The sequence below is a fragment of the Schistocerca nitens genome, chromosome 6, assembly GCF_023898315.1.
Source record: "Schistocerca nitens isolate TAMUIC-IGC-003100 chromosome 6, iqSchNite1.1, whole genome shotgun sequence".
NCBI lineage: Eukaryota > Metazoa > Arthropoda > Insecta > Orthoptera > Acrididae > Schistocerca > Schistocerca nitens.
This window is the reverse complement of record NC_064619.1, coordinates 83,749,292-83,893,470: the sequence shown is the minus strand read 5'-3', so window position 1 is coordinate 83,893,470 and position 144,179 is coordinate 83,749,292.

Genomic DNA, 144,179 nt, shown 5'->3' with positions numbered 1-144,179 from the left:
TGGGGAGCGATCTCCTACACTGGCCGTACACCACTGGTGATCGTCAAGGGGACACTGAATAGTGCACGGTACATCCAAACCGTCATGGAACCCATCGTTCTACCATTCCTAGACCGGCAAGGGAACTTGCTGTTCCAACAGGACAATGCACGTCCGCATGTATCCCGTGCCACCCAACGTGCTCTAGAAGGTGTAAGTCAACTACCCTGGCCAGCAAGATCTCCGGATCTGTCCCCCATTGAGAATGTTTGGGACTGGATGAAGCGTCGTCTCACGCGGTCTGCACGTCCAGCACGAACGCTGGTCCAACTGAGGCTCCAGGTGGAAATGGCATGGCAAGCCGTTCCACAGGACTACATCCAGCATCTCTACGATCGTCTCCATGGGAGAATAGCAGCCTGCATTGCTGCGAAAGGTGGATATACACTGTACTAGTGCCGACATTGTGCATGCTCTGTTGCCTGTGTGTATGTGCCTGTGGTTCTGTCAGTGTGATCATGTGATGTATCTGACCCCAGGAATGTGTCAATAAAGTTTCCCCTTCCTGGGACAATGAATTCACGGTGTTCTTATTTCAATTTCCAGGAGTGTATTTTAAGATAAGGCTTGCCTTTTAAATTTCTGATTATGCTTGCGTTTTAAGTTATTAGCATTCAGCCGTTTTTAAATTAAAGCTGTGTGTTTAAAAAAATTTTTTGGGCTCTTGTAATGGTTGATCAGATAATAAAAGTTGTATGTTCGAGTGTAACTGACAGCCGCTTATTTTGGCCCCTTTCCACAATTTATTCTATGTGCCCTGTCCTGCAGGTTAAGCAGGGCATGTCATTACCTCTCACCTCGAAGAACGCTTAACGATCGGGAGCAGCGGCGTCTGCGTAGACCTGTCAACGCCAACAGACAAGCGACACTGGTTCAAGTAACCGCAGAAATCAATGTGGGAGTACGACGAGCGTATCCGTCAGGGCAGTGCGGCGAAATCTGGCGTTACTGAGCTGTGTCAGCAGACGACCGAAGTGAGTGCCTTTGCTGACAGCACAACATCTCGTACAGCGCCTCTCCTGGGTTCGGGACCATATCGGTTGGCCTCTAGACGACAGGAAAACCGTGGCCTGGTCAGGTGAGTCGCGATTTCAGTTGGTAAGAGCTGACGGCACAGACCCCACAAAGCCGTGGACTCATACTGTCAACAAGGCAATGTGAAAGCTGGTTGCGGCTCCATAATATTCCGGGCTGTGTTTACACGGAATAGACTGGCTCCTCTCGTCCCAATGAACCGATTATTGGCTGGAAATCGTTATGTTCGGCTACTTGGAGACCTACTGCAGCCAATTACTCGACTTCATGTTCCGGAACAACAATGGAATTTTTATGGATGACAATACGCCATGTCATCGGGCCAGAACTATTCGCAATTGGTTTGACGAACATTCTGGAAATTCGAGCGAATGATACGGCTACCCACATCGTCCGCCGTGAGTCCAATCAAAGTTTTATGGCACATAATCGAGACGCCTGTTCGTGCACAAAAACCTGTACGGCCGTCACTTTCGCAATTATGGACGGCTATAGAAGCAGCAGGGTTCAGTAATGCCGCAGGGGACGTTCAGACGATTTGCTGTGTCCATGCCGTGTCGAATTGCTGTACTACCCGGGCAAAAGGACGTCCGACGCGTTATTTGGAGAAATCCCATTACTTCTGTCATCTCAGTGTGTAAGCAGTGTTGACGCCATTACCTGCAACTGTTCTTTTAAGTCTTCGAAGTGTCAATAAAAAGAGTCGTCAGTGATTTGGACCGTGCGTCATATGGGGACGTCCATTAATTACGCGAGGTTTTTCTCCTTTTTTAAATTTGACCCCCATTCCCCCTTAGTGAGATTTGGTGAGATGTGATAGCCCCCCCCCCCAACTCCCCATTACGTGAGATTTACCCTACAATTTTTAAATAATTAAATTTATATGATATGTTCATATTTTTGCTGCATATCACGAGAAACACCTGTCAGGATGCTCAGAATTTTATTTTATAAAAGAAAATGTTATTCGTTATAATAATAGGTATTCTCTAAATATTCTCTTCCGTTCAGCAGCTTTCAAGACAATTAATTTAATTTAATTCGTTATTATGCACCTTAACCGTTGTTATTTTCATCTCTAATTTCACAGAAAAACGCAGTAGTTATATTTAGAAAGTGTATTAAACATTGTTCATAACACGCGATTAAATTAAACAGGCTTCATTCAAAACGTGCCAAACCTGACCAGTATTCAGATGGAGAGAGCGAGACAGACAGACAAACGGTAAAAAAGCCTCTCCGAAAATAATAAGTAATTAACAGTTATGATGCTTCCCTAAAAGACTGACCTTCTACTGATTTATTATATATATTAAATGTCACCGAACTTTACGAACTTTGCAACACTGTTCGTATCTTTCTTCGAATCGTACCAACACCTAGCTTTCGAATCTGTCCATTTATATTATCACTAAGAGAATTACTGGCGGTGAACTTCATCTTAGCTTCCGTCCTTCAACATCTTAACGGCGCGAAAGCATTCAGTTCAGAGAGGCCATAAAAATTCGTGCGCGCTTTAATATTGTCTATACTCGACAGTAATTTTGTAAAGCAAAATCTTCTCCGTTACAATAATGTAAAGTCTCTGAATTAAAAAGTTGAAGGGAAATCTTTATTTCCTCTTCACCCTTCGTTAAATGAGATTTGGGGAGATTTTACTGGTTCCCTCCCCCACCGCCCCATTTTGACCTTAGCTCTACTGCGAAATTATGTCACTTTGTAGGAGTCTTGTAGATACTTCAGCTGTTTCAGACGTGATGACAAAAGTTACGACTTACTTTTTGGAAGTTCTGATTCCCTGACTTAGAGTCACAGAGTTCGCCTTGTCTCACTTCGTGAATCGAAGAGGACGTGGCTGTAGAGAATCGTACCCCTCTCGAACTGGAAGGTTTCTCATCTCAAGTTATCGATTAATTACAGCTCGCAGAAACCTATTCTGTAGGTTCAGTAACAGAAAGTTATAGTTCAGGGTGGATTCCTGAGGGTGTATCTAGGTACACAGTTCTGCGGTTTCTCGTCACGGAGACTTTTTTACTTGCATGGCAACCACAGAGAAATATACTTTTCAATATGTAAAGTACACAGCCAACCGGTTGCGTAAGTTTAACTTAAAAACGTTGACCAGGTTTCGATACCATCAAGGCCACCTTCTTCAGAAGGAAGTCGCATAAATCACACGACGTTAAAATTGTAAGCACACATAATTAGCTATGGAGCTCAAGTCAGAAAGTAGAAAACATGAAATAAAGTGCTTATGGAAGCAGTAAAAATTGTTATAACAGTTACAGCATGTTAAAAGAGCAGACACAGATTAAACTTGTTGAAAGAGCAGACATACGACATCAGACTGAATTGGTTGGTTGTGTGCTTTAGACATTGAAAATTTATTTACAGTTGCTGCTGTCAACCATATTTGAAACTGACAGAGAAATATGGTTTGTGTAATTCCTCCAAATCTTCAAGAATCCATATTGTGCAGAAGTTATTTTCCAATTCATTCACTCGTTCAGGTTGGGTGACACTTAGTACAGCACTTTTTCTTAAACAGTCGGTGTCACTGAACACTTCCTCCACAACACGCGGCTCTGCCGCTTAGGCGCCATGTTGAGACAACTGTCACAGGCGCCAGAAGGACGATAAGAGGTTGCCGGTTAGCTAGAGGTGCAATGAATGATCTTATCGCTAGCCAGCTGCAACAATGACATTATCCGGAATGAGGATGGCAAGTCGTCGTCAGAGTTCAAATAAGAACGTTTATTTGAACCATTATCATTTTAAGAATTATCATTGGGGCAGACCACTGGCGCCAAGGCAGTCTGCTTCTACTGCCGCCTGCCATCATTACCTGCTGTCTCTCTATCTCGCCCTTACTTACGTGTTTTATTTCTTCATTTTGTGTCTTCTAATTACTTGAGTGTGTGGTTCTTCTGACTGACCAGGTGTTGTTTACCTGTACATTAATAACGTTCGGCTGTCCAGGAACTTTTCTGCATCTACATCTACATAGATGCTCCACAGGCTACCATACGGTGCGTGGCGGAGGGTATCCTGTACCGCTACTTGTCATTTCATGTCCTGTTCCACTCACAAATAGAGCGAGGGGAAAACGACTGTCTGTATGCCTCCGTATGAGTCCTAATTTCTCGTATCTCCTCTTACTGGTCCCTACGCGAAATGTATGTTTGTGGCAGTAGGATCGTTCTGCAGTCTGCTTCAGATGCCGGTTCTCTAAATTTTCTCAATAGTGTTTCCCTCTATGTGTTCCCATTTGAGTTCCAGAAGCATCTCCGACACACACCGCAGCTGCCACTCGCGGAGAGAGAGGATAACAGCATAATCGCTATAACCGCGGGAGACTAAACACAGAATAGCAACCAAGGTTTAACCCAACGCATAACATGAGCCAGCCATGGCTCAGGATCGTTCTGCAGTCTGCTTCAGACGCCGGTTCTCCAAATTTTCTCAATAATGTCAAGCAGGACATTAGGAATACTGTATCCGAACGTTACAGGTTGCATCTTCCTACTCATCTGCATTAACTTACATTATTCCACATTTAGGGCTAGCTACCATTCATCAGACCAACTAGAAATTTTGTCTAAGTCGCCTCGTATTTTCCTGTAGTCACTCAACTTCGATGCCCTACCGTACACCACGGCGTCATCAGCAAACAGCAGCAGATTGCTGCCCACCCTGTTCGCCAAATCATTTATGTGTACAGAGAACAACAGTTGTCTTGTCACACTTTCCTGCTTCACTCCTAGCGATAGCCTTGTCTCTGATTAACACTCGGCGTAGAGGACAACAAAACTGAAATGGTACAGATGGCTCTGACCACTATGGGACTTAACATATGAGGTCATCAGTCCCCTAGGAATTAGAACTACTTAAACCTAACTAACCCAAGGACATCACACACATCCATGCCCGAGGCAGGATTCGAGCCTGCAACCGTAGCGGTTGTGCGGTTCCAGACTGAAGCGCCTAGAACCGCTCGGCCACACCGACCGACCTCGAGGACAACACACTGGGTTCCATGACTTAAGAAGTCTTCTAGTCACATATCTGTGAACCTATTCCATATCCACCTATTTTAATGTCTTTTTGCCCTCTTAAAGCTGTGTGCTTAACTGTTGATTTCTTTATGGCCATTTATGAAAAAATACATACGAGTATTTCACTGACAAGGGGAGGCCGCCAATTGTGAAATTCTGATTCGATTCGTACTGCGCATAATAAAAGCTCATGGCCAGAGGTGTAATGTGGCAAAGCACCAAGATGCACTTCTCAGCCGTTGTCGAGAAAATCGACAGTTAAAAGAAACCGTTGCGGTGAAATACTCTCTATGATCAATACATTTCTACAGCGTCGTGGCGCAGCGGCAAGCGCTCGGGTTCGTAATCCGAAGGTTGCCGGATCGAATCTCGCGCCAAGCAAACTTTTTTTCTTTTAGTATTTGTTTTTTGTAATTCAAATGTGTGTGTACACACACACACACACACACACACACACACACACACACACACATATATATATATATATATATATATATATATATATATATATATATATATATATTCCCGGCAATCAGTTGCAACAGATATGCATATAATAAGTTGTTGAAAGTCGTTTGTCGTGGAAAAACTGGCGACTTCGAACATCATTATGTTTTCCGCAAACAAAGTTGTATTTCACAAATGTTATTAATTGTCTTCATAATGTTAACCACGTATAGTTAACGGAAGACGTAGAAACGATATTCCGAAACGAATACGTATAGCGTAAGTGAAACGTTCGAATTAGAATAGAGACCCCACGAACACAAATTTGCTGTGGCAGGTATGAAATATAAACTCCGTTACTCGCTCGTTACACTTGAAGGACAGATGTTGAATGGGCCGAAAAGAGCCGCCGCATAACAGCGTAGTTGCCTGCTAACTTCGAAGGAAGGTATATGCGGTCCCTAGCGCAACTTATAACATCGTCGAAAATCAGTGCGGACGTGAGAGCTTTGGTACACCCTGTTAAACAAACGGAAAAATGGAGGCGGTACAATTGGAGAGCGATCCGCCTTCACCAACATGCATAAGCAATTCATTAATAGTTTATATATATATATATATATATATATATATATATATATATATATATATATTTGAATTACAAAAAACTAATAATAAAAAAATTGCATGGCGCGAGATTCGATCCGGCGACCTTCGGATTACGAACCCGAGCGCGTACCGCTGCGCCACGACGCTGTAGAAAATTATTAATCGTAGAGAGTATTTCACCGCAACGGTTTTTTTTAACTGTCGATTTTCTCGACAACGGCTGAGAAGTGCATCTTGGTGCTTTGCCACATTACACCTGTGGCCATGAGCTTTTATTATGCGCAGTATGAATCGAATCTGAATTTCACAATTGGCGACCTCCCCTTGTGAGTCGACTTTCAGTCAAGCAGATTAGCGACATCGCCATCCGTCCTTGAAGTATCCACTGTGGTTGTGAAGACAGGGTCGAATTACGCCTGTAGTACGAGATGAATCCGCTGCTTTAGGCACAGTCGGGGAAGTAAGTAGGGTAGTGGGTGCTTGCTTCCAAGCCTCACGCGGATTCATCTTTTAATAAACTGAAGACTGTTATCTGGCCACAACGCTAGTGACCCCATGATGAACACGTTCACAGCATGTACCCGATCACGAGACCCGATATTACAGAAGCTGTAATTCGAATACTGGGGCTAATATGTGAATTTTAATATCAGTTTCGAATTCAGGGGCACCAAATGAAGAAAATTTAGCTACTTTGATTTAATTACAGTATCATTTTGCGTGCTGAATAGTGTTTCCCATCTGTCGTGTATCAGATTAAGGGAACACTGCATCAAAGGATTAGAAGCGTCGTCTGGTTTGATAATTTTGCGGCATCTGCTGTGGCAAGGACTGTTAGCGAGCATTCTACTTCAGAATATGACTTTATTCTCGGATCATTGGCTTTGTCCGATGCAATTAGGAAGCAGAAAAGGTCGCAGGAATTGACGGTAGTTCTTGTTTTCGAAAGAGCCAAGCCATAACCGGGACTTGCGTCATGAATGTTAACAACGCATAAGACAATAGTGTGGTTACCGTGATATTCCATCGTCACATTCCGTGGTTTCAAACGAAGAAAGTTTAGCTAATTTCATTTAACTGTCATAACATTTTACGGTGAAGGGATGTCACTGTGATTTAGCACAATCCACCGTCTTCCCTGCTGGGAAGACCTACCACGTCAGCTGTTTCTTAACCGACTTTGTCTCACTAATTTAGGTTTGAAATTATCGCATTTTTGACACAAAACAAAAGTTTTTATGACGAATATTTCGTGATGTGACAATTGTCACCGATAAGTCAACGATCTTTGCTTTTAACTGAATAGGAACAAGACTTATCTAGAGCAACATATAGAAGCATGTGCCTGTCAACTTTAACCGAAGGAGGGCTCTTTTATAATTGTAACAGTATATAGGCCCCCTTCAGGAAACTTTCATTTATTCCTGGAAAACTTGGATGCCTTGTTGTGCTATCTCTCAGATAGGGGAAAGCAAATTATTATTTGTGGGGACTTCAATGTTGATTCACTGAAAGAGTGTAATAGGAAGAATGACCTGGAAGTCTTGCTCGGTTCTTTCAATTTGTCATCTGTCATTAATTTTCCTACTCGGGTAATAAAGGACAGCAGCACATTGATAGATAACACTTTTATAGATCAAGATAGGTTTAAAAACATAAATTCTTGTCCTGTTGAGAATGGGCTTTCTGATCATGATGCTCAGCTAGTTACAGTATATGACATAGCTCCATTCAGTAATTCAAAACTACCCTCCAAAGTTGGGCGTTCAATTAATGACACAACAATTAGAAATTTCAGAGAAAATCTTCAGCAGTTAGACTGCGATGAGGTGTACAAGGAACCCGATGCTAATTTAAAATATAACTTATTTCATGATACACTTGTAAGAGAATATGAAAACTGTTTTCCCAAGCAAGTAGTTAAATCTAATTATAAGAAACCATGCAAAAAACCTTGGCTTACTAAAGGAATAAAAACATCTTGTAACCACAAAATGGAACTGTATCTAACAAGAAGAAAGAGTAATGCCCCAGATACAGCCAAATATTATAATAACTACTGTGCTACATAAAGAAAGGTTATTAAAAAGTCCAGAAGCACATGCATCATGTCTGAGATTAATACCTCTGATAACAAAATCAAAACAAGTTGGAATATTATTACAAGGGAGACAGGGCAACCAAGAGTACAGGTTGACGCCATCACCATCAAAGCAAATGGAAACTTGATAAACAACAAGCCGGAAGTCGAAAACATTATGAATAATCAGTTTTTAAATGTTGTAGAGAAAATAGGATATAAATGTTCATTAGAAGAAGCAAGGCATTTAATGGAAGAGGCCTTACCTACACCATCTTATACAATTGAAATTCCACCCACCTCTCCTTCTGAAATTAGGAAGGTAATAAACGCTCTCAAGAATAAAAGCTCACATGGAATTGATGGCATTTCCAGCAGGATAATAAAAGCTTGTTCCCAAGAAATAAGTGGGATTCTTAGCCACATATGTAATAGCTCTCTAAAGCAGGGTATTTTCCCAGATAGACGAAGTATGCCATTGTTAAACCACTGCATAAGAAAGGTGATACGTCTGATGTCAACAACTACCGCCCAATCTCTCTTCTGACTGCCTTATCCAAAATTTTTGAAAAAGTAATGTATTGTAGAGTAGCTTCACACCTTTGTAAAAATAAAGTTTTAACAAAATGTCAGTTTGGTTTCCAGAAGGGTTTTTCAACGGAAAATGCTATATATACTTTCACTAATGAAATATTAAATGCTGTGAGTGACCGGAAGTCACCCGCTGGGATTTTTTGTGATCAATCAAAGGCTTTTGATTGTGTAAATCATGGAATACTTCTAGATAAGCTCAAGTACTGTGGTATGAATGGGACAGTGCTCAAATGGTTTAAATCATACCTAACTGGAAGAGTGCAGAAAGTTGAAATAAACAGTTCACATAATATGCAAAAAATCGGTGATTGCTCAAACTGGGGAACAATCAAAAATGGGGTGCCACAAGGTTCAGTCTTGGGTCCTCTGCTGTTCTTAATATATATTAATGACTTGCCATTCTATATTCACGGAGGTGCAAAGCTGGTACTTTTTGCCGATGATACAAGTATAGCTATCACACCCAGCAGACAAGAATTAACTGGTGAAATTGTAAACGATGTTTTTCAGAAAATCATTAAGTGTTTCTCTGCAAATGGGCTCTCATTAAACTTTGTCAAAACACAGTATATACAGTTCCACACAGTAAATGGAACGACACCATTAATAAATATAGACTTCGATCAGAAATCGGTAGCTAAGATAGAATATTCAAAATTTCTAGGTGTATGCATTGATGAGGGGTTGAACTGGAAAAAACACACTGAGGATCTGCTGAAACGTTTGAGTTCAGCTACTTATGCTATTATGGTCATTGCAAATTTTGGAGATATACATCTGAGTAAATTAGCTTACCACGCCTATTTTCATTCTCTGCTTCCGTATGGCATCATATTCTGGGGTAAATCATCATTGAGTAAAAGAGTATTCATTGCACAAAAGCGTGCAATCAGAATAATTGCTGGAGCTCATCCAAGATCATCCTGCAGACACTTATTTAAAGAGCTAGGGATCTTCACTGTAGCCTCAAAAAAATATATATATTCACTTATGAAATTTGTTGTTAACAATCCGAACGAATTCAAAAGTAATAGCAGTGTACATGGTACAACACTGGGAGAAAGGATGATCTTCACTACTCAAGGTTAAATCTAAGTTTGGCTCAGAAGGGGGTAAATTATGCTGCCACAAAAGTCTTTGGTCACTTACCTAATAGCATCAAAAGTCGGACAGATAGCCATATAGCATTTAAAAGGAAATTAAAAGAATTTCTTAATGGTAACTCCTTCTACTCATTAGATGAATTCTTGGATATAGTAGGTGGTTAATTTCCCCAACCCCCACAAAAAAATAAAAAATAAATAAAAAAATATTGAGTGTCATGTAATATTTTGTGTAATGTAATATCTTGTATAGATACCTTTTATTAACCTGACACGTTCCACATCATTACGAAGTGTAGTATTCATGATCTATGGAACAAGTACTAATCTAATCTAATCTAAACGTGGTGAAGCCAAAGTATGCGTGATAAATCAGCCTGTGCGGTTGAAAGAAAGAAATAAAAGTCAGAGAAGTGTGAAAAACATAAAAAATTGCACCGATGTCATGTATGCTGGTAAAAATGTTTGTAACACTTTGCCGGGTGGCTTAATACGGCCGTTGCAGAAACAACAACGCAGGACCAGAGCAGATGTGCCTAATCTACTAACAACATGCACGAAGAACAAATTGCGTTCTGCTGCCAGATTATACGTTTGAGACCTACTGAAACTCATCGGAGGATGGAGGCTCCTCAGAGCACATTTGTCACAGCGACAAGCCTACAAATGCAATTGGAAGTCCGTAATTTGTACCACTTCCGCGACCGATGCTAGCTGTCTGTGTGGGGCATGCAGCACCCAGAAAACACTGCAGCCATTGAAAACTTCATGACGGAAAATTGCAGAGCGACAGTGAATGAAATTGCAGCAGCTGTAAGAATTTGTCATCATTCGGCACACTACATTTTGCATGATGTGTTTCTGTTCTCATTTTTGCAGGACGGTTGCCCTCGTAGCTGACTGACTTCTGAATTGAAACAGCGACCTGTTGACGAATGTAACCAATTTTTGCAGCGCACTGATCAAGGTGATGCCTTCCTTGCATGAATCGTCATCTGGAACAAAGGCTGTGTCTGCTTCCAACGATCAGAAATGTGGTGCGCGAGTAGGGAATGACAGCATTCCACATAATTTGAAGCGAAGAAGTCCTGAACACAACCCACAGCAGAGAAGGTTAGCTGACCGTGTTTTAGCATGGAAAAGGCATCATCTTGGAGCAAGAGACGTTGCAAGGAACCCCTATCACTAGTGCGTTATTCTCATTCTTCGTGAGAATTGTCTTCGAGCTAAAATCAAATAAGAAAACTGAGCATATCTTTTTGGAAATGTGTGATAGCACATACCGATACCATCCAACCGGCATGTCAAGTTGGTGGCAGAATAGAAAGTTTCCATCTGACGACAACAGTGGTCGTGCGGGTTCCGGCAGACCCAATGGAGCGCACCCGCTGAGTCACACCACCGGCGGCTGTGCACTTGGAGCGCCCTCTGCCGCCGCAGTAGGCTAGATGGCGGCAGCGACTCAGCCCCACTCGCGCTCGGAACCACTTCGCAACGTGCTGCTACGCAGAGGCGGCCTAGTCGCGGCGCTATCTTCATCGTTCACACTTCAGCACAGAGAGACTTTTTCTTGTGGACAATGTGATAGCAGGACTCTACTACTTGCTGTATTATTTGTACTAAGCCATCGTCTACTTGGAGAAATACCAATTAAGTAAATCTTCTTTTTGCTGTGTCACTCGTTCACTAATCATTTCTGCGCCTATAACGACAGCAGCCGCACAACTCCGTTGCCCACTTCTTCTTACCATTGTGTACGAAGTCGTACTCAACAAAACGTTCTATCGCAACAAAAATATGGACCGCTTTAGACAGCCTGTGCAGCAGCCACAGCTATCACAGTCCTGATCAAGGTGGTTTGAACAGAGCGATTTAGCGATTTCCATACATCTGATGATTCATTTCACAAGAAGTTGTAACACATATGATTGTATTCAACTGGGGACCTAGAAACGACGGAGAGGCTTCTTCCTGACGTAGCCCTCAGGGGTTCACAACCCCACAGCAGGCTACAGCAGTCCACTCACCCCACCGAACCCAGGGGAACGTCTCACACCAGACGAGTGTAACCCCAAATGTTTGCATGGTAGAGTAATTATGGTGTAGGCATACGTGGAGACAGTGAGTGCGCAGCAAACGCCGACGTAGTGTAGCTGAGGCGGAATAAGGCGAACCATCCCGCATTCGCCGAGGCAGATGGAAAACCGCCTTAAAAACTACCCAAAGACTGGCCGGCACACCGGACCTCGACAGTAATCCGCGGGCGGATCCGTGCCGGAGACCGGCACGCCTTCCAGCCCGGAAAATCACATATACTATGTGATCAAAAGCATCCGGATACCACCAAAAACATACGTTTTTCATATTAGGTGCATTGTGCTGTCACTTACTGCCAGGAGCTTCTTATCAGCGACCTAAGTAGTCATTAGACATCGTGAGAGAGCAGAATGGGGCGCTCCGCGGAACTCACAGACTTCGAACGTGGTCAGGTGATTGGGTGTCACTGGTGTCATACGTATGTACGCGAGATTTACACACTCCTAAACATCCCTAGGTCCACTGTTTCCGATAGTGAAGTGGAAACGTGAAGGGACACGTACAGCACAAAAGAGTACGGGCTGACCTCGTCTCTTGACTATCAGAGTACGCCAACATTTGAAGAGGGTGGTATTGTGTAATTGGCAGACATCTATCCAGCCCAACACACAGGAATTCCAAACTGCATCAGGATCCTCTGCAAGTACTATGAACGTTAGGGGGGAAGTGAGAAAACTTGGATTTCATGGTCGAGCGGCTGCTCATAAGCCACACATCATGCCTGTAAATGCCAAACGACGCCTCGCTTGGTGTAAGGAGCGTAAACATTGGACGATTGAACAGTGGAAAAAAGTTGTGTGGGGTGACGAATCACGGTACACAATAAGGACGATCCGATGGCAGGGTGTAGGTATGGTGAATGTCCGGTGAACGTCATCTGCCAGCGCGTGTAGTGCCAACAATAAAATTCGGAGGCGGTGGTGTTATAGTGTGGTCGTGTTTTTCATGGAGGGGGCATCCACATCTTGTTGTTTTGCGTGGCAGAATCACTGCATAGGCCTACATTGATGTTTTAAGCACCATCTTGCTTCCCACTGTTGAAGAGCCATTCAGGGATGGCGATTGCATCTTTCAACATGATCGAATACCTGTTCATAACACACGGCCTGTGGCGGAGTGGTTACACGACAGTAACGTCCCTATAATGCACTGGCCTGCACAGAGTCCTGACCTAAATCATACAGAACACCTTTGGGATGTTTTGGGACGCCGACGTCGAGCCAGGCGTCACCGACCGATATCGTTACCTCTGCTCAGTGCAGCAGTCTGTGCAGAATGGGCTGCCATTCCCCAAGAAACCTTCCAGCACCTGATTGAACGTACGCTTGCGAAGAGTGGAAGCTGTAATCAAGGCTACGGTTGGGCCAACATCATACTGAATTCCAGCGTTGACGATGTAGGCCGTCACGAACTTGTAAGTCATTTTCAGCCAGGTTTCCGGATACTTCTGATCACATAGTGTATGATACGTCCCCCATACTTCGACTGGAGGAACCACTTTACCGTGTGATTGCATACCCAAGGATTTTAGAAGCAAAGCTATCAGTTCCGAATACTGCCGAACCGAAATGGGTAAGCACATACAACTCACTGCCGACGGAGACATTGACATTTCACCAACTCGAGCTCAGTCCACCTTGTGTCCGGTTCCCACCAGGACGGTGCCGCGGCGGCTCGCGCATTTGGCGTTCCCACCTGGAAGCGGCAGACACCAGCAGCAGCCAGTGATGAACCGCCACAGACGACTAAGGGCCTTCTGAAGTGCGCTGTGCATTTGGTTAACTGTACCTTGAATCTATACGAAAGGAGGACGTTGTTGGGTGAAGATGTACCAGTTTCCTATTTTCCTTATGATGTACTGGAGCCCCAAAGAAACTGGTGTAGGCATGCGTATTCAAATACAGGGGTATGTAAACAGGCAGAATAAGGCGCTGCGGCCGGCAACGCCTACATAAAACAAGAAGTATCTGGCGCACTTGTTAGCTTGGTTACTACTGCCATACTGATATACAATGGCAAGTTATCAAGATTTCAGTGAGTTTGAACGTGTTGTTATAGTCAGCGCACGAGCGATGGGACACAGCATCTCCGAGCTAGCGATGAAGTGGAGATTTTCCCGTACGACCATTTCACAAGTGTACCGAGAATATCAGGAATTCGGTAGAACATTAAATCTCCGACATCGCTGCGACCGGAAAAAGATCCTGCAAGAACGGGACCAACGACGACTGAAGAGAATCGTTCAACGTGACGGAAGTGCAACCCTTCCGCAAACTGCTGCAGGTTTCAGTGTTTATTTATTTAATCGTATGGTGATTTTATATAATATACAGTTGATATAGGACAAGTGATTTTATACAATTTCAGTGTTGGGCCATCAGAAAGTGTCAGCGTGCGAAACATTCAACGAAAAATCATCGATAGGGGCTTTCGGAGCCGAAGGACCACTGGTGTACCCTTGATGACTGAACGATTCCAAGCTTTAGGCCTCGCCTGGGCCCGTCAACACCGACATTGGACTGTTGAAGACTCGAAACATATTGCCTGGTCGGACGAGTCTCGTTTCAAATTACATCGAGTGGATGGGCATGTGTGGGTATGGACACAAGCTCATGAATCCATGGGCCCTGTATGTCAGCAGGGTACTGTTCAAGCTGGTGGAGGCTCTGTAATGGCGTGGGGCTTGTGCAGTTGGGGTGATACGTGACCCCTGATATATCTAGATACGGCTCTGACAGGTTACACATACGTAAGCATCCTGTCTGACTACCTGCGTCCATCCATGTCCATTGTGCATTCCAACGGACTTGGGCAATTCCAACTAGACAAACCGACACCCCACACGTCCAGAATTGCTACAGAGTGACTCCAGGAACACACTTCTGAGTTTAAATACTCCCACTGGCCACCAATCTCCACAGACATGAACATTACTGAGCATATCTGGAATGTCTTGCAACGTGCTGTTCAGAAGAGATGTCCGCCTCTCTCTAGTCTTACGGATTTATGTATAGCCCTGGAGGATGCATGGTGTCAATTCACTCCAGCACTACTTCAGATATTAGTCGAGTCCATGCCACGTCGTGTCGCGGGACTTCTGCGTGCTTGTAGGGGCCCTACATGATATTAGGCAGGTGTACCAGTTTCTTTGGCGCTTCAGTGTATATCCCATCACAAATTTCATTATTCACGTTTTCTTATTTCACCGTCAAGAGATCTGACGAATTACCATTTATGATTGTTCCTTGTCTCATTATGTAGTCGACAACATTTAGCAAACCGATCCCCCACAACAAAACTTGCTATGACTCTCACAACAGCTTTTAGTATTACATTGTCGAGTTTACTACGATAATACTACATCACCTTTTATGTTCTAGGCATTTGTTTACAACTGAAAATGTCTGACAGATCCTCCTCAATATTTGCTGTACTAACATCAAATATTTAAATCACTTTGGAAGTGTTAGTTATTGAAATAATGAAGAAAGCTGTACTGCCATGTTAAACTGCATCTGTAAGTTGCCAATAGCGTTCTCATATCCAAGACTGACACAAAGTCAACATCCAAAATATTGGTATAAGATTACATGCCTACTAAGTCCACAGATGATGAAAAGACTGAAAGAAGGTGTGATAAGATAAAAGACATTATTCAAATGGTTAAGGCAGACAAAAATGTGATGAGGGACTCGAATTCGGTAATAATAGAAGGGAAAATAGGAAGACAACATGGTCTCAGTGGAAGGTACTGAAGGGGAAGCCACTTGGTAAAATTTTGCTCAGACCGTAACTTATTATGGTTAAAAATTCGTTTATGAATCGTTAAAAAACTTTTAATGTGAGGTCGACACGAAGACACTGGAAGATTTCACATGCATTATACTGGGTCTTCAGAAACAGTTTAAATGTGCAGATAAATAACTGTTCCGAAAAAATTTCGATACTTTGCATCATTTCAGAGTTATTTAGCATTGAAGTTAGCTGATTAGGTCGCTGCGAGCGAAAATTCAAACAGCCTGCCAGAGTGAGCGTTGCCAGATGTGCTCTTCGTTTGGCTTCCTCAAACCGAACAAATGTAGCTATTTCTCACTTAGCTTAAATTTATCGCTTCCGAAGAAGGGTCATTTTAACGGGTAATGAGCATTCCAGCAAGTCATACCTCTTGACCCAGAAATGTCCTTGCTTTACCACATTTTAGCACGTGGACGTGCTTAAACTTGCGCACGCACTGACCTGATTGGCTAACTTCAGTGCTAAATAGCTCAGAGACAGCGCAAAGCATCGAATTTATCAGCATATCGTCTCCTGCAATAGCCGTAAAAGCTTTAAGACACCGTATGACCACTCTGCGTAGTAATAAGATAGTTTTCGAAAACAGATTTTAAACGGTATGCAGAATCATGATAATTAATTGGATATTAACTGTGAATGACAAGTAAAGAGACAGCACAGAGGTTAAGAACCAGAGGTTGCCGAGAATGTCAAAGGCTCATTAGGCAACGATTGTCTGAAACGGGAGAAAGGAATACGCTACAAGACGAACTGGTAGCTTTGAGAAGTGAAATAATGAAATATGTCGAAACCTCAGATTGACAGACGAGTGCAGTAGACTGTATGTTTATTGTGAAAGCTGTAAGAATTTTGTACACAAGTTATACGGATCTTCCGAAATAGTTCGGAAAGCTGCCAATAGACGGCACTGCACGCTGTACAGTTTCTGCGCGCGTAACTAAACTCGTCCTCCGCAACATCACAGTCTTTTCGAAGTGTCCACCTCCCACAACGCGGAGGTGGCGCTAGCGAAAAATCAAATTTACCAGCAAATCCTGTAGTGGCTCACCGGAAGTGGCTTCAGATGCCACACAGTTCGTCGACTCACGCTTGTCCAGCTTAATAGGGTGGTTCAGACAGACGTTGTCTTTGAATGTGCTCCACAAAAAGCAGTGACAAGAAGACATATAGCGCGAATATGGAGGTCAGTCCAAACCTGCTCCAGTAAGTTTACAATAGTCAATGCAATAACTCTACAAGCGAAAAACTTGTTCGGTGCAATGTGATCTGGCCCCCTTGTTGGAAGAACCGTTCAGTCCCTGGTCGATCCTCCGACGCTAGCTGTGTGGCGACGAACTGTTCCAAAATTGCAACGTAATTGTCACTAGTGATCGCTTCTCGCATGAAAACGGGCACAATAACACCAGTGGTGCATACCGCAGACGAAGCAGTAACATTGGAACAAAGCAGTAGTTCCGCTCACTCAAATGGAAATTTTCGGAACCCCAAAATAGCCACCTTTGTTTATTCACGACTCCGTTCAGGTCTAAATTCGCTTCAGCTGTGCAGCCAACATCAAAAACTCTGTTATCAATCGTTGTGGTTATCTGGTTAGCAGAATCAGCCTTCTGTCGCACAGCTCGTACATGTGTGGCCCGGTGGCTCTGGATTGTGAATGGAAACATATGTAGGCTCTGTCTCAGTACTTTCCTCGTGTTGGAACGCTTCAATTCAGTCTCTGCTGCAATAATTCTCGACGGATTTCTTGGGATTTTGCTGAATAATTCCAAAAACTGTGGCGACATTTTCAGGAGTAACTATAGTTTGCCTGGGGCCAACATTCTCAACTACACACATAAAAAAAAATCTTGCATCACTCCGGTTCCCAGAACTCCTGAAGATAGACGTTGACTGTGGATATTGTATCACAGACAGAGTCCCTTTGACTGTTCAGGCCTGTGACTAAACCCGCCCAAAGATATAAACAACCATGCATGAGCAGCGCCTATTAGACGGAGGGTGTCCGACAGCCGATCAGTTCCAGTCATTCCACCAGGAAGTACACGGCTCGTGGTTCCTGTAGTTCAACCATGACTAGACGGTCAGTACCGTGGTTCGATCGCGTTCGCATTGTTACTTTGTGCCAGGAAGGGCTCTCAGCGAAGGTAGTGTCCAGGCGTCTCGTAGTGAACCAAAGCGATGTTGTTCGGACATGGAGGAGATACAGAGAGACGGGAACGGTCGATGGCATGCCTCACTCAGGTCGCCCAAGGGCTAGTACTGCAGTGAATGACCGCTACCTACGGATTATGGCTCGGAGAAACCCTGACAGCAACGCCACCATGTTGAATAAAGATATTCGTGCAGCCACAAGACGTTGTGTTACGACTCAAACTGTGCGCAATAGGCTGCATAATGCGCAACTTCACTCCCGACGTCCATGGTGAGGTCCATTTCTGCAACCACGACACCATCCAGCGCGGTACAGATGGGCCCAACACCATGGCGAATGGACCGCTCTGGATTGGCATCACGTTCTTTTCACCGATAAGTGTCGCATATGCCTTCAACCAGACAATCGTCGGAGAAGTGTTTTGGAGGCAACCCGGTCAGGCTGAACGCCTTAGACACACTGTCCAGCGAGTGCAGCAAGATGCAGGTCCACTGATGTTTTAGGGTGGCATTATGTGGGGCCGACGTACGCTGCTGGTGGTCATGGCGAGGCCGACGAGAAAGACAGGTCGCGCCGCGTACGTCACACACAGGATGTCACGTGACCGGCAGCGTCCTAACATCTTGTCACTTCAGAACATATAGCACCTCTGTCTAAAATGCGTCCACGAAAGTTTTATATGAATTGAAGTTGTGCTGGTACACACATACTGGATTTCTGAATACTGGTAAACTTCGGTGCAAAATATACTTAGAAACCTAGCAATCAAGAACACAGATGTAGGCATACGTATTTAATAGCTGAAAAACAGCAGGTCTGGCATGACAAATAAAACATATGCTTCCCAATTAAGAGTTTATTCAATTTGTTTGCTTACTAACCAAGTACAGTTTACGTCTAGATGTATGTGGTTTTAGACATTTTTTGCTTGTGGTTCATTTTTGTCTCCAGTAACCGGTAAAGTAATTACACCACACAATAACTGCATGAACGAAAGGAAAGAATGTGTACAGATTTTTTTCTAAAATGCAGTTACAGACAACTTACTTTCGACAGGCTCTCACATAGAATTCCATTCATAACATTATTTATAAGTGTATGAACATTTCTAACAGATAGCGAAATATTCAAATCACAGTGATCGAAACAAGTTAAAAGATAGACGTGTTGTAGGTCCATCTCTGCAACCACGACACCATGCAGCGCGGTACAGATGGGCCCAACACCATGGCGAATGGACCGCTCTGGATTGGCATCACGTTCTCTTCACCGATAAGTGTCGCGTATGCCTTCAACCAGACAATCGTCGGAGAAGTGTTTTGGAGGCAACCCGGTCAGGCTGAACGCCTTAGACATACTGTCCAGCGAGTGCAGCAAGATGGAGGCGCAAAGAAATATAGGTAGACCGCCTTTGCTTTCACTAGGTGTTTTTTTTCCTCACACTTAAGAAAATGTCAGCAGCCGATATTTTTCCTCTTATATTTCGCCGATTTTTCTCCAAGGTGTTTCATTTTTAATGAGTGTAAATTTAATTACAGAAGATTCTCATCTCTACAGAATGATTTCGAGGAAGTTGTGCATTACGCCACAGTTTTGACAAGACTTGTAGGGCGATCACCTGAACGTAATAGATGTACCTTATTTCCTGTTTTGCACAAATGCCACGTTGTTTCTAAGAGGCATAATAAAATTGCTTCTATTAAATACTAAATAAGACAGTAATTATTACGTTCTTGGATATGAACAAACCTGATTTATCGAATTGTCAGAAGCCAAGTCTCACCTGTATTTTCCTTGCATATTTTATTCACTGCAATTAGAAAAAGGCACCTGATAATTAGGAAGAGGTTTCTTCGAAACAGGTTGTGCAAAATAAAGTAACTTTTAACATATTTATGCAGTTGTTTGGCGGTCAGTTCTACCAAAAACAAAAATCTCACCTGTAGTTTGCCAAGAACTTGTCACTTACCTGTCTCTTGAGGAAGTCATTGTTGATGCAGATATTATGTTTACAGAATAAGGGCTATTAGTTTTTTGGAAGAACTGCTACATCATTTCAGTGTTCTCCATAATGGAAAAATTTCTACTTGGAGTACTGACTGTGTAGTAATTTTTAATAGACATTCACAAGGCTACGAAGTCAAAAAAGTACATTCTGTCAATATATATATTGGTTTGTGTCTGAAGATGACACTACAAAATGCAAAATCTAAGTTCTGTATTTTTTTACCATTTTATGCTCACTGTATATTCTAAGTAGTTTCAATATAAAATTGAACATTCACCATCTTGGATTACCAGTTTACTTCTCTACTGGCCCCCTAACTGTCAAGCAGCACCTATGTTTACAAATAGAAGGAACTGATGGAGTAAAAGGCAATGACTTTCCAAATTGAAAGGACAATTTCAATTTATAAGGGGCCCTGTATCCAGGACAGTAGTATTGAAAACTTTTTTGAATGTACCCACATGTATTTGTTGGCTTACATCTGCAATACCTGAGATAAACTATCATCAAACAGTGTACTACATGTAGTTTCCACAAATCAGCAACAAGCACTACTTGATAAACATTAAAATTTCTTTAGCTTTATGCTTTCTGTACAACACGAATTTATACCAAGGTCTCTCTGTCCTAATAACCCCCCCCTCCCCCCCCCCCACACACACATACAGAGAGAGACTTGAATATGGTTTTCACTTTTCACTTCATTCCTAACTGAAGTGTAGTATAGCAAGAACCAGGTATCAAGACAATAATGAACAGGAACAAATATTTCACATACATAATTTATTTTAACAAATTTGTAATGCTTTTAAAAACGCACATTCTCATTACTCATAACAGTTGATATTAATTGAGGTAAGATAATAGGATGGTAGGTTAGTTCATAAACATTAGGCAGGTAAATTTGTGGCATCTTTTAAACTCACTACAGTAGTGTGATAAATTTGTAAATATAATTTTACTTCTTACTGTGAGCTTTCAAGTTTTCAATAAAAGTAACTCTATATGCCCCTTTGAAGGTTTTAATGAAACAAGACGTTCCAACTTATTGGTGCTACACATTTCATGGCAATACGATACTGCCTTAGGTCAATTTATTATTCATTTAATGATACTATTCTCAAAAATTTAGAGGCAGTTTACACTTCTAATAAATTCTTTACAGGCATTGTAGAAAATATGACAGAATTAACCAAATGATCACAAAATCTGTTGCTGCCATGGATGTGACACCAAGAAAAACAAAAACATATGCTTAAATCAGACTAAATGCCTGACTATATAAAAGAAATTAGACACAAAGTTCTCTGAAAATGCTTTACAACCATATTTGCAGTATCACTACTTTATCAAACAATATTTGCAGTAGAATTTGCTTTCTCATGCTGTATATATATGGACCTGCAATCTGAGGTATAGGTGCCAAGTGTGGAGACACAGGAGCATTTGTACCAAGCTTTATTTTCTGCTCCACTCTATGTATACTACCTCATAATGACACATCTGTGTTCAATGTAATTTTAATGTAAACAAACCAGCCACAGAAACAACATATGTATAAGCATTAATGCATTATGTATTTGTAGATTATCTGTGTAATGTATGCAGGCTGAACAAAAATAAAGAAATGAAAACTCAAGCAATCAAGTGGGCTACTAGTGTGTCCTGTTGCACTTTTAATTATCAGTAAAGCATGAACAGACACAAGAAATATAATGGGAGGAATTGAATCTGTTACATTCTATTTCCTACTATGTGAAATGAACTGAATGGAAGGGTGGATGTGCAAGTATGACAAAAGAAACAAAATAAACATACTTTACAGAGGAAATAAACATATTCCTGACAATACATGGTGTTGCCATGGCATTATCTGTAAGTTACTGAAAACATCATCCTCAACAATTTCAGAAGCTGCTGCATCACCATCAGCAGCAGTAACAACATCAACAGCACTTTTGAAGGATGAGAAGTCAATAGAAGCAACATTCTGTAGTACTGTGTGGAAACGGAAAATCATGCCTGTTCTTCATCCAAAGGATTTTTTAGTCAAGGTAAGGTTTCTTAATCCTCCACCAAAATATACTGTCCATGAGGAATAAAGTTCAGCAACTACAAGTGGAACTACAGACTATAGACAACTCACTCGTTTGTATCACAGAAGATTGATGTAGCACACTTTAAATAAGTCTCAGTGGTTTAAACTCTTATAATCTAGCATTTCAGTATAGCAGAATCTTTATGTGGGATGGTGGGTCATGCATGTATGTTAAGGAAGGCATTATGTATGAAGTCAAAAATGAAATTATTTCATTAAGTGAAGAAAAACATATAGAAATATTAGCCATAAACATATGGGACACAAATATGTTCCATAGCCTAACCATATTATATATACATCGTCCTACTAGCAGTTATATGGAAATTTTCATCATAAAACTGAACCTTCTGGTAGGTAAATGGGCAGAATATAGAACCACTTGCAACTACAACAAAGGGTTGTACATATTATATTAAACAGTAACTAGAGAGCTCACTGGAGAGTGCTGTTTAAAAACTTGGGTATCCTGACAGTTCCATGTGAATACAATTTTCAAACAGTGAGATACATAAAGAAAAATATTGACCAGTACCCAGCCAACAGTTGCTTTCACAAACATGGAACCACATCTGGACACTATTTACACCTCCACAAGAAAAACGAAGTAAAAATCAAAAATAGTGTGCTACATAATGAAATAAAATTGTACAATAAGAACAGTGAGATTTCTGTGAAACTCGATAACATGAGAAAGTACAAGAAAAGAAATGGTATCTGTGTAGAGGGCTTCAAACTTATGTGTCAGTCCTAAGCTTCTTCACTTTCCTTGAATCTACTTTGGACTTACTTGCCTTATCATTATGCATTTTCTCAAAATTGTTGATGAGTATCCTGTTGGCACAGAGAGATACATATTCCAGTTTGCTTAACAATGTGTTGTGAAGCAAACACATACATTCAGCATTATCCACTGCTTTCACAACTTTTGACATGCATATCTTCTGAGAAATGGAAAGCTGTTTACCACATGACATAAATTGCTGAAGAAAGTCATTCACAAGGAGAGAGACTGTATGCCACACTATTCCAACTGTGATCACTACTGTCTCTGTAGGCAAAGTCAGTTTACCCCTGTCCAGTTCCTTCACAAAGTTGTCTGAAGAATCTACCTCAACTTCTTTGTTCTGCTGCAACCATTCAGTACATTTGTCACACTTAGATTTCTGAAGGGCTTTCCTAGCTGCATAGCCCCTATGTATGTCAAAATAGGTAACATGTTAGGTGGAACATCATCCATACTGAAGGTGATGTCCATAAGATCAGAAAAAATGCTAATGTCAATATTACAGTCTAGCTGCTATTGGGCAGGAATTATGTGTTTCAAGTGTACATTATCATTTTGAGCCGCAAACTGTACATCATTTTTGAATCTTAATTTTCTTTCATTTTCTAAAACTTGGATGTAACTAATGTAGTAATTTGCCCCACTCGACTGTCGGTAGCACCCAAAGTGGCCCTCTAAATCATCACTTTGAAATTTTCCTAGCAATATGTAGTCAATGTCATATTTCTCAAATAAGTATGGAATTATTTGCAGAAAAGATTCAGTTGTTACTATTAAAGACTGGAATGTCTGTGATGTTAAAGCATCACTTATTAGCACAGATACTCTCCAAACTTTTAGCCAATGACACAGATTATTTAGAAATGTCACCTGATTGTCTGTTGTCTACCTGATGGCTTCTCTGTAAGGATCATTGAATCTTTGTCCTTCAAATACACTTCTAACATTCACAATCCTCCACCAGTTCACAATCACCTGAAGGAAAGTCACTGTCTGATTTATGTGCTCAGTAGCATTAGGCATTTCCTTTGTTGCATGTTTCAAAGCTACTATGTTATTATCATTGAAATTTTTCAAAGCTAATTTCACATTTTGTTTTTGAATAGACGATGGATACAGTACGCTGGCTGATAGCGTGTGGCCATATGTGACTAAAGAGTTTCTTTCTTTCTCATATACCAGCTCCAAATGCTTATACTGTGCTGTCAATATTACTGAATGGTCAGTCATGTCACGAAACTGTAACACCTTATTAACGCTTCTTTTTGTCTGACAATTGTTCCTGATATATTTCAGACTGTGTACAGTGTCAAACATAAAAAAAAGTTTCCTGGAAGGATCTAGAGGGTGTTCAATACTGGGTTGGAGAATTCTACTGGGGGTGAACAGTTGATATGACTTCCTGTTTACACTGTTGTTATCTGCTATCAGACTCACAACTTTGAAGCCCACTCTTTCCACCATGCACAGAACATTACTGATCAAAGATTTCAGCTCTTCATTTGTCACATTAACTACTGGTATAATTGCTACAACATCAATATATTTAGACAAAAGAGAAGAGACCATAAAAACCTGTGCTGTTTTGGCACACGTCTCGGGATGAAAAAAGCTACTGCCATGTATTGAGCCAGATTTAAATGAAAGTTGTGGTTGCACATAAATTTCATCTAACAACAGAGACACTAACAACTCATGTTTTTCTAAATATTTCACCCTGTTTTCTAAATAAGGGCTCGTTTGAACTGATAAAGTGACTAGTTGGTAATTACAAATTAGTTTCTGCAGGGTTCGTGGGTGGGGTAAAAACATTAAATCACATTTCCTCAAGGCATTGTATGCACTGACAGAATGTAGATACAAGCAGCATGCCACTATCATGGTGTTGTTGCCATAGTGTCTGTTGTTTTTTGAGATTTGTGATACATGGAGTTGTTCTACAATAAATTTCAGTTGTGCATTTTCATCATAATTTGGGATAGTCTGCAAGCAATTGACAGCACAGTTTAATTTATCTTTAACACTAGGCAAAATTTCCCTTTCTCAACCATTGACATTACATTTTCTAAAACGTTTATGGAAGTTAATTTCTTCACATCATTGATGGATGCATTAATTGCAAATTGAATTCCTTCACTAACATTTACTCTAAAGCTGAAATCACTATTAACAGTGATGAATGCAGTAACACAAGGTATTCTCCTGTCTAATCCCAAAAGACAGATATGCAATTTTCTATCATCTCTAATCACAGACTACTTGTTGCTCCAAATTTTCTGGCCTTCTAGAAATACAGAAGTATCATTGAGACACGAAAGTGAATTTTGTTGGAGGTGTAAGTTGTTTGACTCAATACTGTCTTGAATAGCTTTTTTAAGAATATCGTCTTCCACATCAGCAAGACGTCTCACTTTTGTAGTTGATTTAGAACAGTATGAGGGAGTGTTGGGAAAAATAGTTGGCACAGCGTTTTCGGTGAGTTTTGGGATTATTCTGGGAAATTCTTTCAGTTGTCCTCTGTCCATAATTATGTCCACTCGAATTACACATGATTCATCGAAGTGTTTTACACAAATATTTGGCCGTTTTAGTTTGGTTAAGTCTGTTGGGATATTTCGAAGCCACAGTGCACGTCGACTCTCGTCAGATGGCAAAGAAAATGTAGTCGTTCTCTCTGTTTCGGAATCATAATTCGACCGACAGCCGAACACACTACATCGACGTGGCATTTCAAGAGTTCCAGAGCTAGAAATAAAATGAAACCGTATTTCAATACATTACCTCGAAGTTACAGTGAGGTGTAAGATCTCGAAATCACGTCAGGATAAACACACACAGACGGTTAGAATCTTCTAAAGTAGTACACGAAGATGCATTTGAGGTTAACATACCTTGCTTACAATTATCAATGTTTCGCACACAACACCGTAAATATAACAAATTGTGGATGCATCACCACCACACATACACATATACACATGTATTCTGTTGATGAACTTAGTTAAACTCCACTTTTGTAGTACGAAAAACAAACGCAGCAAATAGCAATGCTCTTTCACACACGTTGCTTCCACTAGCAAAATAAGACGCCGAGTGTGACGTCACGTTCACGCGCCGGGGCCTGTATTTCTCGTTGGCCTCGGTCATGGAAGGGGCCGTGAGGGCTGTACGATACGTGAATGCCGTCCTCCGACCGATAGTGCAACCATAGCGGCAGCAGATTGGCGAGGCATTCGTCTTCATGGACGACAATTCGCGCTCCCATCGTGCGCATCTTGTGAATGACTTCCTTCAGGATAACGACATCGCTCGACTAGAGTGACCAGCATGTTCTCCATACATGAACCCAGTCGAACATGCCTCGGATAGATTTCTGGACGACGTGACCCACTAACCACTCTGGGGGATCTACGCCGAATCGGCGTTGAGGAGTGGGACAATCTGGACGAACAGTGCCTTGCTGAACTTATGGATAGTATGCCACGACGAATACAGGCATGCATCAATGCAAGAGGACGTGCTACTGGTTATTAGAGATACCGGTGTGTACAGCAGTCTGAACCACCAGCTCTGAAGGTCTCGTTGTATGGTAGTACAACATGTAGTGTGTGGTTTTCATGAGCAATAAAAAGGGCAGAAATGATGTTTATGTTGATCTCTATTCCAATCTTCTGTACAGGTTCCGGAACTCTCGGAACCGAAGTGATGCAAAACTTTTTTTGATGTGTGTAGATCATCAGCCACTCTGCCTGTCCGTTGGAATTTGGCGAAGAGCTTGTGAATGGTTTTCACGTCGGGTCCTCTTGGCACACTGAATCAAGATTAAGACCTGCGTCTGGTTGGCATAGGGCTGAGCTATTCGACTTACGTGATTTCAACCTCTTCCTCTGGTTCGCTGATCTCCTTCCACGTTTCAGCAGCGGAAGTGAACTGCAGAGCACTATTTATAGGCCCTTTGAATTGCGATTACAGAACCGTCTGTTAGCAGCCTTTAGAACTATTTCGGAACATCTGTATAAAATTCTCACAGCTTTCGCAATAAACATACAGTTTACTGCATTCATCTGTCGATCGTAGTCTTCGAGATATTTAATTTTAAATTGAGAGACACTTTCGCTGGACATCCTGTACAGCTTGCACGGGAACTGGACTGCAGTTATAAATGTCGAAGGACTTTAAAGGGAAGCAGTAATTGAGAAGGCTGAAGTAAAGAGGATATAAAATGCAAACTGGCAACTACAAGAGACTTCCTGCGATGGGTTTTTAAAATGTTTTTGTTGTTTTTGCCTGTCTTTGATTTTTAATTTAAAACAGAAAACAGCCCCACATTTTGCTCGTATTTCTCGTTAAAATTTTTTTAAATTAATCTGGCTGAAGAGAGGAGGAGAGTATCGCTGACAGCCCACCTCCGAGACTATGTGGAGCAAGAGGGGTGAAATAACTGTAAAGGGAAAGAAAACTGCAAGAGAAGCATTTCCAGGAATTTGTTAACATCTAAAATAAATTTAAGTTTTATCAAGTCCTTCCTGAAAGTATTTGTCTAAAGCGTAGTCTAGTATGGAAGTGAAACGTGGGGCAATAAAGCAGTTCAGTGTAGAAGCACATAGAAGCTCTGGAAATGTGGTACTACAGATGAATGGTGAAGATTAGATTTGTAGATTGTATAACTAATGAAGAGGTACTGAAACAAACTGGGAAGAAAAGAAAATTGTGGCACAACTTGATTAAAAGAAGGGATTAGTTGAAGGGAGGTAGTATGAGACAACAAGAAATCGTCAATTTGCCATTGGAAGGAAGTATGGGAGTCAAAAATTCTAGAGGGAGACAAAGACTTGAATACAATAAGAAGGTTTAAATGGATGTGGGTTTCTGTAGTTTTAAAGAGTCGAAGAGGCTCGCACCGGATGGACTAGTGTGGAGAGATGCATCAAACGACCCCTTTTTACTGAAGACGACAACAAATAAATAGTGATGTGATTGCACGTAGCTATGAAACATTTTAATGGTTTTAAATAAGCAAGAGGCCTGAGCCGTGTGTATTTTACACTCTGTTTTTAACGTAATTCCACCTCACTACGTTAATTTAAATGACTACTGTCACTGAGTTTCTGCCTTGCCTGACCGTGAGCGGCGTTAGCAGCGCGTATCGATATATCCCCTCTCCTAGTATCTTTGCTTGACTGCTATTACTTCCCGGTCGTTGTCTGTCGTAGACCAGTTAGGCTCCAGAGTTCGGATCGCCAGTTCGGATAGCGAGTGCTGGTTGCCAGTAGGTCGGAGTCCGGGTTACGAGTTCGGCTCTGCCAGTCAGTTGGAACGCGTCTGGAGCGCAGTCCGGACCTGCCAATCGGGAGTTGCAATGCGGCACTAGTGCAGATGGGTTGGAGCACCAGTGAGGTCTGCGTCGACATGGCTCGCCCGACCGTTGCCGCCATGCATCACTTGAGCCAGGCCACAGTCTTCGTGGATCGTCGGTCGGTCGTCCTACCGGACGACGCGTTTTGGCTTGCCGATCGTCCATGAGTCAGCTGTGTTTGTTCATCGACTCCCGATTTATCTTCGTGCGTGCTTAGTTGCTGTTGTATCGTCCAGGTCTTCGTGCAAGTGTTTGTCAGGTTGTGTGTGTAGTTGGCGTTAGTTCCACTGACGATTATTTGAAATGTTGTCAGCGTACTGGCTCTGAAAGGTCGGTCATCTCATCTGGCAACGTGTAACTGGTTCTCCGAGGGCTTCTGGGCCCCTTCAGTTACCGTCTTGTGGAACTTGGGTCGGTCTTTTCCCGTGTGCAGGGGTGTCGTTTAGCCAGTGGGCGTGTTTCCTCTGCATGGTTGGGTCCGAGCCAGTGTTTCGGCTGTCGTGTGTCTGTAAGTAAGTGGGAGACGCACAAGCAGTGCAGTCGCGATGGAGCAGCAGGGAGTCGGTCGGTTGTTGCGGACGAAGGAAGTTATCTGGTCGCGGTGCAGTCGGCTGGGGCCGCTGGCAGCCCCTGCTCAGTGTCGGAGCGTGGGTGGAGCTGTCCGATCGCTACGAACTTCGCGGTTCACCGATCCAGGACGTCAAAGTTGAGTAGTGGTTTCAACTACCCAAGCCACGTCTATTCATGTTGTGGCGGTTCGCTTCGGTTGTTTGCTGTTGGGGAGGTTTTCCGGTAAGCAGCACAGAGTGGTTCTATTGCTGAGATTTATGAGACCTGAGTTTCTCCTGGCGTATACAACTTTCAAATAACTTCCGGGAATTCAGCCAGGTAACACTTTCAGCGACCGCCGATATTTCGGCGGGAGAACACCCCGCCATTTTCAAGGCAAACTGCAACGGACAGGCGGCGTGCATGCAAATTTAATACCTCGGTTCTGCGACAGAAGCAGGAAAGATAACACACACACTGAACACTAGTGCCACCAAAGATGACCAAAGTCAGAGCTATCGATAGTGAGACTATGAATTCACAGGTGAGGCAGCATTGACTCTGTTCCTCTGTTTTTTGACAAGGGAGAGAGCCGGATTCCAAACAGAGTTTAAACAGAAACCTCCATCCCTGTTAACGAGGTTGCTCGCTAGTTTAATCTAAACTGCCTCCCTAACAACACTGTCCCAATAGCTGGACGTGCATGCCAATATCTCGGTGTTATTATATAACATGGGGTGACCAGTATCCAAGCAATGTTCGGCAATAGCAGATCTATTTGGCTGCTGTAATCGTTGGATTGCGTAAGGCAGGTGTGTATCGTATTCCCTGTAGCTGCGGTATGGCATATATTGGTCAAACTATCAGGACCGTGGAGGACAGATGTACTGAGCATAAACGGCACACACGATTACAGCAGCCAAATAGATCTGCTATTGCCGAACATTGCTTGGATACTGGTCACCCCATGTTATATAATAACACCGAGATATTGGCATGCACGTCCAGCTATTGGGACAGTGTCATTAAGGAGGCAGTTGAGATTAAACTAGCGAGCAACCTCGTTAACAGGGATGGAGGTTTCTGTTTAAACTCTGTTTGGAATCCGGCTCTCTCCCTTGTCAAAAAACAGAGGAACAGAGTCAATGCTGCCTCACCTGTGAATTCATAGTTTCACTATCGATAGCTCTGACTTTGGTCATCTTTGGTGGCACTAGTGTTCAGTGTGTGTGTTATCTTTCCTGCTTCTGTCGCAGAACCGAGGTATTAAATTTGCATGCACGCCGCCTGTCCGTTGCAGTTTGCCTTGAAAATGGCGGGGTGTTCTCCCGCCGAAATATCGGCGGTCGCTGAAAGTGTTACCTGGCTGAATTCCCGGAAGTTATTTGAAAGTTGTATACGCCAGGAGAAACTCAGGTCTCACATTGTTTACCTCTACGGGGAGGAAATGTATCGGTGTTTACGTAAGTTGGATAAACTTCGTAGCTGTCGAGTTAGACTGCAATGTGCTTTGTCGTTTTTATTGAGGTGTCGTGATGAAAATCATGTCCCAACATTTGCTAAGGTTGTGCACCATATTAATTCACCTGCCGCCAATCGTATCAAGCAACGTGCTGGCTTGGCTCTTGTTCGCGAAAGGATTCGTTTTACTCGTCGACGTTTGGATTCTGTTTCCAAAGAATTGTATCGTTTTCATTTAATGGTTGCATCTGAAGTGTCTGATTTCACTTGGGATTGGTTGGACGGTGCCTCATGGACCCAAGCTGACTGGGAGTACAACTCCGTTACTGCCCGGCATTTGGCAAAGTTTGAACGTTTTCATCGCGCGGAGTCGGATGTTATATCTCGACGTTCTGTGATAAATCTCACAGAGAAATCTTTTGACGACGCAACCTTATCCGTGCTAGGGAAGGGTTTAAATTTTGCACCCACTCCGAAGAATTTGCCGGTAGTTGATTTTATTAGTTCAATTGAACAGGCAGTTTGCAAACTACCTCCTGACGCTGCAGAGGAAGTTAGGAGGGAGGCATGCCGTGTTTTGACTAGGGCTCGTCCACCCAAGAGTAATGTAACAGCAGCAGAGAGGGCTGCTTTACGCTCTCTCAAAGTTGATCCCAGTATTGTTATTTTACCTGCTGACAAGGGCAATGCCACCGTTGTTTTAAATAAACCTGATTATGTACAAAAGATGCAACGTTTACTATCTGATTCAGCGTATCGCAGAATCGATGCTGACCCCACGAAAAGTGTTGAGAGAAAGACCAACAGCCTCCTGAAGAAAAGTGGTTTTTCGCAGGACACAATCAAGAGGCTTAACACCTATAGTGCCGTTCCCCCTAGGTTATATGGCCTTCCAAAGGTTCATAAGGAAGGGGTTCCTTTCCGTCCTATAGTGAGTAACATCGGCGCTCCGACATATCGTGTATCCAAGCATCTTGCTTCTCTGTTGAGTCCACAAGTAGGACAGTGTGAACATCATATCAGGAACTCAGCTGATTTTTTACGTCGTTTGGAGGGACTGAGGCTGAATGACTCTGATATTTTAGTGAGTTTCGATGTGGTCTCTCTCTTCACTCGTGTTCCTCTGTCTGATTCGTTGCGGTTAATTGAAGCCAGGTTTGGTGCTGATTTAACTAATCTCTTTAGGCATGTGTTGACATCCACTTACTTTTTATTTAATGACCAGTATTACGAGCAGACAGATGGAGTTGCGATGGGTAGTCCGTTGTCTCCTGTGATCGCAAATTTATTTATGGAAGACTTCGAGGAACGTGCATTGGAGTCGGCGCCTTTAAAACCCGCCTGTTTCTTTAGATACGTTGACGATACCTTCGTTGTTTGGCCTCACGGTAGGGAAAATTTGAATGTCTTTCTAGAACATCTGAACTCGATCCACCCGAACATTCGTTTTACGATGGAGGTGGAAGAGGATGGTTGCCTTCCCTTTCTCGACGTGTTGGTTAGGAGGAAGGATGATGGATCATTGGGACATGCAGTCTACAGGAAACGTACTCACACCGATTTGTACTTACAAGCTAATAGTTGTCACCATTCGGCTCAGCGTGAAGGGGTACTTCGTACCTTGGTACACAGGGCACATGTCGTTTCTGACGCTGAGACTTTGCCAGCTGAGCTGTCCCATCTTGAAGTTACATTCCGTCAAAATGGTTATAGTGATAGACAGATTGAACGTGCGTTGCGCTATCGACCAACTGTACATCGGGTGATTGATGATAATTCTGAGTCAACACCTAAGTCTACTGCCTTTTTGCCTTAGGTAGGAAACACGTCCAATAAGATCGGTCGTATTTTACGGAAATACGATGTGAAATGTGTTTTCCGACCTCCATCTAAAATTAGAGCACTTTTGAGTTCCGTTAAGGATGATCTTGGATTGCGTAAGGCAGGTGTGTATCGTATTCCCTGTAGCTGCGGTATGGCATATATTGGTCAAACTATCAGGACCGTGGAGGACAGATGTACTGAGCATAAACGGCACACACGATTACAGCAGCCAAATAGATCTGCTATTGCCGAACATTGCTTGGATACTGGTCACCCCATGTTATATAATAACACCGAGATATTGGCATGCACGTCCAGTTATTGGGACAGTGTCATTAAGGAGGCAGTTGAGATTAAACTAGCGAGCAACCTCGTTAACAGGGATGGAGGTTTCTGTTTAAACTCTGTTTGGAATCCGGCTCTCTCCCTTGTCAAAAAACAGAGGAACAGAGTCAATGCTGCCTCACCTGTGAATTCATAGTCTCACTATCGATAGCTCTGACTTTGGTCATCTTTGGTGGCACTAGTGTTCAGTGTGTGTGTTATCTTTCCTGCTTCTGTCGCAGAACCGAGGTATTAAATTTGCATGCACGCCGCCTGTCCGTTGCAGTTTGCCTTGAAAATGGCGGGGTGTTCTCCCGCCGAAATATCGGCGGTCGCTGAAAGTGTTACCTGGCTGAATTCCCGGAAGTTATTTGAATGCTGAGATTTAGCTGCCATGCGGGGCAATTAACTATTTTGGTCGACTACGATTTGAGTGCACCAGTGGAATTTTCTGTCTTGTGGCCGTTAGTGTTCTGGTTAGCTGCATTGGGCACTGACGTAATTTCAGGCAATGCTCTTTTGAGCGAAGTTAACTATTAACCTGTGTCAAATTCAAGTGTATCAGCGAAATTTTCTGCCTAGTGGCCGTTAGTCTTCTGGTTACCTGCCCTGGCCGCTAACGTAATTTCAGGCAGCGTCCTTTCCTCACCTGTTGTCGCTGTCCAACATGGTGTGTAATTTTGACAGCTAATACGTACTCCATTGTGGATTATCACGTTTGTAACATTGCCGGTTTGAGTTCTCATGTACTGATTGACGGGAAGCAAGTCGTTTTGTCGGTCGGCCCATGGCTGTCCCCTGGTTGGGTTCTGACGGATTAAGTATAGCTGGGCTCACCACCTGTCTCACCTAAGTGGAGGAGGGCAGACTGACCTCCCTGGTGGTTTTCTGAGTGCCACCGGTCTTTAATTATCTGTTCTCAGTTATTTAAATTTTAGTCTTATGGTTATTTGTTTTGTTTTCTTAAAATTTTGAAAAATTAATTTTTAAATTTATCTTTCAAGCTTAAGCATTGCGGCCTTCTGTCTTAAAATATTATGGTAATATATTTTAAAGTTTTGAAGTTTAATTGTGGGCCGCAGTCATTGGTATTGCACCTTGCATATGTTGCTTCCTTAAATTATTTTATTGCTATCTTAATTGGATTTTTATCTTGTTGATTTTTAAGATTTTTTGTTGTTGAACGGTTGCATTCTGCCTTAAAAGGTCTATGGTAATATATTCTGAAGTTTTGAAATTTAAATGTGGCCCTCAGCCATTTGTGTTGCACCTTGCATATGGTGCTTTTTGGGTTTTAAATTAATTTTATAGCTATCTTAATTGAATTTTTGATTTTTTAAGATTTCTTGTTGGCCTTCTGCCTTTAAAGGTCTATTGTAATATATTCTAAAATTTTGGATTTTAATTGGGGCCCTCAGCCATTTGTATTGCAGCTTGCGTATGTTTTTTTAATTATTTTATTGCTATCTTAATGCATTTTTATCTTGTTAAGATTTCTAGTTGGAGGCCTTCAGCCGTGAAAGAGTTGCATTCGGTAAAGGTCCGGCTATGTGCCGCTTTGGATGTAAAGGTTATTAAATTACAATAAATGACAATTAGGAGAAACTGACCTCAGCCTTTGGCCCTTTCCACAATCCTTATTACCTGTTCTGCGCAGCGGGTTTAGCGGGCCTAGATGCAAACTGAAATAATTATGAAACGCAGCTACAGAGTGAGTTTATCTTTTGATGTATCAACAGGTTTCGATTAAAGTTCAGTAGCCGACACGGAACATCGTAAATAGTAATGTGTGCCATACGACTGCATTCTTCTTTGACGAAATATCGAAAGCTGTTAAAAAAAGTGCATCATTCCATAAAAAAAGTTATGGTAACTTCCATATCTCGGTGAATAAAACAGTTTCGATTATTAGTCATGCAATTAAGTTTGTGTCTCTTTGCGGGCTGTCATTCGCAAAAAAATCCCATTTCAGTGCTTTGAATCGCTTATGAAATATGTCGATTGTTCTGACAATGTTGTTCCTAATGAGCTGGGACAGAATTGGGGGCGGTGCACTTGACCCATGTCCAGATACAAAAAGCAATGCACAGAGAACGAAGACGGACGTCATTCTGCTCTCAATTTCGATATGTAAGCTACATTTCATACATTATAACGGATGACCTAAAATGAGCCAAACGCAAAGTCTATGCAGTACGTTTTTACCTTTGCAATCTCTTTAAAATTTCGTACATCGTTTTACTTAGTTTCATGCAGTGTAGTAACTATGACGAATAACAAAATGAAATTCAGTCCTTTATCGAGCAAAGATACCAGGATGTAAAATGTGGAAGAATGAAATTTTTTCACCAAATAGTTTCCTTAAAATGGATAGTGTGTTTCGTAGTGACCAGTCCGTCGGTACCGGAGATTCGGTGACAGTTCGTGTGACCGGATTGTCTACAGCTACACGCTCCGCGCGCTTTTGTGGACATGCAGCATGGCAAGTGGCACCGGAACCGATTCGACGTGCAGAAACCGCGCTGGTGAGCCTGCTGCGACGCGCCGCTGAGGCTGTGTCCACGGGAACCCTGCTGCTGGTGCCGTGAGCTCTGCCGAATCCCTCCGGTAGATCAGCACGCTCATGTGCGCACTCCAAATTCTCCAAGTCACTGTTACGGAGATGTACCAGTTCTAAACTCTACAATTGCCTTCGCCCTGTCGGATCCCAGATTATGACAGTTATTCATTAACATCACAAGCATGGACGTTTTGATTAAAGTGTGCTTCATAAGAAATGCACAGGAAACGATAAATCTGACTAATCTACTATGTTGTTGTTATGGTCTTCAGTCCTGAGACTGGTTTGATGCAGCTCTCCATGCTACTCTATCCTGTGCAAGCTTCTTCATCTCCCAGTACCTATTGAAACCTACATCCTACTGAATCTGTTTAGTGTATTCATCTCTTGGTCTCCCTCTACGCTTTTTACCCTCCACGCTGCCCTCCAATACTAAATTGGTGATCCCTCGATGTCTCAGAACATCTCCTACCAACCGATCCCTTCTTCTAGTCAAGTTGTGCCACAAGCTCTTCTTCTCCCCAATTCTATTCAATACCTCCTCATTAGTTATGTGATCTACCCATCTAATCTTCAGCATTGTTCTGTAGCACCACATTTCGAAAACTTCTATTCTCTTCTTGTCTAAACTATTTATCGTCCACGTTTCACTTCCATACAAGGCTACAATCCATACAAACACTTTCCGAAACGACTTCCTGACATTTAAATCTATACATGATGTTAACAAATTTTTCTTCTTCAGAAACGCTTTCCTCGCCATTGCCATTCTACATTTTATATCCTCTCTACTTCGACCATCATCAGCTATTTTGCTCCCCAAATAGCAAAACTCCTTTACTACTTTAAGTGTCTCATTTCCTAATCTAATTCCCTCAGCATTTATTCGACTACATTCCATTATCCTCGTTTTGCTTTTGTTGATATTCATCTTATACCCTCCTTTCAACACACTGTCCATTCCGTTCAGCTGCTCTTCCAAGTCCTTTGCTGTCTCTGACAGAATTACAATATCATCGGTGAACCTCAAAGTTTTTATTTCTTCTCTATGGATTTTAATACCTACTCCGAACTTTTCTTTTGTTTCCTTTATTGCTTGCTCAATATACAGATTGAATAACATCGGTGATAGGCTACAACCACTGCTTCCCTTTCATACCCCTCGACACTTATAACTGCCTTCTGCTTTCTGTACAAATTGTAAATAGCCTTTCGCTCCCTATATTTTACCCCTGCCACCTTCAGAATTTGAAAGAGAGTATTCCAGTCAACATTGTCAAAAGCTTTCTCTAAGTTTACAAATGCTAGAAACGTAGGTTTGCCTTTCCTTAATCTTTCTTCTAAGATAAGTCGTAGGGTCAGTATTGCCTCACGTGTTCCAACATTTCTACGGAATCCAAACTGATCTTCCCCGAGGTCGGCTTCTATCAGTTTTTTTATTCGTCTGTAAAGAATTCTATACTACTATACATTTGAGAAAAAAAATAATTTTTCACAACTGACATTGTTGGGACAATACAGTCATTCTGTCTGCACTATGAGCTCGTCCTAGTAGCCAGTTTCTAGCATTCATAGTAACAGAGCTTTGTTTAGACTGGAGATCTTGGGCCTATTTTTCTCTGCTCTTTCTAAATAAGTCGTGGTCAGGGCCTACTATGCTGGGTTAAGTTCTACTGATTTTTCGCATTATTCCAGGAGTTTTTGTAGCACCTGCTGGAGACAAACTTCTGTATGTTCTGGCAAGAAGCAGCATTTTGCAGAGGAATGTTGCTAATGGGAACAGAAAACGGCCAACAAAATTTGCTCTGTTTCTCGTCCTGAGGTTCACTGGCTGAAGGGCAAGGAACTGAAATGTCTCGGAGAGGCTGGGAGGTCCGTGTATCAAATAATGGGCTGGCAGTCCTCGCAGCTGCAGGAGGCGAGTAGTGAATTGGAGGTGACGTCCTAAGCGAGCCGTGTGTATCGAGGTGGGAGTCGTCAGTGATCGTTTGTGGTCTACAGAGTCTTTTTCTTCAATGGAGAAAGCTTCGAAGATTACGCAAGTGCTTTGCCTGGCGCGGGCGCAGAATTCTAAGCGCTTATTTTGCAGTCGTCTGCAGAGTGTTGGAGTCGTGTGAGCGCGCACGTGCTCAGCAGCCAGGGGAACCACATCAGACCGCAGTCCAGAAGCCGGCCGCAGGTGGAATTCCGCGATAGAGGCTAACTTGGTGGGGTATAATCGAAAGCAAAATATTCAATCTGTTTCCGTGGAAATTTGAAGTGTGACGTATTTATGGTGTCATTTGGCCAGCTGGCTTTTAACTGTATTGCTGTTTTGTCTTTGTGGACACTATCCAGTTTAGTTGTCGGATCTCAGGAGTGTCTGAAAGTACTTAGATAAACTGTCTGACAAAAAATAGTGAAGCATCCAGCAGGCGAGGTAATGAAGTGAAAATTGGTGTGTTGAGAGGGTGTGTACAGTACCGAGTCAAATTTACAAAGAACGTGGCTGTATGAGCCCACCGAGCAGTACGACGCTGCAGGCACTGATTCGGTTGGGAAATGTGTCATAAGGCTGCTGTATTCTCTCCTGAGATAAGCTGGCTCGTAACTTCTGCAAGTGATTCTTGATATCCCAGATATTGGGACAGCCAGATAGATATTGACAGAGCCGACATCCGAGCTGAGCTGGTGCCACACGTGTTCTATCATCTGTGGACCTTGCTGGCCACCGGAGTACCTCGGCATAACGCAGAAAGTTGATAGAGAAACTAAACGTCACTAGATGAGCATTGTCGTGTTGAAAAATGTTAAAAGATACAATCACATGAGTGGTACACATCAGGACCCACCGTTGTGCCAACACATTTCAGTCAATCATTACCGGTCGTGAGCTAAAGTCATACACGATGGCTCCCGTCACCATTACGCTAGGAATAACACCCCTGTGTCTCTCCGAATCGTTGGAAGAAAGGGGCCTCTGCTCACGTCATCGACTTACTCGCCCACACGATGGCCAGCCCGGGCATTGCAGAACCGTCGTGCACCGCTGAACACAGTACGACGCCGTTCGTCAGCACTCCGCGCTTCCTGACTATGGAACCATTCCAAACGCTGCCTTAACAGGTGCCTGAGTATCTGACGGTAATTTACGACCACTTGTATGGGAGGACCTGGAAATTGAAAGTACGTCCATTACTTCTTCTCGCATGGCAGACACACATGTGAAGGGATTACGAAATGCTTGGCGTATGATGCGACGATCCTTCGTGGTGGTGGTCAGGCGTGGTCGGCGGTAATCGTGACGACATGCGTGGTGCCCTCCCTCACTTTCCGATGCCAACCAGCGTCAAGCCGCTGTCACATATGACTGCTCCAAAAATCTGGATAGTTTGTTAGCTACCTAGTTAGTTACGTCTTCCATTGATCAATCACACGGTAACCGTTATGATGTGGAACCTGTCAAGTGCATAAGAAATGCACACATGAACCAAGATTCTTCTTTTTTAAGCTTAACATTTTTATTACGCACCCAATTCCCCTAAATGTAAAAAAAAAATCATTTATTTATATTCAAGAATTCGTCTGTGGTATAGATTTCAGTTTGTTTTTTAAACTATTACTGCTGGTGACAGACATTTTATTTCATCTGGTAATTCATCCACAAGTTTTACAGCAGCATATTTTACCCCTTTCTGTGCCAAAGATAGGTTAAGTAGAGGATAGTGTAAGTCTTTCTTTGTTCTGATATTATCATCACGAATGTCACTGTTGTTTTTAAAATGGTCCATGTTGTTGACAACAAATTTCATTGCTGAGTAAATGTACTGTGAGGCTGTTGTAAGAATTCCTAACCTCTTAAAGAGATGCCTAGAAGATGTGCGGCTATGAGCCTCACACGTTATTCTAACCACTTTCTTTTGAGCGGTCAATACGTTTTGCCTAAGTGTTGAGCTACCACGAAAATATTATTCCGTATGACATAAGAGAGTGAAAATGTGCCAAATATGTTAGCTCAGTAATTTCTATATCCTCAAAATAGGTAATTATTCTGATTGCAAAAGTTGCTGAACCTAGTCGCTTTAGGACATCCAGAATATGAATTCTCCAATTAAGATTCTGGTCTATAAGTACACCCAAAAACTTAGTGTGCTCTACCCGGTCTACTGACTTCTGTTGATGTGTTACATTTATTGAAGAAACTGTACTACTTGCAGCAGAAAATTGGATGTACAGTGTTTTTTCAAAGTTCGGAGCAAGCCCATTCACAGAAAAAAAGTTAGTAACTTTTCCAAAGACATTATTTGTATCATTTTCTATTGGAGTTTCTTTTACTGGATTAATAATTATGCTTGCATCATCAGCAGACAGTGTCAGTTTAGCTTCTTGTTTCAGATAAGAATGGAGGTCATTCACATACATCAAGAACAGAAGGGGGCCCATGAAAGAACGCTGTGGAACTCTAATTTGGTACACTATATCATCACTTATACTTTCTTTGAAGGAGTCCCATAGATGTTTTGACTTTGATGGGTTACATGTTGTTAGAATTATGGCGAATAAGTCTCTCATTTGTTCAGTTGAGGTTGTGAGTAAGGCTTTTCATAGTGTTAATTCCCAGTGGTAGTCATTTTCCAGTAGTGCTAAGCGATGGCATGCTTCTCTGTACGTCCGGCATAGGTAACCGTCTATAGTCTTGAGATATGTGGAACTTGCGACTTCATTATCTCGTATAGCAACATCTGCAGATAGAAACATTCGGCATTGTTCGGATGTACGGAGTATACCCAGCCTAGTGCGCCAGTTTTCGTGATTCCTGGATGATATTCTACTGGAATTCTTTGTTTATATCGTTGAAAGACTTTTCTTTTCTGTTTCGAGTATAATGGATAGTGGAAAACTTCCTTAAATCACTTAAACCATATAAAGAAACTTCCTGTTCTGTACATATGACTTAAACCATTCATACGCTGTTCCGTTTATACCATACAATTCTAATTTCTATAACATAATGTCATGGTTCACGTGATCAAATGCTTTGGATAAGTCACAGAACATATTGGTAACATTTTACTATTCAAAGACTCTATTATGTGGGCAGTGAAATTGTATATTGTTGCATCTGTGGACCAGCATTTCTGAAATCCGAACTGTGATTTACTAAGTATCTCATTACTGTTGAGATGGCTAAGCACTCTTGAGTACATTACTTTCTCGATGATTTTTGAAAATGCTGCAAGCAAGGATACTGGCCGGTAATTTTTGACATCTGTGGTTTCCGATTTTTTGTAGAGAGGTTTGGCAACGACGTATTTTAACCTGTCTAGCAAAGTACCTTGAGTTAGTGATGCATTACATATGTGACTCAGATCATCATCTGTAACTGCTCCACATTGTTCTAATATATTGTTACAGTTTTATTATTTTGTAAAGATTCGACCAGTCGCCCAAATGGAGACTGTTTTCAAACTCTGTAAGGTGCTGGTAACTCTGTCTCGCACTATTTGTCGGCATCTCTGCGTCTTCTAGCGATCACTCAGCTTTTGACGCTGTTTACGCCACCTTTATGTAACATACCAGTCCCGGTAACAACAATAAACACAAGCAACGCTAATGCACTCTGGAAGCCGTTCAACTCGTCACAGAGAACAGCAACTCTTAATGATTTGCATTTCCGCCGACGGCTTGTACGTGTACCAACGTACACTGACATCCGGCTACATTTTCTGGGTGATTCACTTTTTTTGTCGGACAGAGTAGTTACAGGCTTTAATTATTGACTTCGGAGTATTGACGAGTTTAACCGCACTTCGCTGCTCAAAGCGAGACTGGCAACCATTATTTAGATTGGTTTTAATAGTGCATCAGTCTACAGGAGTAATCTGGACCCGCCAATAAACGTTTCCGAGAAACTCGCGGTGAGTTACGTCGCGAATTTGTCTCGCGCGCTGCCCGAAGCCAGATGTAATGTGTATTCTGACCGCGGAGCGGATGGGACATGGTGGGAAGCCGTAGTGCGTACGACACGCAAGCGCGTTTCAAAGCTCCGATCTGATGAACAGGTACGACACGCGATAGGTGAACGCTTGCAAGGAGTCTCAAACAAATTCTTTTCTATGGAAATTCAAGCGCTTTATAAGTGACGACGAATACGCGGCAAATCATCTCGGAAAATAACACTGTTCGAGTCGAAGCCGCGCAATAAATACGAGGGTCGTCCAATAAGTAATGCCTCAGATTTTCTTTCTAGAACATATTTATTGCTAAGAGTCAGAATTTGGTGACAATGTACAACAACATGTCTTGACCATGTCCTATTTTTCTACGTAGTCTCCATCATGTTCTATCGCCGTACGTCAACGTTGTGGAAGAGCATGCATTCCCTGCTGGTAAAAGCTCTTGTCCCTTAGGCGTAGCCTAGTGGCACACCCAGCTTTAGTCCCCCGTAACGAACGGTGACAGAAAGACCTCTCCGTCGGTATCAAAACGCTCCAACAATTCAGATAAAATGGCCTTTCTTTGACTCTTGTGGTGTGCTGTGAGCGTTCGTGGAACCCATCCTGAGCAGCTCTCTGAACATCCGAGAGTCTCGATCATTACAGATGCACTTCCAATGCTGACTGACAACTGTCGAGTCAATTGTCGAGTTGTGATGCGCCGGTCGGCACGAATTATGGTTTCCGCACGATTCAGCATGTCTGGAGCTGTGGCTGTGACAGGACGTCCCGAGCGTAGCTGATCATGGAGGCCTGTTTCTGCATTTCCTGAGGCTGTAACTTTCTTTACCCATCGCCCAACTTTACTCTTATCCACTGCAGCAGTTTATGGAGGTTCACCGCGGTTTCTTTTTCTGCACACAAGAATTCAATAACAGCACGCTGCTTGTAACGTGAGTCGTATGTTGACGCCATTTTGACTCTTTATTATGCCTCTGCCAGAACGGTTCGGAACTTCATCGGCGCACAAAACAAACATCAAATGTGGAGCACCAACAATGACGTTTTCATGAATATTAATGGCTTGTATGAATATCAAGAGCTCAGATGGCAACCCAGTTCTAAGCAAAGAAGGGAAGGCAGAAAGGTGGAAGGAGTATATAGAGGGTTTATACAAGGGCGATGTACTTGAGGGCAATATTATGGAAATGGAAGAGGATGTAGATGAAGATGAAATGGGAGGTAAGATACTGCGTGAAGAGTTTGACAGAGCACTGAAAGACCTGAGTCGAAACAAGGCCCCGGGAGTAGACAACACTCCATTAGAACTACTGATGGCCTTGGGAGAGCCAGTCATGACAAAACTCTACCATCTGGTGAGCAAGATGTATGAAACAGGCGAAATACCCTCAGACTTCAAGAAGAATATAATAATTCCAATCCCAAATAAAGCAGGTGTTGACAGATGTGAAAATTACCGAACTATCAGTTTAATAAGTCACAGCTGCAAAATACTAACGCGAATTCTTTACAGACGAATGGAAAAACTGGTAGAAGCGGATCTCGGGGAAGATCAGTTTGGATTCCGTAGAAATGTTGGAACACGTGAGGCAATACTAACCTTACGACTTATCTTAGAAGAAAGATTAAGAAAAGGCAAACCTACGTTTCTAGCATTTGTAGACTTAGAGAAAGCTTTTGACAATGTTAACTGGAATACTCTCTTTCAAATTCTGAAGGTGGTAGGGGTAAAATGCAGGGAGCGAAAGGCTATTTACAATTTGTACAGAAACCAGATGGCAGTTATAAGAGTCGAGGGGCATGAAAGGGAAGCAGTGGTTGGGAAAGGAGTGATACAGGGTTGTAGCCTCTCCCCGATGTTATTCAATCTGTATATTGAGCAAGCAGTAAAGGAAGCAAAAGAAAAATTCGGAGTAGGTATTAAAATTCATGGAGAAGAAGTAAAAACTTTGAGGTTCGCCGATGACATTGTAATTCTGTCAGAGACAGCAAAGGACTTGGAAGAGCAGTTGAACGGAATGGACAGTGTCTTGAAAGGAGGATATAAGATTAACATCAACAAAAGCAAAACGAGGATAATGGAATGTAGTCAAATTAAATCGGGTGATGCTGAGGGAATTAGATTAGGAAATGAGACACTTAAAGTAGTAAAGGAGTTTTGCTATTTAGGGAGTAAAATAACTGATGATGGTCGAAGTAGAGAGGATATAAAATGTAGACTGGCAATGGCAAGGAAATCGTTTCTGAAGAAGAGAAATTTGTTAACGTCGAGTATAGATTTAAGTGTCAGGAAGTCGTTTCTGAAAGAATTTGTATGGAGTGTAGCCATGTATGGAAGTGAAACATGGACGATAACTAGTTTGGACAAGAAGAGAATAGAAGCTTTCGAAATGTGGTGCTACAGAAGAATGCTGAAGATTAGATGGGTATATCACATAACTAATGAGGTGTTGAATAGGATTGGGGAGAAGAGAAGTTTGTGGCACAACTTGACTAGATGAAGGGATCGGTTGGTAGGACATGTTTTGAGGCATCAAGGGATCACAAATTAAGCATTGGAGGGCAGCGTGGAGGGTAAAAATCGTAGAGGGAGACCAAGAGATGAATAAACTAAGCAGATTCAGGAGGATGTAGGTTGCAGTAGGTACTGGGAGATGAAGAAGCTTGCACAGGATAGAGTAGTATGGAGAGCTGCATCAAACCAGTCTCAGGACTGAAGACCACAACAACAACAATGGCTTTTTAAAAAAATGTGGGGCGTTACTTATTGAACTTTTTTTAAAAATTAGTTCGTCATTTGACTCAAACCTGTACAGATTCAGCAGTAACATCAGCTTGGAATTAGTGTTTGGAATCAAGATAGTGCTGTGCAAGGAAATTTTTTTGTCTCAAACTCTTGCTTCGTTGTAATAGCGCTACAAATTCAGTATTTCAAGATACTTCATTATGTGGCAAAGATAGGAGTACTCATCAACGGAGCAAAATTAGTCTAAATGACAGCAGTATGAAGCACAGGACGAAGGAATGTTCTGTATGAAAAGAGCGTAAGTACTGGGTATCGCATTAATGTCCGCCTCAGTAAAGATATGATGACAGTTTCACTGTGGCAATCACTTCTGTCACGCCATAATCACAGATTAGCTTCCTTTGTTTCATTCTATTGGAGGCTTCATTAAATTCCGTGGACGGTTTGTGGACTGATGAATTAGCTACAAGTGTCTGATCACACAAATACGCGCATCTCTCGTCCCAGACTTGTCATCACTGCGTAAAATACTACTCTGAAATTGCCGTAATATGAAGTCAAAACGTAAGATGTCATTGGTACTAGTAAATTAATTAAACTGGTAATGTAAAATAGTGTGCCGGCTCGGTATTGGAAGCTGTATCCCAGCCCTTGTGGGCAGTTTGCTGCCAATTATGCCATCCGAGCACCCCTCACTGAAAGACTCAAAGCTGTAACTTGTTGCCTGCAAGTTTCAGCACCTCTGTGGAGAACTGATAGGAGAAAAGTGACTTCTAAAACAGCTGGAACACTGTGGAGACGGTCGTATCATCTGCTGATTGCTCAGTCTTATCGTCTGTCAGTTGCTGTCGGTAACTGGCTAGTATTGATTTTCCTGTGAATCTGTTATTCCAGTCTGCAGCGGCCAGATTTCGCTGTAGTGTTACTGTTTACATGGGTGGCTCCTGCAACCTCTGCCCGAGGACGCACTGCATATTGAAGTTCAGCGGATCAGAGGGAATCCCATCTCAGACTACAGATGTTCACAATCAACAGGTATTGATTCAAGCGGTGTCGCCATAAATGCGATGTTGTGCAGCGCCGAGGAATCTTTCGCTGAGGGCTGGAAGAGAACAGCGCGGCTTCCCGGCAGGCAGAGACCGCTGTCATGCCTGGTCCGGTTGTAGAAGCGGGCCCTAAGGAGATCACGGCGTAATGGCGTGTCGACGGTTGCGGAAAGGACATACCCCGTGCTCTGTTTAAAAGTGACTTTGTGGCAATTCGGATTAATCTACGAAGAGAATCTATGGGAAACTTAAATGTGGTTGGCTCGACGAAGGTTCCCAGCTCTCTCGTACCGAATGAGTGTGTGCCCTGATCATAGGAACATGTACTTATCGTTTATTATAAACGGCACGAAACAGAGCCTTCGCTAAAAACGTATATTCCAAAACTGCTGTAGATACACATATTTTGTAGCCGTTTCTCGTTTTGGGATACAGTGCACGGCTTCACATATGTATTTGAGGTGATCCTTCAGCTTTGTAGATGAAAAAAAAAGTTCGAATAATCTTGGTTTATAACTATTCTGCAAATAAACAGCAACAAAACCTTGCACTAAATGTAAATGTCGTGTGACTACGGCCTCCCGTCGGGTAGACCGTTCGCCGGGTGCAAGTCTTTCGATTTGACGCCACTCCGGCGACTGGCGTGTCGATGGGGATGAAATGATGATGATTAGGACAACACAAAACCAAGTCCCTGAGCGGAGAAAATCTCCGACCCAGCCGGGAATCGAACCCGGGCCCTTAGCATTGACATTCTGGCGCGCTGAACACTTTTTTTTTTAATCTAATTTTTATTCGCTTTCGCTCGTTGCATCTGTTCGGGTCGGACGTCGTAAGACACCCGATTAAGTTCGTTGTTGATCGATTAACTCAGTTTTTTTTTTGGTTACAGAGGGCAGCTAACCCTCTGACCGAACACGCTGAGCTACCGTGCCGGCGCCACTCAGCTACCGGGGGCGGACAACCTTGCATTGAACAAGTGCCTCAGTGAGTCAATGTTGCCACCTTCACCCGAGACGAAAACAGTATAGCGCCATCTTGCGGACATACGTACACCAGACGTCCGCTAAAGCGCTTGCCTGCCAAAACTCTTCACCACAACAGCGACCCACACAGGTGTTACTGGCAGGAGAGATACCCCCCATCCCCCCCAGCTGACGCAGCTACTTTTGACTAAGTCAAAAAGGAAGAAAGGCTAGAAATTAACGTCCCGTCAACAATGCCGGCATTAGAGATGGAGCACAAACTCGGATTTCGAAATGATGCGGAAGGAAACCTGTCGTGCCCTTTCTAAAGCAACTGTTCCTGGATCTGGCTGGAGCAATCTAGGGAAATCACGGAAAACCTAGACCTGGTTGGTTGGACGATGATGTGAACCGCCGTTCTCCGGATGCGAATTCAGTTTTATTTTTTTATTCTAGCGGCTATTCACGTCATTCCTGTGACACCAGACAAGCCTTGCGCCAGAAATATGACGTGCTTTATGATTCAAATGAAATATTGTATAAATTTAACCTCTTTTACGGATAAAAATACAGATAGTTCAGTGTGTCCAAATAACGTTTCTGATCGCACACAAGTTCTCGGTTCCGATCACACGCAGATATATAAAAACAAAATTCACTAGAAAAATTCCGAAATGTCACAAAATGTTATTGTGCTATACAGCAAACGATTCAGTTTCTTCACAGCAGTATAAAATTGTAATTGGATTTCGAATAGGCAAAGTATTGGAAAATTTCCTGATGTGAATTACTGATGTTTTAATTACTTAATAATAACTGAAACATCGTCTTTAAAGTGAAACTACTCCTCAGACGGGAAGTATTTTGACCTGTTCTACTGAAATACATCTATTGCTTCAGAAGGCATTCCTAAAAAAGTTTCAAAGCTAAGACGAGCAGTGTTCTCATGTGAGACCTTGCAGGATCAATTGGTGGAACCCATCCTCCAGAAAAGCTGGGGATGTCAGTCTCCATAGCCGAGTGGTCAGTGCAATTGACAACATTCGGGTTCGATTCCCGGTACTGTCAGCCATTTCTCCTTGGTGTGAGGACTGGTACCAATCACACTCAGTATCGTTAGGCCATCTGAGGAGTTTATCCACCGATTACACTAGTCAACAGCCATTTCGTATCTGGGATGTGATGCATCAACTACTATGTATTTTGGTGTGTAAAGTCCGATTATACCTTTAAAAATGTTATAGCACGTACCATTTTTGAGTTTTTAAAGATTTTTTATTTTTAGTATTCAGTATTTCGCTAATTGTTGTTCTTCTGTTTTGATGTTTAATTGTTTGTTTTTGATTTGCAGAGGGGAGCTAGAAGATCTGCAGATTGTCGGTAAATGGTTGGTGTGGTAATCCAGTGGTGTGAAAGAGATCCTCAGTGAGTGCTTCCCGTGAAAGATAGTGCAGACTTTTTCTGTTTAAAACTTGGACTAAGAAAAATGGCAACTAATAAATCTCTTTGCCGTCTAAACCACCCCGACAACTTCTGTTATGTGTGTGGGAAATTCACCCAAAAGCTCAAAGAAAACCAATCACTGCTTTGGTTAAGTAGGAATATAAATTGTTTTTTGATTGTCCTGTTGGTGATCAAGATAAAAATTTTGCGCCTCATATTGCCTGCATAACCTGTACTACAACCTTAACCGAGTGGTTGAAAGGAAAACGCCGAGCCATGCCATTCGCTGTTCCGATGGTGTGGCGTGAGCCTAGTGACCATTATTCAGACTGCTACTTCTGTCTTACAAATATTTCGGGACATTCAAGCAAAACTAGACATAAAATAAAGTGTCCAAATGTATCTTCAGTGCATTTGCCTGTGCCCCAAGATGAGCGGTTGCCTGTTCCTGTCTGTAACTTGAAAGCCACGGAACCAGACACCATGTCAAGTGAATCAGAAAGTATTGAACATATAGAAGAGTACTGGCCTCAATATCATGACACTTTGCCTCAGCTCTTTAATCAAAAGGAATTGAACGATTTGGTTCGCGATCTAAAACTTTCGAATCAGGAAGCTCAACGATGGGGCCGTGACTGCAACAACGTAACCTTCTAGCTTCAGGGACAAAAGTTTCCTGTTTCAGATCAAGAGGTGCTTCCTTCGCTCAGTATTTCGATATGCAGAATTCAATGTGTGTATGTGGAGATGTCAATGGTCTGATGATGCAAAAAAATGGTTCAAATGGCCCTGAGCACTATGGGACTCAACTGCTGAGGTCATTAGTCCCCTAGAACTTAGAACTAGTTAAACCTAACTAACCTAAGGACATCACAAACATCCATGCCCGATGCAGGATTCGAACCTGCGACCGTAGCGGTCTTGCGGTTCCAGACTGCAGCGCCTTTAACCGCACGGCCACTTCGGCCGGCATCTGATGATGCAGCTAGGTGTACAATATAATCCACAGGAGTGGCGACTATTTATTGACTCCAGTAAAACCAGCTTGAAAGCAGTACTACTGCATAATGGCAATGCATTTCCATCGGCACCTTTGGCTTACGCAGCAGACATGAAAGAAACTTATGAAACCATGACTTTGCTGCTAGAGTCAATCAGATGTAAGGATCATGAATGTCAGCTTTGCTGTGATTTAAAAGTTGTTGCACTCCCTATAGATTTACAGGCTGGATTCACGAAATACTGTTGCTTTTTGTGCCTTTGGGACAGCCGTGGCGCAAAGAACTAATATACAGTCGAGGAATGGACGACAAGGAAGTCATATGTTCCTGGAACCGTAAATGTGCACAATACCCCATTGGTTGAGCCCGATAAAATCAAGTTGCCTCCCCTTCATATCATGTTGGGCCTTATCAAGAACTTAGTAAAAGCTCTGGATAAAGAAGGCGAGGAATTAAATCACTTAAAAAAGAAGTTTCTCAAATTAAGTGAGGCAAAACTGAAAGAGGGTACATTTGTTGGACCACAAATAAGAAAATTGCTGAAAGATCCAACCTTTGATACCAAACTCACAAACACCCAATTAGCTGCTTGGTCTTCTTTTAAAGCAATTGTGAAAGGCTTTTTGGGTAACAGAAAAGACAAAAACTGTGTTACCCTTGATAATGATCTATTGGACAACTATAAGAACATGGGGTGTAGGATGTCGCATAAAATTCACTCTTTACATTCTCACCTTGATTTCTTCCCGGAAAATTTGGGAGCCGTAATCGATGAGCATGGTGAACGCTTTCACCAAGACATTCATACCATGGAACACCGTTACCAAGGCCACTGGAACCCTTTGATTACGGGTGACTACTGCTGGGGTGTTATTAGGAAGAGTTATGAAACAGCAAACAAAAGAAGAGCTGCGTCGTCGCATTTTTCAAAAACCAAAGACGATTAAAGGTGAAGATATCTTCAGAACTAAATTGGAACTTTTATTGGCATCATGCCCATATATACATACAAAATAGAATTCATTTCAGATGTTGTGAATTTTTTATTCTGGTTTGTATCTAGGAAATTCAGTTCTAAGCAACGAAGGGAAAGCGAAAGGTGGAAGGAGTATATAGATGGTCTATACAAGGGCGATGTACTTGAGGACAATATTATGGAAATGGAAGTGGATGTAGATGAAGATGAAATGGGAGATAAGATACTGCGTGAAGAGTTTGACAGAGCACTGAAAGACCTAAGTCGAAACAAGGCCCCGGGAGATGACAAAATTCCATTAGAACTACTGACAGCCTTGGGAGAGCCAGCCCTGACAAAACTCTACCATCTGGTTAGCAAGATGTATGACACAGGCTCTCAGACTTCAACAAGAATATAATAATTCCAATCCCAAAGAAAGCAGGTGTTGACAGATATGAAAATTAGCGAAATATCAGTTTAATAAGTCACGGCTGCAAAATACTAACGCGAATTCTTTACAGACGAATGGAAAAACTGATAGAAGCCGACATCGGGGAAGATCAGTTTGGATTCCGCAGAAATGTTGGAACACGTGAGGCAATACTGACCCTACGACATATCTTAGAAAATAGATTAAGGAAAGGCAAACCTACGTTTCTAGCATTTGTAGACTTAGAGAAAGCTTTTGACAATGTTGACAAGAATACCCTCTTTCAAATTGTGAGGGTGGCAGGGGTAAAACACAGGGAGCAAAAGCCTATTTACAATTTGTACAGAAACCAGATGGCAGTTATAAGAGTCGAGGGACATAAAAGGGAAGCAGCGATTGGGAAGGGAGTGAGACAGGGTTGTAGCCTATCCCCGATGTTATTCAATCTGTATATTGAGCAAGCAGCAAAGGACACAAAAGAAAAATTCGGAGTAGGTATTAAAGTCCATGGAGAAGAAATGAAAACTTTGAGTTTCGCCGATGACATTGTCATTCTGTCAGGGACAGCAAAGGACCTGGAAGAACAGATGAACGGAATGGACAGATGCTGAGGGTATTAGATTAGGAAATTAGTCACATAAAGTAGTAGATGAGTTTTACTATTTGGGGAGCAAACTAACTGATGATGGTCGAAGTAGAGAGGATATAAAATGTAGACTGGCAATGGCAAGGAAAGCGTTTCTGAAGAAGAGAAATTTGTTAACATCGAGTATAGGTTTAAGTGTCAGGAAGTCGTTTCTGAAAGTACTTGTATGGAGTGTAGCCATGTATGGAAGTTAAACATGAATAATAGTTTGGAAAAGAAGAGAATAGAAGCTTTCGCAATGTGATGCTACAGAAGAATGCTGAAGATTAGATGGGTAGATCACATAACTAATGAGGAGGTATTGAATAGAATTTGGGAGAAGAGAAATTTGTGGCTCAACTTGACAAGAAGAAGGGATCGGTTGGTAGAAGATATTCTGAGGCATCAAGGGATCACCAATTAATATTGAAGGGCAGCGTGGAGTGTAAAAATCGCAGAGGGAGACCAAGAGATGAATACACTTAGCAGATTCAGAAGGATGTAGGTTGCATTAGGTACTGGGAGATGAAGCAGCTTGCACAGGATAGAGTAGCATGGAGAGCTGCATCAAATCAGTCTCAGGACTGCAGACCACAACAACAACAACAGCAACAACATCTAGGAAATGTGACGTCACAGATATAAACTGATTTTACCAGTGTATTCAGCACCCCAAAATTAGGTAAATCCACCCGTTTACAAACCAGATGCAGAAAAAAAGTTTAAATTTGCTAACTAGTGTTACTATAGCTTCCAAGGTAAATACACAACGACAGGGAGAGCCGTGTGCCGGCCACACGCCACTCCACAGTGCAACCGGGGACGTCATCGGCAGACGCTGATAAAGCCGGTCACTCGGGCTCTTTCGGCCCTTGTGGGGCGAGAACTTGGAACTTTATCTCTTTTTAAAGCTGAGCATAATATCTAAAATAAGAATACTTTAACCACCCGAAGGAAGCTGTTGAAGTACTCGTAAGAAAAAGGATCAATATCGAATTGGATGTGTTAGTTCGAGCAATTTTGTGTAGTGGCCGTAAGTGTCTGTATGTTACATAACAAGTAAGTTTTATAATAGAGAATGTATGACGAACAAGCAGTTGTAACGACTCTGCATATTCGTGGCCGCTACGCGTCATGATGGACGAGAGAAAAGGAGAGGGAGAGCGCAGATTCACGCCGGGATGTAAAGTGAAACAGTAGCAGTACTGGCAGGCTTCTATTTCCAGCGTGCATACACATGCAGCCGGCTGCGTAATGCGTTGGGCGGCTGCTGCCGTCGGAGCTGCCAGTGGATGAGGAACGGGCGCGGTCCGCCCGGAGATTCGCCGGCTACGCACCCCTCGCGGACTCCAGGTGGTGCACCTCCCATAGATGCTAGACGCAGCGCAGGAATGTCACGGTCACCAGCATGGATCGACCAGAACGGTGGCCGATGACGTCTAGGTGGCCAGGAGGCTCGACCCCCCCCCCCCCCCCCCAACCCAGATGGATCGTAGACAGCTTTGCAGTCCATCGGCCAAAGTCCCTCAGAGGGTGGATGGTCGCCGCGGGCAGACATTCCTCGTCAGTGAAGTTACCGAAGCCCCGCAGCTGCGACGCCACAGGTACGGCGCGCCTCGTACCAGAACTCGGCGAGTTAAGCAGCGCGCTTCTCTGAAACTAAAGTTCCGTCATTCTCTCTGTCTCACGATGCAGGCGGAATAGCGGCACAACTGAACGCCTTGTGCTTCTAAGCTCGATTATTTAGCGGTTCTAGGCGCTACAGTCTGGAACCGCGCGACCGCTACGGTCGCAGGTTCGAATCCTGCCTCGGGCATGGATGTTTGTGATGTCCTTAGGTGAGTTAGGCTTAAGTAGTTCTAAGTTCTAGGGGACTGATGACCTCAGAAGTTAAGTCTCATAGTGCTCAGGGCCATTTGAACCATTTTTTCGATTATTTATACCCTCACAGCCAAGGTTTTGACGTAGTCCTAGGGGGGTGGGGGGACGACGGGGGGGGGGGGGGGAGTAGATTAGTCATATTACTCGTCCTGTCAGGTTTTCATAGCTCGCTCAGCAGTGCACTGCTAGGCCCAGTTAAATTTGCAACGTGAGAGTTTCTCGGTAGCGCGGAACTGCTCCGAGTTTCAAAATGTTACCTCACTCTTGCTCACACAGAGTTGCATCGTTAGCTGCTCTATGCACTTCAGCCACGATCGTTGTCGCAAATTCCTTTCCAGCGAGTGTGTTTTCGGAAATTTTGGAAATTTGTGGTAAGTTCCTGTTGGACAAAACTGCTGAGGTCATCGGTCCCTAGGCTTACACACTGCTCAATCTAACTTAAACTAACTTACGCTGAGGACAACACACACACCCATGCCCGAGGGTGGGCTCGAACCTTCGACGGGGGGAGCCGCGCGAATCGTGACAAAGCGCCTGAGACCGCGCGGCTACCCCGTGCAGCACCAGTGTTTTGACTTACGAGTACTGCCCAGTAGCTTACCTCATTAGCACATCACCGAGCAGGCCTCCCTTGCCTGGGGCCCTATTCTGTATCGTTCGTACCGATCAGTGTAGTACGTTAGTCTCGGTGGTGACGTCATTTTCGGTTCTTTATCGAAATATCCTATTCAGTAAGCTTCTGAGACCTGTTACCGAGCGGTCCTCCCACCGATCTTACGACAATTGTACCAAGAGGTTTTGGATTTTGGTGTGGCCCTGTCGATCGGTGAGCTGTGGTTTATGTACACCTATAATTTGTTATTTTAAACATATTTAGCGGTTTTAGCTTTGAATTTAGTGATTGTGTTACAAAAGAATCACCAGAGGACGCATCCGGTTGGAAAGTGAGTTCATAGTAGACAATTTTCCTTTGTTAGAAATATGGTTAGGTTAGGCTTTTACTGTGAATGATTACATCCAAAAGAAAGAAACGTTTTCGGGCAATATTGTCTCAAAATACGTGTTATTTTTATGCAAATAAGAGTTTAAAGATCATTAAATATCAAGACATTGGCTCTGCTTATGTATATTACATCAGTGTGAACTGGCGTAACTAGTGACTCTGTGTCCTTTGCCCACAAATGGTTTAGTTAGTAATTATCGAAACGTGTTTACAACTTTCAAGTAACAATGGAAAGCAATTATGTGAAGCCTGATATTGGAAACCTTCCAAACTTTCAAGCATTTATGACTTACGCAGCACCGTTTGGCAACGAAGTCAGCCTCCGTTCCTCTACGCAATAGTACAAGAATTGAGCTGTGTTTTTATGTTGTTTGGCGTGGCCAAGTGGTTAGCGCGCGGGAATATGATACGAAAGGACAAGGGTTCGCGCACAGAGGGGTAGAAAAAGTTATTATTTCTCTTCATATATGCAACACGTTTTGAGACCTTGTTATTCGTGTAAGTTAAGATTTTTCTGCAGTATTCGTTATTACTTACATGTAAGAGCGCACTTCCCCAGTAATGATTTCGTGATTTCTGTGTGTTTAAAAAACGAAATATGATATTGCTCGAGGTGAAGTTGCTGTGAGTGAAACAACCGACAGTAACCTTTATATTTTTTCTTATCAGAAATAATTCACCATTATTTCTGAATAAGTAGCTATTTCCGAGTATGCGGTTAGACAGGAATCTAACACCACAGCTTAAATTACTGGGAATGTAACTAGCAGCAGTCATCTTCATAATCCTTGCTTGTCACAAGTATTTGTCTGCTATCGAATCCTCAACAACAGTAGACAGAGATGAAAGATCTCCGCCGTAATATTTTTAGACTGTAGCACCATATACGAAACATTTTCATTCATGAGATGCATGTTATAAACTTCGACGAACTGCAGGAGCTCTCGAAAATCCGTTTTTTCAATTTTGTTTTTAAGACCCAAATCGTTGACGTATCATATAGGGAAGTGGGCTACTTAATCATTTTGATCTCTAGGAGCGAGTTATAACGACATTCTGTTTATCTTCTTATTCTTTGATACTCTCAGAATAAATTTTTAGTGTGTTTTTATAGATGTATTAGTACAATCAATGTGGTACTACATACTATTCCTAACTCACTTTACGAAACGAAAAATCCAAAACACGATGTCATTGTGAATGAGAATAAGATAACATAATGCAGCATTTACGACAATCTGCAGAATACAGTCAAATACGTTATCGTTATTATGCATGCATGGAAACATGAGGTCAGGGAAACTGTAAAAAATTCTGTGCATTTTAGCTGAGAATCATGGAAATGGATATACTCCTCCTGATACTGTTAAGGAGGAGGCAAGAGCGATGAAGGCGGGCACGTCAGCCCGATGGAATGCGGCGTCATGCGTTATTGCAATGTAAACGCAATTTTCGGTACGTCAAAGAATAGCGCGCCTGTGTCGTCTCCTAGCCGCTTTGCGTTCTTACAGGGGAACCTCCCCATCGCACCCCCCTCAGATTTAGTTATAAGTTGGCACAGTGGATAGGCCTGGAAAAACTGAACACACATCAATCGAGAAAACAGGAAGAAGTTGTGTGGAACTATGAAAAAATGAGCAAAATATACAAACTGAGTAGTCCATGCGGAAGATATGCAACATCAAGGATAATAGAAGCACAGGAGCGTCGTGGTCCCGTGGTTAGTGTGAGCAGCTGCGGAACAAGAGGTCTTTGGTTCAAGTCCTCCCTCGAGTGAAAAGTTTAATTTTTTACTTTCAGTTTATGTGACAAACTATTATGTTTCATCAGTTTTTTGGGAGTGATTATCACATCCACAAGAAAACCTAAATCGGGCAAGGTAGAAGAATCTTTTTACCCATTCGCCAAGTGTACAAGTTAGGTGGGTCGACAACAAATTCCTGTCATGTGACGCACATGCCGTCATCAGTGTCGTATAGAATATATCAGACGTGTTTTCCTGTGGAGGAATCGGTGGACCTATGACCTTGCAATCAAATGTTTTCGGTTCCCATTGGCGAGGCACGTCCTTTCGTCTGCTAATCGCACGGTTTTGCGGTGCGGTCACAAAACACAGACACTAAACTTATTACAGTGAACAGTGACGTCAATGAACGAACGGACAGATCATAACTTGCGAAAATAAAGAAAGTAAATTTTTCATTCGAGGGAAGACTTGAACCAAGGACCTCTCGCGCTGTAGTTGCTCACGCTAACCACCGGACCACGGCGCTACTGTGGCTACGGTCTCCTTGATGTTGCCTATGTTGCACATGGACTACTCAGTTTGTATATTTTGCTTATTTTTTCATGGTTCCACACAACTTCTTCCAGTTTTCTCGATTGATCTTTTTTCAGTTTTTCAAGGCCTATCCACTGTGCCAACTTATAACCAAATCTGAGGGGGGTGCGATGGGGAGGTTCCCTTGTTAGAGCTGTGCGCGTTGCAGTGCGCATGCGCGAATCTGCGGCCGCTCGCTTTTGATTGGCTTGCGCGACGCGAACCGACAACAGCGCTTCGGTTCTCTAGCCCCGAACGGTATCGCTGCCTAAACGCAAACTGAATAATGCAGGGACTCTAATTCGAGTACTAGACCGTTCGGTGCTCTTGAGTACCGAAACGATCGGCACAATGGCGGAAACATACAGAACAGGCACCCTGACCACAGCTAGGAATAAAAGCTTTTCCGGGGCACAGCACTGTTTTCATTCGAACCCATCGCTTTGCAAAAGTTTGATCGGTTGCAGCCAACCGTTGTTTTATGAAAAGTACGGCGAACCGAACAGATTTACGTCTCAAAAGCGCCACTTCGATTGGTTGACCGGTTACAAGGAGCTGAGCTGTGTCGGGAAGCTCAGGTGCCTTCCTCTGTATCTCCTCGACATTGGCAGTTCGCTTCCACACACTGCTAACATTATAACCGCTGTCCCGATATGAACTGAAACGAGAATGTGAAGATGAAGATGATGATGGGGAAGACGAATGGTCGACTTCAGTGTATTGGGAGAACTTAAGGAAAATGCGGTTCATCTGTAAAGGAGACCACATGTATGGAGCTAGTTACTGCTCCATTATTTCCCATCCACACCAGGCCAGATTACAAGAAAACATCGAAGCAATTCGCAGGCGGACAACTACATTTGTTACCATTAGGTTTTAACAAAAGGGAGATTTTGCGGAAACCCTTAGGAAACTGAAATGGGAATCCCTAGATGGAAGGAGACGTCCTTTCCGAGAACACTATTCAGAAAATTTAGAGTACTGGCGATTGAAGCTGATCATACCACCGCTGTCTTGTATTACGCGTAAAGACGAAGAAGATAAGATACGAGCCGTTGGGGCTAACATGGAGCAACGTAGAGAGTAGTTATCCCCTCGCACTACTTGCGAGTGGAACACGAAAGGTATCGACTAATAGTGGTAGACGGTACCCTCCATCACGCACCGTACGGTGGCATGTGAAGTATATGTATATGTAGATGTAGAAGCTGTTCCAGCATATTATACTTTCTTTAGTGACAGAATATAGACGACATTTTAGTTTCGTCAAACATTGTTCTGTGTTTATTTGCGACAGTGTGTTTAGCAAAGGCTGATTCCTCCAGTGCTCGACTTTTAATGTGCCTTCGGCCTTCTGCGCACCACTCGGTAACGGTTCGGATCGACTAATGTCTCCGCGAGATACTTCGATATCATTAGTACATGTCCTCCCATGTGTTAATGCTAACTGCACTGAACAAAATAAATAAGGAAACATATTTTAAAAATGGAGCTTAAAGTGATTTTTGAGGTGGCTAGGACCGTTGGAAGGTGCTGATAATCCTGCATCACAGGTGTCCCATGTAAGTTTATGTGACTGTATAATGTCAAGAGCGGCGACTGTATTTCTTCGGAATAATGTTTTTAAAGGATATTATGTGCAATACATTTTTATACCATGCTCGCGTACTATGTAAGCATGCATATTTATCTGTAAGATACATTTATGGAGCCGTGCTAACAATATAATGATGATGATGATGTTTGATTTGTGGGGCGCTCAATTGCGCGGTTATCAGCGCCCATACAAATTCCCAACCTTTGCTCAGCCCAGTCTCGCCGCTTTCATGAATGATGACGAAATGATGAGGACAACACAAACACCCAGTCATCTCGAGGCAGATGAAACCCCTGACCCCGCCGGGAATCGAACCCGGGACCCCGTGCTCGGGAAGCGATAACGCGACCGCGAGACACGGGCTACGGACTGCTAAGAATATGCTATGCGTAGGTTTTAGGAGTAGGACGTCTTCAAACAAACTGCTTTGGAAAAACGTCCTTAGCACTGTCAGTCCGCCCACAAGATGATTTGTTTTTGTGCGCCTGTTGACTACAGTCGATGGATTATAGCTGATCGAGAGTGAACAAACGAGGCGCTCACATTATAGCTGCGTGTGACGTGCTGGCTGTCACTCTGTGACAGTGGCGGAGACGGTCGCCGGTGGGAAAAAGACCGCCTGCATAATTACATTTCCCAGTGCTGATCCAGAGTATCCCATTTAAGGACCGTCTGACGGCAGACTGGCGTCGTGTATCCCGACACGACATAGTTACCGCGTTGTCACCGTCGCTGGCATCGTTTCAATAAGAGCAACTGTTTAGATAGAATTTACGTTGTCTAGTTGCACCAATCATAATTTTTTATCTGAATTAATTTCAGAATATAATTCAGCTGTAAACCGTTACTTTTCCTTAACCATTGTTATATGGGATAGGATGTTGTTTCCTACTGTCCCACTTGAACGTCTGAGTATAATTACGATTAAAAAAACTGAATCAAATGTGCCTTTTCAAATTCTGTTTATGTAAAATGTTCCTTGAATTTCGTAAAAGGACGTACGAGGCTCACTCCAAAAGGAAATACAGTTTTCATTCTGCATGTGTGAAAGTTTTACAGATACATCCTTCCCGCTTGTTTTCAAACTTAGTTCAACCTGTTCCCGTGAGTGGCGCCGTCACAGCATATCTTCAAGATGGCTGCTATACTTGACGTTCGTCAGAATCAACGTGCTGTCATAGAAATCCTGTGCTGTGAAAACGAGACAATGGGAAACATCCACAAGTGGTTGAAAAAGGTGTATGGAGATGCTGCTGTCGATCGCAGTACAGTCAGTCGGTGGGCAAGCAGGTTACGTCATGAAAGTGGGCACGGCATTATTGAGGATTGTCTTCGCAGCGGCAGGCCTCGTACTGCACACACTCCAGACAATGTGCAGGGAGTTAACGAATTGGTGACTGTTGACAGACGCATCACAGTGAACGAATTGTCATGCTACGTTGGGATAGGGGAAAGAAGTGTTTGCAGAATACAGAAAGTGTTGGCGTTAAAAAAGGTTTGTGCCAGGTGGGTTCCCAGTATGTTGACAGTGGCTCGCAAATAAACAAGAAAAACGGTATGCATCGAACTTTTGGAACAGTACGAGAATGGTGGAGATGAATTTCTTGGAAGAATTGTGACAGGTGATGAAACATGGCTCCATCATTTTTCACCAGAGACGAAGAGGCAATCAATGGAGTGGCATCATTCAACTTCACCCAAGAAAAAAAAAATTCAAAACCACACCTTCTACTGGAAAAGTTATGGCTACGGTGTATTTCGATTCCGAAGGACTCTTGCTTATGGACATCATGCCAAGTGGAACCACCATAAGTTCTGATGCATATGTGACGACACTGAAGAAACTTCAAGCTCGACTGAGTCGTGTTCGACCACATCGGCAAAATCAGGACGTTTTGCTGTTGCACGACGATGCACGGCCACACGTCAGTCAAAAAATCATGGAAGCGATCTCAAAACTCAAATGGACAACACTGAAACACCCGCCTTACAGTGCTGACCTGGCTCCATGTGACTATCATCTCTTTGGGAAACTGAAAGACTTCCTTCGTGGAACAAGGTTTGAAGATGATCCCTTGTGCACACTGCCAAACAGTGGCTGCAACAGGTTGGTCCAGAATTTTACCGTGCGGGTATAAAGGCACTGGTTCCAAGATAGCGTAAGGCAGTTAAGTTGTTGTTGTTGTTGTTGTGGTCTTCAGTCCTGAGACTGGTTTGATGCAGCTCCATGCTACTCTATCCTGTGCAAGCTTCTTCATCTCCCAGTACCTACTGCAACCTACATCCTTCTGAATCTGCTTAGTGTATTCATCTCTTGGTCTCCCTCTACGATTTTTACCATCCACGCTGCCCTCCAATGCTAAATTTGTGATCCCTTGATGCCTCAAAACATGTCCTACCAACCGATCCCTTCTTCTAGTCAAGTTGTGCCACAAACTTCTCTTCTCCCCAATCCTATTCAATACCTCCTCATTAGTTACGTGATCTACCCACCTTATCTTCAGCATTCTTCTGTAGCACCACATTTCGAAAGCTTCTATTCTCTTCTTGTCCAAACTGGTTATCGTCCATGTTTCACTTCCATACATGGCTACACTCCATACAAATACTTTCAGAAACGACTTCCTGACACTTAAATCTACACTCGATGTTAACAAATTTCTCTTCTTCAGAAACGATTTCCTTGCCATTGCCAGTCTACATTTTATATCCTCTCTACTTCAACCATCATCAGTTATTTTACTCCCTAAATAGCAAAACTCCTTTAATACTTTAAGTGTCTCATTTCCTAATCTAATCCCCTCAGCATCACCCGATTTAATTTGACTACATTCCATTATCCTCGTTTTGCTTTTGTTGATGTTCATCGTGTATCCTGCTTTCAAGACACTGTCCATTCCGTTCAACTGCTCTTCCAAGTCCTTTGCTGTCTCTGACAGAATTACAATGTCATCGGCGAACCTCAAAGTTTTTACTTCTTCTCCATCAATTTTAATACCTACTCCGAATTTTTCTTTTGTTTCCTTTACTGCTTGCTCAATATACAGATTGAGTAACATCGGGGAGAGGCTACAACCCTGTCTCACTCCTTTCCCAACCACTGCTTCCCTTTCATGCCCCTCGACTCTTATAACTGCCATCTGCTTTCTGTACAAATTGTAAATAGCCTTTCGCACCCTGTATTTTACCCCTGCCACCATCAGAATTTGAAAGAGAGTATTCCAGTTAACGTTGTCAAAAGCTTTCTCTAAGTCTACAAATGCTAGAAACGTAGGTTTGCCTTTCCTTAATCTTTCTTCTAAGGTAAGTCGTAAGGTTAGTATTGCCTCACGTGTTCCAACACTTCTACAGAATCCAAACTGATCTTCCCCGAGGTCCGCTTCTACCAGTTTTTCCATTCGTCTGTAAAGAATTCGCGTTAGTATTTTGCAGCTGTGACTTATTAAACTGATAGTTCGGTAATTTTCACATCTGTCAACACCTGCTTTCTTTGGGATTGGAATTATTATATTCTTCTTGAAGTCTGTGGGTATTTCGCCTGACACATACATCTTGCTCACCAGATGGTAGAGTTTTGTCATGACTGGCTCTCCCAAGGCCATCAGTAGTTCTAATGCAATGTTGTCTACTCCCGGGGCCTTGTTTCGACTCAGGTCTTTCAGTGCTCTGTCAAACTCTTCACGCAGTATCTTATCTCCCATTTCATCTTCATCTACATCCTCTTCCATTTCCATAATATTGTCCTCAAGTACATCGCCTTTGTATAAACCCTCTATATACTCCTTCCACCTTTCTGCCTTCCCTTCTTTGCTTAGAACTGGGTTGCCATCTGAGCTCTTGATAGTCATACAAGTGGTTCTCTTCTCTCCAAAGGTCTCTTTAATTTTCCTGTAGGCAGTATCTATCTTACCCCTAGTGAGACAAGCCTCTACATCCTTACATTTGTCCTCTAGCCATCCCTGCTTAGCCATTTTGCACTTCCTGTCGATCTCATTTTTGAGACGTTTGTATTCCTTTTTGCCTGCTTCATTTTCTGCATTTTTATATTTTCTCCTTTCATCAATTAAATTCAATATTTCTTCTGTCACCCAAGGATTTCTATTAGCCCTCGTCTTTTTACCTACTTGATCCTCTGCTGCCTTCACTACTTCATCCCTCAGAGCTACCCATTCTTCTTCTACTATATTTCTTTCCCCCATTCCTGTCAATTGTCCCCTTATGCTCTCCCTGAAACTCTCTACAACCTCTGGTTTAGTCAGTTTATCCAGGTCCCATCTCCTTATTCCCACCTTTTTGCAGTTTTTTCAGTTTCAATCTGCAGGTCAAGGCAGTTAAGAGGGATGGAAATTATGTGGAGAAATGAAAATATTGTTTCTAAATGATGTATCTACACACTGTAAAACTTTCAAAGATGTAGAATAAAAGATGGATTTAAAAAAAATAGTGTGCATTTCTTATGGAGTGATCCTCATAAGTTTTGGTTTGGCAGCTTACCTGATTACTTGAGCGCTTATTAGGTTAAAATGAGTTACATTAAAAAGAAAGAGATGAAAACACAAGTATACTAGATGATTAAAAGTATCTGGACATTTAATAGCAGACAGTAATATGGGGTTTTGTCTACGCTTGAACTCTACTGGAGACACTTTCAGAGAGGTGTCTTTATGTCTATGGAGAAACTGGCAGTACGTTCCTCAAGAGCTGAAAAAAGAGAAGGCAGTGATTTTTAGCTTTGTGGTCTGAGTGAAGTCGACGTTCTGACTCACACCAAGGGTGTAACGGTTGTTCAGGTCGGGACTCTGAGCAGGCCAGTCCATTTCAGGACTGTCATTGTCAACAAACGGTCGCCTCGTAGATGTTGCTTGATATCATGCTGCATTGACACACTGACAAAAACAAACATCGATTCTGATCTGTTCCTCTACTGTACGCAAGATGTGTAATTATCCTTCTCCGCTCAGATTTCTCGTAAGCACCTATCCAACAAAAATATCCACAGACTGTAACACCTCCTCCTCCCTCCACGTTGTCACTACACACGATGGTAGGTAACATTCTCCAGGCTGTTACGTCACAGAGTAGAAAAGGGGAAGAATTAGTTCGCTCTAGTGGAGCCACAGGTGACACCAGGCAGAGGTGGTGACACGTCTATGCAGCAGAAAGAAACAGTCAACAATATAAGTCTGTCCCAAATATGAGCACACCTTGCTACATCGACACCAGTTGCCAGGTACAAGCTACACACTCAGCAAAATGTGCACTGAGAGAGTGAGACAGAGATATATTCGTTACCTCTTGTTGTGTGGAGCAACAAGCTGCGACTCGGACACAATAATATGTATCACAGACTTGACAGTGCAGTCTCTCTGTCACGCACTTAACTGTTCAAAATGGTTCAAATGGCTCTGAGCACTATGGGACTTAACATGTGAGGTCATCAGTCCCCTAGAACTTAGAACTAGTTAAACCTAACCAACCTAAGGACATCACACACATCCACGCCCGAGGCAGGATTCGAAACTGCTACCGTAGCGGTCGCGCGGTTCCAGACTGAAGCGCCTTGAACCGCTTGCCCACATCGGCCGGCCACTTAACTGTGGATTGCAGAGTAATCACATAGATGTAGATGAGAAGAGCCTGAAACAGACCATCAAGCAAACACACGTAAGGACCGCTGACAACTGATAAGGAAGCAGGCAACATTTGGTCAGAATGACCAGTTTCACGTTATTGCTTCCATCTCCTTAAATACAGAAGTTCGCCTGATTGAGTTGGCCATTAGGATCGATGGCGTTCATACTGAAGCACTCAATTTAGTGATAATTCATGCACTGGATGTTCCAGCGCTTCACACGAACACACTGCTAGCCCTTCCTGAGACCTGCCGCTTGTGGGACTTTGCACTGGCCGCCTCCTGATCCATCGCCGGTCCACCCTGCAGCGGTTCTCCCACTAACATCACCGCCACTGCTGCGTGCGAAGGCCGTCCAGCGCCTCTGTCCCTGATCGTCATTACAGGCACTTCTGGGTGCCAGGGCCCATCTGTCCAAAAGGGCAAGGATCAGCCGACTCCATGACTCCCGACATCACAGTACATCCCCATAGGCCACCATGGTGTCATCGTCATCTTCCAGGGAGGGATCGAGGATGATCTGACGCAAACCCGTGCTCCAGCTTTGCCTACCGGACAGCAGCCTGCGAGACTTCGGCTGAGTTTTTGGAGCAGCACAGCCGAGCCGACAACAAGAGTCAGCGGAATCTCGCCGTGTCACTACAACTCGGAGCCAGCCGAGGCTGACAAGAAGGCCTGTCAATCTGAATGAGTTAATACTGACTTGGTAATCACATTTTATTAGCCCCCAAAGATGCTCTACAGGACCCACAACACCACACTGACGACGCGGAGGTGTTCAGCCATCTCTGCAAGGCATACGCCAAAGCCACACCCTTCCGCCGACTCTCATTATTAAAAGACTTATTGTTGTTCTTAAATACGTGCGTGTCACAAATTAGGCAATTTCTCCTGCATGCACGAGTTCACCCCCCAACATCGACGTTATATGTCCGAAGACCTAATAGTTGCAAGGGAATTCGTCCTTCGTGGAATGGAGACTTTTCTTTGTAATTATTCAGTTTCTTTGCAACAAAACATATTATTACTAAATAACATTAGTTCTTCAGATCACAACTATTACAATTTTGTGCTCAGGTGTTGATAGGAGGATTACAGTAATTTATGACAGTATGTTTTACAAATTCCTCACTATGATTTCGCTTGTTTCGGAATCTACGTCCTTTTTTTCGATCCATTCAGGTGACCCATCACTTGGTCTACAGATTAAGTGATCGAAGGTAAAGGGTGTGCATCACATGGCGACTTGAAATGTGTTATTTAAAGATAGACTGGAAGATCTCTCAGATAATGCGACAGAAATAGGCATACAGATAAATTTTCACTAGACATATTACTAAAGAACGTCGTCTTACGACGCTAAAATTGATTAGAATTTTGTAACTATCGACTTTCAGAAAGTTACAAGTGTTAGAAAGAAGATTCCAAAAATTTATAAAGAAGTTTACCTTCGAGGTGAGCTCTAATCCTGAGTGTTAATGCAGAAATCGCATTTTTTGGGTGGAAAGAAATGGGTGGTTGTTGGCGGTTAGGTAACCCACAATAAAGTCGTGCATGTCGTGTGACTTGATATCCCGTCCGGTATCCTATCCTAAACCAAATGGCATAGAAATCTGAGAAATTAGCACTGGCTAAGGCCCGCTTTCATATCCAGTGACAGCATATAACCTTTCACTACGTGTATTAACGAGTGGATGGACAGGGAAACAAGAGGAAAATCATGGGTACTGCATGAGCTGCGTGTCATTGACGGGTGTTTAGCATTTCGAGGACGTCCTGTAATTATATAAAGTTGTATTCGAGGCAGCTGAGACAGTGTTCGGTAAGAGCTGAATAGCTTGGCTACTTTTGAGTTCCTTTCCTCTTCGTTCAACCGTTTTTGCACGTTTTTCAACAAGTATTGACCTTAAATGTATTAACAGTCAAGAAATTATGACAATAAGCACATATAAAATGACATCAACTTAAATCTAAATAGCAATATTATTAAACAGAAGCAATTGTGAAATTTTGTTACCTCAATGAGATTAAATTACATTTAGTTTTCGTTCCATAGACCCAAAAATGAGATATTCTCGCAGGAGTGGAACATGTCGGAAAGTATTTGTTAAAAAGCATACTCACTTCCCTGACAGTTTTTCAGGAGACTGCCAAGTAAGTGAGTAAATTACAGCAAACTGGAACTCATATTAGTTACAGAAATAATACACTTTCTGTAGTTATGCACTGTTGTGACAAAGTCCTGTCAACACTAAAATCTAATAGCCATTTTTACTTAAGCTGGTCTAACAGTCTCTGTTAGGATATTCACTTATAGAGTGTAAGGGGTTGCCTACTAAAAAGACTTTCAAACTCTGTATAAACCTAACTTTATCCGAAACCTAGTTTTTAATGGTTGCTGGCAATGTATTGAAAATGTGTGTTCCCGAATATTACACCACTTTTTGGGCCAAGTTAAGTGATTTTAGGTCTTTATGTAAATAGTTCTTATTCCTCGTACTGATACTATGTATTGAGCTACTGGAAAAAAGAGGCATATTATTTTCAACAAATTTCATTGATGAATAAATATACTGAGAAGCAGTGGGTAGAATACACAGTTCCTTGAACAGGTATCTCATGATGTTCTTGAATTACCACAAACGAGTCTTAGAAACTTTTGCGCTCTAAGAACTTTTTCTCGGTTTGACGGTTTACCCCAAAATATGATCCATATAACATAATAGAATGAAAATAAGTCCAACACCGGACCGCTGTCACTTCCTTACGCCGCACAATTCTCGATGCTACTCGATTCGACCAGCCTGCCAGATGCAGACCACAATGAGGGGGTCCCTTTCAGGCTCTGTCAGGTGCTGATAACGCTGTCACACACGGTTATGCGGCATCTCGGTCTCCTTGTCAGTGTTCACGGCCCATAATCCTCTACCAGGCCTCGCAACAGCACTAAGCACCAACAACACCAGTGCACTGTGGTGGTTGTTATACCTATCAGAGAATTGGATTTGTCGACGTGTAAAAAACGTTCAATGTCAAATGGTGCAAGATGTTCGAAATTCTAAGAAAAATGGGGGTAAGCTATAGGGAAAGACCGGTAATATACAATATGTAAAACAAGCAAGAGGGAACAATGAGAGTGGGAGACCCAGAACGACGTACTCGGATTAAAAAAGGTGCAGGACGGGGATCTAGGCTTTCGCCCCTACTGTTTAGTCTGTACGTGCAAGAAGCTATGATGGAAATGAAAGAGAGGTTCAGGAGTGGAACTGAAATTCAAGATGGAATGATATCGATGATGGAAAGATATGGAATGATATTCGCTGATGAAATTGCTATCCTGAGTGAAAGTGAAAAAGAATGACATGATCTGCTGAACTGAATGAACAGTCTAATGAGTACAGAGTATGTACTGAGAGTAAATCGAAGAAAGGTGAAAGTAATGAGAAGTAGCAGAAATGAGAACAAAGAAACTTGGCATCATGACTGGAGATCACGAAGGAGATGAAGTTAAGGAATTGTGCTACCTAGGCAGCAAAATAACCAATGATGGACGGAGCAAGGAGGATATCAAAAGCAGACTAACTCTGGCAAAAGGGGCATTCCCTGCCAAGAGAAATCTACTAGTATCGTACATTGACCTTAATTTGAGGAAGAAATTTCTGAGAATGTACGTTTGGAGCACAACATTGTAGGGTAGCGATACATGGACTTTGGGAAAACTGGAACAGAAGAGAATGGAAGCATTTAAGATGTGGTGCTACAGAACAGTGTTGAAAATTAGGTGGACTGAAAAAGTAAGGAATGAGAAGGTTCTGTGCAGAATCGGAGAGGAAAGAAATATGTAGAAAACACTAACAAGAAGAAGGGAGAGGATGATAGGATGTCAGGGAATGATTTCCACGTTACTAGAAGGCGCTGCAGAGGACAAAAACTGTAGAGGAAGGCAGAGATTGGAACACATCCAGCAAATAATTTGAGGACGTAGGTTGCAAGTACTACTCAGAGATGAAGAGATTGGCACAGGAGAGGAATCCGTGGAGGGCCGCTTCAAACCAATCAGAAAATTAATGACTCAAAAAATCAATTTCCATGAAGAGTCTGACTGTATGTTTCTTCACGCCACATGCGCCCCGCGAAATGATTACGACGAGAAAATCTGAGAAATTAGAGCAAACGCGGAGTTTAACAGGCAATCATTCATCTCACGCTCAGTTCGGGAGTGAAAGAGGGAAGAAGAGGATAGGTAGTAATACGAGAAGTACCCTCCGTCAGACACCGTAAGATGGCTTTCAGAGTGTAGTAGATGAATAACGCGAACCAGCTGGCACCAGGGGCAGCAACCATGCTGATCTGTTTTATTTTTAGGTCTGAAGATGTTCAAATTCGGTCGAAACTGGAGATGAAAGTTAAATATTGACGTGATGTAGACTTTTTCTTTCTAAAATAACACGTAAACCGTTACCACCCGATTCTTTAAACAATCGGAGTCCTAAGTGCAAATGTTACTGTAAGTAGGCTGTTTAGGTTTTTAGCGCTCTGTATGAAAATCACTGACTGTGCTGTGTGCAGTCTGTGTGGCTCGTTGGCATTGTTGAAATATTCTCTATTGTAGTGTTGGGCAGTTGGATGTGAACAGCGTGTAGCGTTGCGCAGTTGGAGGTGAGCCGCCAGCAGTGGTGGATGTGGGGAGGGAAATGGCAGCATTCTGAGAGCGGACGATCTGGATGTGTGTCCATCAGAAAGAGTAAATTTGTAATATTGGATATCATGAACTGATATATATATGATGACTTTGGAACATTATTAAGGTAAATAAATTATTTGTTCTCTATCAAAATCTTTCATTTGCTAACTATGCCTATCAGTAGTTAGTGCCTTTAGTAGCTAGAATCTTTTATTTAGCTGGCAGTAGTGGCGCTCGCTGTATTGCAGTAGTTCGAGTAACGAAGATTTTTGTGAGGTAAGTGATTTGTGAAAGGTATAGGTTAATGTTAGTCAGGGCCATTCTTTTGTAGGGATTTTTGAAAGTCAGATTGCGTTGCGCTAAAAGTATTGTGTGTCAGTTTAGTGATGATCAGAATAAGTGAAGAGAGAAATGTCTGAGTACGTTCAGATTTGCTCAGCTGTTTGAAAATCAAATAATGTAAGAGGTTTATCAGCACAGTAATTCATAAATTTTTCTAAGGGGACATTTCATATGTCGACCCTTAGCCGAGGATACCTCACTGGAATCTTCTGATTTTTTCTTGTAGTTTGTGTAATTAGTGTAGCTACTCAAAATATCCACGGGTGTACTGCCGGTCTACAGTGCCCGTTGGACACTGTAGACTGGCAGTACACCTGTGCATATTTTGATTATCAAATACGCCGGGATAAACTCAAGAATCACAGTGTAGCTATTGTTTATTGCTAGAGCGTAATTATAGAGAGAATTTCCTTTGTAGTTGTAATTTTTCATTGTTGTACAGTAAAACAGTTGTGGCATGCATGTAGATTTGCACCAAGTATTTTGCAGCTACGCTTGCAATTAACTAGATATTATTTTCAATGCTATGTTAATGTGTTTTCTTATTTTTGCTCTTCAAATTGTGCTTTTCTTGTTATCGTGTGAAATACGTGATAATTATGGCGTGTGAAAAACTTAACACTAGCCTACAAAGTAAATTGAAAAATGATAGTGACGACGAGCGTAGCTTATCGGCACCACCGTGTAATCAATTAACAGTCATTCAAAGTAGTAATTTGGTAGCTGTGCATAGGGAAATGGAGCGGGCGGCAAATAATGGTGTAGACAGTGAAACAATTAGTGAACAGGGAAGCATTATCGATCGATCGGTCGGCAACAGCTCGCCTCAGGAATCCGAAATGACAGGACACAATCTTGAGAATACTGTAGATTCAGGTTTTGCGTTCTCACCATTTTCTCAAATAACTCAAGACACATTTTCTGCTTTTCAAAATGCGAATATTGCTGGTTCAAATGCACTGCCGAATGGCACTGAGGAACATGTTTCAGACACCAGTGCATTGTTATTACAATTAATGCAACAAATGGGACAAAAGGTTCAAAAGTTAGACACAATGGAACAAAATCAAAGACAAACACAGCAAAAGTTAGACTCAATTGAACAAAATCTTCAAACGTTAGACACGATGGAACAAAATCAGACACAGACAACAACAGCTTCAAAAGTTAGACTAAATGGAACAAACGCTTGAACAAACACGTGACAGTTTAACTGCTGAGTTACTTAAAATAGAATCGAAATGTCAAAAAGTCTGTAATGACGTAAAAGCACAAATTTGTGAGCATTTTCAACCTATTTTTTCGCGTCATGAGAATGCATTACAGAATCACGAAGCAGCAATAAAAGAACTGCAAACTATTGTTCATGAAAATCACGACACCTTGCAAGCTAAAATTGACTCAGTTGCATCTACCGATTCGGTTACGCAACTTGCAAAAACTCAGGAAAACTTAAAGGACACAGTAGATACGATTCCAACACAAATGGACACTCTGAAACTTGGTTCAGAAAAACACACTGAGGAAATCAGTTCACTATCGGAGGAAGTAGCTGAACTTTCGGATCAGTTCACTAACTTATCTACAAAGGTAGATGATGATCTAAATGACACAAGACCTGTAGGCTTCACTGACACAGAAGAGTATGAACAAATTAGAAAATTCAAACAAAATCAAAATCTAATCAATACACAGTACAAAAGAGAAATCCGGGAAGTACAAAATCAGTTGACACAGGTAATACAAGAATTACATATTTCAGAGGAGACTCGGGCTCCAACACGGGAAGAGGGACTTAGAAATACAGAAAAGTTACAAAATAATAACACAGGGCATTTCGGAAATTATGAAAGAAATTGGCAAGGCGCACTGAATTTTGAGATGGAATCTCCGAAACGAAGTAACAATGACCGATATGCGATTCACCGATGTGATGATTTTGACTATAAGCTGTTCATTACTACACGTAAATTCAAAACATTTAAGAATTCCGGCAACGATATTCATCCACAAGCGTGGCTTCATCAATTTTCTTTGTTTTCCCCCCAACTGGTCATTAGAGCACAGATTAGAATTTATGTGTGGCTATTTAGAGAATGAACCAGCTGTAAGAATGCGATCGGTCATTCACGACTGTCGCAGTGAAGGGGAATTTTATCATGCCTTCCTCTCAGCATATTGGTCTGAAGCTACACAAGACCGAGTAAAACATAACATCATAACGATGAAACATTTCGAACAATCTGAATTTTCCAGTCTTGTGAAATATTTTGAAGACATGTTGCATAAGAATCATTATCTTTCAAACCCATACAGCTCCTCTGAACTCATCCGCATTCGCTTAATCAAACTGCCTGAACATTTACAACATATTATTTTGGCAAGCTGTTGCAAAGACGGCACTGAAACTTTTCAGAGACTGTTACAAGAATTGGAAATTGACACTGACAATCGCGGAACGCGAAAACAGGAGCACAAAAATTACAGGTCACATCCGTCACAATTCCGCGATGACAGAAATAATAACTTGACACGAAAAGGCTATTCTTAGAACGTAAATCGTGACCAAAACAGACACCACCCGTATGACAAACGTTGGCAGGGTAGTAATAATTACAGGGAAAGATCACCTCTCCCCAGTAATGACTATCACAGAGGCAATCAGCGAAACAGACAATAAGGGAACCAAAATAATTATTATCAAGGGAGACAGAATAACTTCAGACGCAACGGTCCACCGCGCAGTTACGTTTCCGGGAGAAATTCTCCACCGCATGATCGACAAAAAAGAAACTATGTAAACTACCGACAAAACGACAGGCCTGAATTTCATCAGAACTGGTGGGATTCAAACAGGGCAGGGCTCTCTCGACAAGGTGAATTTGTAGAAGTTAAGTCGCCTAATCCTAATAACAACACGCTCAAACGAAGAGACAGACAATGACTCACACCGTAGGCAGCCACGTGCGCCCGCTGGCTCAGAGAAAAATAACATAGATGCTAACCTTGAGAAAAATTGTAGCATCTTATCGACATATACCGCATGATAATTGCGTTCAAGTTGATTTGCTGTGTACTGAGGAAAGGTAAAGGATTACACCACATTTCACATGTAAAACCGTTTATTGAGAGATAATTTGCTTTTTAACTTAGTCTTTGCTATAAAATTTTTCATTTCACGTTACTAGTACGCTTTGTCACACTTAGAAACTGTTAACATGCAACTATGTCTTAAAGTTAACTATACAGTCAAGAACCTAGGCAACTTATTTAGACAGTAATTACGAATGCATTTTTATAGTGAATAGACGACACAGTGTTGTTGTGTGTACATTCTTCCTTGTTCGTTGCATGATTACGTAACGACTATAAGGCTTACATACTTAGAACATATACCGGTACTGCTAATGACATTGTAATGCAACATTTTGGTTTACTTGAAAATACATTATGGATTTAAAGTGCGTTCTGAGAGATACCAGATGACACATTGGTTAGTTTATTTGACAGCTACACGATTATATCACGACGCTACTAATGAGTGACACAATTTATATTATTGCTTTTGCGCTGTATCTGTTTTATACCAGCACAGTTTTTCTGTACTATTCTGGAAAGTAAAATATGTTTTAGTAGTAACTTTGTGGTATAGCTACAATGAGACAGCCTTTTCTGTAGCTCAACAATACGTTATAGTACAGTACTTACTTCATCACGGCAATAAGCGTAAGAACTATGATATCTATACACAAAGCATTTCACTTTTGTTTATTACAAGGTAAGTACATTGACTTCTACATAACTTTGCTTACAGAGGACGATAATTACGACACTTGTCACATTTTTTACCCTTAAGTAATGACAGAGATTATCTTACAACAAGACGCACAGTTTAGCGCTACACTACACGTATTTGAATGATTAATTTTGTACTTAAAACATTTATTTTTAAAGATTTTTGAATTACAATGATACAAAGGCTTTCTGTGATACATTTCATTCCATTGCTGTAATCTGTAACACCTGAGGGTATAATTACATTAATCATCAGGGGGGTACACGCCTACTTTGTGTACCATGTGTGTAGCAAGCACAAGGAGCAATAGCTAATATGGTATTTGCTTATACAACTTGACACATCGGTACCAGATTTCTCTAACACAGAATTACACAGCTATCTGATTATTTAACAGAGAAACAAACATTTTTTTTATTACGTCAGTGACACATGTTTACGCAATTACACAGTTGCATAACGTCACACTTACGTAATTGTATTTTGTCTATACTTTGTCAACTGTTTATATTTTTTTCAGAGCCATTGTGATACTATGAGAGCTTTGAATGATGTATTTGGTATGGGATCATGATTTTTAAAGTACGTTTGAGGTAGATGACACTATTGAAATGAGCAGAGAATTTTTTTAGGTTTCGAAATTATTGCAGAAAGCTACGACGTTTTTGAGATTTGGCTGAGTTTTTATGATGTTATTATTATGATGACGATGTGTATTATGCTGTTGAAGTATGTTTATGATCAATAAGCTTATGCTATATTAGGAATTTGATTATGCTACGTATTTATTATGATGAAACATTGAAGGAGTGTCGACGAATATGTATATGTGTTATAAGGTAATTAATAATGAGTAGTGGTTAGGGACTCTGATTTGTGAAAAAGGATGTTGGAAACCAAGAATCGCACTTTAAGAGTTATGAAACGTGTGTACATGCATGAATGCATCACAACACTGCTATTCATGAGATTTCGTTCCTACGCACTTCTACTGTAATTTTTCGATCTGTGAAACTTTTTTATATGAGACTGTAGCGCAAACTGCTGTCGTAAATATTTCGGTAAGAAAGCTAAGTGACCTTGACATGATGCATTGTGGGCGCCCAGCTGTGCTAGTCACCTGGAGAAAAAGCCATTGGGTGGAGAAAAAAAGAGGCCATTAACCTCGCTATTGACATTTCTTTGTAGAAAGCATTTCAAATAAGACACGCTCATAATTGAAACATTTGATTACAGTTTGGAGCTCTTAATTTCTGATATTTACTGAAATGACTAATGAAATGATGAGAATCATTTCACATCTATTGTCTTGCTAGTTGAGAGATTTTTTACTGCATTATGAAATGCCATATGGCTAATGAATGACGTTTCATGCCTTGCTTTATGTATATATTTGCTCATTTTGTTTAATAGCTAGTTTCTAGTTGCACTGCAGCATTGGTTAAAATAAAATTTAAAACATGTACTAATATCACTATTTTCTGTCTACAGACCCAGTAAAAAATAATTTTATGATGTACTCTCTTAGAAAAGAGAGCACAAATAGACATTTCCCTTCACAGGAATTGCATACATAATTTTTTTTAACGATTTGGTAACTTGTCTGCTAGAGAAAGTTGTTGTGATGCATCACTCTAGTGTTAAGATGTGACATAGGTATTAGACATTGCCATCTTTACTGTAATATTTTTTCTGCTTGAGCTTTGTCATGTTTAGGTATAAGTTATAGCATTTGCTGCTGATGTTTTCCAGGCATAGTGCTACTGAATTTCACTTTGTATTACTCTGTTAAGCCAATTTTACAACAGATTTATTTTTCTTGTTTGCTGCATATTGCCTTATACTAGTTGTAATATTGCATTTGCTTTGCTAATTTAGATATACTGCTGCTAGCTTTGCCAATTTGCATTTTTTTGTCATTGCTGTTTGAGTTAATTGTTTTGTGCTGCTTGCATTGCCTCGTCCCTTTGTATATATATCTGAGCTCAGTAGATTTAAGTTAGCTTAAGAGGGGGTATACTATATAAGAAATTAACTATAAGAAATAGAGAAAGAATGCATTGAGAAGTTATACGAAAAAGATTTGGGCAAAAATGAGTATTGTACAATGGGAAATATTTATTTTGAAAGAGGATATGAACAAAACAGTAGGATTTAGGGACAACAGGCTTAGATAGGATTTTTTTGGTGGAAACAAATGTTGAAATAAGAGGAAAGATCTATGGAATGAAGTTTTGGGTTGGACTGCAGTACCAAATGTTACACTGAAAACAAACCCTGTCCTTTCCTTTTGTGTTATTCCGCTATGTGTTTGTGTACTCTTGTGTATTTGTGTTTTTCCTGTCTTTATGTGTTTAGCTGATAAGAGTTATGTTGTAGAAGTTTTCTAATAATATGTTATTTTCATTGTAAAGTTTAGACATTATTTATTCTGTTCTGTTTTAATGCTCATGTGTGAAATTAATGTTTCGAAAACTTTCTCATTATTTTATTTATTTATTTATGTCATAATTCCTGTAACACTGATGTACAAGTATATTTCAATTCTTTTGTAAAGCCCATATTACTACAAATGTTATCTGTACTATTATGTCCTTTAGTGATATATTTTGTGCCTTTGTAATTGTATTCTTATGTTGTAAATTTATAATTGTATAGACACCAGTTCATCAAATTAAGTAACTTTTAAGCATTCATTTCACTGCACACATTTCTGTTGGTCATAGTATATGCACAATATGTGAGAAGTTGGGACTGTTAGTGTTTGCACGTGAGTTAATAATTCAGCAAGGGACTGGTTAACATTACTGCTGATTCTAAGAACAATTCCAAAAACTTTGCGAGTGCACAAGTGGTGGTTTATGGACTTGCTATATTGTACGCAAGACTCTTCGATGGTGATTGTGCTCCTGCACAATCGCAACAGACGGCTGCTGGCCATCTCTACAAGGACTACAGTGGGTCTACAGCTTCGATGGCCCACAAATACCATTATTTCTACAAGGACTGCAGTGGGTCTGCACTCTGGTGGCCCACCAATACCATAATCTCTACCAGGTCTACAGTGGGTCTGTTCTGTGATGATCTACCTACCAATATTCTTCAAAACTTCGACTGATTCTGCTGTGGGTTTGCTCTGTTGTTGCCCATTACCTGTCTGCATGTCAAGTCAGCATTGTTTTTCCGTTGGAAGGACAAAACTACTTCTTCAAGACTGCATGGAAATCCCCTACTTCCATGTGCATTTTCTTTTACTGTTCAGATTTTGAAAAAAAAAAAGAACACAGCAATTCTACTGTGATAAATGATCAGGACTGTCTTTATGGACTGTGAGAAAATTTTAGCTTTTGACCAACATTGTATCAATATGTGTGTGCATTTGATTTCTTCGTTATAGTAATTATGAAAATTTTTTTCAAATCTGTATTGGCCACTGCCCAAAACATTTTTTAAATTTTTTTGTGGGCAGCATGAGGGCTATGTAATTAGGCTGTTTGGGATTTTATGTTGATAACGCCACGTAGAGCTCTGTATGAAAATAGTCTCTATTGTAGTGTTGCGCAGTTGGATGTGAACAGCGCGTAGCGTTGCGCAGTTGGAGGTGAGCCGCCAGCAGTGGTGGACGTGGGGAGAGAAATAGCAGAATTCTGAGAGCGGACGATCTGGATGTGTGTCCATCAGAAAGAGTAAATTTGTAATATTGGATATCATGAACTGATATATATATATGATGACTTTGGAACATTATTAAGGTAAATAAATTATTTGTTCTCTATCAAAATCTTTCATTTGCTAACTGTGCCTATCAGTAGATAGTGCCTTTAGTAGTTAGAATCTTTTATTTAGCTGGCAGTAGTGACGCTCGCTGTATTGCAGTAGTTCGAGTAACGAAGATTTTTGTGAGGTAAGTGATTTGTGACAGGTATAGGTTAATTTAGTCAGGGCCATTCTTTTATAGGGATTTTTGAAAGTCAGATTGCGTTGCGCTAAAAGTATTGTGTGTCACTTTAGTGTTGATCAGAATAAGTAAAGAGAGAAATGTCTGAGTACGTTCAGATTTGCTCAGCTGTTTGAAAATCAAATAATGTAAGAGGTTTATCAGCACAGTCATTCATTAATTTTTCTAAGGGGACGTTTCATCGCATCTCCCAAACTGTGCGTCGTTGAATGACTTTGCGGGTACATTCAGTGCTACGCATGGATACCGGCTGCAGAATGAGTTGTAGTAGAATTAATAGTAAAGCAGTAATAAAATAGTATGTCATGCGCGATGATGCAGTTTGCGAGGTGCCGGGGCTAGTAGTGTATTTATCACTAAATTCTACTAGAATCCACATGTGTAAATCATGCTCTAAGCCCCCCCTATTCTAACTCCGACTTTTGCTGTTGCACAAGGATAAAAAAAATACGCGAACTGACTCTAATCAACCCTGCTAGTGGAGTAGAAGAGAGTTTGGCACCTGCAATAATTTAATTTGATACATAAGTTAAATAAACAAAGGTTTCATTAGCATAGTGAGGAATGATAGGGTTGCTCTATCGATTAACAGAATGAAAGTTCTGTTCAAAATAGCAATATGATTTATTAAGCTTAAACACAGAATAGTAAAAGAAACACAGGAAATTTATAAATCATCAAATTGGCTAAAATTGGAGATTCATACAAACACTATAAAGGTGAAGTTGTCCCTAACTTAGATCCTGAGGTTTAAGACGAAGTGGTATGTGGAGCCAATTCCTTTCCACTCAAATCTCAAGAGAGACACACAGCTAACCCAATAGTAATTGCTGTTACTCGAAACTGAACACAGTTAGAAAAGGATGAACAGGCGCGCTCTGCTGAGCTCTGATTATCACCTAGGAAAAATCCCTATCTGCCGGTGCTGCGGACGTACATTACCAACAGTCTTCTTATCTCCCAGAACACGATCTGGCGTACCGCAGGCGAGGGCTGGCTGCTTCGACGTCCTCGACCGAAAGGCGACTGCCGACTACTCAGAGCACCCGTACAGGCCGAACACCGAACATTCCCGCCCCCACGACAGTGGCCGTGGTTACGTTCCAATCAGCAACTCGAAAACCGGCGGAAATTCCACTCCATTGCCGGAGCACTACCATTCCACCAATGGAGATTCTTGGCGCCAATTTCTGTGCTGATTTTGCAGAAAGTGCGGGAATTTTCCCGCCACAACTGCGTGGGTACACAAGTCATTCCCACGCCTCGCTGGTAGCCCGCCAGAAAGTGTTTTCGCAAAGTTTCTCTGAAGTAACGGAACCTCTAGCCCAGCCGCTACTTCACACCCCAGCGGGCGTGTCTCTTGACAATGTCGGCGTCTGAAAAGCATTCACTCGACTGCCTCACACACGTCGGCTTAACTCTCTCCAGTTCCACCGAGCCCGCCTGCCACCGGCCCACCCGGGTGACGAGAGACGCTGCGTGGGAAGTATGCGTGTTAAGGAAAAGCAACCCTCCACCGCATGCAACTAGAGAGGAGAATCGTAAGATAGAAATATGAGAGGGGGCTCATGCCACCTCTCATTGCCCCTACGCCATTTTAGATTGTAATTGGTGAGCGGTTGGCTCACTTAGGAGCAAGGTAGTGAGTCAATCGCCCAAGAACAATCTTACAAAGTGACTCCACATACCGCACTCTATAAAAAAGATCATTGCAACTGAAAAATGCAACTCATAGAGGGAGGATTATTTATGATGTAGCCAACTTCACCTTCTTAATATGGAACACTAACACTCACATCACACATCCATACCCAGGGAGCCCCTTCCGAACACCGATTCACGCAGACATTCACGCTCTAAACATGGCCCGGGCATCTGAGCCAAATATGGAGCAGTTTATTCTTTACAATCAGAGTTGGAGTGCTCCGCAATTAAATGCCCAAGATGTTACAACAATTTTAATCATTAAACTAACCTGACCTCACTCACACATGATAATATTTAAGTTAACAATCTCTTTGTGAGTTTTCAGAATCTAGTTACAACCTCCGATTCATTCTGTCTCCCTGCAGCAAGAATAACCTTTACAAAATGTTCCCTGAACTGATGGTCCATTCACAATGACAGTGGTGGTATCTGCTTCAGTTTATGGGGACTTCAGGCACACTGTTAGCATACACACAACAATAAACACAAAATACAAAAAAAACATGATGTGGAGAACAATACAGTAATCTGTAATAAGAATTACAGTGTAAAACACAAACGCATACAAGGTATAACATACATTACAGAAACAACATAAGAGAAAGAAATTTAAGAAAAACAAAAAAAACAAGGTTCATGGGGCATCAAATTGTGCGTGCACATTGCACAAAGTTCACGACTGTGCTGAGAATGAGGCACTAAATCACATTGTTAGAAATATCCGTGGCACTTCACTGATTCCACTGTACTGACATCACATAAGGCTAAACGTCGGTTGTAGTTGCTACGTTGTGGCAACAGCAATAGGGAGTTCTGGAGTGTCTGCAGTACGCTGTTGAGATTGTAGTCAGACCCACGCATATGATCACGGCCGTATGGTAGGAAGACACAGTGATAGGCTCTCCTCACGTCGATTAATTGTCTCTGAGGTCTACTCGTTGGGATACATCACTAGTCTAGGTCTCTTCTCTCGCTGGACAGAACTTTATGTTTCCCAATATTGCAGTTCGACGAGGGATGATGGCACGTGGAGTGACTCCACAAGTGTGTGAGGTCATCCATACAGGATCGAACTAGGAGCGACTATTGTTAAAAACTGCTCTCTAATAGAGAGGAGAAGTAAGACATGAGACCATACATTTGTTAGTGTGGCACGATACTGCTTTGTGTATGCAGATCGGCCAATGCTAGTGAGTTGTAAAAACCCAAACAGGTGAGTATAGAGCGTCCCTTTCTGTCCTGAGGCACATGAGGCGCAGGTTCTGACACGATATGTGATCTTCTTCGTGTACTCACGACAACGTGGTCTGCCGCAGGGAATCCCTCCAAGCGGCTGCCGCGTCCGGAGAGCTAGCAGGCTGTCGCGTGTCAGGGTCAACGGCCAGCCCCACTTTCGCTTGTGGCGGGGCAAGGGTCCCGTGTAATCCCTCAGGTAGGCAGCCGGGTGACTGTCAGCGTGTAGGACGGGACGCTCGCCCTCTAGCAGGTAGCCGAAGACCTCTTGTTTTTGCGCTGGCTGGCCTCTGCATTGCCACGTTCCTCGTCATCTGTACAATTCTTACAAAAGTCTTATGCCTAACTTTTTCCCATGACCTTCTATGTTATAATAAATTTACCTAATGAAACATTGATGGTCTGTCATTTCAGACACTCTTATTTTACTTTTATAGTTATTAATCTATGGCAATCATTATAACATCTAATCTAGACATGGAAATAATTTATTTTGATATACGTGTAGAGACCGTTCTCAGTAAGTACATGGTGTGTGATAACTGATGCTTTGTAGTGGATGAACAACTAAATGTGCGGGCCCGCACTAATATTACTATTAATTATATAGATCGACAGTAGACATGCTTCAAGAATTAACTACCATATCCCAACGATCTACATTCTACGTCTTTTAATTAAATTATGTTGTTATGCAGGTCTAAGTTTTACTGTGCTATAAAGAACATGCAACTACGCTACTTTCGCTCGCCCGTCGTCCCTCCATCTCGGGTCTGTGGTTTGGTGACCTGAAAAATAGCAACTCAACAGGCGCGCGCCACACTTGTGGTAGAAAACCCCCACAATATTAATCTAGTTATTGTTAAATCCTACAGTTTAACTTATCCTAGTATCGTACTTTCCCTTTTATTTATTTATTTATTTATTTTATTTATTTATTTATTTATTTATTTATTTATTTATTTTTTTATTTACCTTATACAATACCCTTACATAGTTCCTGTTACGCTGAGATGTCTTGCTGCTCGCCGCTATTGACGACAGTGATGTGCGCGCCGTACGACATGACCTCCGAGTTTTCATTACGCCTCACTGAAACTCCAGAGACTGGGTTAGCCATGGCTATACACGACAATAAATTTATAGTTGCAACTTCCTTCTCTATGTGAAGCGGTTTTCGCGATCGAAGTACACCTTTCCAGAAGCAATGTAATATGACCAAGCCAGGACTGGTTCCTGTTGAGGATTCAGACACCCAACACACGCCAGCTACACAGTATGTCACGAATATCCAAGTACAATTCCTTGGTGATTCATCTGTGACAAAAACGAGCAGCACGCTAAATCCCCAACCAGCACATTAGCATGGTAGGCTTTTATGCCCTCATTTCTCTCGTCTAGGGCACCATTAGAGTCAAATGCTCACAGGTTCACCCCGACTTGCAAGACAACGATACCGGCGCAGCTCTGCAAAAACTATACTGCCCATATTCACCCTCGAAATCGCGCAATATACCACAATCGTGCAGTGCACTGACGCGTGCCTGCAAGCATTGGTATGAACGTCTCACGAACTGGTTGTGGCCGCTATGGAGCGTATCACGACTTCTCAGAACGCTTCTAAGAGCACGTTCTTGTATGCGCCCGTTTGTGCGACGTCTCGTCACTCATCCTTATCCCTCAACATGGACACCAGATAGGAAAGGACAAAAACATTGCTCATGAAAAGGTAGTGTCTCCTACTCCATCGACATTGGAGATCGCGAACATAAACAAAAAGAGGATAGCAGCAGTAAATTCTTATGCAAGACAACGCAGCGTGTTAATACTTTAGCAATCTTAATCTATTAATGTAACGATTATTGTTCCCCAAAAAAAGGTTCATATCTTTGCCTATTCTACTATGTACATTTCTTACACTACTACTATTCTACGAACTCCTTTATGTGAGAGAAGTGGTGGAGTCCTATGGACTAGCGTCAATCCCTTCTTAGACTCCCCCTCCTCTGACGTGCATTAGGATTTGGAGGTCTAATTTCAATCTCCTGGTTCTCCTGTTGTCCTTGATTTCGCTCCCTCCAATTACGGTCGCTTTGCCGTTCGTCATTCCTCCTGTCCCAGATTGCTTGTCTGGATTGACCCTGTTCCCTGACGTTCTGGTTTCCGTGTCTCTGGTTTCCATAACCTTGAATAGCGTAACCTTGATCTCGGTAACCCTGGTTTCCTAACTGACCAGTGCGATTATGCGATCTGTTGTCGTCTTCCCTTGCTGGCCCGTGGTATTTGTTATTTTGCGCCTTCTTCCTGTCCTTTGCGTCTTGTTTATCGAAGACTACTTCGAGTTCGCGCAGTAGACTCTTGAATGCATCTATGTCAGATCCACACTTCCCGACAAGTGTCTGTTGATACCTAACTGGCAATTTCGAAAAGCAAAATTTAATAATTTCTCCGTTGCTGTATGGACTATCTAAAAACTGATTCTTCTTGAGTAAGTCATCAAAAAATTTGGTTGCGCTCTTATGCCCGGACACTTCCAGTTCAGGACAAAATATTATTTCCTCTTTAATCCTGTCTTGCGTTTCCTTTGACCAGTAGGTCCGCAGGAATGCACCAACAAATTCCTGATAAGTCCGACACGTCGCTGCCACGCCCCGCATCTTTTCCGCGGCTTGGCCTTCGATGTGTCCACACATGAATTCTAATTTGGCCTGGGTTGGCCATGACGACGGTAATGAATTAGTAAATTGCATCACCCAGCTCTTCGGATGCATCGACCCTCCATTATCTTTGAACTTCTGGAATTTGAGTATCGACAGGAAGTGATTGTGATCAAAATTCTGTCCGATCCTCGCACTGGTGTTGTCAGACGTTTCCGATACTTGCACGTCTGCGCAGTGTCCTGATCTATCTTGCTGATAACTGTGATGTGCTACGTCTGTATCACAGTGGAAGTGGCATTCAGCATTCACTCTTCTAAGTGGGCTGCAATTATTGGAGCTATTACTCGCTGTTTCTGCGTGTGCATTGTTTGTTCCGCACGCTGTCACTGGGCTAGAGCACGGCGGGCTTTTCCTCGGAGACACAATCCTGTGTGCTCCATCATTGGTATCCGAACGCGCAGTGCTCGTGTGCCCATTTCGCTCTAGTTTTGCTATCCGACTCTCTACTTCTTTCATTCGTTTCGTGATGTTCGTAACCGCAATATTACCTTGAGTCTTTAAGGCCGCTAGGGATTTCGAGTGGACTTGTGTCGCACGTCGCAAGCGCCCTGCGAGTTTAAGAGTTACTCTTGCGATTTTCATTGCCCCTGTTGCTGCAGTTTTGGCTAGGCCTGCTACTTTTTGTGCTACCATTGACATTTGTTTTGCTTCTCCACATTCTTTCTTTATTGTTAATAATTCCCCACGAATTGCCCCTATATGCGAGATTATTGCCTCCGTGTCCTTCTTACGCTGTTCGTCAGCTTCTTCCTTCTCCTTCTTACGTTGTTTCTCCTCTTCTTCCTTCTCCTTCTTACGTTGTTTCTCCTCTTCTTCCTTCTCCTTCTTACGCTGTTCGTCAGATTCTTCCTTCTCCTTCTTACGTTGTTTCTCCTCTTCTTCCTTCTCCCTCTTACGCTGTTCGTCAGCTTCTTCCTTCTCCTTCTTACGTTGTTTCTCCTCTTCTTCCTTCTCCCTCTTACGCTGTTCGTCAGCTTCTTCCTTCTCCTTCTTACGTTGTTTCTCCTCTTCTTCCTTCTCCCTCTTACGCTGTTCGTCAGCTTCTTCCTTCTCCTTCTTACGTTGTTTCTCCTCTTCTTCCTTCTCCCTCTTACGCTGTTCGTCAGCTTCTTCTTTCATTGATCGTAGGAAGCTCAGTATTGGGTTTACGTCATCTTCTTGATCCTCTTCAAACATGGGCGATGTAACTCTGGACACCTGGGCGCTAGAGCTCTGACGTGACCGAGCTGGCCTCTGTCTGCACTCGTTCGTTTGACTATAAACTTCTGCTACCGTCTCGACCTGTGTGCCTGTCTCTGTTTCATCCTCTACTTCACTATCATAATCACGGCCGCAACGCTGCTCTGAGATCGCGTCCAAATCACCTTCCTCATCAATGCCCCTGGCGTCCTGTCCTGCTAAAAATGTGCCCATCTCATCTCCGAACCTATTCCCGTCAGTAAACTGCCCCTTATCCATTATGCTATCCTCTTTTGTTTTAGCTTCGCCCGATAATAGTCGTGCCTTACTTCTCGTTATCATTCATAAAAACAAATTCATCTAAAATGCACAATAAAATTAATCTACTCCATATATTTTTTTACACATAAACATAAAATTTCAACAACGCTGTTCCAACGCTGTAATCACAAACACAATATGATGTGGTACAGAAACCACACACAAATCCGACAAAGTGCGATGCGGTACAGACACCACATCAGCGAAACACAAAAAAAAACAATGAACAAAAAAAATATATACACTGAAAACAAAAACTGTAGTCATGCGCCGCTACTTAAAACTAAACGCGGAACTACCAAAACAAAAAAAACTTGGGTATTAATCATTAAAAAAAAATAGAGAGAAAAAAAATTGAATGTTCCTACTAAGAATCCTGTTTGTTTATCAGAGATTCACAGGAAAGATCCGAGGCCAAGGGTCGCCATATTATGCGAGGTGCCGGGGCTAGTAGTGTATTTATCACTAAATTCTACTAGAATCCACATGTGTAAATCATGCTCTAAGCCCCCCCTATTCTAACTCCGACTTTTGCTGTTGCACAAGGATAAAAAAAATACGCGAACTGACTCTAATCAACCCTGCTAGTGGAGTAGAAGAGAGTTTGGCACCTGCAATAATTTAATTTGATACATAAGTTAAATAAACAAAGGTTTCATTAGCATAGTGAGGAATGATAGGGTTGCTCTATCGATTAACAGAATGAAAGTTCTGTTCAAAATAACAATATGATTTATTAAGCTTAAACACAGAATAGTAAAAGAAACACAGGAAATTTATAAATCATCAAATTGGCTAAAATTGGAGATTCATACAAACACTATAAAGGTGAAGTTGTCCCTAACTTAGATCCTGAGGTTTAAGACGAAGTGGTATGTGGAGCCAATTCCTTTCCACTCAAATCTCAAGAGAGACACACAGCTAACCCAATAGTAATTGCTGTTACTCGAAACTGAACACAGTTAGAAAAGGATGAACAGGCGCGCTCTGCTGAGCTCTGATTATCACCTAGGAAAAATCCCTATCTGCCGGTGCTGCGGACGTACATTACCAACAGTCTTCTTATCTCCCAGAACACGATCTGGCGTACCGCAGGCGAGGGCTGGCTGCTTCGACGTCCTCGACCGAAAGGCGACTGCCGACTACTCAGAGCACCCGTACAGGCCGAACACCGAACATTCCCGCCCCCACGACAGTGGCCGTGGTTACGTTCCAATCAGCAACTCGAAAACCGGCGGAAATTCCACTCCATTGCCGGAGCACTACCATTCCACCAATGGAGATTCTTGGCGCCAATTTCTGTGCTGATTTTGCAGAAAGTGCGGGAATTTTCCCGCCACAACTGCGTGGGTACACAAGTCATTCCCACGCCTCGCTGGTAGCCCGCCAGAAAGTGTTTTCGCAAAGTTTCTCTGAAGTAACGGAACCTCTAGCCCAGCCGCTACTTCACACCCCAGCGGGCGTGTCTCTTGACAATGTCGGCGTCTGAAAAGCATTCACTCGACTGCCTCACACACGTCGGCTTAACTCTCTCCAGTTCCACCGAGCCCGCCTGTCACCGGCCCACCCGGGTGACGAGAGACGCTGCGTGGGAAGTATGCGTGTTAAGGAAAAGCAACCCTCCACCGCATGCAACTAGAGAGGAGAATCGTAAGATAGAAATATGAGAGGGGGCTCATGCCACCTCTCATACCGGCTGCAGAATGAGTTGTAGTAGAATTAATAGTAAAGCAGTAATAAAATAGTATGTCATGCGCGATGATGCAGTTTTACTGCATGAGCAGCGAATGTGTAGTGATAATCGATTGAGGGGGTGTAAGTACTCTCATCCTGAAATAGTGGATGAATACTAACTAACTAACTCCGTCTGAAGAGGCCTTGGAAGGCCCAACGGTACTGACCGGCCGCCGTGTCATCCTCAGTCCACAGGTGTCACTGGATGCGGATATGGATTGGCATGCGGTCAGCATACCGCTCTCCCGGCCGTATGTCAGTTTACGAGACAAGAGCGGCTACTTCTCAGTCAAGTAGCTCCTCAGTTTGTTTCACAAGCCCTGAGTGCACCCCGCTTGCCAACAGCGCTCGGCAGACCGGGTGGTCACCCATCCAAGTGCGAACCCAGCCTGACAGCGGTGAACTTCGGTGATGTGACGGGAACTCGTGTTACCACTGCGGCAAGGCCATTGGCACTGGATGAATACAGTGAGGGTAATTTTCCGCGCCATGCTTTGTGTAGGCTCAAGATGTACACAGTTTCTAACTGTAATACTTAGCTTAGTGTGTTAAATACACTACTGGCCATTAAAGCTGCTACACCAAGAAGAAATGCAGATGATAAACGGGTATTCATAAGACAACTATATTACAGTAGAACTGACATGAGATTATATATTCGCGCAATTAGGGAGCATAGATCCTGAGAAATCAGTACCCAGAACAACCACCTCTGGCCGAAATAACGGCCTTGATACGCCTGGGCATTGAGTCAGGTAAAGCTGCCAAGGTAACTTGAACACGGTACCACAGTTCATCAAGAGTAATGACTGGCGTATTGTGACGAGCCAGTTGCTCGGCCACCATTGACCAGACGTTTTCAGTTGGTGAGAGATCTGGAGAATGTGCTGGCCGGGATACCTGTCCAACATTTTCTGTATCCAGAAATGCCCGTACAGGACGTGCAAAATGCGACCGTGCATTATCCTGCTGAAATGTAAGGTTTCGCAGGTATCGAATGAAGGGTAGAGCCACGGGTCGTAACACATCTGAAATGTAACGTCCACTGTTCAAAGTGCCGTCAATACGAACAAGAGGTGACCGAGACGTGTAACCGATGGCACCCCATACCATCACGCCGGGTAATACGCCAGTATGGCGATGACGAATACACGCTCCCAATGTGCGTTCACCGCGATGTCGCCAAACACGGATGTGACGATCATGATGCTGTAAACAGAACCTGGATTCATCCGAAAAAATGACGTTTTGCCATTCGTGCACCCAGGTTCGTCGTTGAGAACACCATCGCAGGCGCTCCTGTCTGTGATCCAGCGTCAAGGGTAACCGCAGTCATGTTCTCCAAGCTGATAGTCCATGCTGCTGCAAACGTCGTCGAACTGTTCGTGCAGATGGTTGTTGTCTTGCAAACGTCCGGATCTGTTGACTCAGGGATCGAGACGTGGCTGCACGATCCGTTACAGCAGTGCGGAGAAGATGCCGGTCATCTCGACTGCTAGTGATACGAGGCCGTTGGGATCCAGAACTGCGTTCCGTATTACCCTCCTGAACCCACCGACTCCATATTCTGCTAACAGTCATTGGATCTCGACCAACGTGAGCAGCAATGTCGCGATACAATAAACCGGAATCGCGATAGGCTACAATCCGACCTTTATCAAAGCCGGATACGTGATGGTACGCATTTCTCCTCGTTACACGAGGCATCACAACAACGTTTCACCAGGCAACGCCGGTCAACTGCTGTTTGTGTATGAGAAATCGGTTGGAAACTTTCCTCATGTCAGCACGTTGTAGGTGTCGCAACCGGCGCCAACCTTGTGTGAATGCTCTGAAAAGCTAATCATTTGCATATCACAGGATCTTCTTCCTGTCGGTTAAATTTCGCGTCTGTAGCACGTCATCTTCGTTGTGTAGCAATTTTAATGGCCAGTAGTGTATTTAACATAAGATTATAGCTCTTAATAATTTATGCCAGCACTTCAAATTCTTAAAATCGGTCAGTAGTGGTATGGAATGTTGAAAATCAAATTTTCGTTGTCCCGAAAGCTATTTGAAGGGAATGTATGACTGCGACCGTGTCCCGGTAGATCCGTTGGAACACAACTGTACATGAATGAACTGTACGAATGAAGGACTCCTTTCTGTCAAAGAGTAGAAGACGTACCGAAGGTAACAAAACACAAGAATTATCTAGAAGTGAATAGAACAGCACAAAATAACGAACAGTGCTTGTGGCGGTAAGGTAGAGTCGTTAGATGACGATAATGATGAGACGGAGACAGGCAGAGTATTAACTCGCTGTATGGAACTCCCTGCTGACGGTGGTGTGTGAGGCCGGAGCAGTTACACGGCGGCCTGCATCGAGCCTGATGGCTGACGGCGCCAGAATTCCAGATGTCAGCGTCGGAGGAGAGACGGCGTCAGCATCCGACGTCGCTTTGCTTTGCCGGGGGCGGCAACTCGCGTGCGTGCGTCGCGGCGCCTAATGAACGGCGGGCCCGGGACGCAATACGGCAACCGCCGCGTCCCCTGGACCGTGGCGCAGCGTCGGGCGGGGTCGGAGCTGGGGGCGGAGGCGGCATCGAAGTCGGGAGAGTGTATCAGTGTCTGAGGCTGCCGCGCTCCGCCCGAGGTGGCGGCCCCAGCGGACGCCCTTAAAGGCCCCAGGTAACCGAAACTGCGCGGGTGAGCGCTATTTGCTCGCTGCGGTGTACTGCGCCACTTTGTACCAGCTATCCGCACAGGTGGCGCCGAACTGACAGTCAGGTGGGGTGGCTAACACGGCCAGTAACCGGAGAGGGAGACAAACGCAACTGCAGTACAAACTCACACCTACTGCAGGGCGAATCTGAACTGAGGCGAGGGGATACTGTGCCGTCAGTAGAGAAGCAATAACAGGAGAATGCGTCGGCAGGAGAGCTAAGTGACGTCGAACGTGAACTAGTCGTAGCGTATCGCCTGAGTAATAAACCCAGGAGCGAAATTACAACCCTTCAGCCAAAGTCGACTGCTGATGATATTGCTACGCCCGCTAAACCCGCTGGGCATAACAGGTAATAGGATTGTGGAAAGGGCCCAGGGTTGAAGTCAGTTTCTGCTTGTAATTGTCATTTATTGTATCTAGAATGAAATTTTCACTCTACAGCGGAGTGTGCTCTGATATAAAACTTCCTGGCAGATAAAAACTGTGTGCCGGACCGAGACTCGAACTCGGGACCTTTGCTTTTCGCGGGCAAGTGCTCTACTCATTTATTGTAATTTAGAAACTCTTTCGCGCCTGAAGGCCTCCAATAAGAAATCTTAACAAGATAAAAATCCAGTTAAGATAGCAATAAAATAATTCAAAAAATAACTTACGCAAATTGCAATATAAATGGCTGAGGGCCAGAATTAAATTTCAAAACTTCAGAATGTATTACCATAGACCTTTTAAGGCAGAAGGCCAGCATGTTTAACAACAAGAAATCTTAAAAATCAACAAGATAAAAATCGAATTAAGATAGCAATAAAATAATTTAAAGAAACAACATATGCAAGTTGCAATACCATTGGCTGAGGGCCACAATCAACCTTCATAATTTCAAAATATATAACCATAATCTTTACAGGCAGAAGGTCGCAGTGTTTAAGCTTGAAAGATAAATTTATAAATTAATTTGCAAAATTTTAAGAAAGAAACAATAATCATAAGCCTAAAATTTAAAATAGCTGACAACAGATAATTAAACCCCGGTGGCACTCAGAAGCCCTCCAGGGAGGTCGGTCTGCCCTCGTTCACTTAGGTGAGACAGGTGGTGAGCCCAACTATACTTGATCCGTCGGAACCCAACCAGGATGCAGCCACGGACCGACCGAGACAACAACTTGCTTCCCGTCAATCAGTACATGAGAACCCCAACCGGCAATGTTACAATCGTGATAATCCACAATGGAGTACGTATTAGCTGTCAAAATTACAAACCATGTTGGACAGCGACAACAGGTGAGGAAAGGACGCTGCCTGAAATTACGTTAGCGGCCAGGGCAGGTAACCGGAACACTAATAGACACAAGATAGAAAAATTCCACTGGTGTACTCAAATCGTAGTCGACCAAAATAGTTAATTGCACCGCATGGCGGCTAAATCTCAGCAGTACAACCACTCGGTGTTGCTCGCCGGAAAACCTCCCCAACAGCAAACCACCGAAGCGAACCACGACAACATGAATGCCGGCCGCTGGTGGCCGAGCGGTTCTGGCGCTACAGTCTGGAACCGCGCGACCGCTACGGTCGCAGGTTCGAATCCTGCCTCGGGCATGGATATGTGTGTTGTCCTTAGGTTAGTTAGATTTAAGTAGTTCTAAGTACTAGGGGACTTATGACCTCAGCAGTTGAGTCCCATAGTGCTCAGAGCCATTTGAACCATTTTTTTTTTTTGACGACATGAATAGATGTGGCTTGGGTAGTTGAAACCACTACGCAACTTTGACGTCCTGAGTCGGCGAACCACGAAGCTCGTAGCGATCGGACAGCTCCACACACGCTCCGACACTGCGCATGGACCGCCAGCGGCCCCAGCCGACTGCAGCGCGCGAAGATAACTTCCCTGGTCCGCAGCAACCGACCGACTCCACCCAGAATGCCGACAACATCTAAAATCGTCGTCAGTAGACATAACGCCAACTACACACACAACCTGACAAACACTTGCACGAAGAGCCGAACGATACACAACAGTAACACAACTAAGCATGCACGAAGACAAATCGGGAGTCGATGCACACACACACACACACACACACACACACACACACACACACAGCCGACTCATGAACGATCGGCGAGCAAAAACGCGTCGTCCCGTTGGACGACCGACCGAACGATCCACCAAGACCATGGCCCTGCTCAAGTGATGCGTGGCGGCAATGGTCGGGCAAGCCATGTCGATGCAGACCTCATTGCTCCAACCCGACTGCACTATAGTTCAATTCTTTTATCTTGGCGGCTCGCGCATACCCGCCCAGACGCGGGAGATTCCTGCGTTGCCAGTTGCAAACAACGCACGTTCCAGGAGAAGCAGCACCATAGTATAGTATAGTTCGCAAACTTACGTTTAGGGGGGAAGCGCAGTTCATGAAGTAAAGCCACCACGGCCGGATTAACCCTTTCGCTGCTACAGAGACGTGCTCTCCGCATTCCGCGCTGTGCGTGATTTTGTCATCACTGCACTGCTCGCCTGTGCAGACGCATGGTGTTCCGACTGCTTGTGACACACTTATCATTCGATTTCACAAAAACTATTTGGCCCCAAAATTAGAAAATCCGAAAACTTGCTATGAATATAATGAAGAGACAAAGCACTAGAAATTTCAAAAAATTACATTCAACCGAATTAAATTCATGAAGTAAGACACTTCGATATTGTTTTTAAAGTAAAAAAAAAATATTAAGTACCAAATCAGGTTTAAACTCAGAACCTTTGGCTTAGCAGCCAAACACCTTAACCATTACGCTAACACAGCTCGACACTCAAAAGTGTCCTGAAGGACTCTGAAATATCGTGCAAAATACCGACAAACACTGTTGGTATGACTATGAATTACTCACGTTTCGTCAAAGTGCAATAGGAAATAAACAATTATCGCTGTTCTTTATTGCGAAAAAGCGGTTTATGAGAATAATACGAGGGCCGTTCAGAAAGTAACCTCCGGTTGATTAACAAAATACACCAAGTTAAATAAAAATATTTTAATATATACATCTTACAACTACATATTTGCACTATTTTTCTACATAGTCTCCATAGCGATTGAGGCACTTATCGTATCTCTTCACAAGCTTTGAAATTCCTTCTGCATAAAAATCACCCGCTTGTGCCTGGAGCCAGCCTGTGACCGCATCTTTGAGCTCTTCGTCGTCATCAAACCGCTGTGACCCGAGCCATTTCTTCAAATGCATGAAGAGGTGATAATCACTTGGCGCCAGGTCTGGGCTGTAAGGTGGATGGTTGATCACGTCCCACTTGAAGGACTCAAGAAGGGCCGTTGTTCTGCGAGCAGAGTGAGGACGGGCGTTATCGTGCAAAAAAACGATACCGGAAGTCAGCATACCACGGCGTTTGTTCTGTATAGCCCGTCGTAACTTTTTTATTGTTTCACAGTACACGTCTTGATTAATGGTCGTACCACGTTCCATGAATTCAACCAACAACACCCCTTTGGCATCCCAAAACACCGTTGCCATCAGTTTTCTGGCAGAAAAATCTTGCGAGGCTTTTCTTGGTTTGGTAGGCGAATTTGAATGTGCCCACATCTTTGATTGTTCTTTTGTCTCAGGGTTCACGTACTTAATCCAGGTTTCGTCACCGGTCACGATTCTGTTTAACAATGGTTCTCCTTCGTCCTCATAACGTGACAGAAAGTCTAATGCAGAGGCCATTCTTTGAGTTTTGTGGTGGTCGGTAAGAATTTTGGGCACACATCGTGCACAGAACTTACGGTAACCCAATCTTGCTGTCACTATCTCGTACAAGAGAGTCTTAGAAATCTGTGGAAAACCAGTAGACAACTCCGACATTGAGAAACGTCGATTTTCACGAACTTTTGTATCAACTGTCTGAACGAGTTCGTCAGTCACCAATGATGGTCTACCACTCCTCTCTTCATCATGAACGTTTTCTCGTCCACTTTTAAATAAACGTACCCATTCACGGACAACTCCTTCACTCATAACTCTTGGTCCGTACACGGCACAAAGCTCACGATGAATAGCTGCTGCAGAATATCCTTTGGCTGTAAAAAACCTTATGACAGCACGCACTTCACATTTGGCGGGGTTTTCTATTGCAGCACACATTTCAAACTGCCACAAAAACTAAACTAGCGCAGGTACGACGTTCACTCGACCACGGCTTGATGCCGACTGACCTGTTGAGTGCGTGAACGCACAGATGGCGTCGCTACTCCCCCCACAACCCGCACTGTGACCAATCGGAGGTTACTTTCTGAACTGCCCTCGTACAAAGACCTTTCCTTCCTATCGCCTGAATTAGGATGCTTATTGCTTGTTTGGTTTAGTTAATTAATAGAATATGAAGCAATTGGTATAAAGAATGCTTTTTCCAAACTTTCTATAAAAGAAAGTCTGCTATCAAGACATTGCTTTTGTTCAATTACTTTATTTATGACTGAACGTTTCTAAAACTGAAGACACTCGTCCGTGCTCTGGATTGCAGTCGAGCTCTGGCAACGTCATTCTCTGTTCATTGGCTGACTGTGTTTTGTGATGTTAGATGCGCAGAACGAACCTAAACTCGGCCGCCGTCGTAAATGACGCGCACTATACTGCCGCATTGCAACTCCCCGACTGGCAGTCCGGACTGCGCTCCAGACACGTTCTAACTGATTGGCAGAACCGAACTCGCGATCCGAACTCACGACCGGAACTGCGACCAACTCCTCTTACAACAGACAACGAAATAGCAGTCGAGCAAAGATACTACGAGAGGGGATATATCGAAACGCGCTGCTAGCGCCGCTCACGATCAAGCAAAGCAGCAACTCAGTGACAGTAGTAATTTAAATTAACGTAGTGAGATGGAAGTACGTTAAAAACAGGGTGTAAAATGCGTGATGGCGGGGACACGAGCCACGCACGGCTCAGATATGATTGTGAAATGGAAACGCGAAGGAACAGCCACAGCCAAACCGAGACCAGGCAGACCTCACACACTGACAGACAGCGACCATCGAGCACTGCGGAGGCTGGTTGTAAGGAATGGCGTGCGACCACCGGGAGAAACCACTCCTTAGTTCCAGAGTGCTACCGGCAGTCCAGCCAGCGCCGTGACTGCGCTGAGGGAGTTGAAACGAATGGAGTACAGAGGTCGATCACCTCCTCATAAGCCACACATTGTTGCAGTCACAACTAGCGTAAGTGACGCTTTCTGTGATGTGAAGAGCGGGTGATTGGAAACGAATGATTTGGAGTGACCAGTCAGTCTGCATCCCGAGTTTAGGTTCCGCTAATACCTGGAGAACGTTACTTGCCATCACGTGTATCGGGAACGGTGCAATATGGAGGAGGTGTTGTTGTTTCGATATGGGCGTTGTTTTTTGTGGTTCCCTTATTGTGTCTAACGAAACGCTAAATGCTGAAGGATATGAATACATTTTCCAGCACTGTGTTCTGCGTTCAGTATGTAACGTCGCGTGTCAATACGCAATAGCATTTATTGCACTACTTTCCAGTACGGCTCGTAGCTTTGGAGCCGTTGGCAGTGATAGAAACAGCCGCTTGTATCTTAGCGTGACTCATTCGCACCTGTCGCTAGCCTAGCCGTGAGAAGCGGTACCTGTGTCAACTGGAGCGACAGAATATTCAAGCCCCTAAGAATCTAAATAAACTATATTAAATATCATTCAATTTGGTTAAAAGTCGGTATACCGCCCTTTGTTATTAAAAAGAAGGTCGTGTAAAGATCTCAGCTTTTTAGCTGGCATACTTTCAGGGTTAGGGAAAATTACCTAAAACATCCCAAACTGACACTTTTAAGATTAAAGTCTGTTAGGATTCGTAACAGTTTGTCTTTTAGTATCATTTGGAATCATTAATGAAGTTCACAAAATAGCAGAACAATTTATTTAGATTTTCATAATTAAAAAATGTTAATTATTTTTCATTTTTCGTAATACAAAATTCAGAAAAGATTATTATTTAGTTAATATGCCGTTGTGTGAGTAAATGAGAATGAGTGAGAGTGTTTATGTGGGACATACGTAAAGATTCAATATTATATGATGTACAGCATTAAGTAACTGTGTCACGGGAAAGCTGTTTTCTCCACCTTGCTGACGACGTAGGTCCGAGAGTATTTGATTTTATAAGAAGGCAGCCAATATATATATATATATATATATATATATATATATATATATATATATATATATATATATATAATATAGTTTGTGGAGTAATAGTTTTCTAAAGATAATTCAAAATTAGTTTTCTTTTCATTTGGTTTTCATAAACATTTTATTAATATTTGCATGATGAAGTGACGTAAATGCATCTGTGAATAATGATTGGCGTAGGACAGGTTTAGCGCGAAAATGATCTCTAAGGGTTGTTTTGATTGGCTGGTCATTTTGAACAACCTATCAGAATGAAGCGGTTCCTGCACACTGCTAGCTAGTTATACTAGGAGAGAAGCAGACTGAAGGGACGTCGCTAGTCAGGTATCGGTCGTGCAGATCATGTTATTAGGTGCAAAATGAAGAAATAATTGGCTTCTCGCGTCTAGATTATGTGGCCGTAATAGCAGTAACAATTACGGACAGTTTTGTGAAGTTTGGAAGTTTTTGGATTGGTTTGTAGGAAAGAGAACCGTGTGTGAACTTTCGGCCGTTGTTAAATTCCACGTGGCATGTTTCAAATTCGTCTATGGAATATTTGGCGAGCAGTTTCTTTATCAGAAATCCACTGAAAAGGACCGAATGTGAAACTCATATATCGTAGCAGAGTAATGGCTGTAAATCGCGTAATAATTCGGGTCGGACTTAAGTGCATCTCTGGCTGCCTTGCGTGTGTACTGAGTTGTCTGATCTGTGAGCTGAGAGCAGTGATATTCGTTAATTAAATACGAGCTGATGGCAAGTGCTTATTTTGAACCTAAAAAAATAAAAGAACTCGTTTTCTGAGTTTTGACAACTTTCTAAAGAGATGAAGCAATCGCCTTTCACCCGAAGGTATTACAGGATAGCTGGCTACCAGAGTTTACGCAAACTTAAGTATTGACGGTGGTTTTCTTCAACGCTGCTTTTAACATTGTCTGGACAGTATCTACATATGCAGAGAAACGGGCTGGTGATCAGACGCCGTTCTGATGTAGGTGGAAGTTTGGTAGTGTACCGTACGACGAGAGACAGTGAACAAGTAAGTAACCACCTTCCAAACCCGCCCGCCACGAGTAGACGAACCCGATTGTATTTGGATGAAACTACACCCTGTCATAAAGGAGCATCTATGAGGCAATGGTTTGTGGGAAATACACTCCTGGAAATGGAAAAAAGAACACATTGACACCGGTGTGTCAGACCCACCATACTTGCTCCTGACACTGCGAGAGGGCTGTACAAGCAATGATCACACGCACGGCACAGCGGGCACACCGGGAACCGCGGTGTTGGCCGTCGAATGGCGCTAGCTGCGCAGCATTTGTGCACCGCCGCCGTCAGTGTCAGCCAGTTTGCCGTGGCATACGGAGCTCCATCGCAGTCTTTAACACTGGTAGCATGCCGCGACAGCGTGGACGTGAACCGTATGTGCAGTTGACGGACTTTGAGCGAGGGCGTATAGTGGGCATGCGGGAGGCCGGGTGGACGTACCGCCGAATTGCTCAACACGTGGGGCGTGAGGTCTCCACAGTACATCGATGTTGTCGCCAGTGGTCGGCGGAAGGTGCACGTGCCCGTCGACCTGGGACCGGACCGCAGCGACGCACGGATGCACGCCAAGACCGTAGGATCCTACGCAGTGCCGTAGGGGACCGCACCGCCACTTCCCAGCAAATTAGGGACACTGTTGCTCCTGGGGTATCGGCGAGGACCATTCGCAACCGTCTCCATGAAGCTGGGCTACGGTCCCGCACACCGTTAGGCCGTCTTCCGCTCACGCCCCAACATCGTGCAGCCCGCCTCCAGTGGTGTCGCGACAGGCGTGAATGGAGGGACGAATGGAGACGTGTCGTCTTCAGCGATGAGAGTCGCTTCTGCCTTGGTGCCAATGATGGTCGTATGCGTGTTTGGCGCCGTGCAGGTGAGCGCCACAATCAGGACTGCATACGACCGAGGCACACAGGGCCAACACCCGGCATCATGGTGCGGGGAGCGATCTCCTACACTGGCCGTACACCACTGGTGATCGTCGAGGGGACACTGAATAGTGCACGGTACATCCAAACCGTCATCGAACCCATCGTTATACCATTCCTAGACCGGCAAGGGAACTTGCTGTTCCAACAGGACAATGCACGTCCGCATGTATCCCGTGCCACCCAACGTGCTCTAGAAGGTGTAAGTCAACTACCCTGGCCAGCAAGATCTCCGGATCTGTCCCCCATTGAGCATGTTTGGGACTGGATGAAGCGTCGTCTCACGCGGTCTGCACGTCCAGCACGAACGCTGGTCCAACTGAGGCGCCAGGTGGAAATGGCATGGCAAGCCGTTCCACAGGACTACATCCAGCATCTCTACGATCGTCTCCATGGGAGAATAGCAGCCTGCATTGCTGGGAAAGGTGGATATACACTGTACTAGTGCCGACATTGTGCATGCTCTGTTGCCCGTGTCTATGTGCCTGTGGTTCTGTCAGTGTGATCATGTGATGTATCTGACCCCAGGAATGTGTCAATAAAGTTTCCCCTTCCTGGGACAATGAATTCACGGTGTTCTTATTTCAATTTCCAGGAGTGTATTGGATGAAAACTACACCCTGTCATAAAGGAGCATCTATGAGGGAATGGTTTGTGGGAAATAATTTTCCTGAGACTGACTGGCGTGCCTGGAGCCCCGACGTGTTCCCATGGGACAATTATCGGATGAGTCCCATTAAAACTGCAGGTGGTTCTGTGATGAGTTGGTACTGTTGTTCTACATCTACGTCCATACTCCGAAACCAAAGTTACGGTGTGTAGTGGAGGTTACTTCGCGTACAGTTATCCCTACAACTTAGCCATGACTCCATACTCCAGCATCTAACATGAGTGCCTTTTCTGGTTTCGACTTTTGACACACCACTGGAAGTGTCCCCAGCAGAGATCAAGCCGAGTGTAGAAAATTAAGAACATACTTTTAACATACAGACGTAAGGTGATGTATGAAAATTTGTGCTGGACCGGGAGACCATGCTGAATTTCCCGCTTATCACGAGCGGTTGCCTTACCAGTTAGGCTACCCTATCATGCTCCTTGGACCGACCCAAACTTCCATATGTTACTCACCCTTCTCTTTCTTTTCATAGATTATTAATTCATTTACCCAGACTCGCACATCTAGTGATTTTCGTGGAGATTTTAGAAGCAAGTCAACGAGAAGTCGTAGACTATCGTTAGCGTTGTTGTCAGAGACCCGTTTTCGTCTTAGATCCATTCACATCTGATGACGAACTACAATTTCAACTAGTGCAATTTATTCGTGAAATGCATCTTAACTTTAATAGGTGCAGATGTACTACCTAGAGCATCATATGAAAATTTGTGCCATACCGACTGTGGGTAAATGAATTAATAATAATCTGCGAGAAGAAACACATATGTACATATGGAAGTTTTGGGCGGTTCGGGGAATGTGCTCGGATAGCCCAAGTGGACGATGATTAAGTGTAGGCACCTACTAGAGACAGTCCAGTAGTTTCGAGCAGTGGATATGATCCAACGGGTCACCGTTGTCAACACATACGCCCGCATCTCGTGGTCGTGCGGTAGCGTTCTCGCTTCCCACGCCCGGGTTCCCGGGTTCGATTCCCGGCGGGGTCAGGGATTTTCTCTGCCTCGTGATGGCTGGGTGTTGTGTGCTGTCCTTAGGTTAGTTAGGTTTAAGTAGTTCTAAGTTCTAGGGGACTTATGACCACAGCAGTTGAGTCCCTTAGTGCTCAGAGCCATTTGAGCCATCAACACATACATGGCATCCAAAATACCGCACCTGGCTCATAATTTCCAGATGACGCCGTGATGGCACGACGACTACAGGCGGCGTTCGGTTGTTTCGTCAGTGTAGGACGTATCCTCAAGGTACGGTACGACACCCTCACCCTCCACACACGCGACGGTGGGTTGGCGCTCGTCAATGTCCGTGCGACGGCAGCGGCACTGTGTGTCACGACAGTGGCTGAGCTGTGGAGTCATCGCCTCAACAACGCTGGCGGCTGCGCCCCGGCTTCCGGCCATTACTGTCGCACACATCGTGCCATCTCTTTCACATATTGAGACCTTTTTCCTTGAATATAGTTATGTGTATTCAGACTTCCCCAGCACAGACGACCGACAGTGAGGGACACACATCACGTGACGGTGATCATCCGTGCCAGGAATGCGACTGACAGTCGACGTCCCACGGCTATGTGGCCCCTGGCGCGGAGCGCCTTCCACCGTGGCTTTCTCGGCACGGCGGTGCGCAACTCCTGGTGTGTTGTCATTAGTGAGAAACTCGAGGCGCGGATTCTACTCCACTGTGCCAGTAACGGTTGACTTCCTCCTCCGCTCACAACATCGCCTGTTGGACACGGATGAACATCGGCTAATCCTCAGTAGACGCGTGGCTGTTGGTATGGACGATCCTCGCCTTTTATCTTGTAACTGCCCGACAGGCGATCGAGCTGCAGATGTTACTCTGCTTGGAAGACACGCATTTTCCATCAATGAAGATCCACGCTGTGACATGGATCAAGGGACATTTGCTGTTTCCTGAGGGGGTCTTCATTATTTTTTGTTTGCTTACAGCTAAAAAAAGTGCTCAAGACTACATATTGCATAAAGCGGGAAATCTCTGTTAGAGTCCTTAAATTAGAGAAAAAACGAAGTCTTAACGCAACCGCTTGGCGCAAGCGCGAAATCCGGGTACGAGTCCCAGTCCAGCGCAAATTTTGTAAGGTGGCTACAATTTCGCCACCTTACAAGCCCTCATCCACATGCTTTGCCGTGATCTACAATCACATTAGGTATTATTTGATAGGTAGTACATCGTATATATGAATATTTAAAGGAGACTGACATTGTCATGCACGCCTTGTAAAAATTGTTAACGCTTATTGCGTGAAAGGTGATTGAGTGTCTTTATTACCATACTAGTAGAGGTTGGAACGACAGTGGAAATGAAACGGCAACCGGAACTCAAACCCTTGATGAAAGGCCCACACAGGTGTGTTGGTCCTGCTTAAACACAGGAAATAGCAAGACAGACATCGTAGCACCGAAGCGCTGGAACACAATAGAGTCGCGACCGGCCGGTGTTGCAGCCGAGCTGGAAGGAATCCGGATAATACTTCTGAAAGCTGAAAATCTTGGACACAGGTGAGAGGAACGGAGGAGCGGCACCTCGGAAACCACGCAGGCTGGGTTATTTCCAAGGATTTTTACTCAGAAGCGTACCATTGTACATGTATAGGTTTTTCCTCGCAAACTTTCCGCGCTGGACGACATAAGACTGAAATATGGTTGGTCGGCGTGTGGAAGAATCTGTAGAGAGGGAGAATATTCCATGGTTTAGGGAATATGATTAGTTTTCAGAATTACGAGGGTGGGGAGCCGAGCCTTGCTGGGAAGGCAGCAGTGGAGAGACGAGGTCTTCCGTTGTGAGCTCCCGAGTGTGACGGTCGCTCGGTATCAGCTTTTGTTGTTACAGATGGACTTGCTGTCTTTGCTCTCAGTAGAGTTTATAGTTAGAACAGTTAGGCACTGTACTGTTGCGAACCTATACGATTCTGGACTTCACCTCCGGGTTGGAAGTCGTCGTTGAGTATGCAGCGTTCAGTAATTGGGAGCACTTCTTCTTGCTATACTTACGTTGAGACGTTACCTGAACTCCGTCGTTGTGGCTGGGAGTTCGCGTTTCTCGTCTGTAGAACGCAGAGAGGAGAAGACAAGCTAGGCGCTAATTGAGACGCGTATAGCGCGTGTGGCACGGCGCAGAGCAGCGCGCGTTTTTGTAACATCACAGGTTCAAATTGGACCGCGCAAATTGCGACGCGACGCGACTGGGACGCGACACGCGCCTGCGCCAGGTTGCGCGGCGTTGTGCTTGAGGCACAGTTTCTCCTGCCGCGCGTACCTCGCTAGCACCGTGGGAAATGTGAGGCGGGGAGCGGAAAAGTAGCCCGGCCATATGCTCACATCGGAACGGCGCATAGGAGCCATGGTAATATTGCCCATACAATAAATTTTGCCTTACTGTGTACTAAATTTTATTGCCTTTGCGTAGTGTTTCGTTTTTCGCCATTTAAACGCTCCAGCTTCCTTCATTAGTATGTTATACTTTTCTGTTATTTATATCTGTATAGTTTTGTTTTGTTTTTCTTCTATCAAGAAAAATGCATACTTTAATAACTGATTAGCCATTGGCTGCTGGAATTGCATCATACGCCTCCGCGATGATTTCAGATCGCAAGAAGGGACAGAGGGTAGTGAACAAGGAAGCAATGAATATTATAAAATCATGTGATTATGAATCAAGGCAGGAAAGTAAAACAAGGTTATCTTCTCACTGCCTAGTATGACGGCGTATCTGTACGATTTGTTACAAAAATTTAGAAAGTGATAATCTCCACAGGTGTGATCCCTTTGTGCTTCTGGTAAAATGCGTCCACGATCTGAAGTTTAGAAGTCTCACCGTGATTACTCTGATATGGATGTAATAATGTAATACGACACACTGTACTACATGCATGTGAGCAACATATTTCCACTGCAAGCTAGAAACAGTCGAAAAGCAGTCACAAATAACAATGTTTTAATTGGTTCACCGTAATGAGAAAAAGCATTTCAATTGTTGCATGGACATTATCAGCATTAATAAACTAATTATACAACAGGCTACACATAGGAAGAAAATGGTCTGTGTTATTACGAAAGTAGGAATATCCTAAAAGAGTGTTTTGATTAGATGTATTTAATTTGTTGAAATGTACTGCTCACAAAGGCAGATCTACTTTCATGACAATGTTTTTCGAACTCCAACTCACAAGGCACACATGGATAGCTTGTGCATTCCTGTCGCGCGCATATGCTTCGGTGCTGACAATACACTGAACATTGTGTTGTGCGACAGATCAATTGTTTATTTTTCTGAATACCAACTATTTTATTCGCAATCACACATTGTCAGTTTGGCAAGACGTAGGTGAGTAACCAGTATCTAGCATGTGCCTATCATTCCGGCTGAAGGAACGCTCGTCATTATTTTAATACTGCTCAGATCAAGAGAAGGAATAAAATCCTTTGGTAAGTTTCCATTCTAGTCGCTCAGTGTTAAAAATACGATGGGTTACGGGGGTTCCACCAAAATTTCAACAGAATTGCCAATCTGTTTTTGTGTGAGTTGTTAACCTTTTCTCACTCGAAGAAGCATAACAATATATGAGAAAAGGCCACATTTCTCTTGGTGACAGGTTTAATTGTACTTCCTTTGTTTCAGTGTAATTTGCCAAACTCATCTCACAGCTGCTATTGAGACAGAATTCCGAAACGGAGTGCCTCATTAAACAAGTAATTGGCAATCACAGAGCTCAATAGCTTACGAAAAACCTCATAGTATCGGTTTGCAGTAACATAAAAGAAGAAATTTCATGTTTATTTTAATACTAGTAGGCTCTTGTTTCGTTAGCTGTCGAAAACTCTTAAAAATTGCAGTCACTGGAGTGAGATAAATAAAAAAGGAAGTATAAGTGGTGATATATCGCTATAGATAAGAAAGTTCCGCGTGTTTAATAATTGGCAAAACACTCTCCTCCTTGTGTGCTAACCATTCATCAAACTTTCGTTTCGGTGTCTCGAGCGGTTTAGTAGATATGAGAGATGTTGCCAGTATTTCATTCTAGCGGGCGTGAGATCGGAAGTGAGCTCGCTACATGGGATCCATTTTCTCGATATCAGAGGCAGATAGAGATCTCCTCCCAAGTCTAAACAAAAATTCAGCATATTAGCTAAATTTCATATGCAGCTTCATATGGTGTAATACGCACCAAACGCAAAATCATAGCGACCCCTAATTTTCGTTGCAAACTTTTTGAGTTTTGTGTAGTGTCTTACTAAAATGTGTACATCACAATAAGAATGGTCATTAACGAGGTGATGGGCACTTCGCCATGAAGCTGACATATAACGCTACAAGTAAGGCAAAAATCATATATTTTCAGAGAATAGTTTCTGTAAAATCGTTTGAGAAAGATAACAGGTTGCCTGCGCTTCGGTTCTGTCAGGGCAATTTCGCAAATTGCTTCGGTTTATTAGGGCTATAAAAGCTAAATAGCTGTGATCACGTTAGTTTATTTCCACTGAGTTTCCACACCACCGTAGATCATCTTTGAAAGTAGTGTCCTCAAGTGTGTGGTACGTAGATGATGTGAGTCATTTCGCGTTATTGATATTAGACCGCGCAGTCATAGTAAGAGGCAGAGTTGGGCAACTGATTAGTTATTTTACTTAGAAAATGTAAAATTTGTAATATAAAGGTTTCTTTTTTAAGTCTACAATAAATATATAAGCAGGAACAACGATTATCATTTAGTAGGATTAGTTGCCTTATCATTCATTTTGTTTAGATTGTAATTTATAGAATTAAGGGATCCTGAGATCTGCTTCAGGGGGTAGTCAGACAGGGCCAAATCTTCATTTTAGCGTTTATTACTCTCCGTTGTGCACATTCATTTTACACCTGGCCTGGAGTAGCATCTTGGAATTTTCTTACGTCGGTTTAGGTAGTACAGCCATATCTATCACAGTTAAGTTGAATTTCAGAAATAAATTTCATATTAGAATCTGTAGCACATCATAAAATATAGATATGATGACAGCATTGTCTGCCTGGTAGAAAATGAAAACAGCGAAAACATCGACATACGAGAGAGATAGAAGTCAACGAGAGACAAGCCAATTGCGTCGATGTATGAACAAGTCCTGTGTGGGAGAAAAGAAAACACCTATACCACAGACACAGGTTCTAATAGTCTAGGAATAAGATACACTGAGCTTTTATTATTAATTGAGAGGTGGCATGAGCCCCCTCTCATATTTCTATCTTACTCTGAGTAATTCGATTTTCCTCTCTAATTGCATGCGGTGAAAAGTTGCTATTACTTCACACATGGACTTCCCACACAGCTTCTCTCGTCACCCGGGTGGTCCGGTGACAGGCGGGTTCTGCTGAACTTGAAAGAGTTAAGCCGACGGGTTTGAGGGAGTATAGTGGATGCTTTCCAGTCGCCGAAATTGTCATAAGAGTGGGGGCGACACACCCACAGGCGCCTGACGGAGCGGCTGGCCTAGAGATTCCGTTACTTCGTAGAAACTTAGTGAAAACACTTTCTGGCGGGCTACCAGCGAGGCGTGGGAATGACTTGTGTTCCCAGGCAGTCTTGGCGGGCAAATTACCGCGTTTTCTGCAAAATCATAACTGTGATTGGCTTGCTCAGGGGATAGCTCCGTGACATAGCAAAATCGGCGCAAAAATTGGCGCCAAGTATCTCCTTTGGTGGAATAGTAGTGCGTCGGCAATAGAGTGGAATTTTCTGCTGGTTTTCGAGTTGCTGATTGGAACGTTTAACCATGGCCACTGTCGTGGGGGCAGGAATGTTCTGTGTTCGGCTTGTACGGGTGCTCTTGAGTGAGTCAGCTCTCATTTTTCGGTTGGAGTACGTTACAAGACTGAGCTCTCGCTGCTCTGGCCAGCCTGCCTTCCGTTGGCTGTCTAATATACTTTCATTTAATTGTAACTGTTTGACGAAGTTGCTGAAGTTTCGACTTCAATGTAACTTTCTGAGTACAGTTGGCAATTGAGCGTTCTGCGTACAAGTGGCCTATGTTGTCCGTCTTGAACAGTATTGTCTAAAGTTGACTGTACTGGTGTTACTGTATGACTTCGTTTGTTAAAATCAGTGACTGTACCGTCAATGATTGTGTCGTGAGCCTTCTTCGTCTCCCTCAGAGGTGTATTTGTATTGATAGGAAGTCTTTAGTCTGGAACAACCAGAGCAGGATAATTTTTTTCGGGCTATACTCGCGACATTATCATCACCACAACAGGACGTCGAAGCAACCAGCCATCGCCTCTGGTACGCCAGATCGTGTCCTTGCAGTTAAGAAGACAGCTTGATAATGTATGTCCGCAGCACCGGCAGATCAGGGAATTTTTCTAGGTGATAATCAGGGCTCAGCAGAGCGCGCCTGTTCGTCTTTTCTAACGTGGTTCTGTCTTGGGTGTTCATTGTCTGAGTTCTCACTACTGTAGCAGCAATTAATGTTGGGTTGGCTGGGTGTTTCTCTTAAGATTTGAGTTGCAAGTAATTGGCTCCACATACCACTTGGTCATAAATGTCACAATCTAGTTTATGGACAACTTCACCTTCACAGCATTTATTTGAGTATCCAATTTGACGTATTGTAAATGTTTCATGTGTTTTGTTTATTATTTTGAGTTTAGTCATAATAAATCATATTGTTATTTTTGGACAGAACTTTCATTTTTTGATCGGTAGAGCAACCATTCATTTCTCACTACGTTAATGAAACTTTCCTTTATCAAATTAATTTCTATCAAATTAAATTATTGGAGGTGCCAAACTCTTTTGTACTCCACTTGCAGGGTCGATTACAGTCAGTTCGCGTTTCTTCTTAACCCATGTGCAACCGCAAAAGTCAGAGTTAGGAAAGTGGGGGGGGGGGGGGGGGGGGGGGCCTTAAAGCATCATTTCCATATGAAGATTCTAGAATAATTTAGTGTTAAATACACTGATAGCCCCAGCACCTCGCATAATTCCCCACCAGGTTAGCTGAGAGTGCTAATGCGTTGCTTTCTGGGGTCGGGTAGGCACGGCGGCCCCGGATCAAATCCGCTCGGCGGGTTAACGACGAGGGCCGGTGTGCTGGCCAACCTGGATGTGGTTTTCAGGCGGTTTTCCACATCCCACTAGGTGAATACTGGGCTGGTCCCCACGTCCCACCTCAGTTACACGACTCGCAGACATTTGAAAATGCTGGCACTATTTCATGGCTTACACTAGATGCAGACAGCTGGGGTACACTCATTCCGTCCCGGGGGGGGTGCTGGGTGGCGACTGGAAGGGCATCAGGCCACCGTCTGACACCGAAATCTCCACACCCATAGTAACAAGGCCGACGCGGGTTGAAGTGGGACAAAGGCCCTAAGAAAATGATGAGCTTTTATTATTAATTCTTCTCCCTGAACTTTTGTTCTCGTTCCAGATTCCTTCCCGTTAAATGGGATGTAATCTAATTGTTCAACTGGCGTCAATGCGGCTCGCGCTGTCAGAAGGCGCCCGGAGGTTTACCCGGACAGAAAGCGGTGGCTCTCTGCGCTGCATTTATCTACTGCGCCGCCGACAGAAAGAGCTCCGTCCCGCTTTATAAATACCCGGACAGAATCCGGAGGCAGACGCCGGCCGCGGCGGGAGGCAAACAGGCAGAGCGCTGGCTGGCGCCCTGTTTACGGCGCCGTCGGCACCTGAATAAACCCAGTGCCACTGTGCGTGCGCGTGTGTGTGTGTGTGTGTGTGTGTGTGTGTGTGTGTGTGTGTGTGCACGCGCCCTGCTGCCCGACCCCAGCACCGCGCTGCATCCCGGCCAATAACAAAACACTGCCGGCTGGCGCAGTTAACACCTCGTCTGGTGTGATCGAGTGTCCTTCCCAACCCCAGGTTGTCACGCGTCCCATGCTTGGGGTCTGCGGCCACGCTGAGTCGCGCTACGTACCCAACTTGTGGAGTTCATAAATATTCCAGAATGAGATTTTCACTCTGTAGCGGAGTGCTAGTTCTGCATGGTTCGCAGGAGAGCTTCTGTAAAGTTTGGAAGGTAGGAGACGAGGTACTGGCAGAAGTAAAGCTGTGGGTACCGGGCGTGAGTCGTGCTTCGGTAGCGCAGTTGGTAGAGCACTTGCCCGCGAAAGGCAAAGGTCCCGAGTTCGAGTCTCGGTCGGGCACACAGTTTTAATCTGCCAGGAAGTTTCATATCAGCGCACACTCCGCTGCAGAGTGAAAATCTCATTGTGGAAACATCCCCCAGGCTGTGGCTAAGCCATGTCTCCACAATATCCTTTTTTTCAGGAGTGCTAGTTCTGCATGGTTCGCAGGAGAGCTTCTGTAAAGTTTGGAAGGTAGGAGACGAGGTACTGTCAGAAGTAAAGCTATGGGTACCGGGCGTGAGTCGTGCTTCGGTAGCTCAGTTGGTAGAGCACTTGCCCGCGAAAGGCAAAGGTCCCGAGTTCGAGTTCGGTCGGGCACACAGTTTTAATCTGCCAGGAAGTTTCATATCAGCTTACACTCCGCTGCAGAGTGAAAATCTCATTGTGGAAACATCCCACAGGCTGTGGCTAAGCCATGTCTCCGCAATATCCTTTCTTTCAGGAGTGCTAGTTCTGCATGGTTCGCAGGAGAGCTACTGTAAAGTTTGGAAGGTAGGAGACGAGGTACTGTCAGAAGTAAAGCTATGGGTACCGGGCGTGAGTCGTGCTTCGGTAGCTCAGTTGGTAGAGCACTTGCCCGCGAAAGGCAAAGGTCCCGAGTTCGAGTCTCGGTCGGGCACACAGTTTTAATCTGCCAGGAAATTTCATAAATATTATCTACTGCATTTCAGTGGATGCAGTCGATTCCAGGATTCCCATCCAATAGTCCACTTTCTCTATCAGGTTCCCCAAGCAACACTGCGCAACAAAGTTAAAGGTTACGTTTTCGAAACTCCGAAACTGTCTCCGATTCCGATGGAGAAGTTTGAAATTTGGCCAGAAGGTGCTTACAACATTCCTCTGTAAAGGTCCATAAGCAGGGTCCCCTGCCACGTCACCCTCGGGCTTGGAGACACTTCAAACAGCAAGGTGACGGCCCCCGCAAAAAATAGGGCAGAACTCAGAAGATCACGTGAGGTTCAAAGTGGGTTGACGATTTCACATTGGCACCAAAGTTCACCATAATTCTGCTCAAAGCCACCGGGAACGTGTCATGCAAAGGGACGATTGCCACAGTCCACCTTTCCCCCATTTCACCCCTTCTCTGCGATGGAGGTCAAGACCGCGACGCTCAGCGATGAAATCACGCGGGTTTCCTATCGGTGCACGAGGACAACATTTCGGAGGCATTCAGAATCGACACGTAAATGTCTCAGACGGTGGCATGAAGGGTGTCCATGAAACCACCGCCTTCCCTGGGCCGTTCGTTCCCACACATTTCGCAATGTTCTTGAAAAACTTTGACACTATTGTCTGCCCCCAGACGAATCATTGGTTGGTTGGCTGATTCGGGGGAGGGTACCAAACAGCGAGGTCATCTGGCTCATCGGATAAAGGAAGGAGCTGGAAGGAAGTCGGCCGTGCCCTTTCAAAGGAACCATCCCGGCATTTGTTTGAAGCGACTTAGGGAAATGACGGAAAACCTAAATCAGCATGGCCGGACGCGGGTTTGAACCGTCGTAGTCCCGAATGCGACTCCAGTGTGCTAACCAGTGCCCCACCTGGCTCGCTCCGGACGATTCATCCTTTGTCTAAGGACTTCGTGGCCCCACAATCACACTGAAAGTGATCCCACACCGTTGGACGGCAGCGCTAGAGCAATTTTTCCTTCTGGTGTACAGGGTGGAACCACCAGGGACCGTTCGACACAGTTCGACAGAATCTGAACGTGATCTGAAGCAGCGAGATCTCCTATGCGGCCAGCAGACACGTAGCGCCACTCAACTGAGGTGTATCCAAATGGCTGCCTGTCGCACCGGCGTCTAGGAACAAGTGAATCGCTGTCTCTGTAGAGGGACATTTTTAAAGTGGGTAACAAAGGTGTGCGGATGGCACCGAACTTGTTGCCGAACTGGGCGGACGCTTTGACGTTTTATTCAAGCATGTATCGATGTCGTACCATCCTCCGTCACTTTCCCTCAGCATCACAGCACACGAGGGAGCGAGACAGGACTGCGGAAAAAGCATAAACGCCCTTTGCCAGCGGCAGCGGTCTTTTCGTGTCGCTTCTGAGTGGTCATCCGTAAGGAAATCACGTGATTTCAAGGCTGGGCGTTAAGAGAAGGGGGTGAAATGCGGGTAAGAGCGTGTATAGCGACTTTCCTGTCGTGTGACACATCGTAGTGGCGTCGAGCAGAGTTGTGGAGAAATTTTGGGCCAATGTGACGTCATCAACGCAAATTACACCCCAGACGAACTTCTGAGCTTGTCGAGCCCGAGGGTGAGGTTGCAGGGAGCTATGCTTTCGTATCAGTACAACTTCTTGGCACCTTTGAGCCAAATTTCAAACTTCTACCTCGCAGTAATTATTGACAATTAAGGGATTTCGAAACAGTGAACCCTTAATTATGTTGTGCAGTGTATGTGCCACGTAAATACTGTTAAGTCAAAACTTGTCTGCGTAACACAACACATTTTACGTAAAACAACTGACAAAAAGTTTTCACAACAACAACTTCGTCGAACACGATTTCGTACTCTTTCCAGCCTGCTAACTTTCACAGAAAGTGAAAGTATTAGAGATACACACTACCTAGCACAACATCAATTCACCCTGAACTGCCCTTCGTCATCTCTCTAAACCCTACTTATACTGGACGCGTTGTTTGAGGCGCCATGCCACGGATTGTGCGGCCCCTCCCGCCGGAGGTTCGAATCTTCCCTCGGGCATGGGTGTGTGTGCGTTGTTGTTAGCATAAGTTGGTTTAAGTAGAGTGTACGTCTAGGGACCGATGACCTCAGCAGTTTGGTCCCTTAAGAATTCACGCACATTTGAACATTTGAAGATACTTGTAAACACACCTCTCCCCACCTATTTAAGAATGTAAGGTCACGAAAACTAGATATAAATATGAACTCAAAAATAGAATTAAGCTTCCTAAAGACTAGCGTTGTTGTCCTGGCTTAAAAGAATTTTTCCTTCACATACTAATTTTTTTGAATTGTATATTAATGTGGATGGAAGTATATTTGACTATACTAATGCCTCCACAGCTCTGTCTGCCAACTTAGCAAAATAAAATATACGAACTTTCTACGAAATCTGAAACGACTGAGAATTGATGTGTAAAGTTTTGATCTTAAAAGACTCTGATTCCAAAAGTGGTCTTAGAGTTTTCGAATCTGTAATATTTACGAAGTTATGAAGAATTTGTTTTTGTGATTTATATTTTAGGAATATTAATTCAGTTTATGAGTTTGGGTTAATATGGTATGTATAAAACACGAAGTTATGTTCTTCAGCATCAATTTGATAAACGTTACATTTCAAAACAGTGATTCAATCGAATTTTTATATTGCACGACAGTTTCTTTTGTTAAAGGGTGATTTAATTTTGGAACTAGTTGATCGAGTATATACACCATGAAACTTGTCATTCTATTATGGTCTTTATTTGTTAGTGATACTCAAATCGTGGTAGAAAAATATGAAGTGATGAATTTAACTGGTTTCAACAATCGAAATACCGTTTTCTTACAGGAATCACTATACACAGTTTCAGAAAAGTTGTGTAGTACGACGGAATCAGCAATGATTTAGTAATATCACAAGCTGCGACATGGTCGTGTATCGATTAGTGACCCGAATATAGAACAAATTTCCTTTACTTCACGTCTGTGGTCACAAATTTTTTGTCATCAGACTACCGGTTTCGGTCTGTAATGACCACCTTCCGATCTGTTTTATAAAAACCTGTCCTAATGTACTGGAGCGGCTAGGGCTCCAGTATATTATGACATGTTTTTGTAAAGCAAATCTGAAGATGGTCATTACTGACTGAAACCGGTAATCCGATGACACAAAATTTGTGACCATAGACGTGAAGTAAAGGAAATTCAGTAACAATGTGCTGTTGTTATAAATGTGTTTTATGTATAGGAAAAGAGTGGGATTAACGTGTTTGGAACTTGCTATTTGCGTCCAATGATATGACAGGAAGCAGCTGGTCCATAATTACCAAACACACGCAGCTTGTATTAAACAATGTTTATTATCTTGTACAATACAATAAAATCGACCAGTTTAAAAAGCACAATAATTTTTTTCTTAAATCCCTGTTGAAATCTGCATAATAAATGCATAAAACATTAACTAAATTTCTGTTGATGTAAATACTTAAGACAAACAAAACTAACCAAACTCTGAAACCACAAGACTCTCCTGTACAATGACTTCTCATTTGCAATATAAACTCATACCAAGGTAGAGCATTAAGGCATAATATAATGCACACAAGTAACCACAAGACAGCTTTTAAAACTTGAACGCTCGGCAGTGAAGATACTGGGCACACAAACTTCTGACTAAATAATAATCCAGTTGAGATTTTCACTCTGCAGCGGAGTGTGCGCTTATATGAAACTTCCTGGCAGATTAAAACTGTGTGCCGGACCGAGAATCGAACTCGGGACCTTTGCCTTCGCGGGCAAGTGCTCTACCAGTTTTTTCTAATTTATTTATTTATTCATTTATTTATTTTTATATATTTGTTGAGATGACAAAGGACGCCCTCCAGGCGAAAAACAATTATGTGCAATTACCATCAATAACAAACAAAATAAAGAGGAAATTATAGAATTTAAAGAAAACGGCCTCCTGGCAGAACAGACAAAATGGCATCCGCGCCCCGCCAAGTTGTGGGTAGACGCACTTTGAATCCCAAGGCAGTCAGGCGTGTTCCAGGCACGTCTTCACGAAGAATATTGCATATGCCGACATATTGGATCGAGTCCTGCTATTCTATTACACAATCTCACAGAAATCACCTTCTCATATCTGGGACAGCACAGCTGCAGGGGGGATCGAAGAAGGCACTACCCAAAAAGTTGGCATAGTACTGACGGTATCGCGGATGGTGCACGAGAAAAGTAAAGTGATCTTGCAGGAACGTCCAAAAATCAAGATCACTCTTATCATCTTCATGGAACAAATAAGAGATCGAGAGGCCTTTTATCCAGTTCACAGCGTTGGTCTTCGTACGTGGGAAGTATGTCTCATCTGGAAACAGAAGAGATTGCAGTGTAATGGCATGTGGAGCCGTACGTAGAAGAAAGCCAAGCATCTTCTGAATCAGCTGCCACACCTCTGCAGAAGATCCACACATCAGTCGATGTTCGTGCGTATCAAGCGTGTGACAACGAGGACACAGCGGCGAATCTGTCATTTTTATCGCATGTAGACGAAGTTGTGTCATGTGTTTTCCATTAACGACCAGATACCAGGTCACACGAGCGCTTGTGTCGAGGAGTAGATGGTGCATAGAAAGCCAAACCACGGGCCATGCGATCGTAGGATGTCGGCTTTCCATAACATTCCTTGTATGATATCTAGTCATTAGGTGGTAAACATCACGTGCGTTAGGATTTCTGGTGCTAGGCAAGTCGGCATGGGCATAACTGTAGTCGATGAAAAGGTCCTGACATGTGAGGGAGAGGAAGAAATATGGGCTACTGCAACAGGTGCCACTCGAGAGGGAGGGACCAGTTCGTCAATCAGGCTTCCAGACAATCCGGTTCGGCGGCGGGTCCACGACTTAACCATCGTACTTACATAAATGGCAGCTGCTCTCGCTTGGACGGTGACAAGGCCGTGGCCGCCATCTCGAGGAGGAAGTGTCAGCGTGTCGTAGCGGACTTTGAGGATAAGACCCGCGATTACAAAGTAGCCGAACGCCCCTGAAGTCTGTGTGTCATTGGCTTTGGCATCGGTAAAATCTGTGCTAAACGGAAGGAGATCGTGCGCTGTATATCACGCGTGAAGGTGATCCCCAAACATTTGAGCTTGTCCACTAATGGCAATGGAGCCACACTCTCTGCTGGAAGACGTCTACCGACGGACATAGGACTAGATTTCGTCAGGTTTACACGGTTACCCGCTGCAGCCCCGTACTGGTTGATCCATGCCAGTGCCTCTCGCACTTCATCCTCCGATAGAACCAAGAACACCACGTCATCTGCATAGGCAAGGCAGATGAAAGCAATCCCCCTCATTGTTATCCCTGTGAGCCGGCTCCTCAAACGGTGTAACAGTGGTTTAAGGGCGATGGCCTAGTAACTAGTATCTAATTACTAGTTACTAACCACCTTCCACACGGAGCACGTCCGTATCTCACCACTGACTTCTAGTATCAGCCGCACGCAGTTGACGTCAACAAGTGTATGGGTCTGAAGATGACGTTGTTACAACGTCGAAAAAAAATGGTTGAAATGGCTCTCAGCACTATGGGACTTAACTTTTGAGGTCATCAGTCCCCTAGAACTTAGAACTACTTAAACCTAACTAACCTAAGGACATCGCACACATCCATACCCGAGGCAGGATTCGAACCTGCGACCGGAGCGGTCGCGCGGTTCCAGACTGAAGCGCCTAGAACCGCTCGGCCACTCCGGCCGGCTAACGTTGAAACTAGTTGCCAAAATAAAATCGACACCTTAAATACAGCTGGAGGAATTTCTTCATTTTTAATATAAATTGATACCAGCTGACGTCCCACTGTCCTCCATTTCAACTATGGATGTACGAAGATTCTTCCCTGTTAGAGCTTCCCATGATGGCAGGTAACGCTATCCAGACATTCACCGAACCTAAAGCCTTCCATCGGGCTGCGACAGGGTACAGCGTGACTCATTCCTCCAAGTCACTGTTTTCCAGTCGTCTGCTGTCCAGTACGTCGCTCTTTACGCAGTCCCAAGCGTAGCTTAGGATTGAATACAAATGAGATGAAATGTCAGCTTGTCTCTATTTGCCGGGAGTCTCATCTGGGATGTTCGGTCGTCTTGTGCAAGTCGTTTGATTTGACGCCATCGCCACGCCTGCAATTGCGCGTCTATAAATTGAATTTATAATGAGGATAACACACACACACACACAAGTAACGGGAAAAATAGATAGGACGCAGAGATTCATTGGAAGACTCTTAAGGTCACCCACGAAAGAAGTGGTTTGCAAAACAATCGTTCCACCGAATATTGAGTATTTCTCACCATTCTTGGACGCTTACCATGTTGAATTAATAGAAGAGATAAAGAAGATTCAACGAACAGGGGTTCGTTTCGTCACGGGATCGGTTAGTCGGCGCGAGAGCGTTGCAAAAGTGCTCAACAAACTGCAGCGGCAGACGTTGCAAGAGAGGCGTTGCCCGTCACGAAGACGTTCACTTTATAATTCCGAGAGAATAGGTTCCTGGAGTAGTCGCGCAATGTCTTACTTCCTCCCGTGCCCGTTTCGCGAAACGACCACGACGAGAAATATCCGAAAAATTAGAGCTAATACGGAAATTTAGCGACAATCGTTCCCGCGCGCCATTCGTGAACAGGAAAGGGGGGAGCAGTAGTGGTACCAGAAGCAGCCTCCGCCACACACCGCAAAGTGATTTGTGTTCTGTAGACGTAGATGCAGATGTACAACGGGGAAACGTAGTCTCGAAACAAACCACTGTGTACCAGAGCGGGACCCCGAAAACTTTAGTAAGCGTGGAAGGCAACAGAGACCTATAGAGCGAAGTGAAAAATGTGAGAGCATGTCGGCGGTCTTCAGTCGGCGGTGCACTTGCATGCCAAAGGCAAATGTCTTAGGTTAGAGCCCTGGTCCGGCACACGGGTTTCATCGACCAAGAAATTTTAAATCAGTGCAGATTCCACCGCAGCGCGAAGATTCATTGTGGAATCAACATTCAAATGCGATTCCTGAACGAGAAACCGACCGCGTAATATTTCATTATACGGTGTGGTCCAGGAGCAATGATAAACATTTAGCGATATCACACGAACGATCATTCGAAGCGTAAAAGTCAAGCAGACATGGGCTCTAAAATACATACCTTAAGAGCTTTGAACACTTGTTCTGTAGAAGAGATGTCTTGAACACTAGCGAAGACGAACAAGTTCTCATAACTCTTAACTTATGCACTTTAGAGGCCATGTTTACTGGACAATTTTCTCTTGTCTTCGTTCGAACAAACACTGCTCGAAATACGGAGAGTTTGCAGTATAATAGATATGTTTCACAGTATTTTAGATGACGAAGTGCACATAGTTCTTAACGTATGGGTTCTGGAGCCCATGTTCCTTCATATCCCTGAATACTCACCATCGCAGACAGAAAGTATGGGGCATTGATCCTACCTACTTCGGCGGCTGCTAATGATAACAAATTTTGTGTCCAGGCGTGTAGTAAATACACTCCACGCCAGTTTCACGTTTGTTGCACTCCGCCTTCATGGGTTTGCAGTTTTAATGGCCAGCATTGTACGGATCATTTTAAATTCACATTTCTGACAAGGTTTGCGTTTTTTGACAATATCATTTAATGGTCTTGCGGTTGAGTTTCGTAATAAAAGCCGAACTGCCTTCTGCATAGATTAGGTTTTTAATACTGATCACGTTTCACAAGTTATCTACTTCTCTGCCAGCAGTCTCAAGTTAGCAGTACTCTTTTGAGTCGGCTGTAGTCCATTTTATGTGCCAGAAATGCTAACAACTGATGTAATTACTTATCATATGAGGCGTGTTTTTTAAGTAAGCACCGTTTTGAAACTAAAAAAAGACGTGCTAAGATACCTCAATAATTTTATTTTTACATGAAAGCCTGTACCTTAATCTACGCACTGACGCCATTACTGTCTGATTCTTCCTTGTTTACGCTGTGTACTGAGTGTTTAAGATGCCTCCGATAATCGTGAGTCCTGCCGACTGTGAAGTACGGGCTGTTATAATATTTATTAGTGCTAAAGGCCTAAAAGCGATCGATATTCATCGTGAGATCTGTGCAGTTTACGAAGAAAACGTTATGAGTGATGGAATGGTAAGAAAGTGGGTGAGAGCATTTAAAGAGGCCGCACAAATGTGCTTGATGAACAACGGTCGTTAATGAAAGTTTGGTGCAGGAAGTGGACAATAAGGTGAGAGAAAACAGACGCTTTACGATTTCCTCCTTGCGGGATGACTTTCCTAATGTTTCTTGTAGTGTTTTGTATGGCATTGTGACCGAGCACTTGAACTACCGAAAGTTGTGCTCACTTTGGGTACCGAAAATGTTGACGGATGTGCACTAAACCAAACGTTTGGACAGTGCATTGACTTTCCTTGAGCGGTAGCACAACGACGGTGATGATTTCTTAAGCCAAATTGTTACGGGCGATGAAACATGAGTGGCCTACGTCACACCAGAATCAAAGCAACAGTCTATGGAAGTTGAGCAAGAGCATCGTTTTGCTGCAAAGCAATGCCCGTCCGCATGTGGCTTATCAGACCAAAGATCGCATCACATCTTTTCGATGGGAAACTCTAGATCATCCTCCGTACAGACCCGATCTTGCTCCCAGTGACTACCATCTGTTCCTGCACTTGAAGAAACACCTGGGCGGTCAGTGTCTTCAAGACGATGACGAAGTCAAACCAGTGGTGATGCAGTGGTTAACAAGTCAGGCGGCAGACTTCTATGAGGAGGGTATTCAAAAACTGGTACAACGTTATGACAAGTGCCTCAGCATTGACGGAAATGATGTAGAAAAGTGGATTAAAGGTACAGGCTTTCATGTAAAAATAAAATTATTGAGGTATCTTAGCACGTCTTTTTTTAATTTCAAAACGGTACTTACTTAAAAAACGCGCCTCGTACATCCAAATGGTTTTAAATCTAGCTGCTGTCGCATTTGTTCGTTTCTGATGTACTTTGCTCTTGACTAACCTTTCGTTCGTCTGTGAAATTTTATGTGTGTACTTCGTAATTTGTGTAAATTACTTTTCGCAGGTACCCGTCACTTACACTTACGAATTGCAGAAATAATTTTATGAAACTTTACATATGTTTGTTACGTCAAATCGTTTTTAAACTTTTATGGATGGCGGCACAACTGCATATCAAAAATTAAAGTACGTCACCAAGTTTTTCTGTCTGAATGTCAAGGCTAATCTCAGAAACTACTGTATGGATTTTGATACGGTTTTCACTAATAGACAAAGCGATTGCCGTGGACAGTTCGTGTATGTAACGTACTACGGCTACGCCAGATACGCCATCCGGCCGTAGAGAAGATACCCCTGTCAAGCCGGCTGCAGGTCTCGGGTTGTATATCTAGAGCCTTCCTGGCTTACTCCTGGATTCTTTTTTTTCTTTACGCAACTTTCACAGCCCAAAAAATAAAAGAATGTTTTTTTTTTCAATTATGCTGTTCATAAATATGTTTGGGCCCTAATCTGTACTTTGTTGGGTGAAGAGTCTCTCTGTTACACGGTTATGACGCAAGGCAGTGCTATATTTCGACAGGTGACTTTATTTTCACTGCCAGTAAAGATCTAAAGACACTTGCAGGAGCTGTTTACTGTTGCGTGGTGGAGAGGTGTTCCAGCCATGAAGATTCTTACGAGACAAAAGAGACGACTTAACATGGTCGACGTGAACTTTATAGTCATCGTGAACTGCAGAATGTGTAACTGAAGCACCGAATGTGATTGCAGAATTTTTATATAAATATAAAAGTAAAAATGATGGTTTTGTTTGCTGTTTTGTAGGGAAGTACTTGCAGCTGAATGATTCAGTACAGTAAATTGGATTAAAAGCTTATTGTTTTCTGACTAAATCAGCGGGAATTATTTTTTATTTCCACAGGAGAGTATTACGAAAATATTTTATGTGCATATTTTATGATTTAATCTATAAATGTGTGTATATTTTATGAGTTATTTCTGATTCCAGTCTATATTAATTAGACTCTATTTGGGAGACGGGGACCATGTATTGGCACGTAATGCCTGCCTGCGGTTCACAGGAGAGACATAGTTTCTGAAAGACCGTTGTTTAGAGGAGAAATGTTTCACTTGAGGACACTGTTTTCTTTTTTAAAAAGGTTGTGACATTGTCAAACATATATTTTATAGTAATTTAAGAGGAAGGCATCGAGTTGTAGCATGTTCTCGCATTCATTGTTTCGTTTGCGGTTTGTCGGCTGAATTTGGTAGACTTACGTATACTCTATATATTATCTCGGAGATGACTGTGGAACTGTTGACAGGTTTCATTTCAAATGGACTACCGAAGGAACACAATATGCAAGCAGTTCTAAAACAACTTGTAATGCGTTTCATAACCAGGTGATACAACAAAATGGACGGTTCATATTTATTCGGAGGCTTCCATATGAACTACGTTAGTAGCGCCGAATCTAGAAAAGTTCTTACCTGATGACACTTAAGGACGTTGTTGTTGTTGTTGTTGTTTTTTGTTGTTGTTGTTGTCGTCTTGAGTCCGCAAGCCTCTTCATCTCCCATCCCTACTGCAGTGTACATCCATTTGAATACGCTTACTGGTGCGAAGCCTTGCTCTCTCTTACACTTTTACCCTTCCGTCAGTCGCACTCCTTCTGAAAAATTGACGACTCTTTGATGTCTCAGGATGTGTGGCATCTCTTGTTTTGATCAGGTTGTGCCGCAAATCCCTTTTCTCTCCAGTTCGATTCAGTACCTCCTCGTTAGTTATCCAATCAACCGCCCCCCCCCCACCCCCCCGCAATTTTCAAAATTCCTCTGCAGCACCATATTTAAAAACTTTCTGTCTTATTTTCTGAAGCGTCTATTTGTAGGTTTCACTTCCATACACGGCAGACGCCACACAAATGAGTCCGATACCTTACCACTGAGCCAGATGCAGATGCCTCTTTTTCAGAAATTGTTTTCTTGGTTTTGCCAGCTGCCAAAGTGCAAACTTTGTCTTCTACTTTTAGTGTCTCAGTTTCTAATCTAATTTCCTTTGTACCATCTACTTTAATTCAGATATTAAAAGTTTCACTTATTTTACTTTTTTTATGTTTATCTTGTAAGCTCTTTTCGGGACACTATCCATTCCGCTCAACTTATCTTCCATGTCCTTGCAGGCTCTGACAGAATTACGTAATCGTAAAACCTAGTTTTGAACTTTAATGGCCTTTCCTAATTTTCCTTGTTTTCCAAAACTGCTATTCAGTGTATAAGTTGAATGCGTGGGCAGAAATACTGCAACCCTGGCTTACTCCCTCCCTTCCCAACTGCTACTTCCCTTTCGCGTCCCTCGACTCTTAAGATTGCGGTATCGTTTCTGTACAAGTTGCGGATTACCTTTCGCTTTCTGTATTAACCCTGCTGCCTTCAGAGTTTCAAACAGTGTATACCAGTCAACGCTATAAAAAGCTTTATTTGAATCCAGAAATGCTATAGATCAATGATTGCCTTTTTTCAGCCCATCTTCTAAAATAAATAGGTACAACTGGGCTGTCTGCAATGCAGAGGACCTGAGTTCGATTCCTGATACTACCAGGCATCTTTCCTTGCTGTGGGAATTGGAGTGGGGTGCATTCAGCCTACTCCACACCACATTCGCGTGATCTCATTGGCTGAGGATGACACCGCAGTCGGTCGGTCCCAGTTGGGCCGCATGTGGCCAGTACGGCGGAACTTTGGTTTCTTTCTGAAATAAATCCTTGTGGCAGTAGCGCCTCGAACGGTAACACATTTCTCCGAATCACATTTTATCTCTCCTCAAGTCGCATTCTCAGTCTTACTAGTCTTCTGAAAATAACTTGTGTTAGTATTTTGCAACCTTGACCTGTTAAACTGATTTGCGATAATATTCATACGTGCCTCCACATTCCTTCTTTGGAACTGAGATTATTAAAGTCTTCTTGCAATCTGAGTAAATTTCGCCCGTCTCAAGTATATCCCCGATGCCATATTTTGTAGCATTGTCGTGGTTGGTGTTGTGGATTGGCAGGAGCCAACCCACGGAGTTTGGAGGAAGCCGAAAGGCACGAACTCACGCAGGCTGGCGTGATGTCTGGAACAGGTCTAGGAAATGAGACTAGCAAAAAACGTACGTAGCTGCTGGAATACTTAACTTTAATCCATAATTGGTGAACATCGCTCTTGACGGTACATGTTTTACAGCATCAATAGTGACTGGTAATGGCGCCTTGCTAGGTCGTAGCAAATGACGTAGCTGAAGGCTATGCTAACTATCGTCTCGGCAAATGAGAGCGTATTTTGTCAGTGAACCATCGCTAGCAAAGTCTGCTGTACAACTGGGGCAAGTGCTAGGAAGTCTCTCTAGACCTGCCGTGTGGCGGCGCTCGGTCTGCAATCACTGATAGTGGCGACACGCGGGTCCGACGTATACTAACGGACCGCGGCCGATTTAAAGGCTACCACCTAGCAAGTGTGGTGTCTGGCGGTGACACCACATTTGGTCCTCTCAAGCATGTCAATATTTCTGAAGGAACGTCGACTACTTCAGGCGTATTCTTTGGAGTTAGGTCTTTCAGTGCTCTGTCCAGGTCAGCTCGCAATATCACATGTCGATTTTCATTATCTAGTTCCTCTCTCCTTTCAATGCGTTCAAGTTCTTTACCTTTATTTAAGCGATCAGTAGACTCCTACCTTTTACGCTACCCTAGTGTACTTAGTACACGTGAGGTGTCACTTTTTTTCCTTTAAAGTACTGAAATCACAGTATAACAGAGATAAGGTATTAAGAAGATCATCCAATTTCAAATTATTTTGTTCATTATCTTTAGATTTGAATTTCCTTTTTTTTATAACTAACGTTTCGAGCAACCTAATTTTTTCAAACAGGAAAAGATCTACCTTAGCTGCGTTGTTTTTTGAAGTTCAGTTATCTCGAAATTTTGCAATGTAAGCTGTGCCAGTTTAGATGCGCTATACTGTAACCTCCCAACAGAAAAATTATATAATAACCTCCCAACAGTAAAAATACAATATAATTATATCATTCACATTCAGTGTAACTACCCAACAGTTAAATTCCGCAACCTACCAATAATAAAATGTGACTAACCTCCTAAATAAAAAATCTGACTCATATACAACCTTTCAATAGTTGACTGTGAATTTAAACTGGTAAATTTTGGACGTCTGCAGTGCTGCGTCATGGCCCTGAAAGATCATACTGAATAAATTGAAAATTCTTACCCCAATAGGGTCGCCGGATAACGCAATATATATCTGCTCCTATAAGAAAATTTTCTGGCACAGCCCAGTGCAATGCTGGCCGATAGATTTGTCATGTATAAAAGGAAACAACTGATTTTTCTTTACAATAATCGGGATTACCATGGATTGGAGAAATTAGTAAATTCTTGAAATTGAGATGAATTATCGTCAAAAGTTACTTTTTATAAGAAAGATTATTATTAAGAGATTTTTTAAAACAGTTACATGGGACTTGATATAACAATACTACATATGCGCGAGACTGCTTTTCCTTATACTACAATGCTCATTCTCCGCCATCGCTCCCCCACGACCGGCCCAGCCAACTCGATACACCAGACTACTAGCTACTACTAACTCTTACTACCACACAGTTCCTACTGCATACAACACTGCTCTCTGAACTGAGATTCTCTTATAGCTTACATATCGCAGGCAGCGCGTGAGCAATCCATCGAAATTACATCTGCTCGAGTGCGCTAGCAACAAATTCCTTAACCATGGACCTCTTACAATACATTACATTGATATTATACTTTCTGTAGGCTACCAGCGATTCGGATATCCATTCGGATCGCGCCTGCGCGGCGCCACCAGCCTTGACACGCGTGCCACAGCGTTTTACACCGCGAGCGGCTCTGCAGGATAGGAACACGATTTCCAGCGCCACGTAGGATCACGTGACGCGTATCATCTTTCTACTTCTCTAAGTAAAGACGCCAACACTCCTAGCAGACGACCATTTCCGTGTTATTCTCGGCTAGTGCCCTGCTCTTGTGATGCAGCAGTTACTTATGGGCAGATGTAGGGCAAAAGTGCGAAACACTTCGAATCTCTTTATTGCGTAATTTATTAGGCTCATTCTTTAAAAATAGCATATGCAAAGTTTCATAATCGAATTCTGGCTAGAAATATGTTTTAAAAAAGTTTGTCTGGGCGTCTGCTCCTGTCACGACCTTCTTCGTAGGCTGTGATCCACACCTTCTCTAAGCTAGAATTTTTTTGTGAGTTCATTATTCGTTCACACAATCGAAACAAACTGAAAATGAGTATAGAACGCTGTGAGAGAGATTATATTTGCTTGTTACTTTGTTTACATGCGTTTTTTAATAGTACATAGTACAAACTTACTTTGGTTTTTGGTTTATACACGGTCGTCCATTGATCGTGACCGGGCCAAATATCTCGCGAAATAAGAATCAAACGAAAAAATTACAAAGAACGAAACTCGTCTAGCTTGAAGGGGGAAACCAGATGGCGCTATGATTGGCCCGCTAGATGGCGCTGCCATAGGTCAAACGGATATCAACTGCGTTTTTTTAAAATAGGAACCCCAATTTTTTTATTACTTATTTGTGTAGTACGTAAAGAAATATGAATGTTTTAGTTGGACCACTTCTCTCGCTTTGTGATAGATGGCCCTGTAATAGTCACAAACACATGGCTCACGATTTTAGACGAACGGTTGGTAACAGGTACGTTTTTTAAATTAAAATACGGAACGTAGGTACGTTTGAACATTTTATTTTGGTTGTTCCAGTGTGATACAAGTACCTTTGTGAACTTATCATTTCTGAGAACGCATGCTGTTACAGCGTGATTATCTGTAATAACCACATTAATGCAATAAATGCTCAAAACGATGTCCGTCATCCTCAATGCATTTCGCGATACGTGTAACGACATTCCTCTCAACTGCGAGTAGTTTGCCTTCCGTAATGTTCGCACATGCATTGACAGTGCGCTGACGCATGTTGTCAGGCGTTGTCGGTGGATCACGATAGCAAATATCCTTCAACTTTCCCCACAGACAGAAATCCGGGGACGTCAGATCCGGTGAACGTGCGGGCCATGGTATGGTGCTTCGACGACCAATCCACCTGCCATGAAATATGCTATTCAATACCGCTTCAACCGCACGCAAGCTAAGTGCCGGACATCCATCATGTTGGAAGTACATCGCCATTCTGTTATGCAGTGAAACATCTTGTAGTAACATTGGTAGAACATTACGTAGGAAATCAGCATTCATTGCACCATTTACATTGCCATCGATAAAATGGGGGCCAATTATCCTTCCTTCCATAATGACGCACCATACATTAACCCGCCATGTCGCTGATGTTCCACTTGTCGCAGCCATCGTGGATTTTCCGTTGCTCTATAGAGAATATTATACCGGTTTACGTTACCGCTGTTGGTGAATGACGCTTCGTCGCTAAATAGAACACATGCAAAAAATATGTCATCGTCCTGTAATTTCTCTTGTGCCCAATGACAGAACACAAAGTTCAAGGTCGTCGCTATGCAATTCCTGGTGCATAGAAATATGGTACGATGTTGATGTAGCATTCTCAACACCGACGTTTTTGAGATTCCCGATTCTCGCGCAGTTTGTCTGCTACTGATGTGCGGATTAGCCGCGACAGCAGCTAAAACACCTACTTGGGCATCATCATTTGTTGCAGGTCGTGGTTGACGTTTCACATGTGGCTGAACACTTCCCGTTTCCTTAAATAACGTATCTATCTGGTGAACGGTCCGGACACTTGGATGATGTCGTCCAGGATACCGAGCAGCATACAAAGCACACGCCCGTTGGGCATTTTGATCACAATAGCTATACATCAACACGATATCGACGTTTTCCGCAATTGGTAAACGGTCCATTTTAACACGGGTAATATACCACGAAACAAATACCGTCCGCACTGGCGGGATGTTACGTGATACCACGTAATTATACGTTTGTGACTATTACAGCGCCATCTTTCACAAAGCCAAAAAAGTGGTCCAACTAAAACATTCATATTTCTATACGTACTACACGAATATGTAATAAAAATGGGGGTTCCTATTTAAAAAAACGCAGTTGATATCCGTCTGACCTATGGCAGCGCCATCTAGCGGGCCAACCATAGCGCCATGTTGTTTCCCTCTTCAAGCTAGACGAGTTTCGTTCTTTGTAGTTTTTTCGTTTCATGCTTATTTTGTGAGATATTTGGCCAGGTCACTATCAATGGACCACCCTGTATATATCAACCTGTTTTGTTCGAAATCGTTCGTAACTGTGGACGTATATCCAAAAAAGTGAGGACATGTTGAATTTCAGGTGTAAAAGATACAGGAAATTTAAACAACACTGTTACAGATGGTGCTCGACGTCACTGAGTTCATCGAAGAAGAATTGATGATGCTGTGTACAGCGCCAAACACTAGATTTCCAGTGGATTTAGGTTAACTGACTTAGTTGGTTGGTTGTTTCGGGGAAGGAGACCAGACAGCGAGGTCATCGGTCTCATCGGATTAGGGAAGGACGGGGAAGGAAGTCGGCCGTGCCCTTTGAAAGGAACCATCCCGGCATTTGCCTGGAGCGATTTAGGGAAATCACGGAAAACCTAAATCAGGATGGCCGGACGCGGGATTGAACCGTCGTCCTCCCGAATGCGAGTCCAGTGTCTAACCACTGCGCCACCTCGCTCGGTTAAATGACTTACAAATTCTTGTCCATATGATTAATGTTTCACGCCCATGTGAACTTTAAACTGTATGATGACAGTAACAGAACTGGCGTTGTAAGTAATATACATATTTTGTGTAAAGTTTGTAAGTATGATGTTCAATTCAAGACTTGTGCTGTCTATGGGAAGATGTATGCCTCGAATACAAGATTGTGTTACGCCATGAGATGCTTAGGTGTAGGCGGAGGAGGCACAAATTTGTTTTGTGGTTTGATGAATATGACTGCATCAGTGACTAGATTCAGTTAGTGCTCTTGAAGTTGAGTGCGAGATGGACATGAACGCAGCTGTTGAGGAAACTGTAGATATTAACAAGGAAGGGGAAGAAGAACAGTTTGTAGTGAGGACAGATCTGCGTGTCTCTTGTAATGGAACCTGGATGAATGGGGCCGTACATCACTTCATCGTGTATTATCTGTCATTTAGTGTGGATACAGTGAAAATCTTAGACTTCCAAGTAATGAGAAAATATTGTTCTCAGTGTGACACAAGAAAGAATGATGGCAGTGAAGAAGAAAGGTAGCAGCAGAACATAAGGAAGTCTGCAGCAAGAATTACCAGTGGTCAAGTGGTGGGATGGAAGCAGCTGGGATGAAACTAATTTTGCAAAGGTCAGTTTAACAATATGGTGTTGCGTATATGAAGAATTTAGGTGATGGAGATTCCACTGCTTTTAAGATTGTTTTAGAGAGCAATCCTTATGGCTCAAAAACTAAAATTGAAAAACTGGAATGTATCGGGCATGTTCAAAAGCGAATTGGAGGGAGACTTCTCAGAGTCAAGAAAGAAATGAAAGGCAAGAAACTAGAAGATAGAAAGCCACTGTGCAGTGTTAACAGACTGACTGACTAGGAGATTCACACTTTACAAATATATTATGAAAAAGTTATCAGGGATAACTTACACAGTGTGAAAACAATGCAGCAAGCTAAGTGGGCAATATTCTTTCACAAACTTTCCACGGATGATAATCCTCAACATTCCCTTTGTGACATTATGTGGTGCAAATATCATCAGGCAGAAGCCAGTGGAAAGTCATACACCCACAAACATGGTTTGCCACTTGCTGTTTTAGATGTTACAAAAACCAACTTTCAGGTACATACCTAATCCTAAACTGCTGAAAAAATGTCTGCATGGGAAAACACAGAATACAAATGAGAGCTACGGTCACCTTATGTTGAGTATTTGTGTCCTCAGTTGTTATGAAGATATCTGCATTAGATGCCTGTATAGTGCTCAATAGTGGAAATGTAGGTAGTATTAAGTGGAGTCGTACCGCCCTGTCTCGACAATGTTAAATTGGCTATATAAATGCCCCGTTTTCTCAGGAACTGTTGAGTATATAAATATGGTGTTTTTATCACATGTTCTCCCATGTATTGTGACTGTATTGCTCTAGAATCACTTTAAAATAAGAACTGGAAAAAAAGTTATGATTTTTTCCCTAAACATGTATTTTTTGGTGTAAATTTTCACAATTTTAATTTCTTGAATTTTATCTATTACAGTAAATACTACTAAAGTAGAGCTGCAACATCATTGTACTATCTATGTTATGTGGTAAATAATTCATTATGTAGATTCAGAAGTTTCTAAGAAAAAGGGGCTTTTATACCGAAAAATGTTATGTTGAGAAAATTGCGTTTAAGAAAAAATTTTAATGTACAGCCAACTGATACATAAAAAATAGAATCCCCCTGGATGGTAGTCCTCATCTCCTCCTTCATCTTCCTCACCCAGTGTTGCCCTCTTTCCCTTGGACCTGGCTTCATTTGACATACTATTTGTTGCAACCTCTACCTTCATAATTCGTCCAAATCCATCACACTTTTAGTGGTGTTGTAACCTTTATGAATGCCAAGATATTCCAAAACCTGTATTCTTCCAGAATAGCCATCATTAAAAGTAAGAACAGCATCTAAAACACCAAATTCAAAAACTGACCTTCCAAGAAACACATTTTTTGGTATCCTTGACCATACAACAGTGTTAAATGATTCATTCGCATTTTGTGTTTTGCCCTTGAGACATTTCTTCAACATCTCTGGTTGAGCAAGATCCTGAAACACAGGTTTCATGGCAAGCATAACAGCATTTGGTATAGTAATTTTGTGTGAGAAAGTGTCTACTTTACCCTCCTCTTTTGCCTTCAAGTATTTACACAGGTTGTGTATTGGTTCAGCATCTGTAGACAGCTTGTGAAAATAAATTGCCCAAACAGCTCTCTTCATACCATCGAAATTATCTTTGTTACTTCTAATAGCCATACCATAATATTGTGTAATCTGATCAATTTGTTTGTCAGTCAGTCGACGTCTTACACTTGGACCATCAGATAACTTGGTACTTCCCAACTGCTGTTCAAGTCTAGTAGTCTCATACCCATCCTCTTTTGCACATGATTAATGCACTCTAGTTTCGTAATTTACAAATCACCATAGGGTTTACTCTCCATCCCCAAGAAAACTCATGTAGCGAACAGCACGGTCATGCTGGGAACGGTGGAACATTTTCACTGCAGAAGCAACATCCATCCCTCCACTAGTTCCTTCATAGTTTCTCTGACAATTCATTTCATGCTTAGTTTGCTTTCAGTACTCTTGCCTGCTTGCCTACAACCCTGAAAGTGCATGGTCAACACATCAATATCCAACACTTTCCCATTGTCGATGCTGATAATAGATACACATGAATTCTTTGACTGGAAACCTCTGTTTTGCCAGGATCCGTCAAATGATATTGTTATGTCAGAACTACCATTGTCTGCTACAGCCTGCTCTGCTGCTGTAGTCATTGACTCCATAGCACACGCCTTGACACTGCTTCTTACTATGGAGTTGTATTTGACAGATTTTGTAGGGGGACTAGGGAGGTTCAGCAAGCCACAAAGAACCTTACCAGCGTAATGGCCTTTCCCACAGAAGTATTTTAGATTAGTGTCAAAAAGTCCCTTCTTTACACTTACTTCTGAAGTCTTGAAAGTCTTTTCACTTTTACAGTTCAAACACATTGTTTGTAAAGTGCACACAAGACCATTGAGTTGAGACAGCTTTTCAGAAATTTCAATTTCCCGTCAACATACACGGCAACACACTGTTTCACACAAAGCTGAACTACGTATATGGAGATTAATAATGCTATTGCAGTTTGTTTCACTGTCTGAAGCTGCGTACATCATTACCCAGCAGTTTTTTCTAGGAAGCACTCGGAGGAGTGGGGCTGTCACTACCTACAACCAAATTATCACGCCCTTAGGCGCTAACCACTCTTTTTACTGCTGCTATATTTGTTCTGTAGTATCTGTTTCCTTTGTTTCGTATTTTTTTAAACACTCCTTTTGGTTTAGTTATGACGAAAACTATCACGGGAAACACAGAAACTAAAACGCGGCTAGTGGATAACTGTTGTTGTCAAACACAAACAAATGTACAGTTCAAAGAGTTTACTGCGAAGAACCGCAAGTGTAGGCAACTTATGAAACGGACAGATCTCTACAAAACGAAAGAAACCACAACCTTCTAGACTATATGGTTCCAGAGAAAAATGCCAACATGCGAAATGATGGAAAACAAAATTCTCGGAAATGTCATTGCATGATTATTTTCAAATATTTATTTAAAATAGTAAATAATCAAATATTTCAATACAACCAACACCAAATTAAGCATAAACATCCATATTTTCATAATTTGCATAAAAGTAAAAATGTCAGATTTTGTCATTTTGGGCGGTACGACTCCCCTTTGCCTGCAGCATCTAGGCTTCTGTCCAGATCCATTCACACTGAAGATACTAAGAAGCTTCGATGAAGAGCGGCTAGACAAAGCTCATGCAGCAGAAGAAAAAAAGCAAACGTTGACTAGGCAGTGGGGGCATGGGAAGAGATTACTCCAGGAAGACGAGGAAGAGACTATAGATTATGGATGTGGAGAGGTTTAATCACTAGAGGTATAGCAATACTGTCAAAAATTGAAATACAAATTTTAAATGCGAATTGCCATAAAATGACTTTTTTGAGCTGTAAGGTACCTTTTCTCAACACTATAGAAGCTAACATTCTGAAATTTTCAGTTTTTAAGAATTACTTACTGAACAATCCTGTGCAGTACTTCTCTGTTATCTTCTCTCAGAGGAAAGCTCTCCTTTAAAATTTGAGATAAATAAAGCTGTCCTGGGTAAAACTAAACTGAAATATTAATTTTAAAGCAACTATGACCTTAAAAAAAATCGGTTCCACTCGTTTTATTAGCGTCTTATGCAGATGAAAACTGTGAAATTCCAGTTTTGTTACTTGATTAGTTTACGAAAAAAGGTACATTATAGAAGCAATGATAATTAAACATTCAAATCCTTATAAAATGTAGGTCGATGTTCATCTTCAAACAAAAATCGCTCAGAATATCAAGCATTATGTTGTACATAATAGTCTCAAGCTTTACTATTTTAGCTGTAACATTTTTGGAGATATACAGGGTGGTCCATGATAGTAACCGGGCCAAATATCTCACGAAATAAGCACCAAACGAAAAAACTACAAAGAACGAAACTCGTCTAGTTGAAGGGGGAAACCAGATGGCGCTATGGTTGGCCCGCAAATGGCGCTGCCATAGGTCAAACGGATATCAACTGCGTTTTTTTAAATAGGAACCCCCATTTTTATTACATATTCGTGTAGTACGTAAAGAAATATGATTGTTTTAGTTGGACCACTTTTTTCGCTTTGTGATAGATAGCGCTGTAATAGTCACAAACGTATAAGTACGTGGTATCAGGTAACATTCCACCGGTGCGGACGGTATTTGCTTCGTGATACATTACCCGTGTTAAAATGGACCGTTTACCAATTGCGTAAAAGGTCGATATCGTATTGATGTATGGCTATTGTGATCAAAATGCCCAACGGCCGTGTGCTACGTATACTGCTCGGTATCCTTTACGACATCATCCAAGTGTCCGGACCGTCGCCGGATAGTTACGTCATTTAAGGAAAGAGGAAGTGTTCAGCCACATGTGAAACGTCAAGCACGACCTGGAACAAATGATGATGCCCAAGTAGGTGTTTTAAATGCTGTCGCGGCTAATCCGCACATCAGTAGCAGACAAACTGCGCGAAAATCGTCACTCTCATTGAACGTCGTGTACAATTCTGCCACTGGGCACAAGAGATTTTTTGCACGCGTTCTATTTAGCGACGAAGCATCATTCACCAAGAGCGGCAACGTAAACCGGCATAATATGCACTATTTGGCAACGGAAAATCCACGATGGCTGCGAAAAGTGGAACATCAGCGACCTTGGCGGGTTAATGTATGATGCGGCATTATGGGAGGAAGGATAATTGGCCCCCATTTTATCGATGGCAGTCTAAATGGTGCAATGTGTGCTGATTTCCTACGTAATGTTATACCGATGTTACTAAAATATGTTTCACTGTATCACAGAATGGCGATGTACTTCCTACATGATGGATGTTCGGTGCTTAGCTCGCGTGCGGTTGAAGCGGTATTGAATAGCATATTTCATGATAGGTGGATTGGTCGTCGAAGCACCATGCCATGGCCTGTTCGTCCTCCGGATCTGACGTCCCCGGATTTCTTTCTGTGGGGAAAGTTGAAGGATATTTGCCATCGTGGTCCACCGACAACGCCTGACAACATGCGTCAGCGCATTGTCAATCATGTGCGAACATTACGGAAGGCGAACTACTCGTTGTTGATAAGGATGTCGTTACACGTATTGCCAAATCCATTGAGGTTGACGGACGTCATTTTGAGCATTTATTGTAATCACGGTGTAACAGCATGCGTTCTCAGAAATGATAAGTTCGTACATGTATCACATTGGAACAACCGAAATAAAATGTTCAGACGTATCTACGTTCTGTATTTTAATTTAAAAAACCTGCCTGTTACCAACCGTTCGTCTAAAATCGTGAGCCATGTGTTTGTGACTATTACAGCGCCATCTATCACAAAGCGAGAGAAGTGGTCCAACTAAAACATTCATATTTCTTTACGTACTACACAAATAAGTAATAAAAAAAATTGGGGTTCCTATTTTAAAAAAAGGCAGTTGATATCCGTTTGACCTATGGCACCGACATCTAGCTGGCCAATCATAGCGCCATGTGGTTTCCCCCTTCAAGCTAGACAAGTTTCGTTGTTTGTAGTTTTTTTCGTTTGACGCTTATTTGGTGAGGTATTTAGTCCGGTCACGATCAATGGACTACCCTGTATATGTTTACGTACAGCAATGCATTTTGCCTTACGTCTGTCTTCAAACAATGACCACTGTGGCGGTCTTAGATATAACGAGGTTTAGAGTACGAACAACAAAATTCGGTGTCTCTCGATGTGAGACGGCACATCATTAGATGGCTCAAGAAATATCGATTATGAGGGATAGTGAAGTTACGACTGTTAAAATTTGATCGGGTAACTGGTGGCCGGGCTTTCCGTGGAGGGATATCACAGAGGCCAGGGGCAGTTCGGGGAGAGACGCACTTGAACGGGAGGGGCGGATGAGCCGCTGCTGCCGGCAGGCTGCGCTGGACGTGGCTCTTGTCGGCTCGGAGCGTTCGTTCTGGTGAGAACAGCCTGCAGTGAGGGTTATCGCGGGAACAGAACGATTAGATTTTTCGCTTCGTTTCTTTTAAAGTCATTGGATAACGTGTCTTGATATTATGTCTTGCATCAGAGGGCTCATCCATGAACGAGCGGGTTTAGATCTTTGCATGTGAAATCAATACCTCGTTTCGTGGTACGATTGGGGGAATTACGACATACCCAGTACTGGTTACGTGTTTGAGAGGAGTACTTGTTGAGAAGATCGTCTCTCTTACATTATCCATTCCTTGTGCAGCTGTGTAATGAATTTAAGATGCAGTTAAATTATCCCAATATTGTAATTCTTCAGGCTTTACCGGCGACTGTTGGCATGTTGAATAATCGAGATACGTGCTGAATTTCCCGTCGTTCTTGCACGATATTTCGACTGTGTAATTCGCTGTCTAGTTGTGCTCGCGAGAATGTTCCTTGGATGGATCGAGTCCAATGGTGCCGGGCGCTCCGTAATCGGTCCGCGCCGCGTCGGGTCTTCCGTCCGCGGACCGGGCCGCCAGGCGCCCTCCACTGTGGCAGCTCCAGCTCTCCCTACTGACGTCTCTGATCTCATCCGGGATCGAAATCGCCTCAATACAGTTTGGCATGAAACACGCCAGCCTCAGCTGAAGCGTCAAATCAACCATCTACGCCGCACCATCAAGGCTGCACTTGCTGCCCATCGTATACGCCAATGGGAGGAGAAGCTCACCTCAGTTGATCCTGGGGCTGACACGTGGGAGACTGTCCGTTCCCTCAGTCGACATCGGCCACAACTGCCGCCACTCACTACCACGGACGGATCTGCTTTCACACCTGCAGCTGAAGCAGAGGCCCTGGCGACGACGTTCGAGGCAAACTTCAGGCCACTTGTGGAACCAGTTAACCTGGAGAACGTCCAAACTGTCGAGATCAGACTTGCTGCCTTCCTCGATGGAGACCGTGGTGACGTCACCTTTGTTCCGACGTCTGAACAGGAGGTTACGGAACACATTAGACGGTTGCCCCAGAAGAAGGCCCCAGGGCATGACAACGTTGATGGGAGAGTCCTCCGCATGCTGCCCAGGCTAGCCATCTTGTATACAGTAGCTCTCTTCAACGCCATCTTTGAGCAAATGCGGTTTTCTGAAGCTTGGAAGAAGGCCGTCGTTGTGGCGGTCACGAAGCCGGGCAAAAACAGGACCTTACCGACGAATTATCGCGCCATCAGCCTCCTCCCGACGTTGAGCAAAGTGTCTGAGAGAATTCTACTCTCCAGATTCGGCCAGCTGCTTCACCAGCACATCATTCCACGGGAGCAGTTCGGATTTCGTCAGCATCACTCTAGTACTCAGCAGTTACTCCGCGTCGTCGAGGAGGCAACGCTGCCCTTCAACAACCGGGAGTTTTGCGGTCTTATCCTGCTTGATGTGTCAAAGGCTTTTGACACCGTATGGCACCAAGGCTTTCTCTAAAAGCTGTTCCACCTTGGAATCCTATCGTGCTTCGTACGCCTCCTTGCCAGCTACCTCGAGGGGCGTACTTTTGTCGTCCGGGTTGGTGCTTCGACTTCTGTTCGCCAAGTCCTTGCCGCAGTACCACAAAGGAGTGTTCTTGGCCCGATCCCGCAGAAGGTCTACATCTATGACCTGCCAGTTTCCCCGAGAGTCGTTCGCGCCAGCTACGCAGATGACACGGCGCTCTTCTCGCGACATCGGAACATTGATGCCGTCCTCCGACGTTTACAAACCGCACTGCAAGACCTCGAGCGTTGAGCTGCCGACTGGAGGATCGGCTTCAACGCCACCAAGACGCAGGGGACAATATTTACCCGCCGTCGCCCACCTGACGCGCAACCATCACCTGGACAACTACTGCTACCTACTTTAGAGTCCTCCACGATCGCCAGCTAACCTGGAAGGCTCACATCGCCGCTGTCCGCCAGAAGACGTCTCAGAGGGCCGGGGCATTATACCCCATGCTTAACGCAACCTCCTCGCTCCCAGTCGACAATGGTCTGCGCCTATACCGCACCTGCATCCGTCCAGTCATGGACTACGCATGTGAAGTGTGGGGCAACGCTGCCCCCTCGCACATACAGAAGCTCCAACAACTACAAAACAAGATTTTGCGACGCATCTACCACGCACCAAACGACTTTCCTCACCGTCTTCACGAAGCTGCAGAAAAACCCCTAGTAAAGGAGCGATTTCAGGAAGCGGCGCCCCGGTTTTACAACACCACCCGCACTTCCGACAACCCACTCGTCCAGCAGCTAGGACGACCAAATGACAATCACGACCACCATAGGCGGCCCGTTGCCCTCATCGAATAGACAGGTCAACATGGAAGCTTCACCACCACCGGGTCCTCTCCGAGACTAACACCATCAAACAAGATGTCCACCACCACCTACAATCCAAAACAGTGGTAGGAAATGCCCTTCTGGGTAAATCCTACGTTACAGATAGACTTGGGCTACTCAACACCCAGTCCAGAAGATATGAGACTTCCTCTCCAGACTTCCCCTCTGGTTGCCGGCGTTCCGACTGCCGCCCGCGTCCGGCTCGGCTGTCCTCTCGGGTTGTGGTCATCATCTGAGGTCTGTCAGATCCGACCTGTAACGTCTGGTGCTCTGTCTCATGGCTGTTTTCTCGGTCTGCACTTCTGTTCCATGCGAAATCTCGAAACGTCCTACGTTGAGTTTTCAGAAGCTCAAGGTCTGGATCCCGGGCATTGCTGAGGTGGTCTCCAGTGTCACGATTGGTGAGATTCCCGTGACCTCAATCTCGATGGATTCTTTTATGTCATTGTAGTTCATCGAGAGACCAAGTTCAAGACAGTGTTCTGCTATTGCTGATTATGTTACCTGTCTGAGTCTGATGTGCCTTCGGTGTTCTTTACATCTGATGTGCACAGTCCTGGTGGTCTGGCCGATGTATGACGTCTCACACTGGCGTAGAATGTTGTAAACACCTGGCTTGCGTAGCCCCATGTCACCCTTTACGTTCCCCAGCATTGTCTTAATTGCAAAGACAGAAAGGATAGAAAACACTGAAATTTTACGTATTTTGCATATTACAGGAAGAATACAAGATTGACTTTGGGGCACACAGTGAAATGTAACACATAGCTGCCACTTCAGGCAGCAACAGTGGTTCGAACCCGGCTGGTCACGGCTTCAGACTGATCTCGGATGGCGAACACGGTTTCGTCATTCAGTGCTGCTTCACCTCTGTGCCAGAGATCATTAATCGTAGGGGTTGGGGTGTTGGCGTGCAGTCCGTGACCAGATGTATTCAGTGGGTGAGAGGGATCTGGAGAGGGTGCAGGCTGAATTACGGTCTGGACTGCGTTCGCATGGTCGTAAGTAGTTCTTCTTGTCTAGCTGATAGGAGCACACTGTGTTTACAGCCTTGCACACTATCTGCAACCCTTTACGCCACTAGTGTACTCTGACGGAGCTGCTGCAACAGGACATTGTGACATGTGACTGGCCTTTGCTTCCGCACAAATCGTTTGATGAAAACTTCAAAGAATTCGCAACTGTCTCTTAACCCCACACATCACATAATCTAAACCCAATCGACCATTTGTGAGATGCACTCGATACTTCTGTACGCCCAATGAAAATACCAACTGCACTAGATCACCCGCAGGATGTGAGGATGAATATCTCTGCAGAACCATTCCAACATATAGTAACATCTTTGCCTTGACATGTTACTACAATCTTGAAGGTTCGTGTAGGAGAAACTCGCTGTTAAGATCACTTCCAGTGCCTTCCCATGACATTTGGCCTCTCAGTGTGTGTGTACATTTGGAAACATAGTTTCGGGAAGTCCTTGCAGCAAGCAACTCTCTGCAGAGGGGGTGCAATTAGCGGGACCAGCAAATGGCCAATGGAAGTGCCTGCGTGCTGCACCCCGGGTTGACTGGCTGAAAGGCATAGATGTTAAAACATTTTGTAGAAGACTTCGAACTTCAAAAATAGGGGATTCTGCAGGAAGCCCTCGTAGAACTTAGCGAGTGCCAATACTGATTCCAAACAGGCAGGTCTGTTGATGGCGGAGTCATTGAGCACTTGAATCTGTCGATGGATCTAGAAGTAAGTACATAGTAGAAATCATGATAGACATCACAGGTGCATTTGACAACGTCTGGTGGTCCATAATGTTCGAGCACCTCAGGGATCTAGGAGTCTCATGGTATCTCCACAACAGCTTCCAAGATTATTATTATGGACACACCGTTGAATGGCACACGGGGAAACAAAAAATTGTTAAACGATAATAAAAGTCCGACCACAAGGCTCTATAATTGGTTCCATCTTCCGGAACTTAACCGTTGAATCCCTCCTGTTTCTCCTCAGTGAGGGAAACACTGTTGATAAGGCATTGGTGCACCAGACAATGTCCTGTTGGTGATATCTGTGGACTCTCGAGCGGAGATGGAGGAAAAGGCTAGTTGTGTGCTGGAGGGGATGTGGCGATGGTCTTCAAATAACAAACTAGCCCTAGCAGAACAAAAAACTGCCGAAATACTAATCAGACGCCGACTACCTCAGACTAGAAACCCTATGATTAAAATCATATCACACAGCAAGGTCTGCAGATATTCGGGAGTCCAATGGGATCAAAAGAACAATTTTACACCACATATTAAGGTATCCACGCCAAAAGCAATGAAAATTATCTACACGTTTGTGCGAGTCGGTATCACGAATTACAAGGTACCAATGCATGCTAATAGGGCACACCACAATGCTGTTTTCAGTCTCATACTTGGTTACGTAGTCTGTATGGACACATCGGCAGCGATTTCAGAAGTGCACATGTACCTTTAAACGAGTGCAGAGGAATGCTCCTCAGGCATTCTGGGCTTCGATATAACCTGTCGGGGCTACACTTGTAGTGATGGGGATCTGATCCATATAGAGCAGTGTGCTGCCGCTTGAGTCGAGGGGATTCGACCGAGTGTAAGTGAGTACTGCGGTAAAGATCAATAGCAAAATTCAACTTCGGGCCTGGAGAACAGACGAAAAAATGGCAACATGAGTGGAACGATAGGACCAACGCTAGGCGCGTGTGCAACTTTTTCTTAAGTGTAAAGAACGACTCGGAGTATGACCAGATGACCCAGCTAAGGGAATGGAGGACTTCAGTACTGGACATGGTCTTTACCGCGTCTATTTACACAAAATATGTAAACGGGCAACAGCTCTCTGCATTTGCGGAGAAATGGGGATGCCTGACCATATGATGCTCCATTGCAATATACACTAACTGCAAGGGGTGTTGGACTGGATGATCTGAACTAGGAAGGAATACGCCAAGACCTCTACCGCCAGTAAAACATCAATAGCGCTATACCTGGCAACCGAATGGGTCACCATCAAGGAGGTCTGAGTGTATGCATTCAAGAAGAAGAGCAGCAGAGATACAGCCTCAAGAACGAGTTCAACAATCGAACTGTGAGCAGGAAAGCTGAGAGGACATTACAGGTTCTGAAGGAGACGATGATGAGTCGGAATGGGATGCTGACGAGCAGGCTAATTAATCATGTAATGTGTTCATTAAAAGTGCACAACTGTTTAAATTGAGCAAAAAAGAAAAAAAAAAGGCACAAGAAAACAAGTGGTAATGCGAATGCTCGAATGCTACCGAGTCACGCAGGATTATGTTTCAACAGTTTGATATAGAGATAAACTTAGATGTAGTAATCTCCAAGATCAGTGGTCACCACTGTAACGGAATAGGGAGAGAGGGTCATGTGATGGTGGTTTTTTTTTCACTTCTACTTCACTCTTCTTGCTTTCTTCCATTTCTAAACTGTTCTGTAGATAAGGTATTAGAATTTCGTTGCAGATGTTTGATATTGTTTATTCAGTGTCATATTGAAAGGAATATAGAATGTATAGACTGTAACAAGCCGCCTTAGGGTGACGAAACGGTGGAGTGAATTGTAACAACAATAAATAAACAAATAAATAAATACATAATGAGGAACGTCACGCGCCCAGTGGAGTGGATATCATATTTTAAGGGTGTTGTGTGTAAGAGTCTGGGAGTGAGTGATCCCAAGTGATCCATAAAGATACTCTGCCGGAGCAGAGAGCATACCAGGATTCGAAAGTGCGTTCCTGTGGGCGGAATTCTGCCGTTTTCCAGTTTCCTAGGCGAGTGTTGGGATTGAGGAAGCGAGCACGTCCTCGCCACGTGAAGAGGCCTGGCCTCATGTCGGACCGTCGAGCGGCTGGCCAGCGGGAAGTGATGTCTGCTAGAACATTCGTTTCTGTGGAAACTTTAAGCAGGATCTGTTATGCGATTTTTCACCTATTGGTTTTGAACCACTTTTTTTGTTTACACATAATCGGCGGAAGTTATTAGAAACCAGCTGCTGTCGGTTAATCAAGTGTTTCTGTTGTACATTCTATAGCCAATTCAGAGTAATTAACGTAGTTTACAAGATTTTAAGAACTTATGAAGTGCATGATACACACTGTGGTGCCTTACGATACATTTATTCACTATCCGCAATCATGGACCCTCTTCACAGCGGAAAAATATTTGTGGTAACTGCACATGGCACATTTAACCAGGAAAGTATGTGCCATTGCTGATCAGAAAACGTAAGAAAATTGATACTTAAGTCCGTAATACAGTCTTAACCAAGCAGAAAATATGAAAACAAGAGCAGTACGTGCACAGCACCATTGCTCAGGCACAACAAGCAAAGTATGCCCGGGCCACTGAAACACGTCACTTCAAGGTCACTCCCCAAGCGCCGTAGAGTTGGTAGTATAACTAACAAACAAGTGAAGTACAGGAGGCGCCGCGTCTTCTGAACCAATAACAGCACCGAACAAAAGCCAGTTCCGGCGTCGACGCTACCACGTTGCCGGCTTCCGTGTAAACATTGTATATTAGTGCGCGAACGCCTGCTGTTGTGTTGTCTTACCGGCTTGATTAGAGTTTTTGTTTGTTAAACAATGTCACCAAAACGATGTCGTTCACCAAGTGACAATCCGTTGCGCTGTGGAGTGCCATTAAATAGTCAGCCTTTGGAATTGCTACGGAGAACGCGTGAGTTTTATGAGCAAGAAAAAGAATTTTTTTCTGTTCATGGGCATGCGTCGATTCCTGCCGATAAAGTTTTAGAGCGTATCTCGAAAACTCTAGGACTCAGTGAAAGAACAATTATAAGGAAAGGGGTGCTACTTCAAGACTTACAAGATAGTGAAGTAAACAGTGTGGAAGAAAGCTCCTGTGGAAGAAACCGTGTGTTTTTAAGTACTCCAGGAAAGAAAAAAAAAGCAGCCTCGTCCTGTTACAGATATTGATTCTTTCCAATCCGATGCAATTCGTCGACACATATAGGGATACTATAAAAGGAAAGAATACCCCTCAATAGCGACGATCCTAATTTCTTTAAAAGAAAATAAACTTTTCTCTGGGGGGAAAACGTCACTTAAGATGATATTAAAAAGTAATGGCTACCGTTTTAAAAAGTTAGATGGACGAAAACTGTTACTAGAAAAAGCTCACGTCGTTGCAGCTCGTACCATTTTCTTACACAGAATTGTAAGAAAGGACACACACTCAGTCATATGGTTAGACGAAACCTGGGTCAACGCTGGAGAATCAGTTGAGAAATGCTGGGCAGATGATACTTCGAATAGCAGCGATCATCACCCAACGGGAAGAGGATCAAGATTAATTGTGGCCCATGCAGGATCTTTGGCCTGAAGGACTTCTAGTTTTTCGATCGAAAAAAACCGGTGACTATCATAACGATATGGACCACCCACGGTTTCTACAGTGGTTTAAAAATTTGTTGCTACAGTTTAGTGTTCCAACAGTTTTTGTGATGGACAATGCACCGTACCATTCCGTGATTTGAGATAAAACTCCGACCACTAGTGACCGTCAAGAAACTATGTTGCAGCGGTTGCAGGCGAGAGACATTGCTGCGGACATGAGCATGACAAAGCTGCTGTTATACTCGCTCGTGAAACAAAATAAGCCTATGCAACCTAAATACGTTGTAGATGAAATTGCCAGCAAACAGGGTCACTTGGTAATTAGGCTATCGCCTTATCACTGCCATTTTAATCCAACTGAATTGGTTTGGAGTGAAGTGAAGGCGTACATTAGAAGCAACAACAAGTCTTTTGCTATAACAGAAGTGGAAAGACTTACTTGAAGGTCTTGCAACTGCAGACGCTACCTCATGGAGGAAAAAAGTAGACCATGTTGCTAAACTGATAAGAGAAGCACAGACTGTAGATGGTATTAAAAATGAAAATGAACAATTAATGAGTTCTCTTAATGATGACGACGATGATGATGATGACGAAGACAACGGTTTTGGTGCCGATTTCGATGATAGTGAAGGAAAACTGGATGGAAGTGCGCTGTTGACATCGTAAACTGGTGAGTATAAATGTATACAGAATTAATTGTTTTTCTCTCTGCAATCGGGTAGGCTATGCATGTTTTGCTTTATTTCTTTCTATGAGTGTGGATAGCGTGTTATTTGGTATGCTTAGATTTACATTATTATACGATGTCTTACATGCACCTTTACTGTAACAATTTGGAACGATTTTTCATAGATATTGTCATTAACTTCGGGTGTTTTTATTTCCCGGTTTCATATACCATCAAACGGTTAGTATCCGTCGTCGTTCTCTCCATTGTTAGAAGAACGTACTTTGTTGCACTTACCGTATAAACGTTGATTGTAGCTTACATTTACAAAACGTACTTCGGAGTTGTAGGCGTGTGCGGTGGCAGCTACACTCCTGGAAATGGAAAAAAGAACACATTGACACCGGTGTGTCAGACCCACCATACTTGCTCCGGACACTACGAGAGGGCTGTACAAGCAATGATCACACGCACGGCACAGCGGACACACCAGGAACCGCGGTGTTGGCCGTCGAATGGCGCTAGCTGCGCAGCATTTGTGCACCGCCGCCGTCAGTGTCAGCCAGTTTGCCGTGGCATACGGAGCTCCATCGCAGTCTTTAACACTGGTAGCATGCCGCGACAGCGTGGACGTGAACCGTATGTGCAGTTGACGGACTTTGAGCGAGGGCGTATAGTGGGCATGCGGGAGGCCGGGTGGACGTACCGCCGAATTGCTCAACACGTGGGGCGTGAGGTCTCCACAGTACATCGATGTTGTCGCCAGTGGTCGGCGGAAGGTGCACATGCCCGTCGACCTGGGACCGGACCGCAGCGACGCACGGATGCACGCCAAGACCGTAGGATCCTACGCAGTGCCGTAGGGGACCGCACCGCCACTTCCCAGCAAATTAGGGACACTGTTGCTCCTGGGGTATCGGCGAGGACCATTCGCAACCGTCTCCATGAAGCTGGGCTACGGTCCCGCACACCGTTAGGCCGTCTTCCGCTCACGCCCCAACATCGTGCAGCCCGCCTCCAGTGGTGTCGCGACAGGCGTGAATGGAGGGACGAATGGAGACGTGTCGTCTTCAGCGATGAGAGTCGCTTCTGCCTTGGTGCCAATGATGGTCGTATGCGTGTTTGGCGCCGTGCAGGTGAGCGCCACAATCAGGACTGCATACGACCGAGGCACACAAGGCCAACACCCGGCATCATGGTGTGGGGAGCGATCTCCTACACTGGCCGTACACCACTGGTGATCGTCGAGGGGACACTGAATAGTGCACGGTACATCCAAACCGTCATCGAACCCATCGTTCTACCATTCCTAGACCGGCAAGGGAACTTGCTGTTCCAACAGGACAATGCACGTCCGCATGTATCCCGTGCCACCCAACGTGCTCTAGAAGGTGTAAGTCAACTACCCTGGCCAGCAAGATCTCCGGATCTGTCCCCCATTGAGCATGTTTGGGACTGGATGAAGCGTCGTCTCACGCAGTCTGCACGTCCAGCACGAACGCTGGTCCAACTGAGGCGCCAGGTGGAAATGGCATGGCAAGCCGTTCCACAGGACTACATCCAGCATCTCTACGATCGTCTCCATGGGAGAATAGCAGCCTGCATTGCTGCGAAAGGTGGATATACACTGTACTAGTGCCGACATTGTGCATGCTCTGTTGCCTGTGTCTATGTGCCTGTGGTTCTGTCAGTGTGATCATGTGATGTATCTGACCCCAGGAATGTGTCAATAAAGTTTCCCCTTCCTGGGACAATGAATTCACGGTGTTCTTATTTCAATTTCCAGGAGTGTATTGCAACCTCGCAATCGCAGTGTAGTCAACCACACGCGAGCTGTCAAGTGACATGTTTCACCGGCCCGTGTATACCATCCAGGCTGCTCGAAACATGCACTGTGCCACTGACAGGTCGGTGGGGGTAATAGTGTGGTTTGGCCGACATTTCACGTGGACCTCCATGGGACCTAAGGCAGTATTCAAAGGCACCACGACAGCTTCGGACTAGATGAATATTATGTACAAATGCTTGCTGTCGCGGCGATAACCTTTAATACGACATTCTCAGTTTTCAAGCAGCGTCAAGGGGTTAACCGTCCAGTTAACTACTGACGTGGCGTGAAACCGAAGAATGTTTTATTAAGCGAACGTTACTGCGGAGCACGTGGATCTCTTCCTGCCTGATATCTTCCCCGACGGCGGTGGCATCTTAGAGCAGGATAACTGTCTTTTATAGTTCTTATTTTTATTCTCCCTAATATTTAATGAGCGTTTTATTAATGTGATTACGTATTATTATTATTTGATTTTTTATTTATGGTTTGGCTTACCGATTCCTTTTTACTGTTTGCTCCTTTTATCTGAGTCCTTTTAATGATGTTTGCGGTGGTTATGAAGTCTAAATTCCTTACTGTTGTCCGTAAGTTAAAGAATACGGTAATGCCATATGCGTTTCGCAGCAGCAGATCCCCTCGAGTCTCCGTGCTGGAACTTCTCCACCTGAAATCGCTAAAGATAATTTACCGCTGTACGGAAATCGATCGCTACAGCCAAGTGCTATGCTGTGTCATGTGTATGGAATGTGGCGTCCAACTTGAGTTCGTCAAATTATTTAGGTCTTAGGAGAAATATTCTCGACGAATCCCAAAACCATGTAAAACTGCAGGTTCGCACCATCAAACCACACAACACTTCCGAACGACTTGCGTCTTTATAATCTTTATAATCATTTCTTTTGAAATGATTAAGGGTTATGAACTCCACACGCCTGAAACTCCTTTTGTGTTTTTATAAGTATTTATTTTCTTCATTACCATAAAACATAGATTAGTGCCTTAATGGCGGCTTCCAACAATCTCCTCTCAATCCGACATAGAACATCTCCCTTCCAATGACCAGCATGGAATAACTATCTCTTTGCCGTAGCTTAATACAGTCTGTATATCTTTGTTGTCGAGTTCGCACGGAGATGCTTAAATTCCACAGTTTTTATCTCTCGCGCAGGTATTTTACATTTATCGTCATATTAGTAGTCTTCCGCGCTTGCAGTGGGCTTGTATGACACTCTCCTTATGTGCAGACGTTGGCGAAAGTATTCGAGGCTCAAAACCGCCCTCTTGTCCAGGACCTTCCTCCGAATATTTTAAACTGTTGTCCCACGTCTGGCCTTTTTTCCCCCTCAGCGGAAACAAGCCAAGCTGATTACGATACACGAGAGTAGAGATGGGCAAACTGAAACACCTAACTGTTTCGAAACAAATGAAACAGTACAATGTAATGTTTCGAAACGCTATTTCGAAACAGTGAAACAGTTTGTGTCTTATAATAGTATAGGCCGTCACATTATATAATCTTGAGTGTCTACTGTATAAATATTGTCATAAAAACACAAATGAGATGCGAGACCGCCAATCATATCGCAGAAAGTGTGAAACTTTCACTTAGGCGTCTTTGCAGTTCCATATTTCGTGTAGCAGCAAATGCACTGCTTTCGTGTCATGTGACTTTCATACTTTCCAATTGGCCGAGGTCAGACTCAGTATGTTTGAGATAACAGATTTTGCCAAACTCGTTTGCCTGTATTCTAGTGCATAATTTTCATAGGTTTTATGAGTGATAATCTGTATGTGCCCTTGAAAAGGCATATCATGAGATATAATTTATTGAGATAACATCCTGGAAGCGAGGCACTGAATTAACATTTATGAGTATGCCACTCACACTTTTACTACCCGCAGATAAATTTTCCATTGTTTGTCACACAGAGCAGGATGCAAAGTGACTGATGCACACAGATCAAAAAATTACCGTAACAGACTGGAGGATATAGCGCAATGGTCAAGTATGGCAGTTTCTCATCAAACATTCACAAGTTAGCTGGATACACCTCATAGTAAGTACACTTGATAGAATAGGAAAACATTTCAAGGTAACTGAAATGCAGAGATTCGTATGTTTCTTTGATGTATAAAATTCAGACGAAAATTTAAAGCAGTTCCTACAGTGTAATGCCTTTTTGATACTGTATCATGGCAAATCTGCCTCTACACCACTTATAGTTCTTGCTAAAGAAGTTTGTTTGAGGTACAGGTACATGGAGTTCCCTCAAGTAGTCACAGCAGGCAGATGTATTACGATTTTATTATATACTTGCCCAGGAAATCAGAGATGAAATTACGTTGTTGTAGAAATGCAATTTTTATCACAGTATCTGAACGCCAAAAACAAAAGTATCGAAGTACAATTGTTGATTTGCCTGAGAATTTTTTATCATAGACAAGTATCAAGATGCCTATAGTGTAATAACCAAACACAGCACATTTACAAAAATATACACACAAACATATACATACACAAATCAGATAATTATTCTCAGACACATAAATGAATAAATAACACAGTAAAAAAAATTAAACTCACTGAATGGTGAGCAAAAACGTGTCTTCTGTGTGCAACAAATTTGAGAAAAATGTTCTTGTAAGGTAGCTACATGCACAGTTTAGTGGACTAAACAAAATACAATCAAATATAAATTCAGTGCACTCTGTCCAGAGAAGAACAAAATCAATTGAAATTTTCCTGTTTCATTTCTGAGTAGATCTGCTGTGCCTATTCTAAGTTGTAGTTTAGAAATATCATTTTTGATACTTTTTCGCTTGAAAGACGGGATCGTCTGTCTGTTATTGTTTGCCCCTGCTTTGAAAATACGCGCTCACATGGAACAGAGGTGGCCATAATACAAAGACGCCGTTTCATTATTTCAAACAGTGTAGGAAACAACACATGATTTTCTTTCCACCACAGCAATGGATCTTGTGATCTGTGTATCAGTGGCATCTTCATATATTTATCAAGCTCGACTATACTTGCAGCACGTGGATTGTCTACACTTTGGATCACGCCACCTACAGCTTGGTCAAAATCTTGCCAAATGTTGCCACTGCTAGAAGTGAATGTGCTCACCTCAACTGGTTTGGCTGGTGGCGGATTTTCTGTAGAACAGCGAGTAGGTTTCTGTCATATTGCACAGCACTTGTTAATTATGGCATCTTTTGTTTCTTTTAATCGATGCCCAGTTTTTGGAAAACCATGCTCCCTGAAGCGAGGATCCAGTAATGTTACCTCACAAGCAATTGCTTTATCTGCAAACTTTTGAACGAGGCTGGTACAGATTCCGTCCTCAAGTTTAGCAATTACTGTATTAGTGGCTTCATTGCTGTGATCTGAGTTTTTTAGTCTCAGGCAATGACTTTGTAAACCTTTGCTTAATAAGACAACTTTTGACAAGGTTACATTTCTTTCACTGCTAATTTCTGTTGTGACTTGTTCAAAAGGAGATAGTATTTCACAAGATTTTTCAATAACTAACCAGTCTTCATTGGACAGTTTTGTTTGTGAATCCACACTGAGGATGGCAAGGGTGCTTTGCAAAGGCTCTTTGATTTTCAAAAGCCTGTCAAACATTTCATATGTGGAATTCCATCTCGTAGGGCAATCTTGTTTCGGTGTTAAAATAGGAACGCCCATTTGCTTCTGAATGTTGTGTAATTTCTCAAGTGCTTGAGGACTTCTTTTGAAAAATTCCACTATTGACTTCACCCTTGCCCTTGTGTCTGTAATTGGTTCAAGGCTTGCTTGCACGATTAAATTCAGTATATGTTCAAAACAAGGTACATGCCACCATTTGCACATCATCACTGCCTTCACTATATTAGGTGCGTTATCTGTAGTGCAAGCTACTATTTTATTGGTGATACCCCACGTTGAAGTCACATTTTGTACGAGGCCTGTTCAGAAAGTAAGCTCCGATTGATTGCCAAATTGAAACCACAGTGAACATCAGAAATGTTTTACTTGTAACAATTAGCTACACCTTTCAGCTACTTCTCTACGTAGTCGCCGTTCTGACTTAGACTTTTGTCATAGCGTTGTACCAACTTTTCAATAGCCAGTGCTTTCCGCCAATTCTCCACGCTGGCCTACACCTCGTTGTCTGTGTCAAAATGTTGTCTTCAAAGACAGCGGTTCATGTGACCAGAGATGAAGCTCAGGGGGAGACAATTGCGGACTGTATTGTGGGTAATCTAACATTTCCATTTGAAAACGATGCAGGAGCATCTTCATTGCCCCTGCAGAATGCGGCTGAGAATTGTCTTGAAGAAACAGCACGACAGTTATGTAATGTTAGCTGCATAGCTTCAGGCGAAATTTCTCACCAGGCCCTCGTACTTGGCGGCAGACACTATTTTCTAGACATCTTTACGCACTCACTGCGAGCTCAGAAATGAGAAGAGCGACGTGATGCTAACTGGGCTTATACTAGAGACACTACCCAACACATCTGTGCAAAGCTTTATCGGATTTTAATAGTCGTTTCCATTTCGCGACCGATCGGAGCTTACTTTCTGAACGCCCCTCGTAATTCATTGGAAATGTTTTCTGCTGTATGCTTGTCATGGAATTTAAAACTAGATAACAAATATGACTTCAGATTGCAGTTTTCATCAATGAAGTGGGCAGTCACTGCAATATAATTATCATTTTTCACAGATGTCCATCCATCATTTCTAATGCAGATGCAGGATGCAGCTTGCACTGCAGATCTTACTCGCACTAGTGTGCTGTCGAACACTTGAGAGAGTAAACTGTGGGAGAGTGTTTTTCTACTTGGTGGTACATAGTTTTCATTTAATAAATAAGTCATTTTTCTAAACTCTACACTCTCAACTACATT